This window comes from Camelus ferus, chromosome 1 (assembly GCF_009834535.1).
Source record: "Camelus ferus isolate YT-003-E chromosome 1, BCGSAC_Cfer_1.0, whole genome shotgun sequence".
Lineage (NCBI taxonomy): Eukaryota > Metazoa > Chordata > Mammalia > Artiodactyla > Camelidae > Camelus > Camelus ferus.
Window position 1 is genome coordinate 11,157,867 of NC_045696.1, and position 142,839 is coordinate 11,300,705.

Consider the following 142,839-nt stretch of genomic DNA (forward strand, 5'->3'; position numbering starts at 1 on the left):
AGCATCGAATCCCGCTGCAAGTCAATCAAGTTCAAGAGGCACCATTAGGGCGCCCTCAGGTCAAGAACTGATCTGACTGCGCAACTACCAAGCGTCTGGGCTCCTGCCCTCCGGGAGTGGCGGTTCTGGGGGTTCTTCGCCAAGAACCCTCGAGGCCCGATGGGCCTCTCCCAGCTGAAAACAGAGCTGACAGCCACGGTAGCAGAAAACCGGCTCACTGAACAGCCCCGAGCTGACTCACATTTGGGACTCGATAAATACTTGTTGTGTGCATGAGCAGTACACTTATTTACTTCCTTGAAATTTCAATAAAGAGGTTAAGTGTCGGTCGCCTCCGGCCGCGAGCGAGCCAGCTGCGACCGCAGCATCAAGGCGGAACCGGGGACTCCGAGTTCCCGCATCCTCACTACCTGCTTCGCGACGGACCGCCCTTCCCACAGGCCCCGCCCCTTCCGCCGACCTCCCTCACGAGTCCCCGCCTCTTCCGCCAGCCCCGCCCCTTTCAGCCCACGTGTGGGTCCGAGACGTGCGTACGCTGTCTCTGCGTGTCCTCCAGCCAAGTCTCCAGTGTGTGGATCTCGGCGCGCCCCCTCCCTCTCGGCCATGGGGGTCCCCAAGAGGAAGGCCCCAGGCGGCCAGGACGGCGCGACTCCCCGCGCGGGCGCAGCCAAACGGGCCCGCACCGAAGAGCTTACTGGCGTCCGCTTCAAGGCTCAGCTGAGGGACCCGCAGGGCGCGGGGCCAGGTGAGTGCGGGGGCCCGGGGCGGCGAACGCTTGCGGGCGAGGCGGCCTCTCGGCCTCTATCTGAATGGCTTCCGTGTGCAGACACAGCCGCTTCTTTCTGCAGCTTTTCTTACTGAGCGTCAGAGCCTAGCCTCCCGATTTGCTGTCGGGAAACCGAGGCCCGGGTGCTTGGGAGTCCAGGGCCCCGACTTGCTGGATTGTGACAGCTCTATGCGAACACACACCTCCTTTGCCCGCGCAGCAACCCTCAGCAAGCTCTAAAACCTCTTTATTGCAATTTCAAGAGAATAAATAAGGGTACTACACATGCACACAACAAATATTTATCGAGTCCCAACTGTGAGTCAGCTCGGGGCTGCTGAGTGAGCCGGTTTGCTGCTACCGAGGCTGTCAGCTCTGTTTTCACTAGCTTTAATCCTCCTTCCAGTAGTCACCCTGACCTGGTAACATGTAATAAGCTACCACACGAAGCCACCACGGGACTTGTCAGTTGACCAAGATTAGTTGACTAATACGGAGAAGATTTTCTAATTTCACTTTTTGAAAAGTGTGACCATCCTTCACAACTCCTTGTAACCCATTAAAAAGTATAAAGGTTATGAAGACAAAACACAATTGAATATACCAGTATGTGGAAACACTAGCACTGTGTCAAAGTTAAAAAAAAAACAATGAATGTTTACTCTCAAGTGAAAAGTTAAGTTAATGGTCAGAATATCCTCAATTTCTAGGTTGTCTTCCACAGATTTTGTTTTTATTTCTGTTAATTCTTAAATTTTTAATTAATTAATTAATATTAAATGGAAGCACAGCCACAATGTGTCAATTTTTGGTGTACAACAGATTTTGTTTTTAAACATTTGATACCTGCAACTGTCTGCAACTGCCAGCTAGTGCTGGGAAGATAGTATCTGCATTAGCACAGAACTATACATTTCATTCATTCATTCATTCATTCGTTTATTATTTACAAGGGGCTGTTATTTGCTAGAGTAGGGATAAAATGGTGAGTAAGAATCAGATACAGGCCTGCCATTGTGAGCTTATGAATAGTCAGTTGAGAAGGCAGATGTAAATCAGTAAAGTTGCACACAAACTGTTTTCAGCACAAATCCTCTGAAAGATAGGAATAGGAATCTTTCTGGTAGAAGAAAGAGTATATTTAATTATTTGAAAGGTTGTATCCATAGGCATATTCATGGTTTTGCCCAGAGAGTTCCATTTCTTTTGGGCCCTGCATTTGAACAGGTTTCAGAAGAAAACCAGGGCTGATGGGTAGTGGGCGCAGGTGAAGGAGCTGGGAGATGAGGTGGAGCTGAAGTTAGTGGGTCAAAGTGGGAATCCCTTTAGGAGGCTCTGTTGGATTTGTGTTTGAATCTGGTCTCTATCTTGGATTCTCTCTCCATTTTGTTTCGTTCTCATAACTCTGTGTGGTAGGCTCACCTGACTGAAGATCGGGGAAGTGGAATTGGTAAGTGTTAGGGGGTTTCGTTTTCATCTAGATATTTGGGAAGGTTTTTTTTCTGTTGTGTTTTGTTTGTCCAGCTTTATTGAGATATTATTGACATATAATGTATGTAAGTTTAAGATGTACAGTGTGATGATGTGATACATATAGATAGTATGAAACAATTACAATAAGGTTAGTTAACGCTGCCATCCCCTTATATAACTACCACTTTTTTTTGTGGTGATAATGTTTAAGATCTACTCTCTTAATAACTTTCAAGTATATGATACAGTATTGTAACTGTAGTCACCACGCTGTACATTAGATCCTCAGAACTTACACATCTTAGAGCTGTATGTTTACACCCTTTGACCAACATCTCCCTATATCACCGCCCCCCCCCCCCAGCCCCAGGCAACCTCCACTCCACTCTCTGTTTCAATGAGTTCGGAGTTTTTAGATTCTACATGTGAGTGAGAACGTGCAGTATTTGTCTTTCCCTGTCGCACTTTTTTCACTTAATGCCCTCAAGATCCACATATGTTGTCGCAAGAAGCAAGGTTTCCTTCTTTTTTAAGGCTGAATATTTTATTGTGTAGATTTCTGAATATAGATATAGATATACCACATTTTCTTTATCAGTTCTCTGATTATACCCCCTTTGTGGTAGGGGTGGGGGGCAGGTAAGCAGGGTTAGATTGATAAAGACCCAGAGGGTGCTCGGGGGTGGATCAGCGTCAGCACCGGGGAGGACCCCTGGATCAAGAACGGTTCTGCTCTGGGCCAGTTCCTTTTAAAATTGTTGCCCATGACTTAACTGGTGACAGAGAAGAAGCCGTGTCCTAACCCTCGGTCTCCCCGTCTTCACACTGCTGCTCTTTTCTCCAGCTCAGAAAGTGGCAAGTCCCATCACCTGGACGTTCCTGCCAGGACTGTCACTCTGTGACAGTAGCAGCTGGGTTTTTTGTTTTTTTTTTTAAAGAGACTGTCTTTGTTAACATCTGATCATAACTCTTCTTTCAGCCTTGGAAGCATTTGTTTCTGCTGCCAAGAAGCTACCACGAGAAGACGTGTACGACGTCGTGGAGGGGTACATAAAGATTTCTGTTGAGTGTGCGGAGATCTTCCAGCTCCTGAGTGGGGACAAGCGCCCTGAAAGTGAAGTATGTTACTCCTTACCTGGCCTGACGGAGAGAAGAACATGCCAATGCCACTGTTGTGTTAGGTTGATGAAGAGAAATGTGATACACATTTCTAAGACGTTACCCCCTTCCTACAGAAAGTGATGCCTTGTCCCTGTGCTGTAGGAATACATTCATTTTGACATCATGACCTTTGAAAGCATTTTAGTGAGAAGTCCTAACTTCTTATTGGTGAATAATACTGGATGGAATGATTATAGATTCTTAATCTAAACGCACTTGTTTCACTGCGGTTTGCTCTGACAAAAGGGAAAAAGGTAAAAACTGTCACACAGTTTTTATGTCAACCAATGCAGACTTATATTGAGTTGACATATATATTACTGTTTTCTGGTTCCAAAGAGGTTCAGAATTTGGGACATTTATGAACCTGTTGAAGTCTCAGGATTATTGCTGTAAGGCTGTAGACCTGCGCATGCCCCAAAGTAGTGAGGCCCAAGCATTCATATAAATTTCTCTTTTCATTTCACTTTGTTTAATTGTCAAGCAAGCTGTTCTCTGTTTAGCTAAACTGTGGGCACAGGACTAAGCTGTCAGCTTCCTGCGTTTGGCTCAGAATGTGGGTAGGCCCAGGCCTGCCAGTGGAAGGTTTGACACCTGCGAGTGACTGCGGCTAAGACAAGAGGATGACGTATGTAGAGGAGGGAAAGAAATGAGATGACTCGTCAGCCTTTCCATTCTCTTTACAGATGCTTTCAATATTTCAAGTTTTCGAGGCCATATTGTTGCGGACAGCCGGTGATCTTTCCCATTTTCACGTTGTGGGAACCAACATTGTGAAAAAGCTAATGAACAATCACATGAAGCTCATCTGTGAGTCCCTGTATGCCTCGGGTTACAAGTAAGTTGCCTGCCTTTACGTGGCAGGACTGGCCTTGGGCTTGGTCTGCGCTCAGCTCCCCACGAGCGCACTTGCCCTTTCCTCCACCTGCAGATAGAGCGGAGCCAGTTCCAAGGCCTTGACTGTGGCTCTAACCCCCCCTTCCTCTGTTGACCGGCCCGTCACTGTCACTGACTCCTCTCCTCCCACGTGTCCCTCTGCTCCCATCTGCTGCTCTCCTCACTGTCTTGGGAACACTCCAGACTTCCTTTATGCCGCCTGTCCTTTTGCCCCAAGGGCTCTTCTCCTTCAGGGCTTTGCAGAGGTGTCATCTCAAGGAGGCCTCCTCTGACCACCCCATCCATCTACAGTTTTATGTGTGATGTGACAGTCCATGTCAGTCTGTTGACTCTGTCTCCCTCCTCTTGAGTGCAAGGTGCATGTGGGTGGGGGCCTTGACCATCTTATAAAATCCTGTCTTCCCAGCTCCTAAACAGTGTCTAGTACGTAGTAGGTGCTCAGCAACCACAGATTATGAGTACCTGCAGGATGGAAAGGCAGCCCAGAGCTTGCTTTTGGAGATGCCCACCACGCGGAAGTCTTCTTCTGTGCCGTATAAAGGCAGGGGTGATGGGGGTCTCCCAGCTATGTGAGGATTTCCTGGAGACGGAAATTGCCATCTTCTTTGTGTCTTGTGTCTTGTGTTCTTGGATCCTCCTCAGACTCAGTTTTTTAGCTTTCGTTGAAGATCTTGTTAGGATATTTTAAAGAAAGCGTGTCTTCATGTCTCCTCCATTCTGTTTTCTGCTTTGGGGATAGCAGAGCACACAGCCAGGTGTGCAGTTGGCTCGTGGTGAGGTGGCTGTGTGCTCCTGCTGTCCTGACGTGCCTGATTTCCCTGTTGTCCCTGAACAGGATGGCCCGAGCCTGCCTGAACCTGATGGCCGCCATGGTGACCCAGGGTCCGGAGGCTGCCAGAGACGTCTGCAGCCATTTTGATTTGAATAAAAAGACCTTTGTACACCCTGGTGACCAAGAGGGATTCAAAGGTGAGAGGCCAAGTGTCTTGTACCCCTTGAGTGTTTCCGTTGCCTTTGTGTGTCCTCTTCCCTCTGGCCTCGGTCCTCATGTGGATGGAAGGGAGGCTTCCCCGTGGAGAGTCCGGGGCCTTGGCAGCCTCTGGGGTCCATGAGGAAGGGAGGCCTTTCTCGTGGCCGGTGGTGGGGCCCAGCTGCCTACAGAGCCTGAGTGACAGGGTCACCCGAGGACAGCTCTCTCGGGGCTCAGCATCGCCGGGCCTTCCTGGCCCGTGAGGACGGCTGAGCTTGTGAGATGGCCTCCAGGTGCCTCGTGGTGTGAACCTCGTAGTGTCCTGGCCGCCTGCATGGGTTCCATCCACTCTGCAGAAATCTGCTGCAAGGCTCAGCCAGTGACATCACCAAAGAGGACACTTACTGGCTTTTTAATATATTTCTTGCACCTTCCAATTATAAGTCTTCTAATGAGTAGGGGCTGCTTTGTGCCAAAGAGAATGGAAGTGTGAATGGCTGGTTTTCAGAAGAACTGTCGGAAAAAGAAAAGTTTCCTGGTGGCTCCAGAAGTTTCACTTGGGTTTGGTTCTTGAGGAAGAAGCACAAGCTTCAGGACTCCTGAGCTGGTGGAGGGGTGGCCTCCCGCCCACGTGCTGGCTGCAGGCTGTCCAGGCCTCTTTCCACGGGCCGGGCCGGGCCGGCCCTCCTTGCCGTCGCCGCGGTGCTATGGCAGCCCTGGCCTCATCCTCCACACCCTCCTCCTGAGCAGAAGGACCAGGCCGCCCGATGGCCGCCTGTCCGCCCAGGCAGAGAGCCATGTTGGAGTGGTGGACTTCTGCAGCCACGTGACCTTGCTCTCTGACTCTTCTTGGGAGTTGAGAGCTTCTGCGTGGCAGGGAGGGTATAGCTCAGTGGTAGAGCTTAGCATACACAAAGTCCTGGATTCAATCCCTGGTCCTGCCTCTAAAAATAAATAAACAAGTAAACCTAATTACATCCTCCCCCGAAAAAATTAATTAATTAAAAAAAAAGTTTCTATGTTGCCGGGTTGTAGACTAAGTTAATCATCCAGGTAACAGCAGGTAATCTTACAGCCCAGTGTTGAGAGTTTTCCTGGAATTACGAATAAGGTTTTCTCTGAGGAGGACATTTCCAGGTCCTAGTGTTTCATGGATACCGTTCTTTATTAATGTGTCAAAGGTTCCGTTTAATGAGTAATGGCTCCTGGCATTTAAATGCGTTATCTAACGAAAAGAATGTGCGTGCTGTTTGCACACTAGGGCCAGTATCTTGGCTCTTTGGTCTCACCTGGCTGTCAGCCTAGCAGTAATGACCTATCAGAATCCCTTCTCCTTCCCCCTGTCTCACCCCCAACCGGCCCCCAGCCAGTAAGTAAAACATCCGGCAGTAGATAGGCCACCCGCCAGGGCACAGCCAAGGCACAGCGTGGGAAAGCCCGGCCTGGACCCCGGCCCGGCCCCGGCTGCCGCTTCCTCTCATTATTTTACATCTTTCTTGATCTGTCAAACAGGGGTCATGGTCAAAATGAAAGCGCTTTTATTTTCTTTCATTCATCGTTTGTATCAAGTATCTTAAATACTCTGTAGACTGTAGGAAATGGTTTCTAGATGTTATAAAACAATTTTTTTTGCATATAGGAAATGTGAGGGACCTTGAGAAATAGCAGCACAATGAATCCCCACGTACCTGACATCCAGCTTCACAGGCTGTCAGCTCTCCCACATTTTGGTTTGTTGTGGGGCAGCCAGCCTAGCACAGCATATCCCACATGTGTATCGTATTTCACTGTGAATGTTTCCATGTGCATCTCTGATAGTGCCATCATTGTACCTAACACCTTGAATAGTTTCTCAGTACCACCTAGTGCCCAGCTCAGGCTCTGCTTTTCCCCGACTGTCTCAAAAATGTCTTTATACCTCCTGGTTCACATCAAGATCCAAATATGGGCCCCACATTGCCTTTGATTGATACCCTTCTTAAATCTCTTCTTATCTTTGAGTCTTCTGCCGCTCCCTCACCTTTTTTTTTTATTAATGCCATTTAGTTATCCAAGAAGCTGGGAGATATGTTTTTTTTTTTTTATGAGTGTGTTTTTCACATTTTGAAAGGAGTTATTAAAGCCTCATGAAGAAAGAGGATTATGGATATTTTTTCATCCAAAGAAAGCATTGTTAAAAGTCTTGTGTCCAAGAGCAGTTTTACCAAATATGTTTTGGTCTATTTTAGACAGTGTTTTGCAGAACAAGCCATAGAGATCAGGACACTTTCTTCCTGGGATAATAACCCTGTGTCGTAACAGGGTAGGAATGAGGAGTAGGCGTGCAGCCTTCTTGCCTTTGATGGAGTTGCTGCAGCCGGGGGCGGAGGGTCGAGGGTAGTGAGGGACTGTGGTCAGGTGGCCGAGGCCTGGCGGTGGCTGCGTGAAGGAGGAGCAAAGGCTGTGTCTTGGGGGTTTTGTTCTCTACAATGTCAGGAGCCAGAAATTCGGGCTTCTCTGGGATACAAGATGGATGCTAGGAGGGGAGAACTAAATTCCACTTCAATTCAAAATTTGTTGCTAGAGGCACTTTTAAGAGGATCTGATCCAACCCTGCTGTGTGCACACAGGATAGAAAGACCCGGAATGGCAGGTCGGGACCAGCATCCCAGGGGCCTGACCCCCAGTACTTCAATGAAACCAAAAAAAAACCAAAACTGTGGAGCCTTTCCAACTCACTGGGAAAGGATAAAACGTAATTTAATTTTACTAGGCAAGTTTTAGCATTTTGCCAGAATTCTTTTGCAGTACAGAGACCAAGGTAACAAGCTAACTGTGCTTGAATTAGGTGGCACATTTATCTGAAAGATGAGGTGTCTGGATAGTCTGGGAGCAGTGGTTACTCGAAGCTTCCTGAGGACAGGGACAATGTAGTAGTCATCTTTTGCATCCTCTCTATCTGGGGTTATGGCGTCTTGAGTGTAATTGCTGTTTTATTAACATTAAGTTGGTGCATGACGGCACCAGAGCACTGCTGAAAGTGCAGCTCATTTTCAAGACTTGAGCGATCGTTGTCCCTAAACTCCATAGTGTGAAGAGGACCACAGGCTGGTCCCCAGACAGGAGGATAGTGTGCAGCTCTTAGCGTATCTGGAGTAAAGCAGCATCAGTCTCACAAGGTCTTGCTGAAGGGCCCAGTGGTTTGGCTGGAAGGAGACTCAGAAAGTACAATGAATGTGCAAGGCCCCACCAGGTGTTACAGAGCATGGGTCAGGTGTTCGTTCTCTTCTCCAGAAGAAACATACTCAAAACAAGACAGAACTGAAAGACTCATGTAGATGCCTAAATGGTGCCAAGTGTGGTCCTTGCACCCTGAGAAGTGGTGGAGTGAAGATGCCGTGGGAGCCCTGAGAGGAAGGAGCTACTCTCTAGGCAGACATGTGGTCCAGAGTGAAGCAGTGTGTTTGTACAGTGACTTCTTACGTCCCAATCCCAGTGCTTACTCACTTAGTAGTTGTGTAACCTTAAGCCTAGAGTTTTCTAAACCTCGGTTTCCTCATCTGTAAAATGGGTATGGTGGGCATCTGTACCTCAGGTTGCTGTAAGGAGTAGCCGAGATAACAAATGTGCAGCATTTGACAGTGTCTGGCACGTGGTAAGTGCTCAATGAATGCTTTTAATGTCATCGTCACTCCTGCCACCATCTCTGCTGCTCCTCCTGAGTGGAGTGGGACTCTCTGGAAGGCAGAGTCTCCTTCATCTTTTCAGGCATTCAGGGCAATAGTTCTCTGTAGTATCAACTTATTTCTTGTCAGAAAATTAAAGTGTCTTCGGAATGACTGTGACATAGGAAGTTTTCGGTTTAAGCAGTGGAAGATCGAAGTGTATGTGCTGGTTCTGGTCCAGCTGACAAGAGACCTGCATGACCACATGCCGTGGGTTCTTTGGGTGGAAAACAGGAATGTTGAAGACACAGGTTTGTCTTAAAGTTACTGGGAGGGGAAACTGATCAGGTGGCCCAGGTGGCTTCCCCTGAAGTGTTGGCTGCTGGTCATGGCCTTTGGGCCCTGGTTGAGGATGCCCGCTGTCCTGGGTCACGGCTGATGCCTGTGGGACAGCGCAGACTGCAGCCCTGGGAGGGCTATGCCAGCTTTGTCACATGACAGCGTCTGTGCGTTGGTGTCAGGTGTAGATTTAGAATATCTAACAAAGACCAGACATCACGTCATTGGTGTTTCATCAAAAGCAGCACTAGACTTTCCATTATCTCTGGATTTTATAAAAGACAGATACATTGTTTCATTAAGTGAGAGTACATGGTATCTAGACAGGTATTAGGCACTTTACAGAAGTGGTCTGTGAGCTAAAAATGTGTATTACTACAGTTGGCGGAGGGGACACCTCTACTTATGTATTTAGAAAGAGCTTGAAAGAGAAGGAGAAATAGAGCAGGAGACTGAGGGGGAAGGAGCAAAGGAGAAACCCCTTTGTTTCTGTAAAGAGCTGAGAGTGGTGTTAGACTTAGACCCTCCAGTGGCACAAGCCCGGGAGGCCTCTGTGACGTTGGGATGGGACGGGTGTGCCTTCCCCCATGGTCCTGCTTCCTCGGGTTGTGTTTGGATACATCTGTGACACGTGTCTCCTTCGTCCCGCAGGGAGTGCCCGACGTCCGGCTGGCCTACATTCAGTTTGCCCTTTCCTTTTTGATCGCCGGCGATGACAGCACAGTTGGGCAAGTGCTGGAGTTGAAAGGTAGGTGTGCCTCTTTGTCTCGGGGTGAAGCCAGCTCATGGTTTTGAAAAACCTACTGCAAAGCATTTTGCAGGTTAAAAGAAGCCTGCAGCCTTGGTGGCTGCAGAGTGCGCCAGGACCAGGGGTGCGTGTGCGGCGGGCCGTGGTCAGTGTGGTCTTGATACCGCCGCTCAGCGTGGACGCAGGTGTCCCTGCTCTGCTCTCTGCGGTGCTGAGCCGCATCCTCACTGAGGAGAAACCCAAACCTCAGGGACTCATGCAAACACAGGAGGCTTTGTGTCTCCAGAGCATACATGGATTCCTAGCCTGGCTACCTGGCTTTCCTTAGTAGTTGTGTTTTTAAAAAATAAAGTTTAACAACTTTGATGGCTTTGCCCAGTGTTACGAGAATGTCAGTAGTAGAGCTTCAAAGGTTTCCAACTGGACCGCCTCCTGGTGCCTGTCTCACTAGGGCAAGCTGGGCATGGCGTGGTTTAATCTGTTGGGGCCGCTTGCATTTTAGCAAGAAATTCAGGATGACAGTAAGTGGCAGCGCATAGACGGTGCTTAGCATGTGCAGTCATTCACTGAGGTCCCCCAGGGTCATACCCTGTCTGCAGGTGGGGAGGGGCTGGTGTCCTGGCTGTGCTCTGGGCCTCATGGGAGGAGGAACAACGTGGTGCTGCGATTCGGTCTCCAGCCTCCCCTTGCCTCCCCCAGCGTGGGAGACCCAAGCCCCCTCCACAGCCAGCTGCCAAGACCCTTTATGAGCAGGTGCGGGTGGCAGTTCCCCACATGTTGTCGGTCCTGATCCGCACAGGTTGCCCTGTTGCTGTCGGGGCGATGCTGCCTTTGCAGGTGCAGCTGACAGGTCTTCCCTGATGGTTGCCTGGTCGGGGTGCCCTCTGCTGCCAGGGCTGGGTCTTTCTGCAGAATCCCCTTGGGTCTTCTCAGCATCTGGCCTTTTATTCAAGGAGAGTGGTTTGGGGTTTTCCGTCCACCCTGCTGCAGGGCAGGGATGCACTTCAGTCAGTGTTCCTGCCAGGCAGTTTGGCCAAAGGCATCTAAACATGTACAGTGTCTGATCCAGCCACTCCGCGCCTAGTCATTTATCCTAAGGAAATAATTAAGGATGTGAATAGAGGTTTTGTTAGGGGATATTTTTTCATATTAGCTGAAAATTGGACTCCTAACTACCCACCAGCAAGGGATTGATTAAGTAAATTGAGTGCTGGTCATAAGGAGTGATGCAGTTCTTAAAAATGATGTAGAAATGTACTTACTGATATCAGATTTTTAAAGGATGTATGATTGGGTGTAAACTCACTTATAAAACTGTAAAGTATGACCCCATTTTACTAAAAGTTAAATTTAGCAGAATATGGATCTATCAGAAGGTTGATGGTCAGCCGGTAACCCAGATAGTAACAGTGTTAACCTCCAGGTAGTGGAGGAATGGTTTATTTTAAGTTTCTTTCTTTCTTTCTTTTTTTTCTTTGATATTTTCTCATTTTTCTTTTTCTTTCCTTCTTTTCTTTTTTTTTTTTTTTTTAAGAATAATGAACTTGCTTTTATAGAAATTACGTGTGCCTGTTAAGCATGTGTGGAGCAAGAGAAATTGTAATTGCTGTGACGCTGTTGACCAGTGTCACCAGCACATTAGTAGTGACGCAGTGCCAAGCCATGGTGACCGACTCCCCCGGGGTTGGGAGGTGAAAGCTAAGCAAACAAATCAGCCCAGATTCTCCTGCCGATCAATAAAGTGAAAACCATCCTTTTAAATACATCTCTGAGCAGGTCTAAGCAGAGAGAGAAACATGAGAAAACTGTAACCATACCATACATTCTCTTTCACACCGTGAATGTTATATTAATTTTACTTAAGTTAGTGTGAAAACAGGAAAGTAAAACAGAACTAAAGCACTGTTGAACTTTAATAATAGTTCAGTCATTGTTTTGCCTTTAAATATTGACTTCCTGTGTCACAGAAAACATTTTTCCTACTGTGAACTTGTATAATTAAAAAGAAAAAAACTTAAAAAAAAAGCAAGTAAATGGCATTGTTTGCTGTACTGTTGTACTGTTTAAAAAGTGATGTTCTCTTGTCTGTTCTCGTATTTGAAGTAATGTTGAGTTTAATGCTTTGAAACTTTTACTTTCAGAATTTATTCCTTGCATTTTTAGTTCAGGCATAAAGGAGGACAGGATCTCTACCATCAATATTTTGTTATCCACACTGAAAACAAAGGTACGTGTGTGGTGATGAAGGCTCCTCTCATTTGTTTGCTCTGACGTTTTGCAGGACTGTAGAGCCATGGGTTATGCAGGTTGCTTGGGAAGCCGGTCTGGCAGTGTGTGTCAGAGGTCTTAAAAATGTTAGTACACCCAGGTGGAGGGTGGGAGGTTGCCTCAGAATCCCCAGGGAACGTACTTGAAATACATAAACCCTCTCAGAGGTTCGGAGTTTGAGGGGTAAGTTTGGGTGGAGCTGAGAATTTGTGCCGTAATTCTGAGTCCATAGTCAGGGATGCAGTGTGGACTTTGTATAAGGATTCTGTCATAGCCAGAGTTTGGAAGGCACCTAACTGTACACACCCAGGGAATAATGGTTAAATAAGTTATGGTCACTCATAGGCTGAAGGATATCCAGCCACCGAATGAGGCTCTAGAGGAATTTTAATGATGTGGAGACAGCTCATGCTGTAAGTAAAAATAGGCACAAAACTATATGAAAGTATAATCCCAAAGAGACCAAAAAAAACCCACCCCAGCAAAAACTTAATACTACACACACATGTGTATTTTATGTGTGGTTAGGGGACAGGGAGGCTGAAAGGAAATATACCAAAAGGTGAACTGTGGGTGTTTTAGGATGGTGGTAATATTGGTGAGTTTTATTTTCCTTTTTATGTTTTATTTTGTTTTTGGCTAAGTATTTTGCCATAGAGCTATGTTATTTTTATAATGGCCAAAAAAATAAACACTATTTGAAAAATGAAATTCCTTGCAATTCATTTTTTTTTCCTGTTATTTTCAGGTAGTTCACAATAAAAACATCACAAAAACCCAGAAGGTGCGTTTCTTTTCCGGGCAAGTGCTGAACCACATAGCATCTCTCTACAGCTGGAACGGGATTGTCGACGTGAGCCTGGAAAGTATCGAGGTACGGTCGCCTCTGGTTTCACTTGGCCTCGCTGTTAGTGTGTGGTACCCACAGCTGGAAGACTGAAGAATCTGAACATACACCTGCCTTTAAAAAAGTCTCCGCATTTAATCTGTTTCTTTTTGGCTTGTGGTTACATTAATTCTCTGCCTAGATGCAATATGATTTTCAAATTTTGTTTTTTTACAGTAAGATTTTTTTTTCTATCTCTGAGGTTTCATGATAGTAAATTTTTTTCTTTTTTCTAAATGAGAACACTGTTATTCCCTTTGGCTGAGTGACGTCTTAATTTTCCCTGCCAGCGTGCCCAGTAGACTGACAGGGGTGATCCTGTCTCCCTCCTCCTCCTCGCTTTCCTCTTCTCCTCCTCACTTTCCTCTCCTCCTCCTTCCATTCTTTTCACATCCAGCCGTTGGCATTTCAAGGCCTGTTGCTTTTGTTTCAGGATCCTAGGGAACCTCAATTTCCTCACCTACTGACATGTGTAGTTTGTTTTGTAACAAGTGCTAAATTGTGACAGTTGCTCTCACATTGACCCAAAGCCAGTGTACCTTTTAATTCTCCTTGTTTTGATTTTCCTCGGGTGTTTCTCAACATGGACTTGGCCGGAGTTGTGAAGGCTCAGACTTCTTGCTGATTTCATAGTAATTCACCTCTCAAGAGCTCACTATTTTACTCCCTTTTATCTTCATGCCTTGCCCACGTCCTCTTGTTTTGAACACATTTTGTTCGTTCTATAACCAGGAGGCCTCAGGGGCTTAATAAAAACACTCCCAAAGGTGGAATTTTATTCAAAAGAGCAAGAGAAATTAAGTCATTCATAAGCTTGTTTAAAAATACAGGTTTAAACCTGTTTAAAAATACAGGTTTAAACCTGCCCCTCTTAGGAGTATTTTTTTAATCTTTATTTTTTAATGATTCTATTTAATAGGTGATGACATTCAGATTCAGGGGGTTAAGTGATGCTCTCATTCCTGGTTACGTTGTGATGCCCAGACCCCATCCTGAAGCTCTGCAGGAGCCCCTTTAGAGTTGCCTCATTAGAACGAAAGATACTTGTGTCATCTGGGAAATCCCGAGGGATTTAGAGCTCCGTGTGAGACATGACTCTCATCCCATCACTCAGAAAATTATAAGGGTTTTAAGAGCTCTGTGCCAGGAACTGGGGACAACAACCAAATATTTATTTTTTAATTATGTCACAGTATCACAATGCAAAAGCAAGAAAAAGCTTAGAAAAACATTTTCTATTTAACGCATATGCTGTGGCCACTAATACTGATCTGCTCTGTACTTCCTAGCGCAGTGATGACTTAGCTGCCTGATCCAGTTTGCTCATATGTAAAATGGGTGTAATCGTGTCTGCGCTGCCAGACTCACAGGGCTGCCGTAAGACTTAAATGAGAACCCTTATTGTGAAGTGCTGGGAAACAAGAAATGACATAAAATCTCAAGTTACCTGTAGTTTCTTGTTGTTCCAGCAACTCCCTCTTTATTCAACTTTAAAAAGAAAAAAATTTTAATTAAGTTTGTTTGAACTAAAAAAGAAATAAACAAATAATCAAAAAACCCCAGTTGACTCATTCCCCTGCCCCTCTGACCCCCACCTCTGACAACCACCAATCTTCTCTCTGTATCTCTGAGCTTTTTTAAAAAAATTATTATTTTATTTATTTATTTGTTTCAGATTCCACATATAAGGGAGTGTTTTTTAAGTTTGATTGGTGTTTCTCTTTTGGCAGGTGGTGGGGAGTTGTTTGGTTTTGAATTAGAGCAAGTGTTTAAAATGTTGTGTGAGTTGCCATTAGGTGTGTGATTTTGTCTAGTTTTTACTCTGGATCTGTTGCTAAGGCTTATGAACTTGGGGTTTTCATTGAATTTTTTTTTTAACCCTCATAGACTTCTGCTGAAGACGCAGGGAAAGCCATGGTGCGGGAGCTCGTGCATAACTTCCTGACGGACCTCTGCTGTTCACTCAAGCACGGGATTAACTTCTATGACGCGTCTCTCGGTACCTTCGGCAGGTAAGTCCTGAGTGTGTGTTCCTTCTAGGGGAAATCTGTCAGATGATGGATTTGAAGTGGGTTAGAACTAGAATTTTAGACAGTAAGTCTAGTGAACCTTTGGGGACCCAGAGGACTGCTGTTCACTTTGTGCCCTCAGGGCAGAGTCTCAGGGTAGCAGCTGACTTAGACACACAGTATGTGGTGTGTCACCCAGGGAGGTGCTGTGTGTGTTCACCTGGGGACAGTGGCGTCCACTGGATCTGCGAATAAGTCTGTTATGTCCACCTTCCCAGAGACGGTGGGCCCCACCATGGGCCTCACCACAGTCCTGAGGTGGGAACCACTGTTACCCCAGTTTTGCAGATGAGGGAACTGGGCACAGAGCAGTCAGGTCACTCGCCCTGTAGGTGGCAGAGCTCAGACTGGAACCTAAGAAATCTGGTTCCAAGTCCATGTTCATGATAGCTAGTCAGTCCTCCCTGTCCCCAGGGATGGCTGCTGAAGAATTAGAATTTCAAAGTTTTGTTTTTACATTTTGTTTCATACTTTACCATTATGGTAACATTTCGTCAGTAAGGAAACATTAAGTCTACAGCTAATGGTTTAGATTCTGTTCTTCCAGGCTTTCTCTTTAGAGCCATAGATCTATAATACATACCGTGTCATTATCTTTTAAACCAAAAAGGCCTCCAGTTGGATATATTGTTCATCAGCCTGCTTTTTTCCATTTGACAATAAGAAATATTGGACTTATTTCCTGGTCATTGTAAATGACCCTTAGTTTTAACCCCTTGACATTTTAAGGACAGAGATGGTTTGATTTCAGCCAGTCAGGAACCGGCTGATTCCTTCATCGTGGGGTTAATGTGGTGGGAACTTTTCTCTTTGCTTTTGTGGCTTTGAACTTGGTTCTGTGACTGTTGTGAATTAACTTGCCTCATCACTTCTTTTTCTTGTAACTTTGTTTTGGTCGTAGTGTAGCTTTTCTCCCGGTAAGAATAAGCTCATTTTCTTGCTAAAATGAATCCGCAGGCTTTGACGGTCTAGTGTACTGTAACACCATGCTTCAAACACATTTTTCCTGTTAAATAAACCCATATTGAATCAACTTGTGGGTGTGGGTCGTTGGAAATAAGCTGTGGTTTATGTAAAATTTTTCAGCCATGGGCAAAAAACAAATGTTTGTGCTGATGGGGGACGGAGGGCATTTTGTTTGTGGAGTGTTAATGGAAAGCTTTGAGACGATTGAAATGCGTGGTTTCCCAGCGGTTGTAAAGCTCCTTCCTTTCCTTCAGGTTTCTAGGTAAATGTCGCCTTCCCTGGCAGCCCTCTTCGGAGATAGTCCTTCCACTGTCACTGTCCTTTGGCCTGGCCCTTGCTTCTGACAGGGACTTACCACCGCCTTGCGTATTTGTTCGTCCTTTCGTTCATTACCCAATAGGCAGGAGTCGGTGAGAACAAAGGCTGGTCTGTTTTGAATCCGCAGTGCGTAGGACAGTGCTTGGCACGTAGTAGGTGTTGAAAGTGAGGCATTAGTGTGTGGGCAAGGGTTGGCAAATCTTTTCCGTTTGGGGCCAGATGGTAAGTATTTTAGTCATGGTGAGCCATGTGGTCCCTGCTGTGACCACCCAGCTGGGCCATTGTAGGACCAAAGCAGCCGTGACATAAGTGAGTGATGTAACTGGTTCCAGAGAAGCTGTATTGACAGAGGAGGCTGGTGGCCAGAGCTTGCAGCCCGCCGTTTGGAGGTTCAGAGAGCAGTTTTTGGAGTGGCTGTGAGACCTCAGCAGGTTACTCCTCTCTGGCAGTGTCGCCTCGTCTGTAAAGTGGAAGTACGGTTACTGCCCACCCTAGAGAGAGGTGGTGTGTGCTCGCTGCCTCGAGCAGCGTCTGGCATGTGCTGCAAACTCTGTGGGTATAAATGCTGTTCATTTTATTAAATCATTTATTAAAATCGTGTGTGTGTATGTGATATTTTGGGCACTCTTTGCAGATTCAACATTCCATTTATTTGAAAGCAACAGGTATGTTTTGCTTATGAAATTTTCCTATTAAGAATTTTAAGCTTATTATAGAATAGCTTTCTGATCAAAATTGTGCTTTTTCTAATTCAGTTGTTGAAAACGTTTCTTATCTGTAAAGTGTCATACTGCATTTATATGAGACTACAAAACAGTGATTATCCTAGAAACCAGCAACATGACACGCCAGTGAGGCACGTTCTGAGGCTTTTCTGGATGTTACGATTTTCCAGGGACCAGCAGACAGGAAAAGGGACCTTTTCTTAAAAGGTAGCTGCGGGTAGAACCCAGAGTCCTGGGGGTTTGACCACGTAGATCCTCGGCTAGGTGCTCACTTTCTTTAAGTTGTAGTATCTGCAGGTTTTCCTGTTGTTATCATCTTATGTCTTTGAAAACTGCTCACTTTGGGACAAATTTTGACTATTTACATACAGTAGATCCCGCGTGCCTCCCTCCCATATTAGCTTCCTTCAGTGTCTAAGTGAAGGTGTAGAAATTTGAAATAAGCTAGAAACAGAGGAGGCAGAAGACCTGTGGAAAAACTGTGTGCCTTCTGGCTGAGTTCTAGAAATAATTTTGAGGCGCTCTGGACCTGTGGCAATTCATCAGTACTTCATGGGAAAGAAAAACAATGTAATCTTTTCAAAAGCAAAATACATTCTCTATTTTTTTATACTTAACGCGCACATCTTTACATACTTGCTTTTTCATGTGTGGTTGGAGGAACGAGGTCAGGAAAATCACAAAAAGAAATTTTAAAATTCACGCTCGCCTTGACTTGTAGCAGACTGAAGGTGGCTGGGGAGAAGGGAGGCTGGTTTATTCCTCTTCTTTAAAAGTCAGGTGGAACTCGAGGTGGGGAAAGAGAGATGGGGAACAGGACAAAGTAGAGACTTTTCTAGCCACTCCGAGGTAGAGGAGTGAAGTTGAGGCTTTGGGGTGGAGAGCGAGAACCCCACAGACCACGAGAACATCCCACTTTCGTGCCGCGAGGGAAATTCACCGGAAATGAAACTTGCCCATCGCTGTGTTACAGCCGTGTTCACTGAGGCCAGTTCCTCAGGATGGAGCTGCCTGGCACCCTGAGCTCTCCGTGGGGCCGTGAAAGCTCTCTACTCACCCTTTCTCTGCTCTCTCTCTGACAGAGGAGGGAACCTGACCCTCCTGCACTTCCTGTTGGGTTTGAAAACCGCTGCAGATGATGAGCTGGTGGCTGAGCTGGTGGTCAGCATCCTGAAGGTGTGCCCTGACCTCCTGAACAAGTATTTCAAGGAAGTGACATTTTCCTTTCTCCCAAGAGTGAAGTCTACTTGGTTAAATAATATCAAACTGCTAAACAAGGTGAAGCTCATGGGTGTTTTGAAGTCTCCTAGATGGGGTCGTGGGCGGGGTGTGTGGAGTTGGGGGTACAAGCTGGTGTGGGGGGTGACGTTCTGATAAACTCTGCGGGACGAAGACCTGGCTTCAGCCGTTCTTCAGGGGATGTGTTAGATGACACCTTTATCCTCCGAGAACGACTTGCTTTTCACTGAGCTGAATTTCGAGGTTTATGCTTTTGAGTCTGTTGAGCCAATTTCATCGTCTTCATCCAGACTTTGCTTGGAGTGAGATCTGGATGGGTTCCAGCAGTGAGGCTGGAATTAGTGAAACATCTGAACTGTAGGATGGTTTTTAAAGATTGCTATTTCAGGTACTTGCAACAGCCTGAAATAAGCTGTGAATCATTTCACAGTCTGTTTGACTGTGGTCTGTTTGTTTAAGTGGTTGTGAATTCATTTCCTTCTGATCACAGATGTCAGCCTCCCCTCATCTACCAGCTACACAAATTCTTTGGCAATACTGCCTCGATCAGTTCACACCTCTCTCTCTCCGCTCCTCTCTCTTGCCCGTTGGAGGGCTGGATGTGAGTCCTTCCACCTCTGCCTTCCAGCCTTCGGGCCCCAGGGAAATCTCTCACTCTCACTGAGGTCTAGTTTTGTCATCTGTAAACACTGTTTATTTTGAAATAAAGTTTCCCTACCCCAGAGCGTTGTCATGAAGTGTTAAAAGATGACATAATTTGTCAGGTGCCTGTCAGGGGCAGCAGCTGATGAGGGAGTAATCCGTTTGTCAGTTGTAGCAGTGACTCATTTGCCAGCAGAGGTTTTAAGAGGCTCCCGAGACCGCAGGCCAAGCTCTGCTTTGCAAGTCCTTGGGAACGCCAATCCTGTGACCTGACTTGATTTTAACAAGTGGGTTTTGGGGTTGATCTTCTGGATCCTGTTCCTTGTGGCGAGCCTTGGACCTTTATTACTATCAGTTGTTTCTTCGGAGCAGCTCACTGTTGGGTGCCTACAGTTAGACTCGGGTCTGAAAGTTCACTTCCAGTGCCAACTCATTGTCTGTTCCCCTCTCCGTAGATCTATGATGCCCAGCCAGACATTTCCCGGGCATTTCAGACCAAAGAGTTCATCCCCTTGCCTCGGCTTTTGACGATGGTGATGGTGACCACCGCGCCCGTCGTGTGCAATAAGATCATGTTCACCCAGGCATTGAATGTGAGTGGGTACCCTGCTTCCAGACTCCCTCCCGCCCACCCACTGGCCGTGCTAGGGGGTGGTTCTGAAAATATCAGCCTGGATGTAATGGATCGTGTTTAGTGAGCCTCTGAGACTTTCCACATGTCCATTCATCTAAGAAAGGGGTCCGGGGGCCCGAGGCACATTCCTGCTGTGGGATGGGGGGTTAAGGGGTGTCTGCACAGCTCCAGCACGGAGCAGGACCGCTGGATCCCTGCACCTCGGCTCTGGGCCTTTCCGAGGGTAGGAGGGAGTCAGAGGAAATGTGTCCAGCTCCAGCCCAGTGTCATGCGTTAAAGTCTCATTAGGATTTCTGGACAGGATGGGACTGAAATTTACCTAGCAAATCCTTTCTTTTGTGGTTCAAATGAATAGTGTTAAGTTTTCTGGGGAACATTTACTTTGAAGACCAGCTGTTTTAGGAGTTTGAGGAAGGATGTGTTTGTGGAAAAAATGGATACCTGCATTCCATATCACTGTTTATTATAAAGGTCCCCAGGTCCCATCAGAAGGCCACTGTGAGGGACTCATGCATTTTTCACCATAGCATCCTGGCCTTAGGTGAACGGCTGTGAGGTGGGTCCTGGCCCTGCCAGCCCCTCCTAAACCCAGGTTGCCTCACTGCCTACCTGGGGGAGGCCAGGTGTGCAGAGGGATGCAGGGCCTGGGGTTTCCATGGGGCGGGTGGAGACCACATCCTGTGTTATGTGAACACAGCAGGACCAGGGTCTGCCGTGGTGGGTTGACCTTGTAGGACCTGGTGGCGATGGGGCCGTTTCTGCAAAGTGGTACACACTCCTCGGATTGTGCGGTGGGATGGAGCATATTTTTATACCTGTCCAGGGTTTGTGCTGAGAGCAGCTGGTGAGGGGGTGCAGGGTCAAGAGAAGGAGGCCTGGGTGGGACCAGGCAGGAAGGCCTTTTGTTCTGTTGCCAAACCCTAATAACCAAAGTTAGGTCCCAGGTGGCTGGCCCAGCTGTTTTGTGAGAGACACCAAATATTTTATCTCAAGGGACCTGCAAGGAAGTGGAATTGAGAGGAGGTTGTCTGGTGCTGCCTCCTCCTGGGAGGAAGATAACTCCCCTGGCTGCATTCAGGGTCCCCTTCGAGCTGACGCCGGGCAATCTGGGCTAGAGAGGCTGTCTCGCCCCCTTGCACACTCCTGTTCCACGGGAGAGGGGTTGTGCCCCTAGGATGTGCTCCGTCCTCTGGGTAGAGGACACAGCCTTCTGTCCTGCGGATGCTACCATCCTGTGCAGGCCCGTGTGTGGCCATCAGAGGGGAAGCCGCAGCTCTGCCTTCCCGTCGGCGGCCCTTTCTGTGCTGACAGTGTGTTCATATGAGTGACACCAGTGACAGGTGTGTCTGGGGGTGGAGTTACGAGTGTGTGGGGTTTTTTTCTAATGACATTTTTCTTTTATTCTTTATGGTATTATCGGCAAAATTTTAATAGCATACATTTTAGAATCGGAAAGAAAAGAGTGAAGTTATTTTAGAAACAGGAAACAAGAAAGTGTTTGGAGACAGGGTCTCAGGCTGTTGGGTGAGCCTTGTGCTCTAAGCCGGTGGGTGTATGTGTGAACACCTGTTTGGGTCCTGCCTTTGAAGTGGTGATGGGTTGGGAGTCATTCCTGGTTTAGGACACTTAGCATAGTGCTTCTTTAGTGTACAGTGAACATGTGAAATGAGCCCCCAGCTAACTGGACGGCTGGGGGGATGGGTGTTATTAAACTAAAAGTACATCAGAAAACCTTATTGTTTCTACCTGGCTGTGAAGGTCCAGTATCCCAGCCGGTGCTCCCAGGACTTCCCTGCCCTAGGGAATCACCTGGAGCTGATGGTGTCGGTCTGGTTGGACCCTGAGATTGAACATGTCTCCAAATGCCCAGGAGATGCCCTCACTGCTGCTGGCCCAGGACACATTGCAACCAGCTGGGCCCAGCCTTCCCCCCTTTTAGTAGCAGCACAGGTTCTTGAACCTTATTCAGACTCTGCAGTGAGTTCAGACCTTGAAGGCCCGCCTGGCTGTCGTTCTGAATCCAGGTAGAGAGTCTGGATGTGGGAGGCCTGTGATGGGGCTGCGCTCCGAGCCTGGAGGCAGCTGTTCCTGCTCCGGTTCCTGGAGCCTCTGCCTGTCACCCTCCACCTGGTGTGAAGTGCTTCTCACAGGCTGGTCGGCTTCTGGTGGGCTCTGAATTGTTGCTGCTGCGTCGGGATAATCCGTGTGAGCTGAGCGGTTGTCAGAGGAGACTTCCCAAAACAAGCAGTGAAACAAAACTTAAGGCTGACTACTAGACTCCTGCTTTATTTAGTAACCGCCTTCAGGGTGACTGCTGAGGTCAAATCTGTAGGTCAAGGGGAAAGGGTCACCGGGCCATGTCTGCACAGTGCACAGTCCGCTGGGCTCCTGTGGCCTTCCCTGCGTGCGACCTGGGGAGGGCCAGGGCCCTGGCGACCTGTGTCCACCAGCGCGGCCGCAAGACATTGGTGGATTTAACTCTTTTTCTTCCAGTTGGACAGCAAGGCAGTGAAACACACAGCTTTATCCCTCATTTCCGTCATTTTGAAGAGAGCATTGAAAACTATTGACCACTGTTTGAATAAAGAGGCCTGGGAGTCGGGAGTGTACACAGCCGCGATGATGGAGGACTTCGTGCAGCTCTTCAGAGAAGCCCTGAGCAAGGTGGGCACGGAAGCCGGGCTTCCAGGGCTTTCCTTCCAGGGGTCCCAGCACACCAGGTGGGAAAGGTGTGCTTGGGGGCACAGAGGGTGGGTGCAAAGTGAGGTGAAGGGGTTGGGGTGCTCCTGGGACCCCGTCTCATCAGGAGCTGTTGTGCCCCTTGCTTCCCCCTACAGCTGCACACACGCGGGGCTGGGGCCGCGGTGATGGGGTGGCCTGCTCCCTCCTCCCCGGGCTCAGTCTGGTGAGCAGGAGAGGCTGGTTGTCTGCAGACTGGCTGGCTCCCCTGAAAGAGCCGAGGGCTTGCTGGCCAGGGTCCCTGTCGCCTGTCATAAGGATGAGTTTATTGGTTCCCAGTGTCTTGCTCAGGTAAACAAATGTTAAGGCATTTGTTTTAATAATCAATCCTTGTATTTTCACCAAATCTTACTGTGGTTAGTTCTAGGATTACACCCCAAACCGAGCTCCCAGAGGACCTGGGCCTCTCTCACGCCCCCACTGGCCCGCCCTTCTCCCTGTTCTGTGCTCCTCGTTCGTAGGTTCAGTCCATTTGTTTCTCTTCCTTTTAACGTGACTGATTTTCTGTTCGTTTTCCCTTTTAGATTTTACCAGACCTGAACACCATCGTCTGGGTCTGGCAGTCATTTAGAAAGCAGGAAACGAAACAGGACGACGAGAAAGGAAAGAAAAGGGACAGCGGGACCCCTGCCACCTGCGTAGCTCCCCAGAGCGGTGAGGGCTCTGTACGGCCTCTGCGGTTTGCAGACGGGGCTGACCCAGGCCGCCTGGGACGACTCTTGTCCGGAGGGGCCTGTCTAGAGGGACTTTTGAGGGCCTCACCGGCTGTGGTTGAATTTTGTGTCCTTTTTTGCTTGGCATGGCATTGTGGATAGAATTTTAACATCTGTTAGGAGTGTGCCCAAGCTTTATGCAAGCACTGTGTCTCTCTAGAAACTTGTATGATGGGTGCCATGTGCTCTGGCCTTTCAAGGAGGGTGGAGGTGGGAGGGAGGGCTCTCTGGTTCTGCAGAGAGAGGTACAGATCGAGGTGGGGTACGCGGTCTCCTCTGGTAACAAGGTGTATTGGCTCCGACCTTGTCATTGGCAAGGCACTGGGCTTTCTATCTTGTGTCTCTGTCCTACTTAATTTTTACAGCAGTCCTATGGGGGTAGGCACTGCTGTGTGTCCCCATTGTTCAGATGAGGACACTAAAGCATAGAGAGACAGAGTAGCTTTAACCTGTCCAAGGTCACAGCAGTGAAATGGGGAGTTAAACCCAGCCTGTTTGAACAGTCTTGACTTTTTCACCACGTCAACTCCTTAACTGTAGTCCCGTGGAGATCGGCCTGCAGCCCCAGTGTCCGGCACGCAGCTGACTGTGGTGGGTCATGGGTGGCTCAGCTGCCACTGATTGCTGATTGTGGCAAAGAAAACGCATGTTTCCTAATTCCGGCAGTTTTATTTTGGTTCAGATGATGCCGAAACCATCCTTCTGAAAGCTGTCCTGCTCCAGGTCATCTGCCTCTACCAGAAGGTGGTCCCGCATGTGGTCATGCAGTATAACTTTGACTTCAGCAAGCTCCTGAAAGGTGCAACTCCAGGGTTTGGTGGGCGCCCCTCTGCCGTTCCCGACAGTGGGGGTGAGGGAAACGCGGGGAAACCAGAGCAGAGTCCCCGGAGCCAAGGACTGGGAAGGCAGACGGGCAGTTTGTCTGACGTGTGTGACCCGCTAGCAGACTGATGTTCTTAAGTTGCTGCGTCCAGCACAGTTCAGGACCATATCTGAGGACGGGCGACACAAGACTTAAGAAACAAAGAGACAAAGTGAAGAGCCAAGATGGGACCAGGGGACTCAAGATCTCATGGATCAAGTGTCCCGAAAGCCTGGTCGACATCGTATTTATTAGGAGGGTACAGCTCAGAAAAAAATGCGATCAAAGAGGTGGGGCTTTAGAAATTCCACGCCATAAGCACTAAGTTCTGCTTGCTGGTTAACTGATTAATTTCAGGCTCATCCCTTCCAGGAACAATCACCCTCCTCGGGGTATGCGAAATTTCTGTCTATTCCTGTTACTGCCTCCGGTACATCTTGAGATAGATACTTCCCTCCGGTTAAACAGCATGCTTTCATGCCAGAACAAAGTTCTGTTAATGGATGATCTGGCTTTCCAGGACCTTCCATTGTTTTACCCTAAGGAAATATCTGCCATCTGTTGCGCCCTCACGGTCAATCTCAGGATTGCCCCTCACACAATTTCTTGAGCATCATACATGTTATAGGTCATCGACTGTGTAAAACATGAAAACAAAGCAGGCGTGTGCATTTTTAAGCAAGTAAGTGTGAATGTAAGATTTTACGCTCATGGAAATGCTGGTGCAGCTTGGTTTCTAGTTGCTGGTTCTCCAGCAGCTTGTTTCCCAGCATTAAGTAGCCTGTCTTCCTTAAGGAAGTAATCTGATGATCACTGAACAGCATGAGGAGAGAAGGGAGAAGCCAGCCAGCTGAGTTGCCTGCCATAGGGGATCAACAAATAAGATTTTGTGACATAAATGCTAAAGCCTCTTTTTAAAGGAGGAGGGTGCAGAGGGGTGCAGAGTGAGAGGCTCTTGGAAGGATGTCATGTTCACACAGAGGCTCTTCTGACGTAGTTGCTCATATTTCACCCAGTGAGTCAAGTGCAAACCACATCTTGTAAAAGTAACATTATGCTTGTCTGGCCATGTTTCCTTGATGGAAAAATTTGTCTAATAAAATTGACTTTATAATTGGGCCTACGGAGGAAGACTTGCAGAAATATCATTCTTGGGACTTATGTAAGCCATTGAAATAATCCTATTCAAAAGATATAATTAACTTTTTGATTGTTTGGAGGCAAAAAGTTCTCTTGCTCTAAGAATATGAAATCTACTAGAATGTGGCCATTTAATATTTAGTTCTGTGTCCTTCCCAAGCAAAGGAGAAGCCTGGAAATCAGGCCAGAGGCTAAGGACCCAGTCTTGGGCTTGGGTGGCCACAGCCGCCCACCAAGTGCCTGCAGTCTGGGAACAAGGTCTGCACCCCCTCCCGGGGACAACAGTAATGAGGGGCGGTACCTGGAGGGCAGCATGTGGTGAGGGGTCAGGGTGGGCCGAGTGCAGGCCAGGCTTCCTTGGGCAAGTGCAATCCCAGCTCTCTGTTGAAGGATTTGGACAGATCTTGGGAGGGGAGGATGTGTCGGGTAAGATGGGTGGGCAGAAGAGCGGGCACAGCTCGTGATCAGGGACCACAGGTCAAGGGTGGACTGAACCCCGTGTTCTTCCTGCCTATTTCCACAGACAGTTTCTTGTTCAGACCTTGTGGCAGGGGCAGCAGTAGCTGGGCTGCCTCCTCTTAACTTCTTATCTGTTTTCCTCTTTCTTGCCCCCAGGGGTCATCTCAGAGGAGGGCCTTCGAGAGGAGGTGCCTCCAATCCTGCAGCACCACATTCTGAAGGTGGCCCTGGAACTGCCTGCCAGCAAGTTTCTGTGGCTAAAGGCACAGGTAGGAGGCCGAGACGCTGCCTTCTGTCATTAACCACCCTGCTGGCTTGTCAGCTTCTGGGCCCGGGAGTTCCTAACTGGATCAGAACCCTGACAGTTATGAAGGAAGACATTAACAGTTCTCCTTTTAGAGAGGAGCCTTTAGAGCAGAGGCCAGGTCCTGATTTATGAGCCAGGAATCTCTTTGCTTTTGCAAAGTATGGTACTTAACTGTCCCTACTGAAAATATATTATTGCTGGGTATTGGGGGTTTTAATTTTTTTTTAATCTTGATTATTTTAAGTTATTCTTATCCTTTTTCAACCTTTTTGAAAATAAACAAACTACATTCCTTTTTCTTTGTCCTCATCCTTGGAGAATTTAAGACAGAGAGGGGAATAGACACCAACCCAGGAGAGGGTCAAGGCTGGTGGAAAAATTAGTTAAAGTTGCTGGCATTGTTTTCTGTGTTTCTGATAATGTCTTCTAGGACTTTCTGGAGAACATAGTGCTTAATCATAAAGGGAACTCATGATGAGACAAGTATTTACCTGTGTATTTAAACACAGGATGCCACATTACTTCTGTCCAAAGAGGGAAAATGACCAGGCAAAACCGTGTTGTCTAAGCGTGTTTCTCCGTAGCTCAGATGGCTTATTTTCATGACTTGAACCATATGTGAGATCTTGTATGAAACCAGCAGTGTGGAGATGTACGTTGGCACTTTTGCAGGTGGTGTTTCCAGAAACATACAAGCATGCTGTGGCACTGGGATCTGTGTGCCACGTGAGTCCTCCCTCTAAGGTTCACCTACATCGTAGTTGCAGATAATTCTCATCAAGAACTTAACTGCGCACCAGGTTTAACACAAGTGTGCTAAGTGCCATCTCATTTACCAACACGTGAGGGTGAGACAGCTGGAGGGGAGAGTGGTTAGAAGGCGTCTGCAGGGTCCCAGCCACAAGTGGAGGGTCCAGGATTGGACCCAGGCTGTGTTACCCAGGGCCCTGCTCTCACCCTTTACATATCCCGTGAGGTCGCTCCCAGGATCCCAGAGAGATGACGAGTCTGAGGTGTTTGGTGTGTCACTCCAGCTGAACTGAGCCATTGGGACCTTGATGATTTGGTTGGAGAATGAACAGAGGCCTCTTACTTTGAAAGAACTGCTGTTAAGATATTAATTGATACCCCTTGTCTCACCTTCTGCTTATAAGATGGGTCTGCTGGCTTTGTGAACGCCGGCCCTTCACATGTTGGGGTCAGGGCTTTGGGGAGACACAGACACAGCGGGGTCTGGGCTGGGAATCTGGAGCTTCACACATTCTAAGCCCAGAAGCCTTTGTTAAGAGGCTTAATTACGTATAAGGGACTGATTATATCAGCAGCGGCCTCCTGCTGAAATGTGGCGAGTGCTGTGTTTGACGGAGTCAGGCCACCCTGGGGTGGTCTGTTTCTCCACAGCCACCAGCCTGGCCCCGTCTGCACCAGGACTCCTGCGGCTTGAGTCCCACCTCAGCTGTTGAACAGCCTGTTGCCTCCTTGTGCCTCAGCGTCCACACGTGTGAAATGGGGTAACAGCGCCCCCCTCAGGCTGGTTGGGAATATAGAGAAAATGTGTGAGAAGCACCTGAGGAGGCCTGTGCTTCCTGCTGGTACTCTGTTATCACTCCAGCTGCTGTCGGGGTGCTGGGTGGGCTCCCTAACTTCTGGGGTTCCTCAGTAAAATCCTGGCAGCCTTGCTGAGTTGTGGTTAAAATGAGATGAGACAGGAGGCTGGGAAGGATACCGGGCCTGCAGGACCTGTTTGCTCACCAAACAACGGCCTCTGTTACATTTATAATAAATATCCTATCATTCAAACTCCAGGAAGGCCCAGATGCAGAAATTATTGGAGGAAAACGATCCGTGTTTTACTTACTGATGAAAATGTTTGTGACCAGTAGCCATTCACAACTCAAGTCATCGACCAAACTCCTGATCGTGAAGGTGAGCACTTTCTTCCAGTTCCTTGTTCTGAGAAGCGTTTGGCACAGTCTTCCTTATAGTGGGTGCTTAGTCAGTCACCAGTTGTTGAATTCAGGGATGGATTAGGACTGTTACAATTTAAAAATAGAAGGTTTTATGGTAATTATTACTTTTTCTGTCTTAACCTGGCTGTGTTCCCAGAGGCAGCCTGGTGAAATGGGAAAAGCATGCCCGTTGAAGTCCTGTCCCTAGGTTTGAGTCCTGGTTCTGCCACTTCTGGGTGGCACTGAACAAGTTGCTTGGCCTCTCTGAGTTTAGTTTTCTCCTGGTCAGTGGGAACAATAAAGCCGCAGGATTACAGAGGAGATTACACGTGATCAAGTAGTAGGCCACGCCTGGCGCATTCGGGGCTCAGTAAGCAGATTTCGGCCCTCGGGGAGCTGTTCTGATAGGCGGCGCCCCTTCCCTCGGCCCCAGACTCAGCCTTCTCCAGGCGTCGGCCTCTTGACCTTGCCCATCACCCACCGCATGGGTGCCACTGAAGTCGGCAGGAAGGAACGAGGACCTTGACTGTTGGCTTCGCTTCCTTCTTGCTCTTGAACTCGTTCCAGGGCTGTGTCAGTTCTTGCTGCAGCAGCAGGAAATCCAGTTCCTTGGTCTGCTGTGTAGCAGGCACCTTGGGGATGCTGCAGAAATCACATTCACCGGTTTTAAGGTGCAGACATTTTACCTCTCTTTGAGGTGCTGATAATCTTGCTACCCTTTAGCCTCACCTGACCTGTGTGGAGGATGTGAACGTCTCGGTCTTGACCTCTCTGAGTTGCCGTTTCCTTACAGGTTGTGGGTGTGAACTTGACCCCAGCCGGGCTTCGTGGTCACGTGCTACACGGGGGTGGAGTGGCACGGTCGGCTTCCCCTCGGTGCGCTCGGTGCAGGGCTCATGCCATGGGGCTGCTTGGACCCCGAGTTCTGTCATCAGGCCATTTGGGGGTGTCACTTAACCACCCCTGCCAGTGCAGGTCCAGCCTCGTAACAAGTCCTGTTCCTCTAGAGATGGCGGTGCTTCTTGCCCGAGGCTGGAGTCCTGAGGGGCCACGTTGAGATGGTGCAACGTGACCTGTTCCCTGTCTCAGACACTTTCACACTGGCCGGGGATTGAGTAGCTATGAGGAGTGAGTCATGCACATTTACCTGGGTCTTTGTGGAAATCAGACTTCTAAGCAGCAGCTGGATTCTTTCCCTTTTTATTATTTAGGGAAGTGGAAGGAAAGGGATCAGCGGCTGCAGAACAAGGGATTCTGTTCTCCTTGATCGAGCCCCGAGTGACCGCTTTTCCTTGTGTTCTCGGCCATGGCAGTATGGTTTTGAAGCCGAGCTTTAAAATTGGTTGGAACTTCGCGCCCCTCTGTGCCCCTGGGGTCTCTGCGTTGTGCTGCGGCTCCCCCAGAAGGCAGGTTCCACACTCACTTTTCACCGGTGTCTGCCTCCCGACAGATCCTGCGGGACACGGGGGTGTTTGAACACACCTGGAAGGAGCTGGAGCTGTGGCTGGAGCACTTAGATGACACCGCAGAGGAGAGAAAAGAAGCTGTGATTCAATTTTTGGAACGTGTAAGCGCGTATTTCCCTATAAAGGAGCACGTTCAGGACAGCATACTAAGTGATCCGCAGTATAACTAAGGCATTTTTCATGCACCGGAGCCAAAAGGCCTCTCTTTCTGGCTCACTTCCTAATTTTTGCTGAGATGTCAGAACCTACTTAGTTTTAGAATCTGTAAAATGGGAATATATTACTGTGTGCTGTTTAATTCCCTTTTGGGAATTTGTCTTTGCAGGCAGGAATAGTGATACGCTAAAAGTGGAATTAAAAGCAGTGGTTTAAATGAAAAAGGTATTTTTCTAAATTCTACGACAAAACGTTAAAAGAAAAAGACTTTGCAGAAGAAGTATTGTACTTATGCAGGCCTGTTAAGATTTTAGCTCTTCCCTTTATTTTACCAGTGACATTGTAGGGCATTTTTCACTTCACGTGAAAGTATTTCCCACTTGGCTCTTTAATGCTCAGGTTCTCCTGACGCTGGTGGCGAATCCCTATTCATACACAGACAAGGCTTCCGACTTTGTGCAGGAAGCCAGCACCCTGCAGGCCACCATGACGAAGCAGGACGCCGATGATGTCAGCATTCCCGTCTCCCACATTGACGGTGGGTGCCACTCCCTGCCCCTCCTTGGCTTCTGAAGAGCCAGCCAAGGTGGCATATTAGAGACAAAACAAGAATCACGCTGAAGCCTTGTGCAGAGTGCAGACATCCCATTTCTTTGTGTCAGAGATCAGCTTCCCCTGGAAACGAAAACCTTATTTGTTTATGTAACAGGAAGTGTGTGCTGGGCTTGTTGGCTGGGTTTTTATTTGTCCAGTGTTTGACCTTGCTCTGGGTGCTGGTCTAAGCCCTACAAATCTTAACTCATGTGACCTCATAAACAACCCTAAGTGGGGGATATGTCCTCATTTTATATGTCGACAAGGCAGCTGAGGCACAGAGAGGTTAAGCAATCTGCTCAACCTCACACAGCTAGTATGTAGTGAAGTCAGGATTTGACTCCAGACGCTCTGGTCCTAGTCTGCACATTAACCCTTATGCTCTTCTGCTTCTCAGATTTTGGCTCATTCCCTTGAATATCCAGGTTAAAGTTCCTGGGCTTCTCAGTGTCATCTGAGGAAACTTCAGCCTGTTATCACCTGAACTGGATAAACCTGCATTTTGTTTGGCAAAGAATATGATTTTATAGGCCATGCTCTTATCTGTTTAGAATCAAACATTACATTAAGCATTTTCCCCCAAGGGAAGTTTAGCTTTTATTTTTTCCTCTTTGGACAAGTATTCTCTTGCTCATCCTTTCCTGGGGTTCCTTCTTGCTCATCCTTCCCTGGGGGTCCTTCTTGCTCATGGGGGTCCCTGGGCAGCTTTTTCCTTGGCTGGATCCCCCCTTTCTGTCTCAGATGTTCTCGACATGGTGGACGTCCTGGTGGAGGGCAGCGAAGGCTTGGACGAGGAAATTGGATTCTCACTGAGTGAAGACATGATCCTGCTCACGTTCCCGTTCAGTGCTGTGGTCCCTGCAGCCCTGGAGGCCAGGAATAAGTTGCTCCTGGGGACAGAAAATGAAGCAGGTACCTGTGTTCAGTCAGGATGTGCTGGGTGCATCAGGCCAGCAGGGTCTCTGTGGGGTAGGAGGTGGGATTCCAGGGGCTCTGGAAATAATTGCTGGAAAACCAAGGTATCAAGGGTTCAGACTCACCCACGTGATGGCTACACAGCTGGTGGAACTAAGTGTTTAGGGGTAGGAATCTGGAGGCAGGCCAGGCTGTTGGGAAGGGGGTCATTTGACAGATGAGTCTGAAATACTGTGTTTGCGTGGCTGCACAGATACCTGCTGTAACACTGATGTTTTCTCTTCAGTATTTATTCTTGATGTCTTAATGCTAAGGTATGAGTCCTTCATCCTTACTGGGTATCCAAGCAACGCAGACCCAAGGAAGCACTCACAGATCACAGTGGTGTAATTAGTCAGGATTGCTCAGGCTTTGCTGCAGTAACAGATAAGCCCCAAAACATCGGGGGTTTAATAAGTAAAGGTCTCTTTCTTGATCTTGTCGGAGTTCCGGACAGGTTAGGTTGCTCTCCTGGGTGGCTGTCCTCCAGAAGGTAGCTCAGGGATCCAGGCTGCTCGTGTCTTGTAGCTGTGCCATCTCAACATATGGCTCGAGGGTCACTGTGGAAGGGTTGATAGTGGACAGTCAAGCAGGGTGTTCTGTCCGGGCCTGGGAGTTGCTAAACCAGTCCTGTGGTCCCAGCGTGACTGCTTGTGTTCCAAGGAAGAGGAAATAGATTGGTTGGCACTAAGCAGGTTGCAGTCCTGGGTGGCTTTGGCCTCACCTCTTCTATACCTGGGTCTCTACTTATGGGCCTCAGCATCTGAAGTCTGACTGTGTGCTGTATGTTTAATAAAATGAAGCCTGGTATGGTCTACAGTGGTCAGACCTGCCTTTCGGTGTGGTTATGTGATCCCTTGTGGAGTTAGTTGTTGGGGGTTTTTCTGGGTCTGGAATGTATGTGGGAGTTGTTACTGATGGATCACAGAAGGGCGGTCCCAGCAAGCATCTCCCCGCCGTGCCTCCCTCCCCTGCAGGAGACAGCATCGTGGCATATCTGACGGGGGTGCTGACGGATCTCCTCCACACCCAGAGAGACCCGCTGGCTCTGTGTCTTCTGCTTCAGTCTTACGACAGATTGGAGCCTCCAGTCCCACCTTGCTGCCGCCAGCTGTCCTGGTTCAGCCGATATTACAGCCGCTGGATCCCAGAGCCGGCCCGAGAGGCCTTGGTGAGCTGGGGCAGCCACCGCTTCTGGGAAAACCAGGCCTTTCTTTCCCTGGAAAACCCAGAGGTCTCTCCCTGCGGGTTGCAGCGGTGTGTGGAAACCTCCCCGATTCAGTGCCCTCACGTGAACACACACTAGGAAAATGTGTGTCACTGAAAATGTTGGGACTTGAATAAAATGCCGCAGGGTCACATATTTTTCAGCATCAGTAGGAGGTTTCTGTGAACTAGGCCTCTGTGTGTCGCCCGTCCCTGTTTCAGTGCATTGGGCCCCTTTGCCCTCTCTGCTGATCTGTTTTTCCTCTTCTCGGCCTCTGCTGTCTCCCCCAGCCGCTGCAGACGTCTGGCAGCCCTGCCCCGCCAGGACCCCCGGACCCCTCCTTTGCCGCCCTGCTGCAGGCGGCCTACATGGGTGAGGAATCGGGCCCGCTCCAGCTCCTGGACGAGGCGGTTCAGGCACAGCTGCAGGCCGCCCTCCTGCGCCTCCCAATGCACCAGGTCCTGCGCTCGGCCAAACACCTACTGCTCTACGTCAGGAGCACCGTGGAGAACTTCGGCCAGGTCAGCGCTGCCCCCGCTCCCCTGCGGCCCCCACGTGCTCCCCTGTCCCTGCCTACAGAGAACATGGCCTCTTGCAAGCGGCGGTGTTGATGGAGTCTAGGGACCCCATTGTCACCCCATTTGTTCCACACGTGGGGAGGGCGGTGGCCTGCTGCGTGGGTCCCCGGGCAGGCCTGCAGTGTAGGGGCTTGGCCACTCTGCTGGTCCAGCGCCCTTCCTTCCTGAAGCAGAAGCAGGCTGTGCACCTGCTTTCTCCAGGCCTTAGGTGCAGACCCGGCGGACCTCAGACTTGGGAGTCAGGTGCGGCCGAACTCTGTCACTGGGGCAGCCGAGTCAGGATGGGGCCCTTCCCCTCTCTCCTGCAAGTTTTAATTCAGAAGTTCATTGCTGAGTCTTCTGTCCCTGGTGTGGTTTACAGAATTTTAGTTTAGGTCTTCAGGTGGGCCTTTTTCCCTTTTCCTCATTTTGGTCAAAATACACCTGTGTGTTTCATCAAGAGGACATGTCTTATTAAGAAATGACTTTGAGGTTGTTGGCATTTATGGGGAGTGGCCACTTCAGCCTATCTCCCTCCTTGATTCTCGTTTCTGGCACCTTCTGGCCCCGAGGAACCTGCTATCACTGTTCTGGTGACTGTCAGCTCTTCCGTCTCGTCCTCACAGCTGGGCAAAAGCACAGGGCCTCCCCTGCTGCAGTTCCTCCTGGATCTCCTCAGGCGCCTGGTTGTCCACTGTGAGCAGCTGGACGCCCAGAACCAGCAGAAGTGCCAGGCGGCCCAGGCCGAGTCCGACCTCTTTTTGGACATGGAGTCCATGGCCTTGCTGGAGTTGGCCAATGACAAGGTAGGGCCACCCTTCTTCCCCAGGTCTCCTTCCTGGTGGCCTTTTCCTGCAAGGTCACAGACACAGGCTTTCCCTCCATCCTGGTTAAAAACAAATGCATGTTCGTTGCAGGAAAATAGGGAGATGCAGAGAACTCTAGAGGAGACACTGAAAACCACCCGTGACTCCCCACCCCGAGATAAGCACGGTTGCCTTTGGGCATCCGTATTTGCAGGCACTTCTCTCCGCTCACACTTGCCCTCCTGCGAGCACTTCTCCCTCCCACTGTGTGCTGTGAGCATCTCGAGAACTCGGCCTGCGTGTTTTCCTTTTAAAGAGTTGCAGCCTGAGTGGAGTAAAGGCCGGGCAGTGGATGGGGCCCTCGGTTGTAAACACACACAGTGAGTGCACTGCGCGGAGAGGCGTGAGCCCTCCTCTCTGCTGTTAGTCTTGTGAGGCAGGCTCTTCAGTTGGGGCCAGGCCGAACCTTTCCCACCACTTGCCATCTGACCTGTTGTACTGGGTCCAGGAGGCAGGCATGCCCCGCATTTCACAGTGCAGTGCACGCCTCCCTCCTTTGATCTCCATGGGGGCTCCGGGGGTGTTGCTGGGGCAGGACCACCTTAATGTCGTCTGTCAGCGTGCTCCTAATGTGCGCTTTTCTGTTTTTATTTGACGAAGCTCAATTGGAAAGTGTGATATGCTTCTCTTTCCTTCCCTCGAGAGTAAACGAGGAAAGGATGGTTATTCCCATCCCTGGAGCTGGGGTGACCTCGTGGGCTAGGTGTCATGTTCAGTGAGGCTGCATCAAGTTCTGATCCAGCAAGGGCTCTCAGCCCTTTTCTGCTCAGTGGTTTAAACTAGTCTCAGGGTCAGAGCTAGTTCCTGGGGAGGGTCACTCGGTGGGGGTCACTCGGTGGGGGTCACTCGCAGCCCAGTCTTCTTCTGAAAGTGGATGCAGGATGAGCTTCAGTTCTGGATAGTGGGCATTCATAGCAGTTTAACTCCTACCCGTCTTCCCCAGCCACGGGGTCTCCTAAGCCGAGGCCGCCCTGTCCAAGTTGCCAGGTGATACCCACAACCCTCCACCAGATCTATTTAGGCTGGTAGGCCTGCTGGGGAGAAACCAGATGACTGATCTTAATCCCATATTGGTGTTTCTGCATGGCTGGAGCCTTGAACGAGTGATGGTGGAGAGCAGTTTTGCTGCACAGCAAATTCATTTGGGCTCCATTTATCAGATACCTGCTGGTCTGGGTGGGGCACTGACCAAGTCACAGTTCAGCCCTTGTGGTCATCCAGGGGAGGAGGTGCGTTACAGTTGGGTAACGGCTCTGACTGGGCTCGGGTGCCTCGTGCACCCCTAAGAGAGGCATGGAAACATGGGCTTGAGGATGCACCGGCTTAGGAAAGTTGTCTTCTGCTCTTCGTCCTGCCGCTGCCTGCTCTTAGCTGGCTGGGGCCGTGGGTGAAGTCCGGGCTTTGTCACTGTGTTTCAGACTCTGGAGGAGGTGCTCGGGGCCATCCTCAGACATCCCACACTGGAGGGCTGGTACCTGGCCCTGGAGCGGCAGGCCCTCCCTCCGCACACCCTCAGCCCCATCCTCGTGAAGCTCCTGGCAGCCCATCTCAGCAGAGGAGTCCTTCAGCTGCTGGTGGCCAGTGCCCCAATCCTCCAGGGCATCGGTCAGCTGGGCCTCCTGGCCAGGTACTCGGAAGCCATCACCCAGAGCGTCCTCAGAGAGCTGCGAAACCGGAGGGCGGGCTCAGCCTCAATGACGCCAAAGACCCTTCCTCAGCTTGAAGCCCTGCAGGGGCTGCATCCGTACATGGAGGGTAACCAGCTCCGGGAGGTCACCCTGGCCCTGCTGAGCCTGCCGGTGGCCCACCTGGTGGCCCAGCGACCTGCCAAGTCCCCCAAGGAGAGACGGCTGAGCGCTCTTGGGAGGGCGCTGGTCCAGCTGTTGACCAGCAGCCCCCGGGATCAGCTGCAGAGCAGCGAGCTCCTCTGGGCCTCCGAGTACGTGAGGGGCCTGGGGGCCCTGCTTCCCACGCTGGCCGTGGACGAGCTGGACGCTGTGCTCCTCCACGCACTGCAGAGAGAGCCCATGCTGGCCTCTGTGGTTGGAGTCGACCTGCTGGACTACTGCCTGGCCCGGCGGACGCAGGCGGCCCTGGGCGCGGCGGCCCTGCTCCTGCAGCGGAGCTGCACCCACCTGCTGCGGTTTGAGCGCTGGTGCGGGCAGCCCGGTGTGGGGCGCTGCCTGCGGGAGGCCCCGGATGACCTCCTCCCCGTCATCAACGTGTACCTCCAGTGCCGGGCTCGGGGACCCTTCACGCGCCCCGCAGGAGGTATGGGAAGGGATGGCCGGGCGGGCAGCCGGGGGACGTGAGAGCACAGGTCCAGTCTTAAGCCCGGGAACCTCACGTTCCTCACCGTGCTTTTGTTCTGTTTCCCCTCTGGTGTCTGACTCGGCTCTGGAGGTGGGGAAGGATGGGGAAATTTCAACATCCTTCCCCAGACCCCAGACTCCTGACCCTCTGGCCTGAGGTGTTGCCCCGTGCTGCCGTCTACTCGGAGTTACCCACAGGGAGCTGGGGTGGGTGGGGGGCAGGAGATGAGGGGGCAGTAGCTGCAGCCACTGGGGGCCAAGGAGGGAGCCGCCCGGGGCTGGGTCTCGTCAGGTTGAGGAGTCATTGGGTGACGGTCCTTTGAAGCGGTGGTGAGGCGGTGCTGAGCCAAGGCAGCCTGGGCCTCGCTCTCTTCTCTCTCTACCAGTCTGGTTTCAGATCGGAGGCACTTTGTGATCACCTTGAACTTGAATTGTCTTGTGTATGAATGAGTTCTCAGTCACTGCTTTGTCTCTGTGCGGCCTAGCTTTGCATGGATGACAGATGTTAAATTTTAAAAAATAAGAGCCCCCACAGAAGCAAGCCTTCCAGTGGGTTGTTCTCGGTGCCCCCTCCTGTTCCCAAGTGAGCTCAGGACTAGAAGGCTCACCGTCTGGTCATGACCTTGAGCTAGGGGCCCACTGGGTCGAACCGTCCCTGTCAGGGTTGAGTGACGAGAGGTATCAGTGGCGTGCTGGTGAATGTTTAAGACCTGGCTCTTAGGGGAGAAAGATTTGTAGCATTTACCAATTTCCATGGTGTTATTACACCTGTCATGGCCAATTTCAAGCTACTAGTGTGACATCACCCACGTGACAAGACCCCTGAAATCCAGCCACCAGCTCACATGAGCGGGTTCTAGCGCTCCGCAGTGATGGACTTCCCCTCCTGTTTGTCTCCGCCCCAGTGTCCTCTGCTGTCATTCCTGTCTTGAGGAAGGCCCTGTGGCGGCAGCTGCAGACCAGGCTGCTGAGTGCTGATGGGCCCCCAGAGTCTGGGCTGCATCAGGAGATCCTGGCCCAGCTGGTCCCATTTGCAAGAGCCAAGGACCTCCGTGTTCTCATGGACCATTTGCCCAGCTTGCTTCGGGCTCCAGGCAGTCACAAGAGGTATGAAGGCTTCGATGGTCTGGCTTTCCCATCTCAGAGTCACTTCCCCCTGTCGTGTTTATAAAGCAGTGAAAATTGCAGTGTTGCTGTTGCCTTAGTTGGTGAGAACAGTTCTGTAAGAACTCTTCCAGCATCCTGGCTAGAGTGAGTTCATCTCCGCAGGTGGATGGCTCCAATTCCCTTAGAGCCGTGATTCTCAACCAGGGGTGATTTTGCCCACTCCAGGGAACAGTTGGCAATGTCTGAAATTTTTTGTCATGATTTGGACGTAGGGGGAGGGTGTTGCTTCTGGCTTCTAGAGGGTAGAGGCCAGGGTGCGTCTAAATATCCTGTAATGCAGAGGACAGCCCTCGTCCCCCTCAAGAAAGAATCATTTGGCTCCAAATGTCAGTAGGGCCGAGGTTGTGATTGCCTGATTTAGACCAAGTTGTATCCTTTTTCTGGTGTGCTGATGTGTTTCCCCTAGTCGTAAAAATTCTGGTACGTCTTTGATGTTTGAGGAAAGGGCAGAGGAGGCCTGTGATTTCTGTGCTTGGGTAGCGTCGGTACCAGGACTCAGGGCACCTGTCTTATGTGGCCCATTGCAATGCTGGGTTATATTTCAAGCTAGAGGGGTTGAGGCCATGCCTGCCTCTAACTGTGACTGCTGTCTTCTGCTACAGTTGGATGGTGGCCGACTCCATCTCAGCCGTCCTGGAAGAGTCAGCAGAAGAGCTGTGTGCCTGGAAAAAGACTCTGCTGGAGGCCTGTGTGCAGTGGCTGGTCGAGGCCTTCGGTGGCGGCCAGCAAGACGACGGCACCCAGGACCAAGAGAAGCAGATGCTGCTGAGATTAAACGAGCTATTGGTAGGTGTCTTATCAGAGGCCCTAGTTGGATTTTTAAGGGGAAGAGTGTGCTAGAAAAACCGAGGTTTACAGGTACATTCCAAGCCAGGTGGCATGACTTGGACCTGGCGGCCAGTGGGAGGGGCTGTGTCCAGGAGGCGGAGCCGCAGGTGGAGGGCGAACTCTGAACTGACAGGCCATCGTTACCAGGGACAGATGTAGGAATTTGTCAGGACACCTTTTGTTGCCTCTCCTGAGATGGTTGTAGAGTTTTGGTTTTGTTCAGACTGTTAATGAGGTGAATTATATTAATCGATCTTTGAATGTCAAACCACCCTTGCTTTCCCTGGTTAAACCTATGTGGTCTTGATATATTATCATCTTTATATATTGTTGGATTTGATATGCTGATGTTTTATTAAGAATTTTTGTGTCTGTGTGCATGAGGGATATGAGTTTATAATTTTATATTCTTGAAATGTCCTAGTCTGGCTTTAGGACCAGGTTATACTGGCCTCAGAATGAGTTAAGAAGAGTTTCACTGGGTGTAAAATTCCAGGTTAACAGTGGTGGTTTTCTTTCGGGACCTTAAAGACATTGCTTTACTGTCTCCTGGGGCACATTGTTTCTGATAAGAAATCTCTCGTTCTTACCTGTTTCTCTGTACATCACGTCTTTTTTCTCTGGCTGCTTCCAGGGCTGTTTTTCTTTACATTGCTTAGAACAGTTGGACTGTGATGTGCCTCAGGGTGGCTTTCTTAAGGTTTCCCGTGCTTTGGGTTCAGTGAGCTTCCTGGCTCTGTGAGTTTAGTGTTTTCATAGAATTCGGAAATTATTAGCTGTTTTTGGCCTTTATTCCCTTTTATTGATGCATCCTTTTTTTTTTTATGTACAAAATACTCATGTGTTTATGAATTAATGACCAAGTTAAATATGCAACTGCATATAAAAAGGGGCGTGTGTGTGTGTGTGTGTTTCTCTCCCCCATCTGCTCACTCTCCTCTGGAGCAGCTGGGTGACGCTGGTGCAGGGGTGGGTGCCCTTGCTGGGTGACCCGCTCCTTCCTTCTCCCCTTTATGCCTGACGCATCCTTTTTTTTTTAATGTTGTATTTTTTCACGGAAATAATGAACCTCTTGAAGGCTAGAGTGCGAGTTTTTCCTCAATGCACGGTGTAAAATTGTGTTAAGAGTCATAGAGTCTGTGACTTGTATGTAAAGAAACACTGAACCCAAGACTTAAAAGGGAATCCTGAGGAAAAGGACCCCAGGTACAAGTTAATAAACGTGCGACAAATACATTTGGGTTCTAGGTCAGTTGTAGTGCCCACGTAGTTGTGTTTAGAGACTTTATAACCAGTATTTCAGACTGAATTTGTTGTGTTACAGGTTTGTGAATTTCAGGCCTGTAGGCACCCAACGCGCCAGGACCAGGGAAAAGGAGGGACAGCCCCGAGATGTGGGGAAGCCGCGCTGTGGACGAGGGGTGCCGGGCCCGGCCGGCGGGCGTGAGGGCTGGGGCGAAGGCTGTGCTGTGCTAGGCATTTGTGTTCTCAGGGCCTGCCTCCCTCCTTACCCCACTTTTCTTTTTTCTTTCTCTCTCTCTCTCTCTCGCTTCTTTTCCCTCCTTTTTAACAGTCAGTTTTTAGAGCAGGTTTGGGTTCATGGCAGAATTGAGCAGAAAGTCCCAAGCTCACATAGGCCCCCGGCCCCCATCCGTGCATAGCCTCCCCACTGCCAGCATCCCAGCAGCCCTTTTCTTCAACTAAGGTGTAATTTTCATCTTGTGAAGTGCAGGGTCTTGAGTGTATAGTTTCGTGTTGATGAATACCCCTGTGCCCACACCCCTGTCCAGAAGATTTTCATCATCCCAGGAAGTTCTCTCATGCTTTTTCCTTGTCACCCCTTCCCTCCAGAGCAGCCCCTCTTCTGATGTAACGTATCCTGTGTTTGGAGATTCTCTCCTCATCAGAGGCTGTGGACCTCTGTCGGCCCTGTTGGTGGTGCGGTGGTCTTGCCCTGGGTAGACATGCTCTTGTGAATTTAAACAGTCATGTGTGGCTGCACATGTGTGTGTTGTAAATCAGTCAGTGTTGCTCAAAATGGTGGGCAACAAAGAAAGTTACAGGACAATTTGGAACTTCTCTTTTGGTCATTTGAGGATCGTAGGTGTGCTAACAAAATGACAGAGCTATTAGTGGAAATAAAACAATTTAAAAAATCAAAGAAACCACCACATGTTTTTGTGAATTGCTTAGGTAACTGTATTCCATGTTTACTGAGGGACATTAATTTAAATTGTATGTTTTAAGCTAATTGGGATATTCCACATACACTTCTCATTTTATTCATAGAATTCACTTAATGAAGTTGATCCTGGGGCTTGGCAGAAATTTGTGAAGACCGGACTCAAGTAAGTGGAATTTATTTTCTTGGTGTGATTCAGGCAGGCGGTGAATGCCTTCGCTGGTGCAGAGCCGGCGGGGTAGCTTGTTACTAGTGTAAAGGACGTGGTGAGCAGGTGCCACTGCTGTGTTAGAGACACTGATACTGGGGAGGTTAAATGATACCTGCCCATTGATACGTGTGTGCTTTTAACAATGATGAGGGGGCAGCCTTTAAAAAATGAAATATTTTTTAAAAGCAGAATTGTGCAGAAAATCGTATCAGCACCCAGATTTAATACATGCTGACAGTTTTCTGTTTGTCGAAATCAATTCTCTTCCCTCTTTTCGCCCAAAAGCGTCACCTTTCTGAGCCTGAGCTTTGTCATGGCCCTGTGTGTTCTCATACTTTGGGTGCTTGTTAGTATGTCTCTAAGCAATAAATAACATTGTTTAGTGTGTCTGACGTTGTATACAGATGTGCTACTTTGTGGTCTTTGCTTTGCATTCAAATGTTTTTGAGTTACCCGTGTTGATACTGGAGATCTAAGTCACTCCTTTATGCTGTCTGATGACTGTACCAGAGTTGGTTTAGCCAGCCCCCTGCTGATGGACCGCCCCTCCCATTTCTCCCGCCCTCCTCCCGCCCTTCCACTCCTGCCATGAATGGTGCAGGTCTCTCCTGGCCCACGTGCCAGGTTTTCAGTTTACTCTCCAAGGTGTTTGAGCTCACGTGACACAGTGTGGAAGATCATTTGTTAATTCATGCTCACTAGCAGTTGATATAGTCAGACCTTTTGGCAATCAGATAGTCATGAAACATTTCATTGTGCCTCTGATATTCGTTTCTCTGATTATTCATCCATTTGAGACAGAAAAATACTCAAGAAGACGAATAACTGAAGGCGGGTCAGAGGTTAATGGCAACCAAGTATTACCATCGTGAAATGAGGCATTTCTTTCAGTCTCTGGTTAATGTGTGTTTCTAGAATGTCTGCTCTGTGCTAAGTGATTCTTAACATCGTTCGCATGTGATTAAAAACTTGTTTCCTAGAGCAGGATGCTTTCATTTCTTCAGTGGGTTCTGAAGGGAGTTAAGATGAGAAAGCTTCTGAACCATTTGATGGGAGTGGCTTTTTTTTTCCCAAATTTTTTTTGTTTGTTTATTTTGGTTTTTCTGTTGTGTTCTGGGGCAGTGGTAATTAAGTTTATTTATTTATTTTAGCGGAGGTACTGGGGATTGAACCAGGACCTCGTGCGTGCTAAGCGTGCACTCTACCACTGAGCTGTACCCTCCCTGCTTGATGGGAGCTTTGAGTAGCTGAAAGGAAGGAGGGAGGGAGGCTGGCCAGCAGGGTGGGCTGGGGGCAGTGAGCATTGTCTTTATTTAGACTTGGCTGTTATGCTGCCCCCTGGCACTTCAGAGGGCTGGAAAGTTGGTGTGGCATTTGCACTGTCGAGAACAGAAGCGGGCTGCATGCAGCCCTTGCTGTGCGAAGCGCCCCCTGTGCTGGGGGTGGCTGATGGGGGGGGTGGCGGCGGGTGAGGTGCAGTGTTGGGTGGAGTCGGGATGTGGGGTGGATAAGTGTGCACTGTAAAACCCTCGCCTGGGTGGCATGTTGGAAGTCTTCCTCAATAAAACGCTGAGAAAAAGGTTTTTTATCTTTTATGATAAGCCGTTTCCCCCTTGGGTTCTTGCCTCCCAGATACCGGTATCAGGACCACGCATTTTTAAAGGCCCTCTGTGCTGCCATAGAGATCCTGTACCTTCCAGAAAACTCCATGTGCTCAAAGCTCACCCAGCTTCCGGTGGTCCACACGATGCTTACCCAGCACTCGCTGTTCCTGCCGACCCTGCTGGAGTCCGGTGAAGAGGGAAACCCAGACAGCCACGTGAAAGGTGAGCCCTTACCCCACCTCCCATCTCAGATCTATATTTTGTTTCCTGGTTTCATTGAGCTTGCTGTGCACCTAAGCTTAGCACCCACATGTTTTCAGAGCTAAGGAAGCATTGCACAAACGGTATTCAAATATTTCACTTTTGTCAAATCAAAGCTCAGATTTAAGTGTTTCCTCTAACTTAGGGTCAAACAGCAAGTGCAGACCTCTCTTCAGAGCCTGTCCTGGCTCACAGACATCATATTTAATATCCTCTTGCCAAATTATGGGCAAGTCTTAAAACTGGAAGTTAGGAGAAAGTAGGAGCGGGGTCTGACCTGAGAAAAATTGTTCAGTTACATGAAACATCTTAACGGGGTGGGTGAAACTTATCAAGGGTGAAGTGTTCGGAGGTCCCTGTGGATGGTTCACTGCCGGGGACTCTTTTAAAGCCCAGGCCTCAGCTACATCCCTAGTTAGTTCAATAAGCTTGTGCTTAGGGGTGGGGGAAGGCCACGGAGACATCAGAGGTCTGAAGGGTCCCGCCTTCTGAAGCCATGCTCTGTTAGAAACAAAATTAACACCCTGCACTGTTGGAAATCACTGCGGAGCTGGTCTGTAACAAACTGCTGAACTGGAGAGAGCCATGACCCACATTCCTGGTCCAGGCAGTAGAAGTAAGAAGGCCCCACCGTTTCAGGCGGGAGGAGATGCTAGATTTTAGCAACACAATCGTGGGGGGAAATGCTTTGGTTTTAAACTCTTTGTTGGTTTAAAATTTGGGAGGGGGCTGGAAGAGGCTGTCCGCAGTTTTGACAAAGACCTAGGAAGAGAGACGACTGTGAAGACATGTTTATTTTTAAAAAGGAAAAAGTAGGGAAGGGATTAAGACCAGTATTAGTCCAGTCCCAAGACCAGTATCATTCAGAGAGGGTATTTCAAGCATTTACGTTCCCTGAAATGCTTCCTCCTTTATTCTGAACGTGCACACCCCCCGCACTGTTGTGCATTTCAGTGTGCTTTTCTTCCAGAAGCCCTGGTGGACCTGATGTCGGTGGTGGTGAGGATGTGCCCCTCTGTTTGCAAGAACAGCCACTTTGCAGTGCTCCTCGGGGCCTACGGCGCCACGCTCAGCATCCTGGGTGAGGGTGTGGGGACCGGGTGGTGGGAGCTGGTGGTGTGGAGACTGGGCGGTGGGACCGGGGACGGTGTGGGGACCGGGTGGAGGGACCGCAAATGTGTATAAGGAATAGGATGCTGCCACCAAGAGGTTTTCTAAACTGACTCCCAACTGACTTCTAGACCAGAAGATTTTACTTCTCCTCCGGGCGTATGAGCAGAACAACCTCAGCCTCATTGACTTCAGGTGAGTGTTGGGCCTGGCGGTGTGAGCGGCAGAATTGGCCTGTGGCTCACACTCCGCACAGCGAGCGCCACACCCGGGATTGTCTCTCAGGGAAGGGTGTGCGGGGCGGACCCCTCAGCTCACACTCCAGCTCTGGCATGGGCTGCTCTGGCCTCCCACCTGAGGGTGCTCTCTGGTGGTCCGGGGCCACGCCACTGAAGGACAGGTGTGTGTCTGTTGTCAGTATGCCCCCAGACTTACTCCTGGTTCAGGTGTCATTTAGTGGGTTTTTCTGAAAACCTTTCCTTCAAGCTTTGCTTTAGGTGGGAATGACTTGTGTGGGGACATGGGAGAAGGGTGAGGAGTGCTGACCGGGTGTTAACCCACTCTTCCCCATCTGTGTGTGTGTGTGCAGTGTCTGTCCCTGGATTTGTCTCTTTCCTGTCTGTGTGTCTTTCTCTCTGTGTTCATCTTGTCTGCCTTTCTCTGTCTCTGCTGGGTTTCCGGGGCTGCTTGCTGGCCTCTGTGGTGAGCGCAGCCCTGGGCTCCACGGGCGGGCGATTCCTCTCTCCAGGGCCCTGCCCCAGCTCTGCAAGGGCCGGGGCTAAGCTGTCTGTAGACAGCATCTGAGAATCTCTTTGCTGCCCTGGTTTCTTTTCTCCTTACCCTTTGGGACCAGCACCCTAGCATTATGAGGCGCTTTGTGTGCTAAGACAGGAAGTAAGGTTTCTGGGCCAAGGAAAATAGTTCAAGAGAACTCTTCAGGGAAGAGAAAAAAAATTTCCCTTGTAGAATATTTGGGGAAAAAAAAAAGATTAAAGATGTATTAACTAGAACCCACTCCCCACCCCCCAAAACAATAGCAAAAGCAATTAAAAGAAGTCATTTTCTACCTCTTAAGAGTGCCCAGTTCATGCATGAACATTCTCCTTCCCTTCCCCTCATGGCCTCACCCTTTGGCTGCCTTGGAGCTGGTGCCACGGCCGCTGTGCCCTTTGTGGAATAAACAGCCCTGTGTGCACACGAGAGAGCAGAGGACACAGAAGCAGTTTCCCTCACGGCAAAGAGTGCACCGTCCTCCCCACCCACCTCGGCAGCAGAACGCCCTCTTGGGGTTGACAAAAGTCCCACGAGGTGGCCCCTTGCGCACAAGGGTGAGGTTGGGCCCAGCTCCCGGGAGAAGAGGGTGTGAGCAGAGGACGGGCAGCTCACGGCACCCCATGCTGCTCAGGAACAGACTCAGGGTGGACGTCGCAGCCGCACTGTTAGGCGGGGGCACAGGCCTGAGTCAGAGGCTGTGCGGGGACCACTGGGCGCTCAGGACTGTGCCAGCAGGGTGGGCTTGTCCCGCTCCCTGCCTGTTCGAAGCCAAGGCCACCAGACCCCCTAAAGAAGGGTCTTCGCTTTCTAACTTGAGTGTCGGCTGTTGACTGTTATGGAAATGAGTCTATTTAAAAGAATTCTGTTTAGAAGTAGTTAACTCAATAGATGCTTGCTGAGTACCTGCTGTTTACAAGGCCCAGTGCCCGGCACTGGTGGGAATACCAGGAGGAGTAAAACACGGTCTCGCTGTCTGTTAGGGGATCAGACTGTCCTAAACGTGACTCTTTAAATTGGCTTCTGATTCACACACATGCTGTCACCCAGCTGTTCCAGGGCACACGGGAGCATGCTGTCCCCTTGGGAGTCAGGGAAGACTCCAAGACCAGGTTGACACGGGAAGGGCAGGGAGGGACTTGACTGAGATGAGGCTGGTGGAGGAGCCTGGGGGCACTGGGTGGAGGGAGTGGCATCTTGACAGGTGGGAGGTGGGGAAGTCAGAACATCCCCGGGAATGGTGAGCAGGTCAGTTTGTCTGAATCATGGGTATGTCCTGTCTTCCCTAGAAAAGGTGGTGGGAAGGCCAGACAGGTTGGTTGGGAAGAATTTTGAGTACCAGCCTGAAATGTTCCTGTTTCCATCCAGGGGACGCCAGAGAGCTGATAGACATCTGGGGGCAGAGAAGTGGCCCTCAGCACAGCTGGGCTTTCCGGGAGCACCTCCAGTGGTGGGGAGGTCGATGAGCGGAGAGCAGGGACAAGGGTAGGGAGGAGGAGGGAGGCCTGTGTCATTTCCCAGGAGGAAGGCAAGATGGCCTCTCCAGGCAGCTGCCATGGGGGCTGGTGGTGTGAAAGGCAGTGGTGTATACGTGGGGGACTCTGGAGGTGGAGACAGCTCAAGGCCGTGCAGGCAGACCTGATCTGCTCGTGGCCACATGTTGAATGGGGAGAGGTTTGTATCAGTAAAGCATCATCGAGCTGCCAGGGTTCTGGCACAGTGGTCCAGCACAGACTCAGGAACTAGATGCCCCAGATTTGAATTCCTGCTCTGCCGCTTACCAGCTGGGCAGCTGACCAGCTGAGCTATACCTTCCAGATCCTTTCTGTGCCTCTTTTCCTGTTTTGCAAAAAGGGGATGATAATAGCACCTACTTTATGAGATTGTTGTGCAGATTAAGTGAATTATTACATCTAAAAGGCTTAGTGTCCGTACATCATAAACTCTCCTTAAGCGTTGGCTCTGTCATCATCCTCTGCGCCATCACCGCACCCTCATCGTTGTCAGCCTCTCCATCACCCCTCCTTACCCCTAAATGGCGGATTAAATGACAGAACACATGAACTGCCCTTGGTACCTGGCACGTGCTAACTTCTCAGCAAAGCTGCTGACAGTGGTCATGCCGTCGTCTCCATCATGACCTCTGCTCCTGGCGGGGCCTGTGACCAGCCTGCTCTCCCCTCCGGCTCTAGGGTGCTGCTCTGGGGCCCAGCCGCCGTGGAGCATCACAAGACGTGCCGGAGCCTGGGCAAGTCGCTGTGGCAGCAGCCGAGCGTCGGGGACATCCTCCGCCTGCTGGACCGGGACCGCGTGATGAAGACTATCCTGCACTTCCCCCAGACCCGGAGGCTGCTGCCCCGCGAGGTGCGGGGGCTCGGGGCGAGGCCATGAGGGAGCCATCACGTCCCGTGGGTGCTATTCTGCCCGCCCCTCCGAGTGCTCCGATTACACCCTCCGCGTCAGCCGCTGTGAAATCCAAGCACTGTTTTTCTTGTACTTTGGTAACTTAGAAGTAAAATTCCAACCATATGCAGAGGTGCAGAGACAGGACCCCACCACCCAACCTCAGCAGTTGTCAGCACTGGCCACGCTTGTTTCATTTATAACTTCTTCCCCCAAAAGCAAATCCCAAAGACATCATTTAATGTACAAGCGCTGTTTTTTACAACATTCACGTATTACGTTTCTGAGGTTGAGCTGCACGTTCTGTTTGTTTTGGGCTATTTCAGGATGCACAGGAACTGATATTTAAAGACAAGAGCACAGCCGATCTCGATGGCCTTTATGACCCCTGCTTTCTCCTTCATCTCTTCAGTGAATTGACCCGGCCAGGTAATTGCAGCCTTGGGGGTGGGGGTTACTATTACCATAATTACCACATTAGGACCTTGATCGTGAAAATAATTCTTGAAGGAACACAGCTGCCTTCTCACTTTTCCATTCCAGTGATTTTCAGCAAAGTGATAATTCATGTTTTGAACGTACAGTAATTTTTTTTAAGGGCATGTATAATTTTAAAATCCAGAGCATCCCTATGTCTTCGATGTTTTCCTAACCCTTAATGCTAAGAGCTGTTTCTGAATTTTTGCTGGATAGTGGTCATCTACCAGCAGAAATGAGAGATTTTGTCCTTGAGAATCAGTGAGAGCCTGCCGAGGTTGGCTTTTTCTTGGTTTAAGTATATTTTTGAAATTGCATTTTGTGTCTACTAGCCTGAGGGTGGAAGTCCTTGCGGGTGAACAGATGGAGGAGAGACAGAAAGAAGAAAAAGCATTGCGTGTACCAACTGGTGAAGACCAGGGTCTGACTCCCATGCTGGTGGGATCTGTTGGTTTGGGGCATTTTGTCATCATTGGTGGGTAGTGATGTCTCAGTGTGGTTTGAATTTGCATTTTCCTCAGGGCTAATGATGTTGAAGATCTTTGGTAAAAATGTCAGTTCGTGTCTTTTGCCCAATCCTAATGGACTTGTTTCTTTGTTTTGTTCTTACTGTTGAGTTTTGAGGGTTCTTTATATATGGTAGATAGTAGTCCTGTTGATACGTAGTTTGCAGGTGTTTTCTCCCAGTGTGTGGCTTATTTTTTTACCCTCTTAACAGACTTTTTCTAAGAGCAAAAGTTTTTGATTTTGATGAAGCTGAGTTTATCAGTTTTTCCTTTTATGGGTCACATTTATGGTGTCAAGTCTTAAGAAATCTTTGCCTATCCCTCGATCCCAAAGATTTTCTCCTATCTTTATTTCTGAAAGTTTTATAGTTGTAGGTTTTACATTTACATCTGAGATCTGTTTTGAATTAATTTTTGTACAAGGTGTGACCTTTAAGCCCAGTTTCATTTCTCGGCCTGTGGATGTTCTGTTCCAGCCCCATTTGTCTATCTGCCATCTCCTCATCCTTCCTCCCAGTTACAGCCGGGCGGGGCAGAGTCCCAGCTCCCTGCGCTGACGCCTCCTCCTGGGAGGGCAGGAGCAGCCCATCACTGCTCCTCATGTGGCCTCCACGGGCACCAAGCCAGGAGCCCTGTCCTTCCTCTGTACTAGGTGCCCAGTGGGGACCAGCAGAGCTGTCACTACAGGCAGGGTGCGGTGAGAGAGGCCAAGGCCTGTACCCTGCCTGTCTGCTCGTTGAATGGCCAGCGTGATGCCGGAGGAGCTCCCCGACTCCTTCCTCCCGGACGTAATGGCCACGTGGATTAGGCGCTCCGGGAGACTGCGCCACTGATCTCCTGTTTTCTCCCTCTTTAGACGTGAAGTTGTCTTTTTATACTCAAATGCTCCTCCTTTGAACAGATTTGCTGATCCTCCACCACTGCCCTTTAGTTCCCAACAGGAAGACGAGAGGGCTGTGTTCCCAGAGGCTGCCCATCAGTAGCCCCTCCACAAACGCTGGGTCCTATGACTGAGCTAGATTTTCTTTGCAAGAGAGCAGGGGCATTTCATTTCAGGCAGATGTCAGAGGATGGTAACGGCAAGCGGATCGGATCTCTTAATAGCCTGGCGACTGTTAGCAGCGACTAAGTGAGGCACGTCTCTAAGCTCTCTGACCCCTCCATGCCTTGGCGGTGCTGGCGAAGTCTGTTTCTCATCAAACATGAAAATAGATTTCCCACAGTCTAAAAATATGCAACTTCAGTCAGTTACAACAAATCATTTAGTCTGTTGATCTATCTCTCAGTAGAGCTTTTAGGAGACAGAAGGCCAAGGTTTGGAAAACTCTTAATAGAAAAATAGAATCAAGGCAGTGTTTTTCTGAGTCTTGAATATTGCCCTTTTGGGCGGCAGTAGCGAGAGGGCAGGCAGGCTCTGGAAGGCCTTTTGTGAGGAGAGGTAAGTGGTAAATGCTCTTGCAAGTTAGGGAAATCTCTAAATACAGCCTGCTTTACGTTTTACTGGTCTAATATAGATCAGAGTTCATCATCTGATAAAAAGAAGCCCACCAGCTCACCAAGAGAGGAAGACCCGAGCAGGAAAATGAGACGTTGAACAGACCAGAGATCTGTGAACAGCTGAATGTCCAGTGTAGACCAGGTTTACTGTAGTTGAATTAAGCCACAAATCTTTTTTTATATTACTATTTTTTAAAGTTACTCCATTTACTTTTGCCCTGGTGGATGAGTAAGCATGAACAATGTCTAAAATAAACTTTTATCAAAGTGTGATAAGTAGGAACCCACACAAGTCATATACGTGTGGCTCGAGTTTTGGCCAAACCTCCAGCAGATAAAGGAACGGAACCTAATAACAGTTCCTCAGGCCCCTCCCTGGTCAGTACTCCTTCCTTCCCAGTGGGAGCCAGTGTCGTGTATTTGAACTTTATGTAAATGGCATTAAACACTATATATTTTTTGTATCAGTTCCATTTATCCACATTATATTTATGAGATTCGTCCTTGCTGTGTGTAGCAGAAGTTCTCTGTGGCATGTTTTTACTTCCTGCAGTGGCACCTGGGTCCAAGTGTTGCTAAACATTTTGCAGTCCTAAATTGAGTGTGTGATTAGTTTTTATGTGTAGAGGCCAGGCTTCGGAGAAGCTAGTCTTACTGCTCCATTTCAGCCCTTCGCTGAAAATGGGAACCTGTTTTCTTAACCCCACTGCTACCCTTCTTTGAGTCCTTGGCTGAGAGGCAGGGCCAGCCAAGGCTGGTAGCAATGGCAGTGACAGATGCTTTTCCCACAGCAGATTCTTGCCCTCAAGAGACCCGGGCTGAGAGCTTGAGCTCCTAATTCACATATGCCACGGAACAGGGAGGCCTGTGTGCGGCTCTCCGAGCCTTGTCACCAGGCCACTGGACACAGGCTCTGAGGGCCCCTCCTTGTGACGAGCCTTCTGGCCAGGCCGCCGCTTGGGAGGTTGTGTGAGAGGAGGCGTGAGGGAGAGCTCTTCATCCTCCCACGGGATCTGCACTAAAGCCCATAAAGCATGGGGTGCTTTTCATTTTAATCCTTGTAGTTGTCCTGGTTAAGCCATTTTGATCTGAAGATCTGTTATCACAAGGCCACACTGCTGTTTATGAGGCTCTTGAGACAAAGAGAATGGCATTTATAACTATTTTTAAATAGCACAATATATTTTCAATACCTGGAGGCAGTTCTTTTCCATACGTGTTACAAAGCCAAGCCTTCCGGAGAATAACAGAAATGAGCACAAAACATGAAACTGCCTTTTCCCCATGGACATGTGGAAAACCCTTTTCTCTTAGAGAATGTCAGTGATTACTAAAAATATCCCTACCAGCTGAGTACTAGCTATTTTTAGTGAATGTGATATTAAATGTTCAGAGTTCTCTTTCTCGAATATATTCTATTTGTACGTTTTTTGTTATGTAAGTATGTAGGTGTATCTTAAACACATTTCATCTTTTCCAAAACAATACAATTTTATGCCACAGTTTGATGCTTTGTAAAGTGTTCAGGTTTTTTCCTGCCCTTATCAAAGTAGTCACTTGTTAGAAATGAGAAAATTCAGTCCATAAGCTGTTAGAGCCCAGGAATCTTCTGATTGTTCTTTTTCCATCCTTTTACTTTTTTTTCCTTCCAGTTTTATTGAACTATAGTTGGCGTACAATTAAGGTGTGCAGCATAATGATTTGACTTACATACAGCATGACATGTTCACCACAGTAAGTTTAGTGAGCATCCATTATCTCATATAGATAGAAAGTAAAAGAAAGAAAAAAATTTTTTTTCTTTGTGAAGAACTCTTCGGATTTACTTTCTTAACAACTTTAACATAGAACATAAAGCAGGGTTGATTAAATTATGTTGTACGTTACATCCTTAATATTTATTTATCTTATAACTAGAAGATTATACCTTTTGACTGCCTTCATCCAATTCGCCCTCCTTCTACCCCTTGCCTCTGGTAACCACAAATCTGGTTTCTTTTTCTGTGGGTTTGTTTGTTTGTCATTTTTAAAGTATAATGGACCTAAAACACTTTGTTAGGTCCTGGTACACAAAATAGTGATTCAGTATTTCTGTATATTTCAAAATGATCACCACTTTATCCTTTTACTTAAAGTTTGCATTTGATATTAAAAGTGGTTTCTTGTAGACAGGATATGCTTGGGTTTTGCTTTTTTATCCAGTCTGACCATCTCTGCCTTTTAGTCAGAATGTGTACACCATTTACATTTAATGTGATAATTGATCTGATTCCACCTTATTGTCTTTATTGGCTTTTAGCTATAATTTGTGTGTGTGCTTGTGAGTGTGTGCATTGGTTGCTTTGGGGTTTATAGTATACATCTTCAATTTATTGTGGCTTACTTTCAAGTGAGTTTATACCACCTGATGGATAATAGAAGCACCTTACAGTAGTATCGCTCTATCTCTCCCCTCCTGGCTTTGTGCTGTAATTACCTTTATTTTCACTCCATAGTTATCATTCCTTGTTTTCTTCATTCCTTCATGTAGATCCAGATTTCCATCTTCTATAATTTTCCTTCTCCCCAAAATACATCGTTTAAGAATTCTTGTAGTTCAAAGCTGCTGGTGATAAATTCTTTCAGGTTTTTTATATCTGTAAAATCCTTTTTTCTCTCTGTGTTTCAGTTTGGATAGTTTCTGTGGCTGTCTTTAGGTTCATTGATCTTTTTTTCTGCAATGTCTAATCTGCTGATAATTCCATTCAGTGCCTTTTTCGTCTTAGACATCTTAACTTTCATCTCTAGAAGCTTGATTTGAGTTTTCATATCTTCCATGTCTCTGCTTAACATGCCCAGTCTTTCCTCTGAAAATGTAGAATTCAGTGATAATAACTGTTTAAATGTCTTTCTGTACTAATTCTGTTACCTGTATTATATCTGGGTCATTTTCAAATGGTCAATTTTTTTCTTTATAATGGGCCATATTCCTGCTTTTTTGAATGCCTGGTAATTTTTATTGGAAGCAAGACATCGTGAATTTTACTTTGGTGCTGGTTATTTTTATATCCCTGTGAGTGCTTGTAAGCTTTTTTTTTTTAAATTTATTTATTTTTTATTATTATTATTATTATTTTCGTGAGCTTTGTTCTAGGGCACACTCAGGTTACTTGGACATGGTTTCATCCTTTCCAGTGTTAAACGTCTAAGCTTGGTTAGGTGGGACCAAAGCAACATTGAATCTGGGACGAACTTTGCCCCACAACTGAGGTGAAATCCTCTGAGCACTCTGCCCTAGCCCGTGAGGATTCCGCCCTGGCTGGTGGGAACAGGAGCTATTTCTGGGCATGTGTGAGCCCAGGGTTGTCTCCGCCCATCCCTTTGGGTGCTTCTTTCCCAGCCTTGGGTGGCTTCCTCTTGCGCCCTTGCTGACTGGCACTCACTCAGCTGAAGACTGACACTCTCTCAGTGGCACGCTCTTCTCCAGGACTCTGCCTTGTCACTTCTGCCCCCTCGACCTCCCAGGTTCCCACCTCATCCACTCAGAGTTCCCCAGTCTCTGCCTCGTTTGCCTCCCAGTGCAACTCTCCAGCTGGGACGCTCAGAAGGTCGCCTTGTTTCCCATCTCGCAGGGACCGCTGTCCTTTGTTGCTTCGTGTCCAGTGTCTTGAAAGTCCTGGGTTCATTCCTTCAGTCATTTTTTCGTTGCTTGAGGTAGACAGCTGAATCTGGTTCCTATCACTCTCTCCTGGCTGGAAGTAGAAATCCTGGTTATTCTTTGATATGGTGTAAAAATTGAAAGACAGAGGAGGGGAGCTGTATGTAAGCGGCCCGCCCCCACCAGTCTGCCCTGGGTGGGATGCTGGCAGAGCTCCGAGGACCCTGCTGCTTCTGAGGGAGGGCAAACACAGCTCGCCCAGTGGGTAGGTCCCGGTCCCCTGGCGTGCCTCAGCCTCTCAGACCTCATCACCCCCAAGCAGAGCTGCAGGCATGGCCACAGGTCTCCGCTTCATGGTTTCTAGTGACTTCTACACTTTGGGACAACCACCTATTTGGAGACCATTATGCGATTATGTAGCTTTTTGGACTAAGAAGTAGCTGATTATTATCACTTTTCTTCTTGATTTACTCTTAGTTTGTTTTTGTTTTTAACTGCAAGCATTATTCTTTTAAAAGTCTAACTTTGGAGAGAGAAGAGGAAAAAAGAGTTTGACTTTTAAAAAATATCATCAGTGGTATATGACTTATTCGGGATAGTCATTTCAGTTGGTTTATGTTTGGTTCCTAATTTAACTGGGTCACCAGTCCCTCATTCTAGGTGATTATCATGGCCAAATACTGCATAGTCATTTTTAAACTAAGTGACCTAGGTCTGTTCTGAGGTTTTTCTTGACAGTATTTATATTGTAAAAAGGCCTGCGTTTTTACTAAAGAGGATTTCAAGTGTCCTGAATTTCAGGTGTGGTCAGGTGGGTCCCCTCATGGATCTGACCTTCTCTCTTGGTCACATCCTCTCCTGGAGCGATATGAGTTTCTCAAGGCCTCACAGGTGATGAATGGATATTAGTCAGCAGGCTCTCTGGCTGCAGCTTTTGCTCAAGCTCAGTGAGCTGCTCTTCTGTATGATTTTTGTCGTTTGTTTGAAGAAAGAACTAGGGTTGCAGAGTGGATATAAGTTAATCCTTCGTCAAATTGATGGGCCAGCTCAGGCTGGTTTGCACTGGCTCAGTTTCCCAGCATCACTGCCTTATGTATTTTCCTTGGCGGCATTTGTAGTTAGGAGCTCAGAGGCAGCAGGCTGGATGAGGTAGATACCGTGAGCTGGCTTTCCTGCTGGCACCCAGTGGGACCTCACCTCTGTTCTCTGGCTCATTGAGTATTTGTGAGACGTAATGAAAGAATCCTGGTTGGGATTTACAAGCATCTTAAAAGCTGGAGGCATGGTGATGATTGGCATGGAAGGGGAGATAGTCTTTTATCCGGTGTCAGAAGAAGTGAAGGGGAGCAGGAGAGAGACTTGCATTTCTTGTATCTGGCACACACACGTAGCCAACAGTGGTAAAATGCAAAAGGAAATCGAATTCTCCGTGTTGCACAAGCATTGCGGAATCGTGTGTGTGTGTATTTAATGCTTTATTTTATTTCTCGTAGAATTTGTGGTGGATTGTCGAAAATTTGTGGATTCCAATGCTCTGGGCCTCACCGTCATGGCCCTCAGCAGCTATGACCCCCAGATGCGAGCAGCGGCCTACTCCGTCCTGGCGGCCTACTACTCGCAGCTGGAGGGGGCGCGGTTCCGGGAGCAGTCCCAGGTGAGCAGGTGGAAGGACCCCTCAGGAACACAGAGGCGTGTTGCCAGGAGACCTGAGATAAAGAACAAAAGTCTGTCCCCTCCTGGGGGATGATGCTAGAGGTGGAGAGAGGTCTCCCCTTATAAACGCTCTTCTTGCATTGTGGGTGGGCAGAGCAGTTCTCATTTCTGTCGACTGTTTCCCTGGTCTGAAATCAGAGGTTATAACAGCTGTCATGCAGGACATATGAGGCCTCAGAAGCCATGCCCTGAGCTGTAGGGAACAGGAGTCACCTTTGGTGGTCCCCCAGGTGTGAGGAGGATGCCTACAAAGCTGTGGTTTAGGCTGCTTAAGACCAGGCTGGTCACAGCTGTTCTGAAAATTCTCTTTTTTCCCCTTTTTTCTTGGTTTTAAGGTACTGTATCTCTTGGATGTTGTCCGGAATGGGATCCGAACTCAGAACATGAGACTCACCTTTATCCTGGCTCTCTTCATTGCCAAAGCAGCCCTGCAGATTTTGAAACCAGGTACCACTGATTGAAATCTGTCATAAAACTTTTTTTTGTTTTGTTTTAGTTAATGGTGAAAAGTCATAGAGTGTTGGTACTCTTAGAGACCACATTCTTTGAGCCTAACGTGGTCATTTTCAGATGAGGAGACAGCCTCCCATCCGAGGCCCCCAAGGTCAAATAGCTTGTCCAAAGCCCCACAATTAGTCTGAAGTCAAGTTGCCATTAGAATTCAGGTCTGATTTTTATCTGTTCCTATATCATTTTTATTATGTGGTTTTTTTCCTTTACTTTAGAAATTATGGGAGGAAAGAAGGTAGTTAAGCATTTGTAGACTCTAAAGAAAATCCCAGCAGAGGTCACAGTGAATGGTCTCGGCCTCCTGTCCAGTCCGTGCCACCTGGGCGAGCCGTGTCCCACCTGAGACCTCATGTCGGGGTCAGGGCGCAGGGCAGCAGTGGTCGTGGGTGGGCTCTGAGGCTGCAGGCGGTCTGCACAGATGGGAGGCAGTGATCCGAGGGTGGAACGAGGGGGAGGAGGTGTCGGCCCCGTTGCACTCTAGAGCCAAGTGTTCCAGGGCATGTCTGAGCCCTGTCTTCTCTGTGGTGGTTCCCTCAGTGAGAGGCCAATGGGTTGGGTGTTAGCTGTGCTGTCTTATGTGAGGCCAAGCCTGGCTGATTGGAGCTTAGGCAGGAGGCTGATGACTGGGCGAGGGGAGCGATGTCTCCGAAGGACCTGACATCCAGGAGTGGTTTCTGAACCACGAGGGAAGCCTGTATGCGTGCAGAACTAAGGTGTCCTACTGCATTTTAATTCTTGAGAACTAATACCCTGGACAAGGATTAGAAAGCCCCCAAGGACAGGGATTTTTGATGTTTGATGTCCAGCCCCTCACTTGCCTGCTCCAGCCGACCGCGGGGTGTCCTGCTGGCACCTCTGTGAGTGACTGTCTGCCTGTGTCCACAGAGGAGCACATGTACCTGAAGGTCAACAAGTTCCTGCTGTCCCACGAGTACCTGAACATGAGCAAAGTCCCGGGCTTCTACCAGTTCTTCTACAGCTCCGACTTTGAGGTACTGCTCCCGCAAAGTCTCCCCAGTCACTTTCCCGGCGCCCCCGTCCAGGCTGTGGGCTGTGCAGCATGGGTGGGACAGGAGGCCAGGCGGGTGGGGGCGATCGCAAGCCTGCGTGCAGAGGCACTGTCCAGCCCACGCGGTGACTCTTAGGTGGCTTCTCAGACGTCGCAGGGCCCTGTGTGTCATGGTATCTTCGTTCTATTCTTTTGGCGAATCACTGGATCGAATATTAAATGTGCTTTTAGAGGACACCCCCCTGAATTAGCACAGTTCAGTGTTTGAACTTGACCTGGTCCTTTATTCCTGACCTGAAGAAGCCAAATCAGAGAAGAGGTGGAGGACTTTTAATAGCACGTCCAGAAACAGGGGGTTGGGGCTGCGGTGCCGCCGTCTGTGCCACCACCCGAAAATCGTGGTGTTTGAAGGGTTTCCAGAGACAAGGGCCTTCACTTACTCAACTAGTGTCTTGTTTGCTTGGGTTACAGCAAAAAGCGGAACAGGAGTGGGTGTTCGGGATTCTGCGCCAGGGGCTGCGGGACAAGCACTGCTACGAGCTCTGCGCGCGGCGGGGCGTCCTGCACGTCCTGCTGGCCTTCTTCCACAGCCCACTGTGCAGCGGCCAGGCCCAGGTAGGCGGCGTCAGGGGGCCTGAGGCTCCGCCCTTCCTCCGGGTCTGTTTGCAGGTCAGGTCCGATGGATTCTAACTCCAGCCTGACCCACTAGTTTGACATGAACTTCCTGTGCCCTCGCCCGAGGGCGGGGCCTGCGAAGAGGGAGGAGCTGTTGAGTAATCACGAGGCTTTGAGAGTTCTGGAGACACGTGGCCCCCAAAAACAAGTGAGGTGCTTGGAGACACTCAAGCCGCCAGGACGTCACGTGGTGCACAGAAGCCATAAGACATCCAAACTGGGAAACTAGGGCCAGGGGTCGAGGCTGCCCGCCTCGCAGCAGCTGACGGGGGGTGGGGGGCATCGGCAGTAAGCCCCGCCCCCTGCGGCGGGAGCGCGTGCGGAGCGTGTACACGCAGGGGCCGCTGGGGGAGTGACTGGGGAGCCTGTGGCATTTTGATTAATTCCTAGTGCGGTCAGCTTTTGTTTCTGATATTATGTACAATGTGGGTAAACAGCAGTGACTCAGGACTCAGAGACACATTTGAATAAACTGAATTTAAATAGGGTAGATTCTTATTTTTTATGGTTTGTGAGCATTCTAGAGCACCCAGTTAGCAGTTCTGGGGACAGTCCCGTCTTTCTGTCCTCCTTCCCAGGTGGTAGAATTGAGGTGATGAAATGAGCCTTCAGCAGCTCATGGCTGGGCTAGAAATGGGTCCGCATTCTCTCCCCACTCAGGCTGCTGCGGATGCAGGCCGTGTGGTTTCCACACTGAGTCTTTGCTGGTGATGGATCAGCAGACGTAGCGTCCGCCCGGGCCAGTGACTGCTGTGGCGGTCTGTGTCCTCTAGCTGTCGCTGGTGGGGAGAGGGGTGCTCCCGCATGGCCACCACTCTTACAGACTTAGCAGATGTCACATGCAGCCACCACCTATCATTGTAACATACCATGCTGTGGTTTAAAGTATTCTTTTGATCAAATGAGTCAAGTTTCCCCACTGAAGAGTGACTTTTTTGTTTTGGGTTTTCAGAATTGGATTTTGGAAATACTGCAAAATGCTGCCCGGGACGCCAAATCTGCCTACGAGATCCTGCGGGACTACAGCCTCTTGACATGGATCTTACACATCTTCGAGAGCAAGTGAGCACCTTGTGTGTGAGAGACCTTGTGTGTGAGAGGTGTGTGTCAGGCAGAAGGCGGGGACGGAGACAGTGGCATCTCCCTCTGGCTCTGGTGTCAACTGGAAATATCCAGTAGCATCCATGTTCTCCGACACAGCGTCCTCTACCTACCTGTCACCAACCTCCTGGTGATGCCAATATGGCATTTCTTCACTTTAAATCTGTCTTCTGAGCATCTTGTCTGCCGTGGAGTGACAGGCGCCAGCTACTGCCTGCGTTTGGTGGAGGCTCTGCCCGCCGACCAATCTGTCCTAGCTGCGCAGCCCAGAGGCCTCCCCTGGAGTGGTGTCCTCCATCTGAGGTGTCAGGACAGCTGCCCTGCCTGAGGTAGAAACCAGGAGCCCTCAGTGTCAGGAGCACTCGTTTGGCGATGTGGGTAACAGCCCTCCACTCCCGCCCAGTGTCAAGGTGCTTGGGGAGGGGCCAGTGCCCGAGTGTGTCCAGAACCTGGTGGGCATTTGTCCTGTTATCTGGGGGGACTAACCACTAGGGTTCAGTTTCTCACTGTTCTGGAGGCCGAAAGTCTGAGATCAGGGGCCAGCATGGCCGGGTTTGGGGAGTGCTCTCTCCATGGCTGCCAGACTGCTGACAGACTGCTGATTGCCTGCTGTTCCCTCACAGGGCGGGTTAGAGGGAACGGGGAGCTCTGGTCTCTCCCTCTCCTTACAGGACACCAGTCACATCATGGGCTCCAGCCTCGTGACCACATCTAAACCTAATGGCCTCCCAAAGGCCCCCCTCCAAATACAGTCACATTAGGGGTTAAGGGCTTTGACACCCGAGTCTAGGGAGGGGTGGGGCACATGGTTCAGTCCGTAGCCTGGTCTCTATGATTCCTGATAATCTCCTGAGTTTGAGGCTGTGTGAAAAGATGAAGACCTTGTCTCAGCAGACAACCCTTGGCTCAAACAGCTGTCCGCGATAAGCCCAGGGATATCCAGGCTCTTCTGTGCATTTTTTAAATGAATTTTTAAAATATTCTCCAAAAGAAAGTAACACCTTACATCTAGAATGGATATATGGACATCAACTTCTAGACTGTCTGAGATTTATGAAAGGCACCGTTGGCTGATCGCCTGTTCCCGGCTGTGACCTTTACGATTTAGAGCTGAGCTGTCCTCGTGGGCAGGATGGCTCTTACGGTGCTGTGGTGGCTCCAGAATATCTCTGTCAGGACTTCAGTGGTCGTCTGGTTAGAAAGGAGGGTTGGGGCCTTGCCCTGGGATGGAGCTGTGTTTCTGTGGCAGGCACCTGCTCTTACTCAGACGCTGTGCCTGTGTGGGGGCTGCGGTGGCGGGTTGAACCGCTCAGGTGGCTGCCCTGTTGTGGTCTCTTTGTGGTTCCCACCCCCGCTCCCCTGGCAGATGTCAGTGGGAGGAGAGGCTATGACAGAGGGTGGACTTTGCCACACTTGGTTTCAGGTTTCTGGAGACTCCGCTGCTGTCCAACGTCATCTCCCTGCTGCACACGCTGTGGGTGACCAACCTGGGGGACAGAGGAGCGGAGGTGGGGGAACAGCCTCCTCGCAGCCTTGGTTCCCAGGAGCCCCCGAAGCTGCTTGCCCTGCACTTGGTCAATGAGTTCCTCTACGTTCTCCTCGTGCTCTTGAAGCACCTGAGGTGAGCCCCTCCCCGGCGGGTGGGACCCCAGGGAGGTCACCCCCAGGCATCCCCTTGGTCACGACTCCACAGGTGGGCTCTGGGCTGGGATTGCCATCATTGTGGTGACATCAGAAAACCTGTTTCAGCTCTTCCTCTCTCCACTTCGACTTTACGAGGTGCCTTTGAAGACCATGAGAACTTACACACTCAAAACACCTAAAATGTGTCGTGAGATCATTATTAGCAGACAAACCATCTATCTGGAGATCAGGATTCAGGCGCTCAAAACGATATTTTGTAGAAAGAACGTATTTTCCATGATCTTAACCCAGGGAAGTTAAGCTTTTCCCAGACTTGCCTCTACCTTCATTAGCCAGCATGGGCTCCCTTATCCATGAATTTACTTGAAAATTTCAGTATTTTCATCTGATCCCTTAGAATTACACTCTTGGTTTCCTCAGGGGCGCTCAGTTCCTCTCAGACCCTGCTGTGTTAGAGCAAATACACTGTGCACTGGTGTTTCTGCTTTGGGAACGGGTATGCTGATGGGAACCAGAATGACAGCAAATGGATTGTTATCTCAGAATGAAAACTTTCTTGACAAAGAGCAGGCGTTTGGTTTTCTGTTCTGAATTCAATTGTTGAAGCAGTGCTGGACCACCCTTGTTTCTTATTTTGGGTTGTCCAGGACACCATGGTCTCTGAGAACTGATTGTTATTCAGAATAATAATGATTGTAATTTAAAAATTGTGTGGAGCAGATGGTTTTGAACTTTCAGTTCCTTAGAGCTCAGAGGACTGTGTGTCCTCCGGGGCCCACCGTCAGGTTTGGCCATGGAGGTGCTGTCCTGGGGCTTTTCTGAGCCTTTTCACTGGGAGCTCCTGAGACGGAAAGGCAGTCCTGGAGTTGTTCTGCGAGGCGGCAGTGCCCTGACCGCCAGGCTCCTCCGGGCCCTCCCAGTTAGCCGTGGTTTCCTGAGAGCTTTCTGTGCCTCCGGGGTGGAGGCCAGACTCTGGTTCCCTTCTTGCCTTCCCTGGAGCGGCTCGCTTTTTCCTGCTCTGTGTGCTGGGGTCCACGCTCTTGTCTGTTGAGGACGAACTGTTTGCCCTCTAGGTCTGTGGCTGGTCTGTTGTCCAGCCGCCTTGGTTATGGGCTGCGGGGTGAGGAGCTGGCTCTTGCTCAGCAGGTGACCTTGGCTCCCAACAGGCCCACCTTGGCCTCTACCCAGCTGACTAGCTTCTTTGAGACACTCGACTCCGTGCTGAGGTACCGGGCCACCGTCCTGCAGGCCTTCAAGGACCTGAACCGCTTCACCGTGAACGAGGCCGTGCTGTCCACCAGGGATGTCCTCGTTCTCCTGCACAAGTGGAGCCTCATTGGGAGGGACGTCCGGCTCCAGGAGGACCTGAGAGCAGCTGCGGAGAAACACCAAGTCAGGGAGCTGCTAAGTGAGTGTCAGACCCATGATCTGTCTTGTGCTCCCCAGAAAGGGCTGGCTTCCACCCAGAGCCGCCAGCATCTGTCCTCTGAGCAGTGTTTCCAAAGCTGATGAGGCTTGGAGACAGGGCCTGTCTGTCCTCATAGCCCTGGTCGGGGAGGAGATGGGGACCTGGCTTTGAGTTCCAGCTCTGCTGCTCACAGGTGCTCGGCACAGCTCTAAGCATGGGGCACGCCTCACCATCTGGATCTGTGTGGGGACGGGGGACACTGGTCTCACTGCCTTTCTTTTCTCTGTGTGTAACAGAAATGCTCAAAGATAAGAACAAGCCTGTCATGCCAGCGAGAGCCAAAGGCCCTCGGGGCCGGAAGAGGAGGCCTGGGGAGGCAGAGGAGATGGCCGACCCTGAGCTGCAGGTGTCCACCCTGGAGACGTGCAAGGGCCTCCTGAGGTCCATATTGACCCACTGGGGGCCGGTGTTCCCCGGGCCGGAGCCCGCTCAGGAGCCCACGGACCAGGCCACCCCCGAGAGCGAGGCCCCAGGCGCCGTACACACTGTCACCTCCCTGGTGGCCAGCTGGGCGCTGCACTCGGTGGCCGAGAGCCCACTCAGCGGGGCAGGGGCTGCCGGCCTCCTGGGCTGGCTGAAGAGTCACGTTGTGCCACAGCCGCTGGTTGTGGCCGACCTTCTTCAGGACGATGCCGTGAGGAGCAGCTTATTTCGCCTGTATGGCCGGCCCTGCGACGCCGAGGGGCTGGCGGGGCCCGAGCAGGCCATGGCCTGCCTGCTCAACACGGTCATGCTGCGGCTGCTGGCGGCCCGGGGTCCCGCGGGGAGCGCCGTCCCGCCGGCGGTCGAGGCCCTCCACCTCTCCTCTCTGAGTGCGGAGGATGGAGCCACACAGGGTAACGCGGGGTCCTGGGCTGGGGGCTGAAGAGATGGGAGAGTGGGCTTGGGGGTGAGGAGCACCTGTTCCTTAGAGCCTGTCAGGTATTGTTGGTTAAGTATTTGGGCCCCTTATCACCACGTGAAGAATTACGTTTCTCATCGTGACCAGACGTGTGCCTTGTGTGTGTGCGGGCACGCAGGTCCCACAGTTTACATGCTTGGCGTCTAGCAGGTGCTTAGTAAAGGGGTTTGACTACACAGATGAAGAAACAGCAAAGGCCGCAGGAGGGCGAGATTAAGCCCAGAGTTAAGCAAAGGCAGAATTAATTTGTTTTATCTGCGCGTTCACCGCACGTTGCATTTAAGGGCTTGGCTGAGCCTGGGGCCCCGTGCACGTGGGCGGGTGACTTGTGGGCTGGTAGATTGCGTCCTAATGGTCCTGTTGTCCCTTCCTCAGCCACTGCCACATTCCTGGTGTCTCTGTACATTAAGGATGTCTGGCTCGGGGCCCAGCGGCCAGACACCCTCTTGACCCACATCCAGATGGTCCTCGACGCCGCAGAGGATGCGCAGGCTGGTGACGAGGAGGCCGTCGTCAGGCTCTGCAAGGACATCTCAGCCCAGTGCCCCGCTGTGGATGCCCAGCCGGCCGGTGCCTCCAGCTCCGGCTTCTGGGACTCGGGTTGAGCTGAAGGTTCCCGTGGAAGGCCTGCGAGATGACCGTGTTGTATATTGACTCGGTGTCCTGACAGGAAGTTGACTTTACTTAATTGACAAATAACAAGCTCAGGGGACTGTGTGTGCAAGGTGATCAGAGTCACAGGGGGCTTGGGGCCTTCGGGCCACGAGCAGGGAAGACCCTTCTTAGGGTTTCATTGTTCCTCAAAGAAATACCTCAAATTGAGGTAGCACTTCTGAGCACTTAAGGGATTCGTGGATGTTAGCTGAAATGTCCAAAAATAAATCAAGCTCAAGAGCATGAAGAGAGATGTTGAAGTTTCCTTTCTGTAGGAAATCATGACAACAACTTGTGTGGCTTTTTGAATAAATAATCCCTGCCAGTGTTGTGTTGATTTTTTATTAAATAAAAAGATGTCAAAGTAAATCCTTACAGTATCAAACTGACTTGACTTCTGCTTTGGGAAGATAACCTGCATTTTTTTAAATTGTGTTTCAAAGAAGGGATTGTACTTTTTATAACTTGTTAATAAATGTCTATTTTTGTTAGGTTTCTGTGTTTTGCTTAATTGATGTTAATAAGCTACTTTTATTCCACAGAGACTTGCATTTTAGAGGTCAGATTTGACTTTTAAGATTCCTTTGTTAATTGATGTTGTAGCTGACACATGCTGAATGAGGAATGTCATGGGTTTCCCAGATAAAATTCGGTCCTGTTCATTTAAAGCTCTGCGTGTACCCACATCCCTCCTGCACACCTGGGCTCCTGGGAGTCTGCTGGGCCCTTGTCCCATGTCAGCACACAGCATCCCTGTCTGTCACCTGAGAGACGGCCGTTTATTTGCCCGGATGATACATACAGCACTGAGAATGGCTTGGTTTCAGCTTAAACACTTACCTTTCTGTTTACCTCCAGTGGTGTTTAGACTTTCTTCTGGTTTTTTTAATGACTTGGAAGATTTTTACCAAGAGTAATGCTGACCTGCACATGTCCCCTTACCACAGATAGGGCTCATTGACTAGAAAGCAAGGACCTGTTACCTGCCCTTTTCCCTCCCCCACAAACCCCCACAGTGATGTTCGTAGAATATTCTGAAGCCAGAATCCTTGGTTTCGATTCAAGTTGGAAAGGCCATGTATTCCCCTCTCCCGCTTCCACATCCCTGGGGCCCATCAATCTCCCTCCCCTCGTCTTCCCTTCCCACCACTGCCCCCAAGTCTGGCCCTCACCTCGGGGGACTTTTCTTTAGTCACCTGGGATGGGGGGGTGTTTATGGGTATGTGGCATGGTGCTGGCTCCTGGCCAGGGGCAGACTGTCAGGCACTAAAGAGCTAGGGTTTTGGGGGGTCTCACATCAGAGGTCACATGAAGTCACACCCAATATGGCACCCTCCTGCCACTTGGGCTTAGGCCCTGTCTGCCGGGCCAGGCTGCTTCCTCTGGGGAGACGCCTCCTTGGGCTCTGTCAGAAGTCTCGGGGAGGTCAGGTGTGATTCAGGTCCCTTGACCACAGTCAGTGACCCTGGCCAGGCACACACTGTTCCATTTTGGTAACAGTGACTATCAGTGGCAGATGGATGGGAAATTGGCAAGCCCTCGCTGGGCGTCCTGAAAAGAGACAGATCAGCCAAGCCAACTCAGGGCCGATATTACAGAAGTAACAGTTGAAACTGAAAAGTGGCATAAAAAGATTAGTGAGTGAAGACTTTCAAATTTTTAATTCATACATACTTTATTTCCAAATATTTCTCCCCTTCCCAAAGCAAGCATAAGCAGTAAGAAGGAGCTCAAGTAGGGTAAATAAAATGAGCAGTCTGGACTATTTCCCTCTGCTAGGTGGGTGATTGCCGGCCTTGGATAAAAGCAAACATGTGCCCACTTGTACTGTCATCTTGCCTAGGTGCACGTCCTGCCACTGTGAACGGGCTTTCAGAGGCACGTGTGTGTCCGGGTTGGCTGGAGTCCCCCGGTTCCCTCAGCAGCGGCTCCGGTCGGTTCTACGGTCAGGAGGTTGTGTCTGCAGGGGAGGCTCGCTGGGCTCGTTCCCGATGTCAGCGGATGCCGTGCGAGTCCGCGTCGAGGGCCAGTTCCCAGAGGAGAGCGGTGGGGGCCTGGGGGGTGGTGGGGGGCGAGGTGGAGGGGCTCTCCAGCTGCGGCTGCTGCTGGGCAGGGCTGGCTGCTCGGCGGCCTGATTCCTCACCCACGCTGGGTGGAGGCTGCGGGGTCCCCTGGGGGGCCCTGTGGCACAGGCAGTGCCTCCAGACGCAGAGCGGGAGGTTGAGACTGAGACTCCAGCGGCACATGGAGTGGCGCTGCGTGCTGTTCCTGTGGACAGAGCAGATGGGGGGCAGGCATCCAAGCTGCCTGAAAGCAGTCCTTCCCGGGGGCTTTCCTGCTGCACCCTCCTGCCTGTCCAGGTCCCATAGGGGAGGCTTCTGGGCAAGAAGTCCTCTGTCAGGGGAGCAGTCCCCGGGGAGGGTCAGCCCGGCTCATCCAGGTCGCCCAGGTCGCCATGGTGGAGAAATGGAAGAGAAGAGGAAGTGCTTGATGGAGACCCTGACCTTGGGGCTTCCCCTTTGACCTCTGGTCACAGCTGGGGGGGTGAGGGGGAGGGGCAGGTTGACCTTCCCTCCGTCCACGTGTTTGAGTGTAGTTCATCTCATATCCATGCCTCAAGCCTACTTGTATCTTAGCCAGAAACCCATCCTCCCTGGACAGAGCCTCCTGCACTCGAGATGCTGGGGGCAGTGGGCACGTCCCGCCTGCCCTCACTTTCATCAATGAAATGGGACTATAATTGCCTCGTGGGTATCATTAGGATGAGATGAAGCGATGTACTGATAGCTGTCTAAGCTAGAGACCTAGTTTAAACATGGTTATCAGTGAATGAAGAAGGCCAGGAAGGGAGCATGAGGGAGCAGAGTCCTCCTTTCTGATGATTCAGATGATGGTAGCATGATTTTTTCTTTTTAAGTGTGGACAGAACCTTGGGAAGCAACTTGGCATCTTCATTCCTAAATCTAACTAAGCACCCTTTTGGCTGCCCTGAGCATTCCTCATCTGTTAGAAAGTTCCTGGAGAGCATTTTCTTTAGTGAGCCATGTGGCCAGTCAGGGCAAACAGTGTCAGCATTTCGCCCTGTTGTAAAATTGTATGTAGCCCAGAAGATGCTCAAGACCCCTGTGTGCCCACAGAACCGGGGAACTTTCCACTTGCAAACTGTTGTAGCATAGGGCTTGCTCTAATTCACCTCAGAAGAGCAGAAAAGAATGGTAATTTCATTAGTTAGTCCCTCAGGGATCTCTTAGGGGTAAATATCGGCTTAGATTCGATGTGAGTTCTAAATACTGAAAGAAAAGAATGGATTTCTTCATTGCTGGAAAGCCAGTCCCTGCCTCCCACGTGTGACCCAGAGAAACCAGATAGAGAAATGACCTGTTGTGTGTAGACCTGGTGGATGAGACACTGTGGGCAGGGTGAGTGGGGGAGGGGGTAGAGGAAACAGAGGCCCCTCGAGGTGGGTCTGTCCACAGGTGCTCACAGGAACGGGCAGTGGGACCCTCTCGGGCACAGGGGCTGCCATCTCTGGATCTTTCAGGGGCTTAGAGGCTCCTCATCCCTTCCTGTCCCAGAACAGCTCTGCTCACCTCTCCCTGCTACCAGCCTCCTAGGCTGACATGGTTTCCACTCCCCAAGACTTCTTGGTCCACAATGGATTCCAGTCCTGTCTTCCTCCTGGTCCCCCAGGGCCTCCAGGTGCCAGCTTTCCTGCCAGGCCTCACGTGCCCAGGGGCATTGGCCAGCCCTGGACCAGCCATCTCCTGGTTAGCTGCCCACCCCGGTCCCATCAGCTGCGGCCGGGAGAGAGATGGTATAGGGACCCTAGTAAGCACTGTCACCGGGGCAGCGGTAGCTGCATTGGGCAGATGAAGCTACCTGGGAGAACCGGACAACTGTCTAGTAAGGAGAATTAACAAGTCCTGAGCTCGGCTCGAATCACTACTCGGAACTCATAGATTTTACCCCCAATTTAATTTACCCACTGAGGCACACAGTAGGCATTCAATGACAGACAGTGGCCATAGATGCCTCAGTGAGGGTCCCATTTTCCTGGTGAGCTGGTTGGCAAGACCTAACTAACACAGAGAGTCACCTTGGCTTCACTGTCTGCAACAGCTTAACTGAGATCTGTTTTATACACAACGAAATTCTTCCTTTTAAAATGTAAAATTCAGTCATCTTTAGTATATTACCCTGAGTTGTGTGACCACCACAATCTGTTTCAGAATATTTACACCATTCCCCCCAAAATCCCTGTACCCGTCGGCAGTCACTCCCCTTCCTCTGCCTCCCCCAGCCCTAGGCGACCGCTAGCTGTTCTCTGTCTCTACAGGTTTGCCTCTTCTAGGCACTTCACATCCCCGGAATCGCACGACGGTGGCCTTCAGTGTCTGGCTTCTCTCACGTAGCCCGATGCCTCCAAGGTTCATCCGTGTTGCAGCATGAACCGGCTTCATTCCTTTCTGTGGCCAAATAACATTCCACCCTGAGGACAGATGGTCACTCCCTACTTGGCCGGGTAAGTCACCACCGCCCCCGCGCCACCCTTACTCACCTGGTCTGCGAGGGGCCTGACCAGGACATGTAGAGCAGGATGAGGAAGAGAAACAGCACGAAAGCAGCCAGGCTCACCCAGAAGGCGATGACGATCGAGTCTGCGGGAGGGGGACACGCGTCTCCACGTCAGTGAGGGAGATACGGGCCCCCACGTGCTGTGGGAACAGGGCCCTGAGTGTAAGCGTTCCTGGCTGTGACCAGGGAGAAGATGTTTCCATTACCCTTGAGAAGGAACAGGGCAGCAGGGACCTGGCTTTTTCCCTGAGCCACTGGCCACTGGGTCAGCTTAGGGTGGACACTGAGTGGAAAAGAGTAACTGAGATTAGGTGGCATCTCATGGATTTGTTTTATCGGCTGCTCCTGCTGCTCAGAGGATGATTTCCGCTCCCGTCTCTCTCCCTGGGAGGGAGAAGAAAGATCTGTGGGAAACCTCGTGCGGCAGACTGGCCTCCCCTTCCCAGTGAGGGCTGCGGCCCCTACCAGGAGCCTTTCATGACCAGCCCATTGGGGACAGCTTCAGAGACCCCAAGATGAGAGACTTAGAGAAAGGATGTGTGCAGACAATGGTGCCAGCTGCTCCACGGAGGGCCAGGCCCTTCCCTCTGCAGAGTAGTTAACCGTGGCCCGCCCTGGCCAGCCTGCTCGGGGACGTGGGGAGAGCTGGCCCCTTTCTTGGCGGTGGACAAGGGGCCAGGGGAAACCAGAAAAGACGCTTAGACCTTTCCAGGCCCTGGGTCGAACCTCGCAGGTCAGGAGTGCCTTTTCTCTGGGGCTCCAGTTCAGGAACATTCGGCAAATTGCTAGGGAACTGCAGCCACCTGACAGTTTTTCTTGGTGGTTGTCTATGGCTGTGGGCACCAAGTACCAGCTCATAATTAGTGTCTGCAAGCATCTCATCCCAGACCCACATGCCCCAGGATGAGATGCCCCCAACCGGGATGTGCTAGGTGCCTACATGTGGGACCAAAGGAGGCTACTAAAGGATGCTAATCAGCAGGTAGGTATTAAGCACCTTTGTGAGCCAGGTCCTGCTGGAGGCTGTTAAGGATTCAGAGCAGGCCAACCTGGCACCCCAGAAACCACTGACACCTTTCCCCTGCCCCTCCTCCTGCAGCATCCTCCTCGAAACCCCTGTTGTACCAGCAGCGCTAGCCCTGCCCTGCTTTCTGTTCAAAGAGATGTTTTTGTGTTGTATTTAAAGGAAAAGATGTTTATAAATGAGTGGACAAGGGAACAACTGAATGAATGGATGAATCAGTGGAAGATAGAGATTTGTGAGTCATTTGTGGGGTAAACAATGGTATTTGAGTAAAGGGTGTTACCTCCGCCCTCCATGACCCAAGACAGGTAGAGAGAGAAACTGAGACCTTGTAAGAGTTGATCTTAGACCCTAACAGTTAGCGTCCAAGACAGGTAATAAGGAAAAGATGCAGTATTTGCGAAAAGAATCACGAGCTCCTGCCACCTTGTAATGCATCAGCAACTTGGCACTCACACTGCAGAGAGGATGGGACAGCAGAGACCCCCAGGTTGGCTCTCACATTCTCTCCATTTTGTTTCTGAGCTGAGAAGCTGCTGGTGGTGCCCTAGAGCATCGAACTGTTGAAGGGGACATACAGGCTCCTGGGACAGAGGAAATGAGGTTGTTGCTGTCTGTCCTAAGCATAAGGATTTTCAGAAGAAGCCTCTGACTTTCTTAGTCTTTCCTGCCTGCTCACTGTGCATTATTCTCCAATACCTGCTTCAGCTCAACTCCATCCCAAAGAATCATAACTCATTGTATAACCACCAAAGTATGACAGTGTGTATGTTTTCAGAAAATTTGGTTTGCGATTTCACTGGGTAAGGATGTTTCCAATTTCGGCAGACACTGACGCTCTTTTTCCTTCCTAAAAATGAAGCAGGATTTGAGGTCTTTGGCACCTAGGTAAGTTCGTCAGAGCCTTTCAGGAAGCAGCTTCAAAAACTGAGCGGTTGTGATACCCGCTCCCTGTCCCAGGCTCACACTGTCTGTCCCAGCCTTTGGCCATTATCTCCCCAGATACTGAGCTGGAAGTGAGATGATACCTCTCCCTGAGCACGGAGTCTTCAGAGAAGCAAACTTTGAATTTCATCAGACCAAAGAGATCATCAGTAGCCACTAGCTGTTTCCTGTAGTACGTTCTCCTTCATCATGTTGAAAAAGGCAGCCAAGAAAATAGTATTTTTCCTTTTCCTCCTGAAGATTCAGCCTAAGTGCTTGGAGAGAACATTTTGTTCCAAGGGCAAGAGCTGTCATTCTCCAGTGTTGGAAGTGTTTAAACATCTGTGGGCTTGTTTTTACAACCAGGAGCACCAGGCTGGCTTGACAATGAAACTGGTCCAGCCACGGAATACTCCGCTTCCCGCGTGTCGTCTCCCCACCCCTTCTTCCTTTCTCCCCCTTCCTCTTCCCTTCCCTCTTCTCCTGAGTCCTAGTAGAAGATTCACCCCAAGAATTTCCCCTTCTTGGGGAATAATAATGGGGTTAAGGACCCTAGGCTCTGGAGGTGGATGGCTCTGAGTTCAAATTCTGACTTTTCCATTTCCTAGCTATGTGAGCTCAGGCAGTCTGGGATTTTTACATCTTTAAATCTGTTCTCCTCATCTGTTAAATGGAGATAACAGAATGTGTTATATGGGCTGTTAGGCAAGTTAAATAAAATAATATGTCTATGCAATGCACGTGGCACGAGTCCTTGTTTAATGGTTGTGAACAATATGTAAGTAGAACTAAAATTATTTCTGTTAAGAGGCTTTGTGGCCCGTGATATCATGACATCCTTCAAGCTCACTACAGTGTAGGCTATGAGTAAAGGTAACTGTGGCGTAGACTGCTGGTCTAATGTCTGCTTTCAGGTGCCTCTGTACTGACAGAAGCCTTCCTAAAGGAGGGCACATGGCTGCCTGGGGTAAAGACTACAATTCCCAGCCACCCTTTCTGCTAGGTATGATCATGTGACAAGGTTCTGGCCAATGAGATGTGAGTGGAGCAGTTACAGGACAGCTTCTAAGAGTCCGTCCTGCAGAGACTGCTGGATTTCTAATTCCTATGTCCCCTCTTACTCCCTTACTTCCTTTCGGTGCCCAGAACATGGATGTGATGGCTAGAGCAAGGCTCGGAACATGGTGATGAGGACACATCCACAAGCCGGTTCCCGAAGATTTCATGGAGTTGACCCACCACCCTACCCTGCAAACTTTTACATGAGCGAGAAACCAACTTTTAGTTTATCTGGTACTCTGTTCATTGTAACCAATTTTCTCTATTTTTAAGAAATGACTTTTTAAATGATCATACCAAAGCTGACAAGTCCAAGGAGGAGGGAAATAGCTTAGTGGTAGAGCACTTGCTTAGCATGTAGAAGTCCTGGGTTCAATCCCCAGTACCTCCATTAAAAAAAAAAAAAAAAGGCAAATCCAAATGAATGCTAACCTTCAAAATAATCATCCTCTATCATAGCATCATCTAAATTTTCCTAAAATACATATGTTGATCAAACATTTATAAACATTTATAAATTATTCTTTTGAAATTACCTTCAAGGACACACACACACACACACACATCCCAATTTTGCTGCTTTATGAGAGCATAATTTATTTTTGACACCCAGGTGGTATCAATCAGCTTCTTTTCATTCACCTGATTGGTTTCTGGGTCATTTTTAACTATTTCCCAGCAGCAAATCCACCCTCAAAAGAAATACATGATTTATTACTGTGGACATTTCATAGAACATGTCAGGCCACACAAGCCAGTTCCAAAGGAAGAGATCCAAGCAGTTTTTGAGCAATGACAGACTCATTCAAGTGTAGCACCTTTTCAAGGGGCTACCTTGATGGAAATTTATTCCAAGGTAAAACATTCTCGTATCTTTGTTTAAAAATCACTTTCACTGCTTAGATCACACCCACGGCACTGACCATTTGGTGAAGACTTAGACATCATAATTAAAGTTGTAACCTGAGCTTGATCGCTCTGAACAAGAGAGAAGACTTAAATACATAGGTCCTTTGTCCAGTCTTTACACTGAAGTCTCTGTATTCAGAAGAGGTTGGTTCATGGGGTGTTTTTATTCTTTCTCTCCCAGCTGTCGGGGCAGCAGATGAGCAGACTGCCTCATTACTGAAGCTGCCAGAGGCAGTGTGTCAGCAGAAGTCAGTATGGGCTCTGACAGATTCCTCCCCATCCATAATTAAAGGAAAAAAAACATATTGACCTGAGAGGTAAATAATACAGCAGCAACACCAGGCATGGCCGGAGGGAAATCAGTCCATCTTGCTGCGCCCAGCAGTGGGGGCACTAGTGTGGTATCCAGGTACCCGTCGTATTAAAATCATGTGTATTGCCGCTGTAAGATTGGAACATAGGACTGTTTTTCTCCTAAGCTTAGCCTCTGAAAAGGGAACAGATGGAAGGTCAAACATAATTAGTCTGTTTAGCCAGGACCTCAGGAAACAGATTTGCATTTTCGACCTTCTGGATGGCAGTGGGGAGATTCTTAACCTTTTCTGTGAAACAGTAGCCACATCTGAAAATCACAGGGGTCACAATCCTTGTGAAGCCCCTGTAACAAAATCACACCAGATTCCAAGCCACCCATGGGAAAGGGCAACCCACAGCCTTCAACTCAGCACCGAACGCTCATAAAAATATATCTAAATCCCTAGATGTTTCCAATTATCTGCCCAACCGTCATGGAATAAATTCCATTGTATGGGCATGAATACAAAAATCTTAAAAATCCCTCCTGCTTGTTAGGTTAGCACATGAGCCTGGGTATTTTTACTTCTATTTTTGTCTCCTTCTTTACTCAGCACAGGAGTTGAAGCCCGCCTGGCCTTCCCTATGTCAACCAGCTGCTTCAGGTGACCTTCTAGTGAGATGATCTGAGAGCGCTTTGCCTCTTTATCTCACCCGAAAGCATTCCGAGCATCCTTCTGTCTTTGATGTGCACCTCTGCAGAGACCTAGGATGTGATGCTTTCTGATTTGTTTGACGGGTTGGACACCCAACCCAGAGGAACTGGCAAAGAGAGAAAGTCGCATTTGTCAGCGAAGAAGGTCACCTTCCTGTGGCTGACCTCTGTCCACCCTCACCTGCACTCATGCTTACCTTTCCCTACCTTCAAAGCCAAGTGACAGAGCATCCAAGACTGCCCGATGCTGCCTTTTGCTGATTAATCAGAGAAAACCAAAGGGACACAGTGATAACAGTAGCCCAGAGTGAGGATGAGGGAGGTTTCTGTTTTTGCAGATTTTTTAGCCTTTTTCTTTTTTAGTGAACTTATTTGAACTCAAATACTGAGGACAAAAGTAGGCAAGACATCTTTACTTAACACACAGCAGTGGAAGAAGTTCTTCTCTCCCCAGGTCATTACTTATAAGAGCAAAATCCTAGAAACATCCTATATATTCAGAGACACAAATTTCTAGACCACTGTGCAGCTTATTTACAAGGTTTTTGTGAAAGAATATTTAACAACATGGGAAAACAAGATATTGTGAGGTCGATAAGAGCAGAGTACAAAATAGCACATAGAGCCAGGTCCTATTTGAAATATATTTAGGAGACAGGATGTCATAGTAAACTCTCTGTGTCTGCTTCAGCTGATGTCCAAGACAAAGGTGCTGCTATGGACTGAATGTCTGGGCCCTTCCCGCTCCAATTCTCATGTGGAAGCCCTAATCCCCAGTGTGATGGTATTTGGAGGTGGGGCCATTGAGAGGTGATTAGGTTTAGAAGAGGTCATGAGGGTGGAGCCCCTTGTTGGGAATAGCGCCCTTATACTAAGAGAAAGAGATACACATACACTCTTTCTCTCTCCGTTTGCACAAAGGGAAGGCTGTGTGAGCACACAATGAGAAGGGGGCCACCTACAAGCCGGGAAGCAAGCCCTCACCAGACAGTGAGTCCGTGGCCACCTTGATCTTGGACTTCCAGCCCCCCAAAACTGTGAGAAATAAATGCTTGTTGTTTAAGCCATCCAGCCTGTGCTATCTTGTTATGGCAGCCTGAGTAGACTGAGGCGGATGTTGACTACTTAAAATCTGATTTAGTGATGCTTAACTCTAAAGAATTTTCTTTAGGGACAGTAGACAATATTCAGAGTCCACCACACCCCTCACCTTGCAGGAGAGGGCAGTTGGCGCCCTGCCCTTGAGTCAGTGGGGCTGCCCCAGGGCCTTGCCTATGTGTCTGATGCACACGTCCCAGCCTGCGGACCCGTGAGAAGTACATTTCAGCTGTTTACAATCCATCCAGTCTATGGCATTTTGTTGTAGCAGTCTGAATAGACTGACAGGCTGCTGGAACAAAAATACCACGTCTGGATAATTTAAACAACAGACTTTTATTCTCTCACAGTTGTGGAATTCTGGATGCTCGAAGTCCAAGATCAGTGTCAGCAGGGTCGGTTTCTTCTGAGGCCTCCTTCCTCAGCCTGCAGATGGCGCCTTCTCGCTAGGTCCTCACGTGGTCGTCCCTCGGGGTGTGTGTCTGTGTGTGTGTGTGTTCTAAGCTCCCCTTACAAGGACACCGGTCATTTTGGGTTAAGGCCCATCCCAATGACCTCATTTTAACTTAATTACCTCTAGAAAGGCCTTGTCTCCATATACAGTCACATTCTGGAGTACTGGGGGTTAGGACTTCGACAAAGGACTGGAGGCAGGGGGACATGATTCAGCCCGTGACACCAAGGAAGAACAAAGTGGGATGGGGTTCAGACCTCCCTGGAGGAGATGTGGTCTGGCCAATGGATGGCAGAAAAGTTGGCTGGTTTAGTCAGGTCTGAGCTGGCCTGGAGCTCCTGCACAAACCACACACAAACCATGCGTACTCCAGAGCCCCAGCCTTGAGGGGAAGGGATGGAGACGTGAGGGGGGAGCTGGCTGGTGGGGGCTCTAGGAGGCACAGCCCCTCTGTGTGTGACCCGGTCCTCAACAGGCTACAGCTGGCCCAGGGGCTTTGGTTTCTGTGTTGAGATGGCCACAGAGAGATTACCACTATGCCGAGGCTGCACGATCTTAGAGAGACCAGATTCTGCGCCAGGGCCCAGGGCTGGTTCCACCAGACGTACCCATACCCTCACTGCTGACCTCTCCCCCTCCCCGCCCACCACCCTCTTGCAGAAGGTGCCTCTCCAGAACCCTTTCCTGAGAAGGCCTAACATGTGCTCACTTTAAAGGAATTCTGTCATTGGTCACAGAGCACATTTTGAAAGGTTCATTCAGAGCCAAGAGGCAATAAATTAATAACTGATGGAAATATTCATCATAAAAATTAATGCATGCAGTAGCTGCCCACTTCACATGTACTTACTCATTCATTCATTCCACAAAGACCTATGGTGTGCCTACTGTGTGCTAGCCACTGGTCGGGAGCTGGGGAGAGAGAGAGAGATGGCCGAAGTTTCCTGCCCTGCTGGGTCTGGCATCGTGGTGAGAATCTGCCCCCAATCTGCCAAGTGTGCTGGGAAGAGTCCTGAGGCGTCGGAGCTGGAATGTAGGTCCCGGCTCTGTAAGTATCTCATGGGGTGACATTAAGCAGGTCACTCGGCCCCTCTGTGCCCTTGTTCCCCTACGTACTTCCACCTTCGCATCTGTAACACCAGGGCACAGGGGAGGGATCTGTTCAACTGCATGCTTCCAGCCCCAGCCTGTGGCCGTCTCCTGCCCAGATCTCACCACTTCCCTACCCACCCTCACATTTCTACGTTCACCAGAGTGAGACCCTTAGCAAGCAAACTGGACCTTGTGTCTTCCCTGCTTAACAATTTGAAACGACCCCCCACAGCTTCCTGGGGTCTTCAGAAGCACAGCCTCTGTCACTTTTCCCAAAACACCCTTCCGGACGCACGTCCTTTATGCACAGGAGTGTAACTGTTCTCTACCCTGCGCCCGCCCTCCGTGTAGCAGGCAAATTCAACCTTTTGGACTCAGCTTTCCCGAGTCTTCCCTGGGAAGCCTTCCTTCACCTCTTACTTCTCTCTAAGGATGTCCTTCCCTGTGCTCTGTTGGCAAATTTTGCAAATCTCCAGCCTAATGTCATGAGCTGAGTAACTGTTTATTCACGATCAGTGTGTCCCACCCGATGGGACCTTGAGGATAAACAGTGACCTGCTCGATTGCTTCCTCAAGCCAGTGTCATCTACAAAAAGGGCCTATTAGACAAAAAGACACTTCAGGGACATCACCAGATGCAGCCCATCAGCATGGAGCGGACAACAGTTCTCACACACATTTGGGGAAAATTGGAGAATTGGGTATTAGATGATACTAGGAAATAATTACTGAAATCTTTAGATGTACTGTTATGTTCTAACTTTTAATAGTTTCCTAAGTTTGGTAGAGGAATGTTATGATGTCTGTAACCTACTTGGATTATCAATTATCTATGATCACAAAATGGGTAATAATAGTAATAAAATAGCTATTGCAAAAAAATTGAGGACATGGATTTAGTCTTTTTGCTTTTGTACCGCCAGCTCCCAGTGCAGAGTCTGGCCTGTAATGGATAGTCACAGAATTTTGATTGTTTAATTATTCATGAGTAACATCCAGAAGGTGGGAAAATGTGTGGAGTGTTTCTGGTCTACTGTGGAAGTGGGTCTCATGCAACAGAAAGAAAACAAAATTGACAGTGCCTAATTTCAGAAGGACTAACAAGAGGGAAGGGGAAACTTAGACCTACTGGGAAAGGAAGGGGCAGGGAAATGAGCAAAAGGCCTGTGGTTGAGCCTGGAGTCTCTCCTATGCAGGGACGCCGTGAAAAGTTACACATGTTGTGCACTGCCTGAATGGGTTGTGATTAGCTGTGTGCCCAGAGAAGGAGCTTTTTCCTAATTTTCTCTGCCTGATGGGGTAGCGCAGCCCTATTACTATGTCTGTGGGGCTTGTGGAAGAAGAGGAGAATCAAGATGACCATTTGATGTTCCTGGGTGCCCTGGTATGCATCTGTGGGACAGTCCTTGGCAAACCTAGAAGGTTGGTTACCCTAAGGGGAGTGCAACAAGGGGAAGAAAAGGTTGTGGAGCTGGAAGTGAAGATGGAGAGAGACAGAAAGCAGGGGGAAGAAGGAAGTAAACTTGTAGGTTGATGTTTTCTAAAGTTGCAAGAACATGGAGTTATTATCACCAGCTGATGACACAACTTCCAGCAAGCTCAGCATCCCGTCCTCCCTCCATTGGAGAGGATGGCCACTTGCCCACCCACTGGGTCCAGCCTGATACAATTACAGACAGGCCCAGGGAAGAGGGAGGGGACTCAAGGAAGTTCTCAGTTTGCTCACAGCAGCTCCGGGAAGGAGTTATTGCAAATACTACACAGAGTAGGAGACTAATTGTAAATGGGTGTATAGGTGTGTGTACGTGCAAAAACAGACTTACCATATGACCCAGCAATTCCACTCCTGGGCATATATCCAGAGAAAAAAATAATTTGAAAAGATACATGCACCCAATGTTTACAGCAACACTATTTACAATACCCAAGACATGGAAGCAACCTGAATGTCCATCGACTGACGACTGGATAATGAAGATGTGATACACACACACACACACACACACACACACACACACACACACACAGGAATACTACTTGGCCATGAAAAAGAATGAAATAATGCCATTTGCAGCAACATGGATGGACTTGGACATCATCATACTAAATGAAGTCAGTCAGACAGAAAGACAAATATTAGGTGATATCATTTATATGTGGAATCTAAAAAATAGTACAAATGAACTTATTTACAAAACAGAAACAGACACAGACATAGAAAGAGGGGGAGGGATAAACTAGGAGTATAGGATTAACGGACATGCACTACTGTATATGAAACAAATAAACAACAAGGATTTTCTGTATGGCCCAGAGAGCTGTATTCGATGTCTTATAATAAGCTATTATGGAAAAGAATCAGAAAAAAGAATACATATATATGTATAACCGAATCACTTTGCTGTACAATCGGAACTAATACAATATTATAAAGCAACCATAGTTTAATTTAAAAAAAAAAAGACTGCCTTGAATTTTTAACCCTTCTCCCATTGGAACACATCTCATTCCCTCCTCCTGAATTTGGCCCGGCCGTCCCAATTTATTTGCCCAAAGTCACAGGGCTAGTAAGTGGCTGAGCTCAGATGCGAATTACAGCCGACAGCCTCGGGAGTCCACATCCACAGCCTCTACACAGCCGCTGCCCCGGAGCCAGTCTTCCAGAATGAAACAGGCAAATGCCTATTCAGGGCGTAAACACCCTGGTTGGGGGGGGGGGAGGGATTTTTGTCTAGCACCAAACATCTTTTCCAGAGACAAGAGAAATTAAATTCGGATAAGACACGAGGCCTGTGATGTGTGAGGGACAGATGGAAATAAAGGCACCCTCTCCCGTGGGTGTCGAAGATGCCTGACACCGGGGGCTGGATGTAACGTGGTATCTGAGAGCTCCTGTAATACAGTTAGAATCAACTTCCTAACACACAAAGATACTTTTGAGACACTTAAGATGGATTTCTTGATAAAGTTTAATTTATTGGAGTGGGGGGAGTTCCAAGAAGCTGGTTGAGTTTTTTAAAATTATAGATGTCACGTTTTCCATTGTCTGTATGAAAATATGGGGGAGAGCCACTTTGTGTGTCCCCTGAGATGTGTAACTTGGATAACTTCTATCAAAGCACCACTGGATGTTTACTCTTCATAGGAGGGACCCAGTGAGTGGCCCCTCCCTGTGGGTGTCAAAAGCCCCCAACATCTAGGTTGTCTGGAGGGCCAGTGACTGGCATCTGAAGCAAGCTTCCTCTCTAAAAGGGTCTTTACTGGGTTTGAGAATTTGGGGAGGAGTTTCTTATTGAACTCGATTTCTGGGCTCACCGGGTATAAACTTCCAACTCTGGTTCATGTGTGCAAGAAAGATCATCTGCAACCTCACACACAGTTTAGAGAATACAAGACATTTTTCCCAGAAATGGAAGTTGTTTAGTGGGTAAGGGAGATGGGGGCAGAAGATTGAGATTGTTGGTCCTAAGATTCTAAAGTTGCAAAGGGACCCCCCCACCCAAAGCCTCAGGGAGGAGTTTTGAAACCCAGGTTATGGTCAGGCGGCATGTCACACAAAAGGAGGGAAGTGTCTCAAGCTGAGCCAGGATTTTATTTAATCAAGTTAATTTTTTAAAAGTCTTTCCTGACTGCAGACCTACATGTTGTTGTCCAGATCAAGACATATCCTGAAGTTCTGGACTTGTGATAATATATACATGAGAGTGGGCTTTTATTTCAAACCTGCCACTTTATGCCTGTTCCTATATGTCTTCCTTACTGTGAGCTGTATGTGCAAAAATCTGCATTTTAATTTCATGATCATATACCTTGTATCAGAAAACACACGAAAACTATTGTCCCGTCCAAAAGCTCTGCTGCAGTGCTGGGACAGTAAGTCCTCAGCAAACATGGATGGGCACCTCAAGTTCTGGAAGTTGTCAATGAAACTGGAAACAGAAATACTTCCTAATCAGACGTTCTAAAAGACTTTCACGAAGGGTCCTGCCAGGGATCTGCCTCCTTTTATTAAATACTAACATCTGAGTGAACTTCAGTTCTGAGCTGGGGTGTAATAGACTATCTTTCTTTTCATACGAGAAGCATCTCATTCCTTCTAAAAACTGCATTTATTCTTTGATGGACACATTGCATGACCGTAGTGAAATGCCCAAAGCATCCCAGACTTTGGGACAGGCAGAGAGGATGTGCTCCTGGGACTGAAACTTTGTTTCTGTTTTATTTTGTTTTGTTTTTCATGCTCATTTCCTCAGCTTACTTGTTATCTTGCCTGAGTAGCTGGAAAAATGCGAGAAGATTGCTCACGAAGTACCAAGTTACTCAAGAGATAAAGACTGAGCAGGGAAGATGAGGGAAAGGATGTTAACTCGTGCGATTGTCCGTCCCGAGACCGTGAAGAAGATTAAACATTGGTGGGTACTTTAATAGGAGTTAGTGAATCATACATCTGAGGAGTGGACATAATGACTCTCTCTCTCTCACATGTGCACAGAGTCAATAGAAAACTCAAAATCTACAATTTGAAGAAACTTACTCAGCTCACTGGAACCCTAGAAAAATCAAACTCTATTAAGAAATCTATCTTACTGGTCTATTCTGCTCCCATAGCGTATTTTTTACTTTCTCAGGGGGTTCGTTCCAAACTTATTACTGAGAATAACAGGTGTCACCCTCCTTTCACCTGTAGCCATGAATCCGGGGGCACGTCCCGGCTTCCCCATGATGCCTGCCAGAGTTCACAAGTGAATGGATGGAAGTTGTTTGGGCCAAACCCCAGCCTCTGCCTGGCTGGCTTCCCCAGTTCAAGGACTCACGTTTGTTGGCTTTCAGCTTCTTCTCATCCACAGGAATGAGGTCCAAGTAGTCCATGTAGTATTCGTAGCTGTAGTACGCGGCGGAGGCGTTGGTCCTGTTGGCCATGCCTGCGGCGCTGGGAGGAGGCACCTCGGAGCCGCCCCAAGCTCTACCAGGAGATCGCCCAGCGGATTTCTGTAAAAATCATCCAAGTGTGTCTGTGGGTCTCCAGGCTCAAGGCCTGCCCACTTATCGGAGCTGTTGGGCTAGGAGAAAGGTCAGGGGGGTGTGCCTGACATCTTCAGTGTGCAAGCAGAGTGTTCCATACCGCCCGGCTTGACGGGACTCCAAGACAAACAGATCTGCGAGGTGGGAGCCTGAGGTCCCAGCGCAGGTCCAGGTTGGCCCTCAGCTTTCAGATAGGAAAACAGATCCCACTGGGCCTCGTGAAAGACAAGATGTGAACTAGGGGTAGAAAGGACAATCACTTTTGGCCTTAAATACTTAATAACTTAGGAAAACCAAATCAAACGACCGGCAGTGCCCTTGACTTATATTAAGGCAGTTCTTGCTGCTATTAAGCAACCAGTACAGCTCACTGGCTTAGATTCATTATTCGAGGGCAGAAATTGAGTGATGTCGGCCCTGAACTTACAACCCCTCTCATGCAATACACATCACCAATTAATTAAACCAAAAGAACTCCCTGTTCCAATTGAGCACACCTCCCAGCTTTTATAGGATCCCCCAAGAACCAACAAGCCAGCAGCCTCTGTTCAGACTGGAGAGGCTGTTTTGCGGGCCAAGATCCCACATGGATTGCACTCTGGGGAAATAGGGCCCCAGGGTTCACCAGCCCTTGGCTGACGACAAGGACTCCAAGTCTTCTAAGAGCACAGATGCAATCAAGAGAAACATTTCAAATATTTCGAATGAGTAGGACTAAATGTGAGAGGAGCCCTAGAATTTAGCCTTTGAGAATTAGTTATGAAATATACCAATTTTCTAGAGTTCTTGATTCAGGTCTACACTACCAGAGTACAGCTGGGCACTGATAGTGTAGACGGCGAACCCAGATAACTTCAGGCCCTCTGCTGGTTTTGATCCAGTGCCCCCAAGCCTGCTGGGCCTGAGGCATTTCTTGTGGACCCCTCCCTCTGAACTGAACCAAGGTGGTTCAGTTGATTGGAAAGGGAGAAATGAGCTCCAGGGTTTCCAAAGTTGGGGTGGGGTACCGGGGGGAAGATCCACTTGAAAAGACACTCTGTACGCCATGCACATAGCTGTGCACCTCCGATGTTGCTGTAGACACAGCTGTGCACATGCCACCCAGGAGTACTTGGTTAAGGGACAGTGCAGGGGGGCGGGTATAGCTCAGTGGTAGAACAGTGCTTACCATGCATAAAGTCCTGGGTTCCATCCCCAGTACCTCCATCAAAAAAAAAAAAAAAATAGGACATGGAGTGTAAGGGACATGGGGATGGATTCTGGAGCCAGACTGCCTCCTTCAAATCCTGTCTCTTCCTCTTCACAGCAGTGTGGCCATGAACAAGTGACTTAGCCTCTCTCAGTGGGTTTTTCTCAGCTGTGAGATGGGCATGACCACAGCATGTGTCTGCTGGGGAGCTGGGGAGGACAAATGGGGACAGCCAGGTACAGTACTGACAGCAGCCCTGACCGTAGGAGGTGCCCATAAATATGAGCTGTTATTGTCACCTGCCAGCAAATGTGCCTTTCCTTCCATCTCATCATCTTCTTTTCTCATTTCTCACCCTCCAACAAGCCCATCTTCTCGTCCACCTCTACTTTCACCCCATCTGTCTTAATCCATTCCATCCCTTTCTGTGCATAATGTCAACCTAGGATACATATGAATTCCTTCTATTTCTTGCCTTAACTGTTCATGTTCTCCAGCCCTCTGTTTGCCCTTATTGAAGAACCTCTAGTAAAAATCTCCCAATCTTCAGCTACCATCGTCATCCACCAGCATGCACCCACGTGCATGCACACACACAATATTTTCCAGAAAGTTGACTGGCTTATTCAGTCTTACCCATCCAATTAGTGACTGAGTCCAGATTGGAATCAAGTCTCCCAACTCCCAGTCTAATGAGTTCCCCTTGGCACCAGGCAGTCTTCAAAAATGTGGCTCATAAAAAGCAGCTGGCAAGGAACATTGCGTTCGTAAGACACAGACATGGTTACAAGGAGGGAGAAGGGACAGGGACTCTTCAACTGGGACTTGAAGGTCAAATGCATTGACCTAGACTAGACTATTAGCAGCAGAGACATGTGACCAAAGAGGGGTTCAGTTTCAAGGCTGAATGAGATCTGGTTGATAAGAAGATAGATACAGGATCTCTGACTTTTCAGGATGTGTCGAAGTAGAAACAATTATGCTACTAGCTCTCCCTTAATTGGGGTTGTATATATTTTTATACTTTTAAGCAAGTATCTGACCAAGTCACTACAATTTCTTCCTAAACTTAGAAGGTTGGAAGGTTGGAGTAACGGGGATTGGCAAAATTGGCAGGTGGAGGACAGCTGACTCAAGAGGGAAAATGGGCCCCCTCCGCCAATATCTAAATCTTCCTATTCGGCTCCTTCACGTTTAAATTCCCCATGGCCCAAGACAACTTCTCTGATCCTGCCAGGCCCCAGTGACTTACCCTCCCCTCAACTCCAATCACGCAGATTTATCACCACTACCACCCTTTAAAGAAATATTTTAAAATTGTGGTGTAACTTATAATAAATTAAACACATATGTCTTAACAGATATAGCTTGATGAATCACACATATGCGTATACACACATGTAACCATCATCCAGATCAAAATATAGAGCATTTCAGTGCCCGAGCAGGCTTCCTCAGGTCCTTCCTGGTGGAGTCCTGTCCCCCATCCCCCCATAAACATCAAAGAAACCACTTTTCTGACCTCTGTCATCACAGATTAGTTTTGCATAGTTTTAAGCCTCACTTAGATCTAATCATGCAATACAATATATACTCTTTTGTATCTTTCTTCTCTTATTCAACATGTTGCTTTTTTTTCCCTGTATGCTATTCCATTGTATGAATATTCTGTGGTTGATTGATTTATCCATTCTCCTGTTGATGAATACTTGGGTTCTTTCCAGTTTTTCACTATTATGAACATTCTTTTTCACATATATGGTGGACATAACTACTAATTTGTATATTGGTTATATATGAAGAGTAGGTTGATGAGCATAGCTTTGCTAGGTACTGCTAAACAGTTTTCAAAAATGTCAATACCAATAGATATATATGGTGTATTGGAAAAATGCCTGTAATTCTTCTCCTGGTACACCCAGTAACTTTGCATTCTCTTCACATCAAAAATTGAAGCCAATTTCTCCATGTTTTTGATTTGATGACTTGTTTTGTCTTTGACGACTTGTTTTGTCTTTGACTAATAGGTAGAACTGCTAAGTTGTGTAAGTTTCAGGCCAAGGACTTAAGAGGCCATCCGTGTGCCCACTGTCCCAGGCCCCTGCCCAGTCACTGTGTGAACAAGCACCGGCTAGCCTGCTGGGTGATCGGAGACATGCCACCCAGTCAACAGCCAGCTAACCCCTGGGAGTGGAGCGCCCTAGCTGACCAGCCGCTGACCATAGACCCGTGGGTGAGCACAGCCAAAATCCAAAGAGCACCAGCTGAGCCTGAATTAAATGGCTCATCTATAGAATCGTGAGATTTTGAGCTACTTGAATGGTTGTTCTTGTTTGTTTTTTATTTTTTTTTTTACATTTTCAAATTGAAGTATAGTTGATTTACTATGTTGTGTTGTTTCAGCTGTACAGCAAAGTGATTCAGTTATACATGTATGTATGCCTGTTCTTTTTCAGATTCTTTACCTTTGTAGGTTATTACAAGATATTGAATATGGTTCCCTGTGCTGTACAATAGGTCTTTGTTGTTTATCTCATTTATGCATAGTAGTGTGTATCTGCTAATCCCAAACTCCCAATTTATCCCTGCTTGCTCTTTCCCGTTCGGTAACCATAAGTGTGTTTTCTATGTCTGTGATATATAACCTTTTTAAAATTGAGGAATTATAGACAAATTTACTTTTTCTTATTTTCTTTCCTTCCTTCTGTATTAAAGTTCTCAAGATACAGAGCCAATAGGAGGAGATATATATATGTATATACATACATACACACACGAATTCTCAGCTTTCATAATTGTATAAGCCAATTTCTTATAATCAATTTCATTGCAAATACACATACTATAATATATGTGTATATATGTGTGCGTGTATAAATATATGTACATATCTCAGTGTGTGCAAGCAGTTCAAGTCTGAGGGCTTGAGAACGAGGCAGAGAAAGACTGATATTCAGTCAGGTAGAGACAGAATTCAATTTTTTATTCTATTCAGGCTCTCAAAGGATTGAAGGGTGCCCACCAAGTTGGGGAGGGTCATCTGCTTTACTGAGTCCACTGATTCAAATGCTAATGTCTTCTGGAAACCCTCACAGACACTCCCAGAAATAGTGTTAATGAGATATCAGGGCATCTGGTGATGCAGTTAAGTTGATAACTTCACCCCTCCCTTCTTCTCTTCCCTCCCTCCCTCCCTTTCTTCCTTGATACACTTTCCAATTGAACATAATTTTAATTTCATTAGTTTGGAATTTTCACTTCTAACAAACTACTGATTGTTAAAATGAATTTTCTGCTCTGGTAATAATCTTAACTTTTAAGTACCCACAAAAGTGCCCTGGTAGAAAAACTGATTAAAAAATTATTTTCCCCCTTGACATAAGTAAGAACTAATACTTCCATCAAGGTCAACTCTCTGAGATAATAATGACATGTCTATCTTAACAAATACCTCGAAGACCTTGACGTTTGGCATTGGTTTTTGTCTCACTTTAATTTATAACCCAAAACTTGAAGGTGACGTTGTTTTTCCTTCAGTGTTTTCTTTATAGGAAATGCGCACAGTCATTAGGCTATCACTGTGACCAGAGATGGAGTACGGGGGGTGGGGGGGGGGAGGAGACAGGAAGGGAAGAGAGGCGGGAACAAAGGTTTACTGAGCAATGGCCTGAGCTGTCCACTGTGCTCAGTGCTTTCTGTGAATCTCACAGTACTCTGCTCAGGTGTCAGGAGCCCCGTTTTCCAGGCGGAGAGCTGGGATCCAGTCAGGTGGGGCAGCCTCCGTGCTCCGCCCAGTACACCTGGGATGTGCAAACTGGGATGTATTTGTCCTATGGCTACCATAACAAATTACCACAGATTTGGTGGCTTAAAACATCACAGATGTATTATTTTACAGTCCTAGAAGTCAGAAATCCAAAATGAGTTACGCGGTGAAAATCAAGGTGTTGCCAGGATGGTTTCCTTCTGGTGGCCCTGGGGGAGAACCTGTTTCCTGGCCTTTTCCAGCTTCTGGAGGCTGTCTTCATTCCTTGGCTCCTGTTCCCACCACACTTTTTCCCCCCCTCTCAATTCCTTTGTCATATCTCCTTCTTCTGTAGTCAAATCTCTCTTCTTATTTCTTATAAAGATATTTATGATGGCATTGTGTCCACCCGGATAATCTAGGGTAATCTCACCATCTCAAAATCCTTAATTTGACATCCTTAAGGGACATCTGCAAAGTCGCTTTTGCCATAGGAAGTAATACTCACAGGTTCCCAGGATTAGGATGTGGATATTTGGAGGGAGCTATTATTCAGCCTACCACGTGGGGCAATGTCATGTTGTGGGTATACAAATCCTCAAAGTAAACACAGCAATTCTCTCTGGGGTATCCATTTTTGGCAAAGATTTTTGGTAAAAAGTTACATTTAAAAAATGTATTTATTTTTGTTATTTTTCTGGGGGGGAGGTAATTAGGTTTATTTATTTATGTTTAGAAGAGGTAGGTACTGGGGATTGAACCCAGGATCTCATGTAGGCTTAGCATGTGCTCTACTACTTGAGCTATACTCACACCCCCCAAAAGTTACATTTTAATGTTGAAACAAGCATCGGTATATAACAGAGTATATGCAAAATTTGCATGATTCTTTTAAAATAAATTTTTATCATAGACAATTTCAAACGTTTGCCAAAGCAGCAAGAATGGTACTATAAAACTTCCTGTAACCATCATTCAACTTCAGAGGGTTGAGGTGGAGGTGGGAGTGGGGGTGGGGAGATTGTCCCCTTCCCTTAGCCCTCCAGCCATGGCAGCTGCAACCCGACCCCCCCAGTGAGCCAAGCTGTGTCAGTGTCAGCGGCGAGAGCCCCTCCCCACCACACACACACCAGAAGACCAGTAGTCACCTCTTCCCACTGTCTCGCCTTGGCGACCTACGGACAGAACTGCCGATGTGTATTCCTTCATCTTACGCTGACCTTGGCAAAGCTGCCAGAGATATTTTCAACAAACAATTTGTTCTGGGGTTGGTGAAATTGGATATGAAAAAAAAGTCAAGCAGTGGCATGGAATTCTCAACATCTGGTTCATCCAATACAGACACTGGTAAAGTTACTGGGATCTTGGAGACCAAAAATAAATGGTGGGAGTATGGCCTGACTTTCACAGAAAAGTGGAAGACTGATAACACTCAGGGAACGAAAACCACCATCAGAGACCAGATCTGCAAGGTTTGGAACCGACACTTGATACCACCTTTTCACCAAACGCGGGAAAGAAACACGATGACATCAAGTCGTCTTACAAGAGGGAGTACATAAACCTTGGTTGTGATGTTGACTTTGGCTTTGCTGGACCTGCCATCTATGGTTCAGCTGTCTTTGGTTATAAAGGCTGGCTTGCTGGGTACCAGATGACCTTGGGCAGTGCCAAATAAAAGCCGACAAGGAATCACTTTGCAGTGGGCTACAGGAGTGGACATTTCCAGCTACACAGTAATGTCAATGGTGGGACAGGATTTGGAGGATCAGTTTATCAGAAAGTATGTCAAGATCTTGACACTTCAATAAACCCTGCTTGGACATCAGGGACCAACTGCTCTGGCTTTGGCATTGCAGCTGAGTATGAGTTGGTTCCCACTGCTTTCATTTCCGCAAAAGTCAACAACTCTAGTTTAATTGGAGTGGGCTTTGCTCAGACTCTGAGGTCTGGTGTGAAGCTGACACTGTGCTGGCAAGACGGAAGAGCCTATAAACCTGAGCTCGCCCTGGAGCTGGATCCAGCTGAAATCCAGCTGAAATAAAACCTCTGGGAATGGCTATCAGAAGATTTGGCCTTAATATATTCCAGTGTGACCAACAGGCTTCCCCCACCACACCCAAGAAGGTGATCAAAACAAAAGATGATCTAGATAAGAGCTGTATTTTAAATATTTATTTTATTTTTTATTATATATTTTGTATTGACGTGTAGTCGAAGCACAATGTTAGTTTCAGGTGTATAGCAAAGCAATTCAGTTATATATAGTATTTTAAATTTTTAGATTGTTACTTGTTAGCTGGTTTCTAGTTGAATCGGTTACCTAGTTACTAACGCTACAGCCATGCAGTCACTGTACGTTGTTTAAATGTATTTAACTGTTAAATGGGCTACCCACCAATACTGAAATAGAACTTTATGAAAAATGAAAAAAAAATCACTCAACTTCAACAACCCTCAAGTTGTGAGTAATTTAATTTCATCCATACATCCATCCACTCTCCCCATTCTGGACGACTGCGAAGCAAATTCTGAATATGTCATTTCATCTGTATAAATATTTCAGTACCTATCTCTGAAGGAGGATTTTTTCAAAAATAAAACCATAATACTATTATCTCACCTAAACATTAATAATAGTTAATTGCATCAACTATCTAGTCAATGTTAAAAACTGCCCAGTTTGTCTCATAATTTCTTTTATAATGAATTTGTTCAAAGCGGGAGCAAGTAAGTTAAGTGTGTTGGCAATTGGTTGAAATGACTCTGAAGTCCTGCTAAATTTATAGGTTTCCTCCCCTTCCTACTCTTTTTTTCTTCAATTTGGGATTTATTTATGCAGGAAATGAGTTATTCACCCTGAAGAGTCTGCCAATTGGATCCCATGTGGTGTTAGTCATGTTTCCCATTCCCTGCATTTCCAGGAAAGTGAAGTTAGATTTAGAGGCTGGATCAGATTTATATTCTTTTTGGGGGGGGGAGGGGGCAAGAATACCTCATAGGTGGTGTGGTGTCTTATCCTTAAGGGACACGTAATGTCTGGTTAGGGTTAGAGTCTCTTTTTGTGTGATGTTATCAGCCAGGGATGATCATGGCTGAGATCCTTTAATGTGTTAAGCAGGGTAAAATGGTGATTTCTTTATTCCATCATTCCTTCTTCATTTATAAACTACCATCCTTCTAAAAAAAAAAGGAAAAAAAATCTTTCTTCAAGAACTATTTGGTTACCTGTGGTACTGTTCATAATAAGGTGGGATAAATGTTTGATTTTCTCTTTCTTTCTTTCTTTCTTTCTTTCTTTCTTTCTTTCTTTCTTTCTTTCTTTCTCTCTTCTCTCTCTCTCTCTCTCTCTCTCTCTCTCTCTCTCTCTCTCTTTCTCTCTTTCTCTCTCTCTTTCTTTCTTTCTTTCTTTCTTTCTTTCTTTCTTTCTTTCTTTCTTTCTTCCTTCCTTCCTTCCTTCCTTCCTTCCTTCCTTCTCTCTCTCTTTCTTCCTTCCTTCCTTCTTTTCTTCCTTCCTTCCTTTTCCTTTTTGCCAGTTTTCAAAATAAGAGTTGGGTTTTCTGGCATCTTCCAACAGTGGACATTGAGGGTTTTTTTTGTTTTTGTTTTTGTTTTTAATCATCATGGGCTCATGCAATTAAACCTATTTGTGTGCTCCAATCCATTGGATTATCACCACTATCTTTACTGATGCCCAGATTACCTCATATTTGGACAGTGAGAGCCTCTTCATGTTGGTTACAGTAGTAGTTGCTTTGTTTTGGTTTTTATAACTTACTTGCTTTCTAGAATGATAAGATGTTTCAGGATCATTTTGTGCATTTCTTACCGCTGATTCTGGATTCAGCCATTTCTCCAAGTACTACTGATTTCTTTAAGTAGGAAATATTTAGCTATCATAATCCGGGTGCTAATGATGCTTATTATTGCTGGGTTGGTTACAATGTTCAGGCCTATTCAATGTAGAGAGCTAGTAAATATTTATTTTTTTGAGATAAAAAACATCATAAGTTCATACTGATACTTTAAAATTCAAAGTCACCTCCTTAGAAGTTTTACTTAACCTTATCTTTCTAACCTGTATCTCTTTTTTCCAAAACTTAAAATCCTATTCCCAATAATAATAATGTAATTACTCAATATATAATCCACACACAGACTCAGAATAATAATATTAATTTCAACAACAAGAACATGATTACTGAAAATCATTTAAGATCTTTTGGCGGGGAGCCAGGGTTTTTGTTTTTTTTTTTTTTCCTGGTGCTGAGAATATCTCCTAGAAGATATGTATTGTCAATTTCATGTTTTAAAGTCACTTGAAATAGTTCTTCTCTAAGAAGTTTTGCCATCACTAAATATGTTAAATATTTCAGTGTTTAGAGATTGCTTTTTAAATTTTTGTAATTAATATAATATGATTTTATAATTATGTAATATTTATATGATTCCAAAGTCAAACCTACAAAATAAAGTATTAGAGCTGTAGCTTCTAATCTTCTCTCTTCCTGTCACTCTCCACCCAAGTAAGCACTTACAAGACGTTTTTGGTTTATCTTTCAATTTAAAAAATATGAGTAAATGTGTGTATATACTTAGTCTTTCCCTTTCCCTCTTTTTAGATGTGCAATAGCAAATCACATCTTTTTTCACACCTTGCTTTTTTCACTTAGTTTATTCTGGGGACCTCTCTGGGGCATGTAGAGATATTTCTGTTTCTTTTTTACAGATACACAGTGCCGCCTCTGTGTGGATATATTACAGCCCATCCATCCAGTTCCCAGCTGGCGGCTGTTTGGGTTGTTTTCAGTCTTTGCTATTGCAGACAGTGCGGCAATGCCTTGAGTTCATGTTTTTAATCTTATTTTTGGAGTTGGTTCCTGAAAGTGAGTGAGACTTCTGTGCCAAAGGATACATACGTATGTAATTGTGTTACAGACTGCCCAGTTCCTTTCTATAGAGGTTATAATGTCTTGTATTCCTATCAGCAGTGGAGGAAACTACCTGTTTTCCCCAACAATAGTCTAGGCAACAGATTACGTGGTTAAACTTCTGGATTTTATCAAACTGATAGGTGAGCTACTGGTTTTCAGTGTAGTTTAAAAATAACACTGGTAGAGAATCTTTTCAATTATTAAATATCTACTTTTCTTGAACTGTGACCTTGTATCTCACATTTCTTGTTGCAGCACATTTCTGCATAAGAAAGGATATGTTTAAGATTTTTGAAGTTTAGTTATGTCTGTAAATGTCAACTGCACATGGATCATGATTCAAGTGGATACATAATTCTAGTCTGAAAACTATTTGCCCTCTGAATTTTGAGATTTCCAGCTTCCAAAGTTGAGTGGCTGATGAGAAATCTAACATCACTCTGATTCTTGGAGTTTTTTTCTCTGAAACTTCGGGATCTTTTCTGAAGGTTGGAATTCTGGTCTTTACCATGCTAAGTCTTGCTATGAGATTATTTCATTCTTTGTGCTGGGCAAGTGGTACATCCTTTCCATATGAAGAGTCACCTCTTTCGGCTTTGAGAAATACATTGTATTATTCCTTTGATGATTTGGTCTCCTTTATTTGGTCTTTCCTGTCTGTTTGAACCACCTGTCAGACGTTGCACCTCCTGGACTGACTGCTTCTGTCCCTTATAGTTCTTCCTAATTTTTATGTTTCTTAGTTATTTTATTCTCCTTTTATGTGAATTTTCTTAAATGTTATCTTCCAATCCTTCTGCCATGGATGCAAGATTGCCTCAAATCTCTTTAAAGATACATAACTTATATCTTTGATATTTAAGATCTCTCTAGTATTATTCCAGATTCAGGAGTCACAATTTTCACTTTTGGATCAGTCTGTGTTGAGTTTAGGTGTTTGGTACAGGTATTAAAAACTATTATTCCCTAATCAAGACCTTCCTCTGGTTATACACAAAAAAGATGGAAAGAACTAGGAAGAAACAAAGGCATGCTTGGAAAGGAAATGAAGGGCTGACTTTAGAATTTTATACTGGAAATACATTCTTCCCTTACGTCATATTGCAATTCTCTAGAGTTAGCCTCTTGAGGGACCATATTTTGAAAACTACAAGGCATTATCAAATATACGGTGTTATAGTTCAACAATTTGGTGTAGTGGTGTGACCACTGTCCTCAGGGTTGAGAGACTGAGGCTCTGGATCAGAATCTGTGTATTAGTCAGGATTCTTGCTGGTAAGTGACAGAAACCCAATTCTAACTAGCTAAACACCAGCAGTGTTTGATGGGGACATACTGTGAGGGGCACCCACAGAACTGGAGGGACCGCAGAGGGAGCAGGGATGCTGCTGTTACTCCACCTCACCTCTGGTTCTGAGGATCAGTGTCCTGCCAGGCTATTCCCCATGGCTGGGGACATGACTGATGACAGTTCTGTGGTCATGATTCAAGAGGGAAGGGTGAGCAGAGGACTCTCCCTCCAAGCTTTTTAAAAAAATTATTTTATTTTATGGGAGGGAGGTCATTAGGTCTATTCATTTATTTATTATTCGTTTTTTTTTTAATGGAGGTACTGGGTATTGAACCCACGACCTCTGCATGCTAAGCATGTGCTCTACCACTTGAGCTATACCCTCTCCCCATTGGCCTTGAAGCTTTGACATGAAAAGTTCCAAGGATGGACCTGGATAGGCTCTCATTCTGATACCTGCTCAGCTAGAGCCAATCTCTGTGGCCAGGCAGATGGTGGCTAAGACTGACCCAAGCCCACCTCTGGGATGGGGTGGCAGTGGGGAAAGTCCTTCAGGATGGGAAGCCCCACCACAGCCACATTGTTGGAGTAGGGGAGGGGGGACAGTTTTCCCAAGAAGAGGGGATGGTGCTGGACATCGAACAGCCCAGACATCCACCAGTCTCTTCCACTAACTGGATCCTTGATTTCTGAACCAAACCAGATCTCAGCTTTTCTATTTGTAGAGTAAGATGGGCAGGTGAAGCATCTCTGTGATTCTTTACCAGCACAAACACATGATTCTGCTGAAAAAAAATCACAAGTTCTTCTCCTATTCTTTTTAAACTTGCATGAGAATTAAATATCTCTGTTCAAGACCAGAAAATCGTGATTCCACACACTAACTAAGAGGGGGAAACAGCTATTTAAAGAGCATCCTGCCTCTGAGGATTTTTAAGAAGGTGAAGCATATTCCTGTAGTTATTGTCTCACCCCTGGACCACAGATATAAATATCAACCACACTATTCCCACACTGTGTTTTATCCCCCTGGAAAGGCTCTGGTTGTAGCAGAAGGTCTTTGGGGGCTGAGTGTGTGGCATGGCTTTCTCTTGGTACCAGCTGGTTGGGGAGGGCGGTGCAAGTGCTCTTTGGCTCCCAGACATCACTCTACCATTAAGAGTTGGACCAAAAGCTCTTCAAATGCAGCTGCAGCCAGCTCTCTAAATACTAAAGGAGTCAGCTGACTGACTCCAAGCACCTGTAATCACACCTCATTGTTATTCTGTGTGTACATGTAAGGAAGAAGTGTGCAATTAACATCCAGTTCATGATTGTCATCAGAAGCTATTAATTTCTGATCTTCCCCAATTGCCAGAGCATTTTTTTAAAAAAAACTATATATTTTTTCCAGACCAAGTGTCAAGGTCTCATTCACTTCTTCTCCCATTTTTCCTGTCCCTTCTTTCCCCTAGTTTTATTTTCTTACTTTGTCTCTCTTTTTCTAGTGCTAGCTATAGATATTAAATGAGATTAGCATCTGTTTGTTAATTACTCCAAGGCTTTTGAACCCAGCCAGATATGCGAGTTGAATTAGGTAGTCTGAGTAACTGGTATGTTGGGCAAGATGGGCTGAAAGACAGAATCAAAACAGAACCTTATTTTGAATTTTGCTCCCTACTGTGCCCTTAGAGCTCATTAAGTGGGGACAGCCTTTGTGTGCCCCTCGGGGAGAACAAGGACACTCTGTGTGTGGGGTCCCTTTCCTTTGCCCCTCCAGGTCCACTCTCCACCCCGATGTGTATGGATCCTATCCACATGCTTCGTGCCCTCTGCATTCCAGTTGAATTTGAGCAATGGGGAGCTCCAGCAGGAAACTGGAGGGAGGGATGAGAACAAGGTCAAGGAATTTAAACTCCAGTGTCCTTCCCTGTGAGGTCACCTCACCTGGCTGCATCCCTTGATGGAAGGGTGATCCTCTGCTGGTGCTCTGCTCTTCACAACTCTCTCTCCCTCCCAGTTCTAGTAACCTCTCTCTCCCTGTGCGTTAGGGAGGGGTGGTGTCAGCTCTGTGCTATTAACCTGGGTGCCTGTAACCTCTTGAGGCTCCCCTGTGTGCAGTCTTCACCTTCGTTATTTGACACTTTGTAAGGAAACCCTCCCCCTATTATTGGAATTTGAGTGCACCCCCTTAGGGAGTAGACAAATTGGCAGGCACTTAAGTTGTGAACAGAATTTCAATGATAAAATGACAGTATTCAGCCCAAGATATTAATCAACACTGCAATCTTCACTCCAGGATAAGAATCATCCTCCTTCCCCAGGGAGGATGTGGAGGTGGGCGCCTGCCTCTAATGGGGGCAGGACATGTGGCTGGCTCTGCTCTCTTTAACACCCCCAGCCCCCATTCCCACTCCCTGCTGATGCCATTCCTAGACTGAAATGGGGACAAAGGAGAGAGGACAGTTTCACTTGAACTGGTTCTGTCATAACCTGGTTTTGAACTCTCCTGGCATGGTTAGAACCAACTCTCTCTCCTGGCCCCTCAGAAACTTCCTGCACTCCTACCCCCAGCTGCACACCCATGACCAAGAAGGTCTCCCCTCTGACTGGTGGTCCCCTCTGCCCTGGTTTTCCAGGGTCCTTTTCACACTTGGATGCTGCCTGATAGAGAATCTTCATCCTTCTGGCCTATCTTTTTGGGCAGAACTTAAGATTCTAGGTGATCTTCCCACCATCAAAGTTCATATCTGGTTGACAATCTACCTGGCTCAGCTTTGTTGTGCCCCCTAGTTAGCTCAACAGCTTGATTCTCCTGCTGGTCACTGTGTCTGCCATCACCTGGGGACACATGGGCTCTGGAAATGGTTCCTTGAAGTCTCCTTTCAGCCAGATTGAAGCAAGGGAGCAGATACACTTCACCTTCTCTATTGGGAGGAGGACTGAAACTCACAACCCAGCCAGTCTCCAAAGAAAACCTTACGAAGTCATCCCTGACACCACTTTCTCCAGTCTCTAATATTCCTTAAATATGGGAGGAGGTTTAAGGGCAGGAGGGAATTCATTCTCCAATATCTGCTCTGCAGACTCCTCCAGGGGCAGCAGGTAGGGTAGGGGTGGGGGAAACAATTGTTCTCATACACACTTTGGTAAGTCATCCTTACCACATCTTGGAGTCTCAGTCAAAACCTCAACTGGAACAGAACTGGAACAGTGTGTTCTGTATGCTTTTCATTGCTAGTAAAAAGAAACACAACAAAACCGTTCAAACTGGCTTCCACAATAAAGAGAATCTGTGAATTCACATATGTGAAAAAAGTCCAGAGATCAGATGCTCCATTTCTCTGTAGTTCTCAGTTTTGCCCTTCTCCAGGGCAGCCCTTCTCCATGTTTATGAGGTGGCTGCCTGAAGCAGCCGGGGTATGTGCGTCCTTGTTCATATCCAGGGAACAAAGAGGATATCTCTTCTTTCAACTACTGAAAAAAACTCTTGAGATTTACTCTGACTGGATAAAATTCAACAGTTTACGTAAAGGTCTTATCCTGAGTCAATTCCCAGTGCCAGGGGAGCACCATGTGATGACTGGCTTAAGCCTGGGGTAGGAGCCATGGCTCCACCAATCACTATGGAAGAGAGGTGGGTTATCCCCATTGGGTTAAACCACTGGGGACCCATTCCTGGAACTGGTGGTGATGGTAGCGGAGGTGATGGGGGTTAGACTCAACCTGATCCATATCTCCTAGTTGTATAACTAACAGGATGGGTGGGAAGGGTTGTTTAGGAAGCATCTACAACCACCCAGTCCAAAGTCATCTTGCTCAAGCATCTCTTTTTGTCCACGTAAAATATGACTTTTTAGGTATCTAAACAGTTTATATTCATAATACAAACGTATCTGTGACTATAGGAGGAGTTCATTTTGCATTGGGGATGAGGATTTTTTAGGGCCCCATGAAAATGTCTTAATTTTGAAATCAGAAATACAGTGAGCTTTTAGGCAAAAGTAAATATTTTAATATATAACATTTGTATATTTGTCTTAATAGCAATGCCACTGTAAAACAGAATTATTATTATTGTTGTTGTTTTTAATGGAGGAACGGGCCTACTAAGGCAAAACTGCTCAGGACCGCTGAAAGTCATCAGGCAGCCTTGCTTTGCATTCCTTCCTCACTAGAATATCCCAGCACAGAGTTTAAATGTTACCAGTAGGAACCCAAAGTCTGAGGCAAAGACCTGGATTCAAGGTTTCTACCCAGTTACTTGTACCAGAGATGTTGTGCTTGAAAACAAAAGTCTGGGGAGGTCAGGTTTGCTTCCACAAAAGGAAATTCTATGGGAGAAATAAAAACTAAAATATTTGAAGCATTGTCTCCTAGTTGGAGGCTAATTAACATGGGCCCAGCGTGCTAGAGATAAAGTATCTCCATGCATATTATATCACTTGATCCCCGTTTAACAACCCCAGGTGTATTGAATAATTAAACTCAGGGAAGGCAAGTAGCCTTTCCACAGGTTCCTACAGGTTATACCTCTTGGAGGGGTAGGTCAACCCAAGGCTTTTGAGTCCAAAGCTTTTGCTTTCTGCTAGTGAGTGGCCAGAGGCAGGAAAACTGGAAGTAAATTTTTTGTAAATAGTTTATCTGAGCAAGCAAAGTGGGCACTGACTTAGGGCACACCCAAAGGGTCCTAACAGCAAGGGACTCCTTTATTCCCAGATACCTTCCCAAGTGTCTTCCCTGGGGATACCTTTCTTCCTAGATACGCTGCCAGGTTGTCTGTGAGGCAGCTGGTCCCTTCTTTACCAGCCTTTCCCGCCTCAATCTGTGGTGCTTTAAAGTCGGAAGTGGCTTTCTGGGGCAGCTGAGGAAAGCTGTCCTTACTGCCCAGAAGGGATGCTTGCTCCGTGTAAGGGCTGAATGGCTCCCAGATCCAGGCAGGGGAGGCTCTTACAAGCTTTCCGGCCACACCGCCGCTGCCTACTCCCGCTTCTCCAGCTTTTCCTTGCAGTGCTAGCCTGAGTGACCTGGGGCCTTCTCCAGAGTCTTGTTCTAGCAAAGGAACGTGTGACAGGGTGGTTCCCCAACCACCCCTGATTTCTCCAGCTCGAGGAAATCAGGCGGACGAACTAGAGCAGTGGCAACCAGAAGTGACCCCGCCGGTACCGACAGCATCTGCAGCACCCAGGAGCTTGCTAAGCAAATTCTTGAGCCCGCCCCCGACCTACTGAACCAGAATCTAAAGGTGCGACCCAAAAACCTATGTTTTAATCAGCTCCCAAGTGACTCGGGCACCTTAAATTTGAGGGGTTGTAGCATCTCGAGGAGGGACGAAAGCAGGAGTGTGCCCCAACTCCTGTCTCTGGGTGGTGTGTGGCCGGCGTATTCGCTTTAGTAACCACTGTGAAGGTCTCGGTAAGGAGCTGGTGACTTAGTTTGCGGCGCGTAATTTTCTCAAACACGCTTTCCTCCTATACAAGCGACAACTCTCCTCGCCAAATAGCCCGTCAGGCGAACCTCCAGCAGCCTCCATTTCCGTGGGATTAGAAAGCCTGACGCAGGTGCAGTGACTCCCGGCTCAGGCCCAGTTCCACGGCGAGCATGCGCGCTACCAGGCGGCCCGCGATCAGTCTTCCCTCAGGCCCCGCCCCTCAGGTTTTAGCCCCTTCTCGGCCTCCGCCGCCGCGCCCTGCCGCGCGCATGCGCAAGGTTTTTTGTTTTTTGTTTTTTTCTTTTTTCCCGCGGCTCTCCGCGGCGCGGGCAATTTGTAGGTAATGGCGGGTGCTTGGTTTCCGGGTTGTTGCAAAGGATGCTCCTCTGCTAGCTGTGCATGTGGCGACAAAGGCAAGTGGAGTGACTCCTCGCTGTTAGGCAAGCGGCTCTCCGAAGACTCGGGCCGCCACCAGCTGCTGCAGAAGTGGGCGAGCATGTGGAGCTCCGTGAGCGGGGACGCGTCGGTGGCCTGCACGGAAAGGACGCAGCGCGAGGAGGCTGCGGAGCCAGGCCGAGGAGGAGGACAGGCCGCTGGTGTTTCTGTGCTCCCGCTGCCGGCGGCCTCTGGGCGATTCTCTGAGCTGGGTGACGAGCCAGGAGGACACCAACTGCATCCTGCTGCGCTGTGAGTTCCGGCCGCGGAAGCCCTAAGCCTTGGGGCCACCTTCTTTCCAGGTGTGCCGCACCTGGGCGGCCCAGGAGGAGGCGGAGGTGGCTTTCGGGCTGCCCAGGGTCTTTAAAAGCAGAAAAACCAGAGAGGGTGAACTGTCCCAGATAAAGGGATGGAGGGTCACCCCTGCATCTTGGGCTCACGAGTCACAGGTCCTTCTCTGGGGTCCCCCATCCCAGAAAAGCAGCAGAGGAATCAGCATCGTCCTGAGCATTAGTTAGGGAACAAAGACCAATTAGGCTGAAGCATTTGGGGTGTAGCGTCTTACTCCTCATAGATATTAGCAGGCTGTTACTCGTTAAATAATATTGTTAACAGTTTATTTAGGAAATTAAGCTCAGCTACCTGCTTCCTGCAGGGGATGTCAGTGTTGATTACTCAGACCTTATTATCAACGGACGCCTTTACAGTCTGACGTGTTAAAACCATAGAGTTGACCGAACACAGTGCTATAAAAATTGTTTTTTTTAGAAAGTAGGAAACTTTCAGTGAAAGCTTTCAGTAAATAATCCCATCAAAATTTGGAGAGGAAGGAGGTTGTTGTAAAAGAGTTAAGGTCGGAGTTCTAGCTTCTAATACTGGCTCCACCAGTTATCTGTAGGTTTTTCCCAGCGTTCTTTTGCTTTGTTGTTTTCCTAGTATTTATTTAGGGGAATTTTTTTTCAGCGTTGCCACCATTAGAACAGCATGTATGTATTTCGGTTGGGATTTTTGATACAGTAGGAGAAGTTCTTTATTTTGGTGGGTGAGTTTATGTTACGACTTTTTAAGAAATAATACGTTTGGTGTTAAGTTTTCAGTTTTACCATACTTACATCTTTATCACATGGGCCCTTTCCTTTGTTTTGTTTTATCTATTAAAATAGGATTCTTTTATCCAGTTGTTCTATACTAGTAGTTTTTAAAATTTAAGTATTTTATATATTTTATGTATGTATGTGTGTATATATATATATTTTTTTGTCAGCTTTAGAGAAATCAATTTAACACACCCCTTCATCTTTCCTCCCTCCCAAAGAAAGGTAAAGAAATGAACTTTTAGATTAATTTCTATTCCCGCGACCCCAATTTGAGTTAGTTTAATTATTTTTACTTTGTCAAGATTTATAACATTTCTGTAGCCATAGCCTGATCATTTGGCTTAATGTTTCTATGAACTGATTTCTCAACTCCAGGACTTTTATTAATAGGAAAGCTTATTAATAGCTGTCTCATTCCTGAGTTGTTTATTTGATTAATCGTCATCAGTGGTCTCCTCATCCCCAAGAAAACTTCAAGTTGGAGTGCTTGAAAATGTCATTATATTGTCTTTGTACATGAATGTCAGCTTGGCTGCATGTTCAGTTCTGGGGTCATGCGCGTTGCTTTTTCCAGGCACGAGGGAGCAGCTAGTGCAAAGGCCTTGAGGCTAGTGTGGCCGGATAGTAGAATAAAGATAAGATTTAAGGAGAAAGGAAGGGGCCAGAAAATTCAGGACCTTGTAGGCTGTTCTGTAGAATCTATTCTAGTGAATGAGGTGTTTAAGCAGGAGGGTGAAATGACCCAGTTTTTTCTTTGGAGGACGCACTGAAGAGGAGAATAAGCGTGGAAGTGGGGAGGTCAGTCAGGAGCTAGTGCAGTCGTCCGGGCAGGGGAGGTGGGGGTGGTGTGGGGGTGGAGTGAGGGTTGTCAGGTAGTATTGATAGGGCTGATGAGTGGAGTGGATGTAGGGGAGCAGGGCCAGGGGATGAGGAATCAAGGATGACACCGGGTAGATGGAGGTGGATTTACCCAGTTAAGGTGGACTCTAGGAAGAGGTGACATCAAGAGTCTGCTCTGGCCGTTTTAGGTCTGATGTCCCTTCTTCATGTCCCTCCACCCCCTCCTCTAATGTATCCTGGACTTGGGTCCCCCGGGGATGTTTCCTGCTTTTCTAGGGTTCATCTGTGACCCCTGTCCAAGCTGTGGTCTAAAAGATTTGGGGCTGGGTTCCTGAGGACCCTCTCAATTACTTCTAGAAAAATGAGCTCTGTGTTTGAGATCTAGAGATGTGTATGCAGGCTTTTATCGTCTTCCTTGGTTTTCATCCCAATTTTACTGTCTGGTGAATATTCTTGGTAGTCTGTGGTTTGAGGTTCTGGTTGTTCCAAGTTTTATTGTCAATTGAATTTCATCCCCTAATTTTATTCATTTGGTTAAGTTCATGGGATGGGAAGGAAATAACTTCTGTTCTGCCATCTTTTTCCAGAAGACCTGTACATTTAGTTTTAAACCACCCCTGTGTGTATGTGACTTTGGACCCTTATTTTTTTTGGCCTTCTGAGTTCTAAAATGAAAATTGAATTAGAAGTTCTCTAGGGGTGGGTATAGCTCAAGTGGTAGAGTGTGTGCTTAGCATCCATGAAGTCCTGGCTTCAATCCCCAGTACCTCCATTTAAAAGATAATTAAATAAATAAACCTAATCACCTCCCCCATCCCCCCCCCAAAAGGCTTGTAACAATACCAAAAGTAAATAAATAAAATCTGTGTAGAATAGAAGTTCTCTAAATGTTTTCATATGTATCACAACAAACCGCATTAGTAAGTAGTTACTTTCTTCTTTCTAGCTGTTTCCTGTAACGTTTCTGTGGATAAGGAACAGATACTGTCCAAACGTCAAAATGAAAATGGTTGGTGAGTAAGGCTTTCGGTGTGAATATATATGTTAGAGAAAATGTTTTTGAAATAAAAATCTTTAAAAAGATCATTAGCAGTAGGATTTGGGATAAAACTTTTTCATAGTGATCAGTATAAAATCAGTCGTTCTGATATATCAGTTTTTGAGTGGTGGTGGTCTACTTATAGATGAGATGGAAGGGTTTCTAAATTTCTCAAGGCACATTCTGACACTCCCTTTTTGGATCTTTGGGTTTGGTGCTGAAGAAAATTGAAAATAAAAATAGAAGAAGAAAATACCTGCATCATGAAATCTCAGAGCCAAAAGATGGTTCAGACAAATGCTCCCCACCTTCTTCATGTCATGACAATCAAAGAAAATGCTAATGTGCATTCCCACATGCACACAGACATAGGGCCTTCTGAGGTCAACAGACAAGGCTGCGGAAGGAACAGCGTGGGGCTCCAGCAATCGCAGGGCCTGTGCTGCCACCCTGAGGCGTGAAGTGTCAGTATCTGGCTCTGCCTCCCACCCACCTGCCGCAAGTGGCGTCCTCAGCGAATGGAATGGGAAGCTCTGCCTTACAGAATTGCTGCCCATTGTACGTAAATAAGTGGTACACAAGCAATTAAACAGAAATTAATAATCATAAGTATACTTTAAGTGTATTTTAAAATATTGGGTTTTCATCTTTAATAATGCTAGAGAGTCCTATTCAAATAAAGTGTATTTTAATTAAAATTACTTTACCTAAGGAGAATTAAATTCATGATAGGACAGGTACTATGTGGATGTAATAGCAGTTGTACTGCTGGCGTTCAGGTGATTTGGAAAACCCAGTGCTAGGTCATTTCTCATTTTGTAGCTGAAGAAAGTGAGGCCTGGGGAGGTTAGAACTCACTAAGGATACAGGACTAATCAGTTAAAAGCTAGGATGATGCTTTGTTATCTCTCTTTGCTTCCTGCAAAGTTTTCTCTGCTTCCCGACTCTAGTCACCTTGATGTCACCTTTACCATTTTTGCCCTATCTCTGATAGCTGTGCTATCATGTACTTAATATTTTTCATTAAATTGACACAATTTTTAAAAAAAGGAATCTTTATATTACTGTCATAAGGGTATCACTTGCTGTAACCAGAAAGTAACTGTGAAGATAATTACAGTGAAAACAAATGTTATTAAATTCTAGCTGAGATACTATTCCCTGGCTGGTTCTGAGCCTGAGGTCTGTTCTCTTACTGTTAAAAGATTTGCAGCTGTGAGATACAAGCTAAAGACATTCTAGCACCAGACTGAGACTTCTTTTAACAATTAGGATTGATAAAGAATTGAAAAGGGAATTGACTTTCAGTCTTTGGACCAGTGTTACTTAGTCCTGTTTACTTGTATCCCCTGAACACGTCCTTTATGCCGTGTTCCATTGTCTTGAATTTCACTAGCGTCACAGGTCACTTCGGGAAATACCTTATTGCTTTAGGATGCTCATGAATTTTTTCATAGAGCTATCCTACTGAATAGCTGCCTGAGCCATTCTGCAGAAGGTCGACAGGAGTACTTGTGGGTTTTGGAATTACATTGTAAAGGTAGCAGTGCTCTCTTTCCTCTATTCACCCTGATTCTGTCATTTGCTAATTTTCCTACAAGCTAATTCATTCCTTGTCTAAAATCACCTTATGATTTCTGGCACTGCTTTCTCCATAAATGACAAGGGTGAATGCTGGCCAAATATTTGCCAGCTGTGAAAGCAGAAAGATGCTGTGATAACAGAGACTGCCATCTCTTCATTGCTTCTCAAGAAGTGAATGGGTTTGCCTGCACTCTTTAGTGGCATCAGTCTGACTTTGATAATTCAGAATAAAAGTCTTATGCATTGATCAGTCTATTTTGTGTTTTAGTTTTATCTAAGAATCCTTTCTTGTCTGATGACACCCACGTTAGATATCATTTCACAATCTTGGTAATTGTGTATAGTGGCCTGGTCTCAATCACTAGTTTTGATATGTAGCAAATTTTCCTTTCACTGTTGGTAGTATAGGTAGGATTCCTCTGTGGGGCTTATTAAAATGCTTTTCTATTTCTTATATAAAAACATAATTGACCTAAACATCCGTCAACAGATGACTGGATAAAGAAATTGTGGTATGGTTTTACAATGGAATACTACTCAGCCATAAAAAAGAATAACACAACGCCATTTGCACCAACATGGATGGACCTGGAGATCATCATTCTAAGTAAAGCAAGCCAGAAAGAGAAAGAAAAATACCATATGATATCACATATATCTGCAATCCCTCCCATCCCCACCAAAAGACACAAATGAACTTATTTATAAAATAGAAACAGACTCACAGGCATAAAAAACAGACTTATGGTTACCAGGGGAGAAAGGAGATGGGAAGGGATAAATTAGGAGTTCGAGATTTACAGATACTAACTACTATGTATATAATAGATAAACAACAAGTTTATACTGTATAGCACAGGGAACTATATTCAATATCTTGTAGTAACCTATAATGAAAAAGAATATGAAAAGGAATGTATGTATGTGTATGTATGACTGAAACATTATGCTGTACACTAGAAATTGATGCAACATTGTAAACTGACTATACTTCAAGAAAAAAAAATAACAGAAGCTTATAAAAGCCCATATAAAGGCTTAATATATGATTGTGATATATTATCTAATTATACCATCAATGAGAGCTTATAATATCAGGCAGTGATCCATTTTGTTTTTTGTTCTTTTTTCTGTATGTTGCCACAGCAATTAAGACTGTCTCTTAGTATCTAGGCAAACAGTAATGCAATCTATAATATGCTGTTTGAGTCTTGGTTAGCTCCAATTTGCTTGATAGCAGAAATAGCTATTTAGTTATTAAAAGTGTCTCACATACCCAAAGGAATTATAATACTTTTGGAATAACAGCTACCTTTTGTGATATATATTGCACTATCATGATCATTACTAGATTTGAATCTCCAGTTATCAATTTGCTATGTCTTAGAACTGTAACTTTTGTATGGGTATTTCTATTTGGGTCAATTAGACAAGGCATTTGGGAGACAGAAGATTCTAAGTGCTAAAGAAGACCTGAATTGACATGAGGAAATATTTTCAATTTTGCAGAACCTGAGTTGAGAAATATTGGGAATGAAGGAACAGTGTTGTGGAGAAATAATGATGGATCAAGTGAAATATTTGTGAATTATCTCTGTGGAACATATTTGTAGTTGATAGAGAAGTATTGGTATCTGGGGGGAGGGCATAGCTCAGTAGTAGAGTGTGTGCTTAGCACGCATGAGGTCCTGGGTTCAATCCCCAGTACCTCCATTCATCAATCAATCAGTCAATCAATCAATCCCTAATTACCTCCTCCTGCAAAATGTAAAATAAAATAAAGGAAAAACTTAAAAAAAATTAGTATCAAAGAATAATTTTTAAAAAGTCATCTCTAACAAATACGTAATGAGCACATGTCAAGGTGTTTTTAACTCCTTAGTGAGGGAACCAGGATATAGCAAAGTTGGTTTAGAGGAGGATACTCTATAGGACACATGTAGTTAATGTCCTACAGGACAGTAAAACCTCAGCCTTTGGGGTTATCTTTTTTTTTTAATGGAAAACATTTGCATCTGTACCAGGCTAAAATGATTTGTAACTTATCAGTTTTCTTTCTATAAGTCATCATCTAACTTTAGAGAGTCTGGGCACCAATCAATAGTAGGTAGTAACCAAACAATGTTACCTCCATGGTAGCAAACTATGGCTCGTGGGCCAGGCACCAGTTTTTTGTGTTTTTTTTGTAAATATATTTTTACTGGAACACAGACTGTCCATTCAGGTCCATTCAGTTGTGTATTACCTGTGGTGGCTTCTGTGATGCACTGGTGGAGGCAGGTAGTTACGACAGACACCAGCTAGCCTGTGAGCCTAAAATATTTGTTCTCTGGACCATTACAGAGAAAATTTGCTTACCCTGGCCCCAGAGTGTTAATGATCCTTGGTGCACAATATAACATTAAAAGGGCATGTAGAATCTTTTTGTCTTATTTCCAGATTGTAGATAATTTTTCTTAATACCAGATTGAGGTGCTTACATTCTAGAAAAACACCGCCTTAGTGTACTCCCTTCTTGCCACTTTTGTATATGCCCCTTGTCGCTAGTGCTTAAGGCAGTGTGGCCTGGAGGTGACTCTGCATTTCCAATGTAAGCATCTTACTGTCACTTTTTCCTTCTTTATATATGTGACTTAGGAGGGTCAGGATAACATACTTCAGCAACTTAACCGTTTAGGTGTTTCTGGATCTGAACAGTGGAATCTTGTTGACCAGTTGCTGCTTTGCTGACGCTGTGGCGTTTCTGTGCTGCAGCATTCTGGAGCCTTTGTACTGCGCGGGGTGTTCGCTCAGCCTTGGCTACGTTTACAGATGCACACCCGAGGATCTAGACTACAAGAGGGACTTGTTTTGCCTCAGTGTTGAAGCCATTGAAAGGTAAGTTTGCTATATAAGTGAATAGCTCAAAACTGAACTCTCAAAGTTCTTTGCAGAGAAACTGGTATGAAAACATTGGAATTAAATCAACACTGGTTACAATTTTTAAGTAGTAATTTCTGACAAAGCCAGTGATTTTTTTTGTTTGTTTGCACCTGATTTATTTGGTATTGGAAAAGTCTGTCATTCTAAATTGTAGGAGAAAACACTGAGAACATTTTTCAGAGTAAAAATTTGTTCAGTTTTTTTGTAGTAGATATTTATTTTAATAGGATTTTTAAAAAGCAGCTGTGTGTATCAGTATATTTTGCCCATTTTATTTTTTTCTCTACTTTTTAGCCTCCTAGAATATCATGAAGAAATAGGAGTTTCAAAAATAGGTCAGGAGAGAAGTCCCTTTGGTGTTCTGGAAAAGTAGACATACACAGTCCAACTATTTCCTTGAAAGTAGTGAAGGATTGTGTGCTTTTTATTTTCTTGAGAGATGCAAGGAAGTACCTTCACTTCTCAAGATTTCTGAAAAGTGTTAGGAGACAAGGTGAATCAGGGGCTGATGACAGATGTCTTAATGGCTATCTAATTATTAGCCTTTTTAAATGGGGAACAAAATTAATCAATTGATCCCAATGTATTTTCACTTATCCTGGAGAAGATATAACTCTTAAGACTTTTAAGATATCTAAGAAATCAGAAAGAAGAACAATTTAAGAAGAAAAGAAAGTGTCCACACTTGCATTTCTCGAGGTATTTTTGTCACTCCTGTTGAATTTCTTAGTTTTTTTCTTCAAAAAATTTAAAACAGTATTTTTATTACATTATAATTTCTCATTTAATTATTCTTTGATAACTGCAGTTTTGCCACCTTCTTTGAAAGTAGATAGGTTTAGATCAAAATTATAAAATCTTCAAACTTTTTACCGTCCTTACACAAAAGAATAATACAGCAAGTACTGCTCATTATTGTAAAGCATGTAGGCTTGCCTGGAGAGAGGTCACATCTGTCTTGTTTTTTTAATATTTAAATGGAAGACCCAGGCCCAAACAAATCTTGTTTCCTTTAATCTCCATGAGAACTTTACCCGGATTTGTGAAAATGAAGTGAGTGAGAGTACAAGTATGAAAGACACGGACTCTCAGTCCAGCAGGGTTGGTACAAAACTTCGAAAAGTGATGCAGGTGTGTGTAAAAGAAAACGTGTGGGAGGTTCTCCCACAGGGGGTCATAGTATTGAAGCAGTTTTTTCCTGAACAGTTGAATTTAAGGTAGTTACCTCTTGGGGCAGAATTTTAATGTCAAGGAACCTGGTTTGTGGTAGAAGTGCATGCTGTCTGTAATGTTTATTTGCAACTTTATAAATTGCTCATTGCCATTTCATTTTTTCCCCTCATCTCATTTTTTTTCAGAATAGGATGTTAATTGCCTTCCGTAATTTTGCTTCCCATGCCATTTTTCAGAAATAGGGTTTACAAGAGAAGATCGTTCTTATTTGACAAAAGAAGTGACACACTGGAATTGTCACATGTGATGAAAGACTACTAAAGAAATGCAAATGAATCAAGTTTTCTTTTGAGAAATACTAGCACTTTCCTCCTTGCTGTTTAGATTTATTTGGTTACCGAAGCTGGGCCTATTTTCCTCCCGTTGCCAGGCCAGTTTTTCTGCTCGTGTGGCATTTTCTAAATCACAGCATCTCATCATCCCAGAGAGGGAAGCCAAACATAACTTACAAGTGTTGCAGTTGCCCAAATCTGGGAAATCAGGAGTTGATGCCACAAATTATTTACTGAAAGTCAAATTTGAAAATGCACATGTTCCTGAAAAGTTACATAAAGCAAAACAGCAGTGGCTTCTTAAGGATCTTTTTAAACTGTAAAATAGAATTTTGAACTGTAAGTGTTAATGTTTTGCCTCCCATGGAGGGGGCGCCTGTATGATTGGGGGAGGGGGAAATAGCTCGGTGGTAGAGCTCATGCTTAGCATGCACGAGGTCCTGGGTTTAACCCCAGTACCTCCGTTTACAAAACACACACACACACACACACACAGCCTTGTATGTTTTGCCGCCCAGCTTACTAAAGAGCAAGTTTATTCCCAATAATGAAATACTTACGATACTGGGAACTATGTGGGGCTGTCTGGACAAAGCTGTTACAGAGAAAAGCATGCTTTCCTGTGGTATAACTTTCTATGTAGGTTGCTATGAACAAAAGTAGTTGTTTCATGTGTTTACTTGGTACTAACATATAGTTTAATACATTTTGAGTTTTAATATTACATAAATTTTATATTTACTCCCATTTCATCTTTTAACTTTGTGTTGTACTATACTTTAGTTATGTTTTAGGGTCCTCTGAAAAGCAAATTGTGTCAGAAGATAAAGAGCTTTTTAATCTTGAAAGCAGAGTTGAAATAGAAAAATCTCTAAAGCAGGTAATTTTGTTCTGCACTTTTTGTATCTTTGTATGAACAACTTCCAGTCAGTGAACAAGAGCTTCTCCACAAATAATGCTTATAATGTCTTCTGTTTTGATCTTAGCACTTTCCTGGTGAGAGTGCTTATTTTGTTTTATTATTAATTGTTTATTTCAGTTGGTAAGGTTGATTTTTTGGGAGCCAGATTACAAATTATGCTAAAGCTTTATAAAAAAAATAATAGTAAAGAAGACATTTCATGCTAAAATCAAAGTAATATATATTCTGAAACTATTAAAATGGAAATATGTTTTAATGAAATCAATATTTCCTTTGATTCAACTCACATGGTAAAAATAACCTTGTTATTGATTGTTAACATCTCATTGCCAGATAAGCAAGAGAGTGATGAATGTATAAAAAAGCTGTAGATTAGAGGTTGAGAACTACTGTTAATAGATGTATGTCTTATATAAATAGAATTCCATTAAATAAACACTGAATATCTATGTGTAATCCATAACATTCAGAAATTATATTAATGGTATATATTTTAATCATATTTAACCAAGTATAATTTTAATCATATGTATTTTTTTTTTTTTTTGTATTCTTTTTTCAATCCAATAGATGGAGGATGTTTTGAAAGCATTACAAACAAAGCTGTGGGAGGCTGAATCAAAATTGTCCTTTACCAGTTGCAAAAGCTGAAATCGGTTCCAAGTCCCCCTTCTGGAGTCTTCCACTGGTGGACAGTTGTTTCACACGTAGCGTTTCTTGTTATAATTTACTTCACTTCGAATGGAAAGAATTCTGAATGGGCATGTACATTGTATTCTCTTGTACTGGTCAAATGAGAAGAATCGTAAATTACTTTCCCGGCTGTACCTGATGGTAGAAGGAGGATTGTTTCCCAAATTCCAGTTTTAAAGTCGTGATACTTGCTGGAAGTGGCATTTAGGGGTTTTTGTCTGGATAACAAACTGCTGTGATTTTCTAGACTGTTTTCTCTGTACCAAATTCATTATTCTTTATTTCCTATTTCTTTAAACTTTATTTCCTATTTCTTTAAACTTTATTTCATCTTTAATACTTTGAACAATATTTAATATTGAGTGGTAAGAAAATCTTAGAGGTTTTTCTACCCACTATGTGGTTGACTCTTCTCTGAAACGAATGCGTACAGCTCTGTGGAGAAACTGATCAGCTGAGTCACTTGTCAGGACTGTTTGAAACCTTGCACAGGAGCAGAACAGCATGTATTCTAGTAGTCGCAGAATTCCACTTACCCTGTTAATTTGCTACTGTATGCCCCCCAAATCTGGCAGGATATTTACCAAAGTGGTAGTCATTTCTGAGGGTGGGATTCTGGGGATATTTTCAGCTTTCCAGTTTTCTATAATGTAGGACTTAGAGTAAGCGCATGTTATTTTTATAATCAGGGAGAAAATAAAGATTAAAGCAAAATGTTTTACAGTTGATTTTTACAAAACTGAATTATTTAACTGAGCTCAAAAATCCTGGTGCCCTGAGTTCCGCACATTCCAGGACGTGGCTGAGTGGCGGGCCTGCTCAGGCCTACAGAGTAACCCCAGGGTTCCCCAGCCCCCCCTCTGTTTTTGAGTACAGAAGAGGCCACATAACACTAGTACTCAGCGCGTGTGAGTAACTCAGCTTCTGCTCTTCCCTGATGATTTCTGAGAATACTTAAAGTTACCATAGCAAAAGGTCCTGAGTCAGATTGACTTGATCACTGACAGTTACTGAGTTCTTTTCGATAGGTCATCAGCAGCCTCTAATAATCTGAAATTAGCAAGCCCTCCAGGTCTCTCGACACCTACTGGCAACAGGACAGTCATCCTGCCTCAGCAGGCTCGATGAAGTCCCAAGGGTCTGTCCTTTTAGTGCTTCAGTGGCACTTGTGTCAAAGTTCATTTAGAGCAGATGGGAGAGCATTTTAACAATAAGATCCAGCTAACTTTGGTTGCACGGGTAACAGAATCCTCCAACGATCACTTTCAGGGCCATTCCAAAGAGGCAGGCAGTCTGGCTCCCCAGTTCCTTTTACCGTGTTCATTCTGGGCCAGGATTTCTAGCTAATCCAAACATTTTGAAAACTACTCATTTCACCAGTGAAAAATAATTTCCACAGTGCTAACCAAGCTTCTGTTGTGGATTGAGAGATAAACAGCCCAAGTGCCTTTGTGGCTCCTCTAAGTGCGGGCCTTTGATTAGCCTTTTCTGGCAAACTCACCACCCTGGAATTTTATTTCCAGGTAGGGTCAGATGAAGTTAACTAACCATCCCTGGAGTGTGGGTGGAAAGCTCACACACGCTTGTATCACATGGTCTTTGCTGAAACATCTGGAAGTAGATAAATGCCAGGAAGCAGTCGTGTCTCATAAGGCACAGCCCGCATCTTTGGCCTCTGCCTGTGATGTCACTGAAGGGGTGGCCTTGCCATCGCCGAGGGAGAGGCAGCTCTGAGGCTCCCACACTGCTCACCCCGAGGGGCCCACGTGGGACCGCTTTGTCCTCCCTGTGGCTGCTGTGGCACTTAGAGGACAGAGGCCTTTCCCACACTGTGGGCCAGCCTCCCCTGGGGCCACCTGTTTCCCTGAAGCCTGGTAGCTTGGCTTTTCTGGCTTTGCATGGGAGCTCATTGGAATGCTGTGGGTTTTTTGTTGTTTTTTCCTACTTGCCCTGTATGTCCACATACTAAAACCTCTTCCTTGGGAAGTGGGTTCTTGCTCCCATATTCCTTATAAATGCCACATGCTGTTGTTTCTGGTTACCAAGCCCTGGCAAAGCACTGCCCATGAACAGAAATGAGGGTCCTGAAGCAAGAAACGGGCATTCCAGCCCATATTGCACAGGACCCAAAAAAGAGGCTTCAGAAAGGATCTACCCAGAATTTGTTTCTTCAGCCATCGTTGAAAAGGGGACTGACTCCCTAGTCCTTTAGGGAGCAGTGGGAGACTGGTGTCAGGACCTGTTACGTGGCATTTACAGACTGTTGTAAATGCATGTGTGTAGAACACTGTACATGGTTTTCATCCCAGAATGTGGGTTCTGTCATGCTCAGCTAGCTCTCCTGTTACGTTCAAACATTTCCAAGCTGAAGAGCCCGCTGTGGGCAGGCTTGTGTAGCGTCAGTGCCTGGATGGAGTGTGTCCTGCCTGGGTGATTCTGGTCATGCTTGGGGCATTTAAAATGAGCAAAACCAGGAGAGTGCCTCCTTGCAGGACTGGGTCTAGGTGTTCAGTAAGAACTTCTTGAAAGAAGGAACCATGATGAGCAAGGTGATGTGTTTTTGAGGGAAATCTCAGGGGTAGCAGGGATCCTGGGCCAGAGTCCCCGCTTCAACTGCTTTATTAGCCGGGTGACCTTGGACAGTCATTCAATCATTTTGAGCCTCTGTTTTTTAAAGTGTCACAAAAATGAATGACGAAGGGTAGTCTTGCTTAAAATGAGTCGATCTAATTCAGTCTTCTAGCCAGTCTCCCTGTAAGAGTGTATTGTATGGACATAAAAGAAAAACATCTGAAACACCATATTTAAAAAAAAAATAGTAACACTAGATTTAGTTCTCCAATTACAAATACACAGACATTGTAGAAAACTTGAAAAGTAGAACAATAGCACAAAGAACAAAATAAAATCCACAAACAATCTCACAACCAGAGTAATGATCACTTTTTCGGAGTATATCCTTGTAGTCATTTTATATGCAAATTTACCGTTTTTACTTAAAATATTTCATAAACATTTCTGCATCATTAGACATTCTTTTATAACCGGATTTTATTCACTGCCTAGGACAAAATATCTTTTTTAAAACCTGTGTTGGGATCCTAAGGTATGAAATTCACACTTTTTAGTGGCTTAACAACTGAGTTTGGACAAATAAGAGAGAAGGCATGAAAGAACTCTTAAAGCAGCCCCCTCTGGCTCCAGGGCCTGCAGAAACTGAGTCAATTGTTCAGTTTTCAGGAATTTGTGAGCTGACTCTTAAATCTTTGGAAGCTTCAAATTGTCGGTGATTAGGAGTATTTACACCAGAGCAATCAGCAAGTGCTAAAAAATCAGGATTTCTTCTCCCCAGAGAGCTGGTTTCCCAGCATATTACTGTCTATTTTGAATTCCCCTGCTTACTGTTAACTGACTTCTCTATTCAACACCCAAAAGACTAGATCCTGATACCCTTTCATTTAATAAATCTGAAATGAGACACTGTATCTTAAGACCTTGGTGATTACAGTCACCATCTTCACCTCTTCTGGGGGAAAAGCAAAACACTTGTGAACAAATGACTTAAGATTTTATATAAAAGTTGCTGAAAGATTTGGCCCCGTCCCTGATGAGCCAAATAACTCAGAGACAGGGTCTTGGAGCTTAGAAGAAAAGAGGCAGCTTTATTACTTTGCCGGGCAAAGGAGACTCACAGCAGGGTGGTGCCTTCAGAACTGTGCACCCACCTTGGGGACGGGGCAGGGTGATTATACAGCCAGGGCTCAAACAATAAACAACAGAATCATTTTCTGGTCATAAGACTTAGAGTGGCGTCATGATGCCTCCAGGCGACCCATTCCATAGAGGCTGGGGTTGTCACTTTTTCAATCTTTATCTCATAAGAGCCCAAGGCATGGTCTTCTTGGTATTTAGCCTGTTTTGTAAGGTTACAGTTCTGTGACTTTCTCCCTGGAGAACAACTCAGAAACCAAGCATGATTATTACTTTTGATTACTGGAATAAAGCAGAAACAGTAAAATTAATAGCTTTATTTTAACAACGGACCTGGAGCTGTGAACAGCAACTGGTTGGTCAGTCAGGCCAGTTGACCGTTTTAAGGGCAAGCTCAAGAATAAGCAATCCATTAGCCTAAAAGTGTCATTTTATTAATTCTTCTTTATAAATAGTCTATGTTACACACACCTTTTTTGTCCTTCCTGAATACAGTAAATAACTGAGCAGTTGCTTGCCTGTGAACAAACAGAAAGTTTGTTTGCAATCACTTGTGAACTGAGAGAAGATAATTTACTCTTGAATCTAACCCAGACATGTTTTGGGTGCTAAGTGTTAATTTTGTTTAATGAGAGCTGAGTTCCATCTGCGGGGTGTTTTGTTATCCGAGCTGCCGGTCACGATGGTCCGAGTGCAGTCCAGGCCAACCTATATAATTGTAGTCTCCTCAGAATGTTTACACTCATCTAAAATTTTGAGATAATAAACAGAGGCAGCGTGAGGTGAAGGGGGCTAAGGAAGTGATGTGCTGGGGTCCAGCGTTTTATTGGCCCAAATGTGATTTCCAGTAGAACTGGCCCCACTTCATTCAAGTTGGTCTCGACCTCTGCTAGCTTGACAAAATTAAATTAACTATCACTTTTCTTCCCCCGTAAACGATTACCACCATGGTTTTTAGATCCTCTCTAATTTTAAGGCAGAGAAATGGACAAGGTAATCTCTCAAGGGCCCCTTCAACCTATGTAAGTTGAAAGGAAAACAAATAATTCAAAGGAGGAAAATGAGAATCCAGGCACCGACTTCGAAGAGTTGAGGAAATGGAATAATTTAGTTCTCTTCTTAACATTGTCACCTTTATGTTTCTCCTGGGAGCTGTAGGCTTGTAATTTTGAAGGTTTCTTGAGAATCATAGAAGTTTTGAAAAAGTAGGATGTATGTTTGATTGAATAACATTTTCCAAAGCAAATACAAGGGTGTGTAACCATTTTGAAGAGAAATCTTAAGAATTCTTTAAAGGGTTTTCCCTGAAGGGGACAGACAGCAGCTTGTGGCTGGGGGTGACCGCTCTATTCTTACCGTTTAATGATCATTAGTGTGTACCCAGCACTGTGCTTGGAGCTCCGCCAGTTCTCACAAAACCCTCTTCCGCAGAAACCCTTCTTCCCATTCTATGGATGCCCAAGTCTGGCTCTGCCAGCGAGTGGACCCAGGGCTTTTCTCCTGTGCGTTGCTGCCTCCTCTCCACGCCGAGTGCAGTCGCGGTGCCTCCTTGCGTCTTGACAGTAAAACACATGCAAGGGAGCTGGATCCGTCGCTGTAGTATTAGCAATCTTAGTGCCTAGCAGGGTTTAGAAGTCATGAACTTCTCCCTCTTTTTCTTCTGTAATTGAAGCTGATTGAGCCCCCTTGACAAGAGTTCCCTCCTCTTCCTTCATCCCTACTTTGGTTCTCTGGCTGCGGTGTCTCCCGGCCTCTCCCCTCCTCTGCCCAGAGTCGCTGGCTGGCCCGTTTCAAGCTCTCACCTCTCCGTGTATCCTGGATCTCCCTGGCAACCACCTCCCTTACATGCCATTTATTTTGCTTTACTGCAATTATCACGTTGAACATCGTAGTTTATGTTTGTGTGTTTAAATTCTGTCTCACTGCTGGAGTGTCACCTCCACGAGAGCAGCGATTATATGTCTTGTGGTTGTGCTGAAAGGAATGCAGCCACGTGGCAAATGCTCATTTAATGTTTGGTGGAATGAATGGGATTGTTGCTTCACATACCTGTTTTTTTTGACGTCTTCAGCCTCTGTCCACTTTCCGCATTCTTGAATCTCACCCTACAAGCATGCTCAGGTCTCTTCCTGGTGACAGACATCCTTCCTGCAGCCCATACCTCCCTGAACTGCTGTCCTGCTTGTAACCATAGCCCCTCTCCCCGCCCTGGTCTCCCACTCTGGGCATTGCTGAATCTGCTCTCTCGAGGGCCACTGAGGACTTCCTACAGAGTGCTTCTGTCTGTCTGAAATCCCTAAAATTTCCAACAACTTAAGATTGTCCTCCCCTTTAAAATTCTCCTCTCAGTTGTCCATATGTCTCAGCGAGGCGTGATAAAATGTGCAGGGGCAAGATGCTATGAGGCGTGGGATTTGCTGTAAAATGCTTCAGTGAAGTAGCCGCACAGTGAGAGGCATTGCCTGGGCATCACCTGGTCACTGATCGTCGCTGAATGGGTGTCGGGCTTCATTATATCTTTGTTAGTGTGTGTGTGAAAGTTTTCTTGTCAGACCAACAAGCAAGTGCACTCATACTCCATCTTTAATGGCATCTGCCCTGCCCTCCTCCTCCCTCGCTGCCCTTTCTGGCTGCGCTCCTTTCTCCTGCTTCCCCTGAGCTCTGCCCTTGCCCTTGTGTCTCTCTCCAGGCTCTCTTGGATACTTCCCGCCCTGCCATGACTTCAGGGACCATCCCTGGGTCTCTGACTCCCACAGCCCTGAACTGTCTCCCCGCCCCGGTTCTGATTCCCCAATGACCTGACCACACCCCCATCCCCTGCAGCCCCCATCACTGGCCCCATGTCCTCCAGGTGTGCAGAGTGTGTTCACTCTAATGGAAACTGATGGTTTTGTTCTGAAGGCCCTACACAGCCCTGTCCCCTTCCTGTGCCCCCTGAGTTCTTAGTGACATCGTCCCCCTTCTTGTGGCCTGGATGCAAAACCTAGAATCACATGAGCTCTTCACCATTCCTAGCCCTACTTCTGATCAATCGTCAGGTCCCCTCTCTTCTTTCCCAAAGCCTCTTACTCCCCACCCTGTCCATTTCTCTCTTGTCACTTGTTCTTTTCAGGCTTCGTTATCTCCTGAGTTATTGCTTAATTTGTCTTCATGCTTTAATCCCCCAATTCCACAAACTCACCATTGTCAAATGAATCTTGACTCATTCAGCATTACTCCATAGCACACAGAATACAGTTCTCTTAATCTGAGTTTCCAAGTCTCCTGATCTGGCCCCAGATGGCTTCCCAGCTGTATCTCCCACTTTTCCTATTTGGCACTTGGAGCTTCTGCAACCAGAACACTCTGACTCACAATTCTTACTTGTCCTTCAAGGTCCTGCTTGAACGTCACTTCCTCCAGGAAGTCCTTGCTGATTTCTGAGTCAAAAGTAACTTCTCCCACCTTATCATTCCTAAATTACTCCAGGATGTTCTTCTTGCCTCATTTGATTTCATATTATAGTTTTTGTGGGAACCTTTCCTGCAAGACTGATTTTTTTCCCCAGAGACCTAAGATGTGAGACCTTGTATGTTGGAGGTAATTAATACTTGTTAAATAAAGAGAATTTTCATCCCCTGTCTGCTTTGTACAGTTATGACAGTAAATGGAAAAATGTGAAAAACATCTGAGAAAAATTTTTATACCAAAGCATTCTGAATTGCTTTTAATGTTTCAGAATTGACATATAAGACTAAAAATAAACTACCCTAAAATGCAGTGGTGATGTGGGGTTAGAATTCAACGTTAACCAATGTAAATAGGAATCCGAGGGAAAATTACCAAATTGAACTCATTTACATGTGTAATTACCCACCTGTGATCATTCTACTGCCTTATCTATTCCATCTTTCTCCTCCCACACCAAGTTAAAAATACTTTGTATCATTTTTCCCCCTAACCAAATACAATGAATTCTTGGAATTGGGGGTGGGGTGTAGATGCAACTTTGCTACTTGAAGCAAGATGCAGAATTACAAGGGGCCTCAGGGTGTGGGGGAGAAGCCTAGTAGATAAACACACAAGCCACCTTCAAATATGCAAGAGGAGATTTGGAAATAAAAGAACGTTGGAAACATCCTGCTGCTTTCAACGACCAGAAAGCCAAAGAAAACCATGACTCTTATTAACATGGAAATCCACAAAGCACAGGCCTATGGCAACTCTGACAAGAAGTTCCTTGATAAGGTAAGAAGGTGTCAGGGGCTTTGCCTTCTCAAGACATTCTTTCCTGGGGAGGAAAGGCTGTCTTAGAGCTTGGGGAGAGAGGCCCTTTAGCTTGAAGAAGCGAAAGAAATGTGGTTATTTGGGTTCCCTAGTGTTTGGGTACGGGAAGGCATTGTAACCCCAGGGGATGCTCTCCAGGGTGCCTGTGGCCCCCGGAGTTAGAGGGGTCTGATGGAGCAGCCTTGGCTCATCCAAAGGCCGGCGCCTTCCTGCGAGCCCCTGGCCTCTCAAAGCGCGGGCATCTTCCCCCAGGCCCTGCCAGGCCTATGTGAATCAGAGCCGGAATCCACCAAGACCCCCAGTGGCCGCCACCCACGTTCACATCTGAGACGCGCTGTTTTCGAGGACAGAGAATAAACGCCCCTTTCGTAGGCTCATCTGTTTGCTCACGATTATTAATGACTCTGAACACTGTAGTCATTTTTTCAGCGCCTCACTTGACACCTGTAAAGTAGGTTAGTATTACTCTGGCTTTGAGTTCGACTTTTTTTTTTCCTTAATCAGACCACAAGGGGCCGCAATGCACCACGTAAACGTTCGTCGCGTCCAGCCTGGTCACCGCCGCAGCGGCGAGAGGAGCGGCAGGAGCCCCTTCCCGTCGGCTGCCCCGTCTCCACCCGGAGTTTATCCCTCTCTGCTCTCGTAACCGGGCTCCTTAATCAACTGACGGTCAAGACCTCTCCCCGCCAGCCCCCGCCAGTGCCAGGGGCTTGGGTTAGTCAGCATTCATTCCGAAACCGTCTACACCTACCCTCCCACAGGCTTTCCCCCCAAGAGATTTGCATTTTACACTGGGAAGTTAATTATGTTTTCTCTTTCAGTCATTTTTTCTGTTTCCACGACTCAGGGTCATTACTAAGCATCCCCACCCCCACACCCCCAGGACCTTCTGAGTCCTAAATGCTGCTAAATGCTTCCAGCTCCGGTTGGACTTGTCAAGAGGGTGGTGTCAGGCTTGCAGAGAAGTTCGTTTCTGATCACCTGGCTCCTAAGTCTGACTCATGGGACTTCCTGGGAATCCTCGCTGTCTCAACGCTGTCTATTCCTTTGGAAACGTTAAGGAACACTTATTTCTTTGTAGGATGAGGCATCAAAAGCATTTTATTTAAAATGATGAAAACAGTTTCCAAAACCTTAAATTCAGATAATTTCACTTTAAGTCAGACTTCCATTGACTGGAACGGAAGGTTTTATATATGTATATATGTGCATTAAATTATTTTGCTCAACAGAAGGTCGGGGCAAAGAAGCAGTGCAGTGAGGTGGGACCAGACTGGGAAGCCTGGAGCCTCAGGATCTAGGTCCTGCCTTGCCTCTAACTAGCAGAGCAGTTGGCGTCCTCGACTTCCCATCCCCCAGCCTCAGCTTCCTCATCTATACAAAGAGGAAGCTGGGCTAGAATGATCTGGAAGTTTCCTCCTCTGATTCATCTAGTAAAAGCAATCAGAAGTTTTGTTGTGTTAGTGGAACACTTATTTTTTTAACCTTTTTAAATTTATGTATTTATTTTACAGTATCATATTTTTTAATTGAAGTATAGTTGATGTACAGTGTATGTTACAAGTATACAATATAGTGATTCACAAATTTTAAAGTTTATACTCCATTTATAGTTATTATAAAATATTGCCCATGTTCCCCATGGTGTACAATATATCCTTGCATTTTATTTTATACCTGATAGTTTCTGTCTCTTAATCTTCCACCTCCATCTTGCCCCTCCTCCTTCCCTCTCCCCACTGGTAACCACTAGTTCCTTCTCTACGTCTGTGAGTCTGTTTCTTTTCTGTTATATTCACTAGTTTGTTGTATTTTTTTTTAGATTCCATATGTAAGTGGTATCTTATAGTATTTGTCTTTCTCTGTCTGACTTATTTTACTTAGCATAATGTCCTCCACATCCATCCATGCTGTACACCAGAAACTAATACAACATTTTAAATTTTAGTAGAAACTTGCTGAGATGGAGACCTTGATCAACAGCTGATAGAGGATGGTACCAACCATCTGTCATCTGGTGGATGTGGACAATATTCTGCCCTTGAGAGAGCCAAGACCATGAGAGAGACTTCGAATGGAAGCACCGCCCATGTTTGCTGCTGCTGCTTAATTAACAGTCGGAGGTGGCTGGCAGGAGGCACATCTTGAAAATATTCTTGAATCGGTTCGCGGAATCCTGAATAGAATTAACACATGGGCACGTGAACACTTAACAGCATCTCTGGTCACCAATGTTTGCTCGAGAATCATAGTTATTAAAATACATTAGTGATTTCTTTTGTCACTACTTGAGTTGCTTTCAATGAGGAAAAAAAGTCCTGCTGTAATCATTTCACTTTCGCTTGTCCTCCTGTTCTCTCCCTCCCATCCCTGTGTCCCCTTAGCAAAGCCAGAAGCAACCAGAACTTAAATTAGTCAGGGTTGGATGTCAGCCACAGAGTAGGGCGAGTGAAATCCCGTAATGTCAGCTCACCGGGCAGAGTTTCCAAGGCAACCGCTGTTGTCTGTGTCTTCACTCTGAAGGGAAACCTGGGAGAATCCAGTCCTGACGTGGCTCTGAAGAGAACCAGCCTGGGGGCAAAACGACCTGTGCATGAGGAGACTTCGGTTCCAGTCCTGTTTTTGTTTTATCTCTGTAAGGATGGGTCTTATTCACATTTATTTTCTCTCGCTCTGAAATGAGGATTTGATCTGAACTCTTTTGGGGCGGGCAGTTAAAAGCATATTTAAAATATGCACAGACTACTGGTCTGAGAATCACTGCATGATCTTCCAATGATGAAGAAGAAACAGAGCCAGATTCGTACATGAAAACAGAATGATTTTTGCCCTTAAATGAGGGAAGGATTAGCAGGGGCCAAGAAGCAAGAAAAAAAAGGCAAAGAGCAGTCCCCAATCAGAACAGCCCCCATCTTCAGGTTTTTCTCATTGTTGGTGAGATTATAAGATTTGTTCTCCAAACCCAGGCACATTAGAGGGTGCAAGGGGGAGATTTAATAATTAAGGGTCAGGCCAGGATGACAGAGGGAAACCTTCCCAGGCAGCCAGTGCCTGCATCACCCTCCCCTTTGTGCTGCATGGTAATGAGTCTTTGGAACAAAGGTCTCCCTGTTAATGGGCTTTGAGACCCGCAAGGCTCAAGTGATGAAGATTACAAGTTGTCTGATAAGATTTAGTCAGGTGGGAGCAGAAAAGAAAAATGGAGAAACATAGGAGGGTTTGACAGAGAATCAAACAGAAATGAACGAAAAAGACTTGGAGGTCTTGGTTGTCTCTGAGTAAGCACAATTTGGGGTGGCCCCAGTCAGCAGATTGGGGACTTTGTCCAGTAAAGAGTATAGTAATTATGGGAAAACTGGACAGCTACCTGTCAAAGACTGAAATTAGAACATTCTCTAACACCATATACAAAAATACACTCAAAATGGATTAAAGACAAATGTAAGACCAGATACTATAAAACTCCTAGAGGAAAACACAGGCAGAGCACTCTTGGACATAAATCACAGCAATGTTTTCTTTTGAACCAGCTCCTGGAGTAGTGGAAATAAAAGCAGAAATAAACAAATGGGATCTAATTATATTTAAAAGCTTTTGCACAGGTAAGGATACCATCAACAAAACAAAAAGACATCCTACAGAATGGGAGAAAATATTTGTAAATAATGCGACCAACAAGGGACTAATTTCTAAAATATACAAACAGCTCATATACCTTGATATCAAACAAAAACAAAAACAAAAACTAAGCAACCCAATAAAAAAAAATGGGCAGAAGACCTAAACAAGCAATACTCCAATGAAGACATACAGATGGCCAACAAGCACATTAAAAAATGCTCAACATTACTAATTTTTAGAGAAATACAAATCAAAACTACAATGAGGTATCACCTCCCACCAGTCAGAACTGCCATCATTAAAAAGTCTACAAACGATAAATGCTGGAGAGGCTGTGGAGAAAAAGGAACCCTCCTACACTGTCGGGGGAAATGTAAATTGGTGCAGCCACTATGGAGAACAGTATGAAGGTTCCTTAAAAAGCTAAGAATAGACTTATCATGTGATCCAGCAATCCCACCCCTGGGCATATACCTGGAGAAAACTATAATTCAAAAAGACTCCAACGTTCATAGCAGCACTATTTAAAATAGCCAAGACGTGGAAGAAACAACCTCAATGTCCATCAACAGATGACTAGATAAAGAAGATGTGATATATATATACAATGGAATACTACTCAGCCATAAAAAGAATGAAATAAAGCCATTTGCAGCAACATGGATGGACTTGGAGATCGTCATTCTAAATGAAGTAAGCCCAAAAGAGAAAGAAAAATTCCATATGATATCGCTTATATGTGGAGTCTAAAAAAAAGACACAAATAAACTACTTATGAGTTATAACTTAGATGACTGATTTCTTGAATATATGTAAGCACATTTGCCTGTCCTTTATGAGTGGACTACTTACTGCATTCTGTTGATTTGTATTTTGTAGTTGGCTTTATTCCTTGGATAACTATGTAAGTTTAAAAAGATAAAGCTCTAAACTGTTCCTGGAAACAACTAACAGTACATATATGTACATTTTAAAAAGTAATTAATTTAAAAAAAGCATATAGTAATTATGGTTTACCTCTGAGAAGTTTTTTTGGGGAAAAAAATTCCCAACACAATAAACATGAAAACAGGGTTTATGGCTTATGATTAATCCTGTTTCCAGTGAAGAAATTCACTCAAAGTGGACATCAGTAAGCCTACAAAATATGTTTACTGTTCTCCTCAAAGGAATAAACTGAGTTTACCATACATTGTGAGTTAATGATAAGATAAACTGGGAAGGTTCCAGTCCTTTAAGGTGTTAAATCTCCTTACCTCGGGTATAAACACATGCTTGTTCTTTAAGCAGTTTCCTGATGGAATCATCTTGAAAGTTTAAAAAGTATGTCTTAGCTCGGGTGGTTATAACAAAATACCAGAGGCCGAGTGGCTTGTAAACAACAGACATTCATCTCTCACCGCTCCTGGGGCGGGAAGTCCACGGTCAGGGTGGCCCCAGGACCGGGTTCTGGTGAGGCTCCTCTTCCAGGCTGCAGGCGGCTGTTTTCTGGTCGTTTCCTCATGTGGTAGAGAGAGGGTGAGAGAGCTCTCTGAGGTCTCTGTTATAAGGGCACTAATCTCACTTTTCAGGGCTCCACCCTTGTGATCAAACAGACCTCACCTCCTAACACCATCACACTGGGAGTCAAGATATCAATGTGAATTTTGAGGGGGACACAAACATTCAGTTCATTGAAAGGCAGTCAAGAAATGTACTTTTATTGTAGAAAACTTAGAAAATATCAGTAACTGAAATGACAATAAAACCATCAGTAATCTAAACACTATTAATATTTCAGTATATATCCCTCGACACTATTTCCTATGCATTTTATTTATACATATAATTATGAAAATGATAGCTATAATTATTATTTTTAAAATATTTTATTTATTTATATTTATTTATTATTTTATATATATCTTTTGGCAGGGGAATAGGTAACTAGGTTTATTTATTTTTAATGGAGGTACCGGGGAGTGAACCCAGGACCTCGTGCCTGCTAAGCATGTGCTCTATCACTTGAGCTGTACCCTCCCCTGCCTATAATAATAATAATTATTATTATTATTATATTGTGAAGTTTTCCATGTTAATAGATATACTTTTACAACCTTGTTTTAATGACTGTATTAGAGTTCACAGTATTGAATAGTTCATTTAACCAAACTCCTGACATTAGGTATGAGGTTGCTTCCAGACTTTTTGTATTATAAACAACGTGGGCCCTAACATCTTCTAGTGGAATCTTTGTGCACATGTAGTGGATGAATCTGGAGTGCATGACACAGTGGTCGGTCTGAGATCTGAGCTCTGTTAGCTCTGGGCTCTGTTTATGATTCACTTGTGGAATAAACACACAACAAGAACAAAAGAGGGGACATGGGTTCTGGTTCCCACCCAGACACATCACCTTGATCGTGTCACCTAACCTCTCCAGGTCGTAGTTTTCTTACGTGTAACATTATAAAAATTAGAGATAATGAATGAACCTGCCCCTTGAACTGGACTCCTGTGAGGATCAGACAGGGTCAAGGAGTGAAGAATCACTGAAAGTTATAAAGCAGTTTACTTTATAGTGATTTATTCTCTTCTTTTCAAAATGCTATTTTAAAATTTTAAGTCAACTAAAACTGTTTCCAATTTTTGACATCCTCCAGGAAAACTGATTTTTATGAGACAACTGATTTTTATGATTTTTATGACTTTTATGAGCCAATTTGGAAGTTGTGGTTTGTGAATGGGCACTTCCTGGGGGAAGCGGCTAGGAGTGTTTCAGGCTGATCAGACAGGCTGGTCACCTCCAGGGTTACCGCAAACCAAAGGCAGAGGGAGCAGGGCTTGCAGAGGCGGATCCCTCGCTGTGTGATCCTGAGGGGGCGGGGAGTTCGCTCCTCTGCCCCCCTCACCCTCCCTCCTGCTCCCATCAGTCAGGGGGCTGCTCTGAAGCTGGAGAGTGATTCGGGCCTGATCCTGTCCAGCCCGACAGAGACAGAGCCCAGCCTGCTGTCAGAGATAACAACGGCTGCTAGAAGGGAAGTCTGGGGAAAATATTTTTAAAAAGAATCCTGGGAATTCCAGCTCCAGTTGGGTGAGAGCCCCCAGGGGGCAAGTAGGGTGCATGAATGGAAATTTGCAGCCTGAATTAACCCCAAAGGGACAAGCCTACAGCTGGAAACTGCATGCCTCCCACGTACCTGTCACTCATCCGTAAGATGGAAAGGCAAAGGGGGCAATTCTATTCACCAAATATGAAGGGGTTTAGAGGCTTCCTTCCCTCTGACCCTTGTCCTCAGGGTGCCCAGCCCTGCCGTTGGGGCACCATTCACAGGGTGTCCTGTGAGATACTATAGTCCCCTCGTGCTGGGGAGGCCCCAGGGGCCGCTTTGCCTCTCTCCTCCTCCCGTCTTGGGAGGTGCAGGCTCGTGGGAGATAACTCCTTGTGTACTCACCGAATGAATGAGTGAGGAGTGGAGGACGTGGCGAAGGGAGGCTGAGGACCTCCCACCCACCTATGGGAGGTCTTGGCACCACCTGCCTGCCAATGATGCAGCCTGTAGGTAACTGCACAGTAATTCGCAGGTCCCTAAAGAAAATAACTTATTCCCATCCTCATGGGAAGAGGTCTCGGGTTAGAAGGGGAGGACAACTTAAGTAAAGGAGAAAGTGAAGGCTATTTTTGGCTCTATGCTGGGGCCGACGGACAGGAGTCCCCACATTTTACTAGAGCAGTGATGGACAAGTGGTAGGTTTTTAAAAGACCTTCCTTTAGTTTGCTGTAAATCTCTCTGTTGCAAGTATTTGAAGTTCTCCTGGCTGTTTTAAGTATGATCTATAAAGCGGACCAATTAAACACACCAGCACATTTCCTCAATTCTTTTAAACTCTACTGACGACAATATGGAAGAAGGGAAGCCCTATTAGTAAAACGGATTTTTATTTTATTTGCTATTTATAAAGAAAGGCCTAAAGTACAGATAAACATAAGAGGCAGCATTCTATGATAGACCATAAATGGCGAAAACCTGAATGCTTCCATGTCATTAATTCCTTGTCCACATAGAAACAGTCTCCCGCCTTCAGGAAATAGAGTCTGGAGAAAGACATTTGTTTGGAGTAAATAGCTAACTTTTGGGGTTGCCTTCAGATCTCCAGTTTCTATTTTTGTTTGATGACTTCATTTTTTCAATTGCTGTCAAATGATAAAAGTAGAGACAGATGGTATATGGGTTTATTCTCTTAAATGTTATGTTCAAGAGATGTGCAGAAGCTCCATTTGGGGGCTGAGAGGTTCAAGGTTATGTCTCTGTTTCAAGCTTCCCAGACCCCGGCATGAGGTGCTTAAGGAGAATCATTTCTTAAAAGAAGTGATAGTGATGTAAGGATTGGGGGTTAGACAACTTGAAGAGAGGGGTGTGGGAGGAAGGGGGGGTGGTTAGAAAGAGAGAACAGGAATGGAAACTTGTAGCCTGAATTAAGCCCAAAGAGATAATCCTACAGCTGGATGACAGCTGGAGAGACTGAGACCCTAGGAGTGGAACTGGTATATCTCAGAGCCACAAAAATGATCCCGGAACATTGTTTCCACAAGGCTGTTTTCAAGCAGGTGAGAGAAAGACTCACTGATACTTTGCTGCCTCTTCAGAGACAGCCTTGGAGGAAATTTGCTGAAAACTTCGCCTTCCCCTTCTTCGCCACCCCCAGGACTCACAATTCTATGGGTTTTCTCCACTGAGAAAGAGGGAGGCAGGCTGTCCAAGGGTTGTAACTGGAGCAGCCGCGCCAAGGACTCTGGGTGGTTAGAGAGAAATTAGATTTCACATCCGTCCCATCAATCTACGGGCAGGGAGGCTACTTCCGGAAGCTCTGAGGGTTCCTCTGGGGCTCAGCCAGGGGAGCGAGTACTGGAGAGGCAAGGCAGGTGGCTGCCCGGGCCTTGGGGAGTGGCCTGCATGTGAGCTCTGTGGGGAGCTCCCAGGAGTCCCCAGGGGATGGGGGAGACTGGGGTCCTGCAGCAGGTGGGCAGGGCTTCGGGCTCAGGGTCCCCACAGTCTAGATGCTCAGAGCAGGGGGACCTGTTCAGAATCCTAGCCGGTCAATGTGGGAGATGGTCAACATGCTGGTCACACACGTGTCTCTACGAAGATAACTGGCCACCTTCGGGGGTCTGCTACGGGAGAGGGAGGCTTGGCTGGTACAGAACACCAACTGCGTTGTTAAAAAGATTTTTTTTTAACCAGTGTGCATTTTATAATTAGAAAAAAAAATCCAGTATAGATTTTCATTTGGGGGAAAAAAAATTGGGGCAGGAATCAAGGCTCATTTAGGTTCAGTGTGGGGGGCTGGCTGGTGGGCTCCATGCTGTCGGTTGGCTCACAGGCTGGGCCTAATGCCAGGGAAAGAGTGTCAAGTCTGAAGTGAGTGGATGGGGCTTTTGTTTCTGCCCTGCTCCCTTCTGTCAGGAAGCAGCCATTTTCTGAGCCTCAGTGTTCATCCCTGTGAAATGGGGTGGATGAAAGGCTTAAATGACACCTCACAGAATGGTTGAGGGGCTTGCCTGAAAATGCCCCATAAATATTTAAGTTCTCACCAGCCAGTTGGTGTGTTTTTCCCCCCACCTTCGCCTCTAAATGTCCACAAGACATTCTTTTTCTTCTCTAAACAGTCAGTTATGGCTGATGTGTGAGAGAAACACAAACGTGGTCAATGAGCGCCTGCTCAGCATTTTTATTGCGTATACGGTGTGTCTTTCCTCATGTGCAGCCCGGTTTCCAGGTGCGGGAGATGAGGTGATGGAGCAGGGGACCTGCAGGGCTCTGTACGCTGCCTCTCTCCTCAGGCCTGTGAAATGCCAGAGAACTGCTCCCCCAGCGCTCTGTGAGGCTGCGGTAAGAGGCCAGGGTCCCCCCAGTCCAAACTTCAGGCTTCCGTGTTGAAATACAAGATGGCGAGGCCCTACCAACCCTCACTCTGTCTGCCAGCAAACCCCGGAGTCCTGCTCAGCCTGGGAAGTTTAATGACAACGAGGCAAGTGATCTCAGATTTATTTTGGGGGCTTTCCAAAGCCAGAGGGAAAAAGTAATTTTATTTTTATAAAGAAGAAAAAAACTACCCAGAAACCCTTTGCCAGCCAAGGCCTTTCTTCATCTTTTTTTTTTTTCCCCTAGCTCCTTGAGTCCTATAGCTTCCTAAAGCAAGTTTACTGTCTTGAACAAAGAGTGGTTTATATCCTTTTGCTACAAGACAAATGGGAGAGGGGGAGGAAGTAAGTAGGAGAGACTCAGGGCTCAGACCTTTCTTTCTGGAGGAGATGAAGTTCTGCTGGGGAGGTAGCTGCCGCCATCCATAGGTTAAAAAAACATCACACATATGGGAAGAGTTAAAGAGGACTTGTGAAGTCAATGGGGCCAAAACTGTCTTCTTGTTACTGAGTGAACCAAAGAGCTCCCCTGAGAGCCTGGGGTGCAATCTCTGACCCCATTAGGTCTGAATGAAGAAGAAGAGTAAAAAGATGAATGAATTTCTGACACTGATTTTATTTCCCTTTGGCTCCAATTGTTTGAACTTGTTATGTATTTGTCTGTGTTCTGGTTGATAAGTGGAACCTAAGTCCATGTGTTCAATTCGACTTAACAAGCTTTTATTGAGCACCTACGATACGATATGCCTGACCCCTAGCTGAGTACTGTCGGGGGACAGAAGAGATGGCAAGGTCAATGACACTCAAGGACAATGTGGAGAATGGGAGGAGCATGAATCTGAATCCTAGTTCCAGCATCTGCAACCGTGGCTTTGAATCTCAGTTCCCCTGTCTGTAAGATGGGGAGAAATCAGCTAGGGGAGATATTAAACTGCACGAGGTAACACATGTGAATGTCAGAGTTAGAGTTCTTTGAGTTGCAAGGAACAAAATTAACTTAAGACAAATTTAACCAAGAAAGGGAGCTGTGTGTTAGAAGGGAGTTGGGGTCTCTCCTGGAATTCACTGAAAAGTTAAGCACGGGGGCCACAGGGAGGGCTGGGAGCGGGGCTGTTCTGGGTCTCAGCATGGGGAATGTCCTCCCCACAAAGTCTCTTCTGCTCCAGTGCTGCCCCCTGCCCCGTGCCTCTCTTAGCTCTGCCCCTTGTCATGAGGAGTCTGCGTGAATTAGCTGAATCAGCTCTGCCTGAGGAGCAGGGCCCCAGTGTAGAAGCTCGGGGAGGATGGGAATGGATGCCTGTATCTGTTGATGAGGTCCGCCATAACGTGCCACAGACTGGGGGCTTAAACAGCAGGCATTTATTTCTTCCCAGTTCTGGACTCTGGAAATCTGAGATCAAGGCGCCGACGGGCGTGGTTTCTTCTGCGGCCTGTCTCCTTGGCCTGCATAAGGTCCTCATCTGGTCTTCGCTCTGTGTGGGTCCGTGTCCTCATCTCCTCTTCTCTTGAGGACACCAGTCCTATTGGTTTAGGGCCCATCCTAATGGACTTATTTTAACTTAATCACCTCTTTGAAGATCCTTTATCCAAATATGGTCATATTTTGAGGTGCTGGGGTTCAGAACTTCAAGTATGAACTTTTTGTGGTACACAGTTCAGCCCATAAAATTACCCTCCAACAAAGAGGGTTGTTGGGGGCTGGGAAGACATGCCCACAGTGTCTGCTCTAGTAACAACCCGAGATCAGGGCTGGGAACATAGGAGATGCTTTTCAAATGTGGGTCCTCTCCCCTTCTCCCTGCAAAACACCATGCCTCTGTCATCCAGGGACTTACCCTTCTCCAGGGGAGATGGTGCCCAGGGCCGTGAAACAAATCTCCAGCCCTGGGAAGGACGGGGACTTGGGACTCAGGAGTTTCGGGTTCTGGTCTGGGTTGTGCCTCTGCTCACCAAGTGGGTAAGAGATGCTGCCTTTCAAGTCTGTTTCTCATGTGTAAAATGGGGAGGGTGGATAGAGGTGAGTGGGCTCAATAACCCAAGGAGTCAATGACTCCAAATCTGGCATTGGCTAAAGGCAGAACGCCAAAGGGAAGGGCAAGTAATTGGTGTTGGCTCGAGTCACTGGGAAAGGTTTTGTGCTTGCTTAGAATGGAGTGTTTCCCATAGTTTTTGCTTGGGCTGCAGCCAATCATCCTCCAAGACTGACTTTTTTTTTAGTCAAAAGCAACTCATCTCTTTTTCTTCTGGCCAAGGGGGAAAAAAAAAACCTCCCCAAACAAACAAAAAAACCCCAAACAAAGAACCTTCTGCCCTTTGGAATCCGAGTAGCACATGTTTTGGGGGGAACCTCAGAGAAAGATGCTTTCTGCTCGTTTCTCTCAGTCAACTCCCTGTCTGCCTGGCTCCAGCTGTGGCCAAAGCTGCTGGCATCTCTGCACAGCCCAATATGTGCCCTGGAAATTCTGAAGGCTGGTCACAGAAAAGGCTCTGGAAAGGGTCAGCCAGGACCCTGGTGACAAAGTGAAGGAGTTAGGACAAAGGTCATACAAACAGAAGGAAGATTTTCTCAACGCCGTGTTCTGGAGTGTTCCCACAAGGAGCCTGCCCTTGACTGACTGCTTGCTTGAATGACTAGGGGATTTTACTTTATGCAGACACCCTGGTTGGGTTTTGGGAGCTCCTACCTCACCCTCTCCTTCTTGCCTGAATCCTGCAGTAACTGATGATCAGAAAAAAGGGGCAGGAGGATGAGCCACAGGGGCATAGTCACACTCCCAACAGAAGCACACGGAGTCAGACACAGGCCTGCAGAAATGACAGTAAGAAGGAACAGACCAAGTGCTGTGTGATGAGCCAGGGAGGGAGCCGGGGACTGAGTGATGCTGCCTGGTGACTCTTTCCAACAAATGGTAGAAGAGTCACTGAGGGTCTTTCCAGAGAAACCCTGAGTGTTATGCCAATAAACATTCTCCAACAGGAAAGGAAATAGAAGAATAAGGAAGAATAGCTTCTCCTTCACACTGCTCTCTCCCCAAGACACTCAGGGGTGAGAAGTCTGATCTGACAGAGAGGGGGTCCACACTGCAGGACACCAGCAGCTTCAACACTGAAGATCAGCCGGGAGCCCTCCTTGTCTTTGGAAGGCCTTTGGCTTGACGGCCACCAGGAATTCCTCCCCGGGCTCCTCTGCCCCAAGCTGTGGCCCCGTCTTGTGTTGCAGGATCTTCTGCACCTAGAAGGGACTTCTCCTGCACAATTCCCCTGGTCTAGCTGTTCACCCCTCCTCTGGACGTCCGAGGACCACTGAGTGCCTCTGCTGCCATCCACTTCGCATTTCTCCGTTTAGCATCTCAGAAGAGCCCACAGGAACTTGGCCGTTTCTCTCTCCTTTGTCTGTGTAGGTGGAAGGGAACAATTTAGGTATTTCCTTTCCCATTGTGATGAAAGATGCCACCTCCCGTTAGAAGGCAGAAGTGACTACAATCAGTTTGGGTGTTTGGTCGAATTCATCTACAGTAGTACTCCGCCACAATGTGCTAAGTGGTTCTCTAAGCATGTCGCAGGGTAACGAAATCAGTGGAACGAGCCTTCACTGTGAGGTCAACGATCGGTTAACCAGCTAAGATTTTACTCTTTAAGAACGGTGTGAATTACGGAGCTAATGTGATTCTTTTTCTGAATGGAATCCAGATTTCAACTCGATTTATTCAATAGCGGAGTTCCTTCGCCACTAATTTCAATTGCCGACTAAATTATTTACTGGGTATGTATGTCGATCTGGTTTTGGACTCTGCTTTATGTCAGTTGATCTATTTGTCTGTTGCTGTGCCCATAGCACACTTGGAAAGTTATGATAACCTTATGGTATGTTTAGCCATTTCCTAGAGCAAATCCTTCCATGGTTGAGCCTTTTCCAAAATTTCTTGGCTTCATGTGTAGATTTTTATCTTCCGTTGATTTAAAAAAAATCAGCTTTATTGAGGTATAATTTACATATAATAACATTAGTGGAAAATAGTGTACAATTTAATGAGTTTTGACAAATGAATACAGTCATGTGACCACCATGCCATGATGATACAGAACATTTCCATCACCCTAAAAAATCCCTTTGTTCCCTTTGGCAGTCAATCTTCTTCTCACCCCTGACCCCTGGCAGCCGTTCTTTTCTCTTTTGTCACACAGGTTTCTCTTTTCTAGAGTTTTATATGCAGGGAAGCAGACAATTCGTAGTCTTCAGTGTCTGACTTTTTTCACTTAGCGTGATGCTTTTTGAGATCATCCACGTTGTTCTGGGAATCAGGAGTGTGTTCCTTTTTATTGCTGGTGGTGGTCCCCCTGCAGGGATATCCTGCAATTTGTTTGTCCAATCACCTGGTGATGGGCATTTGGGTTGTTTCCAATTTTTTGACTACTATGAATAAAACTTCAAAAGAACATTTGCTTACAAATCTTTGAGTGGACACATGCTGACATTTCTTGTGGGTAAATACTTAAGAGTGGGATGGCTGGGTCATTCATATGGTAAGTTTATATTTACTTTTATAAGAAAAGTTTAGGTGTTCTGGTTTCTCTGCACCTTCATCAACACTTGCTATTGTCAGCTTTTCAGTTTAGCTATTTGGAAGAGCCCGCGGCAACTTCGCCATTTAGATGCAGTGGTACCTCATGGGCAATTTAATTTGCATTTGCCTAGGGACTAATGGTGAACACCTGTTCATATGCTTGTTTGTCACCTATTTACTTTTTAGTGAAGTGTGTCTGTTTAAGCTTTTTGATTTTTTTTAAATAAGGTTGTTTGTTTTCTTACTGCTGAGTTTTGGGAGTTCTTGATACATTCTAGATACAAGTCCGTTTTGTCAGATATGTGATTTTCGAATAGGTAGCTTATCTTTTTATTCTCTTCACAGTGTTTTCACAGAGAAAAGGTTTTTAATTGTGATGAAGTCCAATTAAACAATCTTATCTTCCTTAATGTCCCATCTGTCCTTTGCCTCTCCCAGAGCATAAAGATTTTCTGTTTTCTTCTGAAAAGATTAAGCATTTATGTTTTTTACTTAGGTTTATGATCTATTTGAGTATTTTGTGTAGAAGGTGTGGAGTTTATGCTGTATTTCTTTTCTTTTCCCCTATGGATGTCCCATTGCTTCAGCACCATTTGTTGAAAAGGTCATCCTTCTTCCATTGGATCATTTCTACACCTTTGAGAAGCATCCATTGGTCATATTTGTGTGGGTCTGTTTCTAGGTTTGCTGTTTTGTTCCACCAAAACCCTACTGTCCTGGGGAGATGGAAGAACAAACGAGAGAGCTCACTCATTTGTTAGGACCCAGCTCACACCTTTATTGGAAGAATTCTTTTAAAGTATTTCCAGGTAGAACTCTTTCCTCACCTTGAATCTTTGCTGTCCATCCCACCTATCACTTGAGGGCAGGGATGGTGACATTCCTTTCTGTAAGCCCAGCACAGGGCCTGTCACAGAGTGGGTGATCAATAATACTTGCTGAATAAAATGAGTAATCATGGACCAGCTGAATATGGTCTCTTTTCAAGAAGACAAGAAGTTATAGTTTGAGGCAGGCTTTTTGCTCACTGAATAACTTTCACAAATGAAGAGCAGATGGAGACAGTTTCCTGTGCTGCAGTGGTGAGAAACAATTTTTTTTTAAGCAGAGTTCTAATTCAGGTGAAGAAATATGTTTATGTCCTATGACACTTTCTCCCCAATCAAAATGAAATGGCTGAATCCTCTGTAACCTGGAAAAGGAGCATAAAGTCTACCAGATGTACCAATGGAAGTCCAGGCGGAAGCCAGAGAGGTGCAAAATGTGGACTGAGAATGGAAGTCATTGACCTTAGGCATCGAACTAGAAGGTTGGGTGTGGTGTCTGCTGCCTTTCAGCTCTGTATCAGGTGTGGTTGACGTTCAAACCTTACCTGGGTCTGCAGACAGCAGAGCAGACTGGACCAGTGCAGATCTTCTTCCAAGGCTTTGGTTCAGAGTTTTGGCCAAGAAACTGTTAGCAATCATGGAGGAGAATAGGGAGAGCGTCTGTCTGTTCAGGGCTGCATTTCTCAGTGTCTGGGTGAGTGCCTGGCACATAATAGATGCTTACTAAACTTTTGTGTAATGAATGGTGTGTTCTATTTATATCACATTCCTGCATGATGATAATCATAATGATAGTTGTACATTATATCCAGACAATCCCTAACTGTTTATAAAGTGCTCTCTCTTGAAGTTGGCAGAATTTAGTTATTCAGGAAACAATTACTATATATGTCGTCTGGATACCAGGCACATGCTAAGTACTATGGATACAATGGTATACAAAATACAGTCTCTACTCTCAAAGAGCTCACATTCTGTAATAAACCATAATGGAAAAGAATATGAAAAATAATATGTATAACTGAGTTACTTTGCCATACACCAGAAACTAATACAACATTGTGCATCAACTATATATACTTCAATAAATTTTTTTTAATGAAATGGTTATATTAAATCCTGCGGAAAAAGTTTGTTTTTATACCTAAGATTATCCATTCTGTTCAATAAAAGAATGAGAATGAAGAAGCTGGCACTGCTTGTCAACTTCTAAAACCATATTCAGGTAGATTTGAGAAGTGGCAGCCTGTGGAAGCTTTTATCATCCTTCCTCTTGAAGCGGCTCCTGGTGGGAAACCAGTCAGTCTCAGGCTATTCCTTGCTGCTGTGAAGAGTTATTTTTAGTAAGGAATCAATTGTTAAGAGATCAACAGAGCAAAGTTGCTTTGAGCCTTCAGTGAGACATGGGCATAATAAGGCAGTCATTCAAAATGGTGCTCTTGATAATAAAAATTTTCCCTGTGATGTCTCTGAGCTCTTCAGGGTTGACATGTGTCCTCTTAGGTATCTCAGGGGTGGAAGGGATGTCAGAGACCCAGCCTGAGAACCCCTAGTCCTTCTCTGATGCTCAGTTTCTCACATCCTTGCTTCAGACTGTCAGGTCTTAGCAGACAAGTGACAAGACTGGGGAAGTTAGCTGTGAGTCTCTCTAGATATTCAAAGTCTCTCTGTCTTTTCCTTCTCAAAAAGGGAAACACTCAGGATGTAATGTATCATCTTAGCACCCCATCTTCACTGATGGAGACGTGTTAGTGAGTGACCATTTTCAAGCTGCCACTTTGGCGTCACATCTATGAAAGTTGGCCACTTACCTTCTTGAATGTTTCTGATTGTTGATTAGACATTTTGCTTATTCAGATAAAGCAGTTCTCCACTGGAAGTTTGCTTGGATTTTAATTGTGTTTTCTTTGGTTGGTGAAGAATCTGAAGCTCTACTTTCATAATAAGCTCACCAAACGACTTTACTTGAATCTAACAGTGAACAGTCAGAGCTGTGAAATTGTGTACGAGAGTTATGAACGGGTAAGTATGCTCTCTAGTGACTCTGAAAAACTATAAATATAAAATCACTATGGCCTTTCTAAAAACACTGAAAACCAAATACAACCTTGACATTCAAATGTGACTTTGGGGGTAAGACCACATTTCAGCAACTCAAGAGGCCTCATTTTGAGCTCCTTTCTTTAAAGAGAAATATCTAAATATTTAACCAGCATCTGTCAAGTCTTCCAGAAGTGAGCCATGAACAAGCCTTCCTGTGTTATGGGGATTGTAGTGGCTGCTAAGAACATAACTCACAAATAAATGAATCTAAGGAGGGAGTGGGTAAATGGACTGCTGTAATAGTTCACTGAGGAGTGAGCTCTGGGCAAATTTTCTTGAGTGAGTAATTAAAAAAGAAAACAAAAGACAAATCAACCAATGCTCAAAAATAGCAATAAAATTGACTTAAACGTTTTGGACACGGATGCTTGTGGCAGTTCGTGTGTGTACAAAGATGCATATGTAGAGATATGATCAGAGGGCCAACTTTTATTGTGTACTGAGTCTTATTTAATTCTGACAACAATGTCATGGGCCACTATTCTGCCCATCTTACAGATGGAGAAACTGAGGCTGGCTATATCCCTTGATTTGGCCCAGGGTCACATAACTGGTCAATTCAGGAAACAGACCAGACCCTCCCAGCACGACAACACTGATGTTTGTGAATGTTCCCCTGTGTATATGGGCCAGTGAGTTTCACATGATTTCCAACAACTAAGACCCAACTCTAACATCGAAGATTCTTCTTTCTTTTGTTAGAGCTTCTTTTGTTTCCATAGTACTGCTATAGGGAAGAACAAGTCTGACTCCGTGTTAGACCTGTTCCTTTAGCTCTAACCCTGTGCTCTGTCTCCTGTGCTTAGTCATGCTGGTTCTGCACTTTTTGTAAAAGAATGTTGCCTATAGCCTGAAATATACAGGCTAGTTTATTCTCAAGGCTGTGACCTTTAAGGGACTAATACTTTCTCATTCATATAAAGACAAAAAGTTGCAGAATGAAAAATAACATTTGTCTTATTGGAGAGTTACAGGAACGTCCTGACCTGACCTAGGTGGACGGCTGCAAGAGCAAGTGATCCTGACCCCAAGACGTGTGCAACAGCCAGCCACAGCCCTGCCCCTTTTTAGTATAAAAGGAGCCTGAATTCTGACTTGGGGAAGATGGTTCTCTAGGACATTAGTCCCCCATCTTCTCAGTCTGCTAGCTTTTCAAATAAAGTCGTGATTCCTTGCTCCAGCACTGCATCTCCCTATTTATTAACCTCTCACGCAGAGAGCAGAACAAATGTGGACTTGGTGGCAGTACCAAGAAGATCCAGAAGTCTGTGGTTCAGGAAGTGTGATCAGGAATAACCAGGGAGCTCCTTGCAGTCAAATTGCACTGTCCTTTTCTTTTAAACCACTAAAAATGTCCTCTTTAGGAAATGCTCTGGGTAGGTTATTAATGTGCCAATCCCACAGGACTTTTCTTCCATGGAGGGCTAGATAGAGTAAGGTTCCTTTATTTAAGAAACAGTGAACACCAAACCTGAGGGCCAAACACAGCTGAGCCCTCCTCCCACTCTGTGGCCAGAATACCATCAGATTCTCCCAGGGCTCACACGTACCCGGCCCCTTCACCAGGGACACTTCCACGGTCAGAGTCTTGTCATAACAAAGAGGGCAGCCCAGGAAAGGGTGATGATGGGGGTTCTTTTCCTTCTTCAGCTTTCTTCTCACCATTTCTGGGTGAAAATGATTGGACTTGTATTTTCTGTCAAAACTTATCACTATCAGCTAGGCTCCAAAGATTTTTTTTCAAAGATGGGTTGGAAGATTGTTTCTGGGGACTGAAAATTGCATAGATGGCTTCAACTTTAAGTTCAGGTGAAATAACTTTCCCCCATGCCTGTCCTCCCCACCAGAAAACGATTTCCCAATAATTATAATGCTTGATATTTGTGCTGGGAATTAACGTCTCCTGGTCATCCTGAAAGCAAGAGTAGAGAAGAGATAACTTGGCGTTGAAAAAAAAAGCTTGACTTCTTTTAAAAAACCCCTCCCCTGTCCCTACTAAAAGGGTTACATTTGTGTGTTCAGAAGAAAGTAAAAATTACTTATAGCTATTGCACAGCTATAAACACCACTAATATTTTGCTGAGATTTCCTTCCAGTGCACATATATGATTTTTTTAAACAACTGAAATTAAAAAGTCAATTTTATGTCAACAGAGGAATCTGCATCTCTCATAAAGAGCTAAGAAATGTTCCCCCAACCCACCCTCCTCTACCCCCAGGAAACTAATCCTCACAGTGTGAGGTTGGAAAGATTATTTAGACATTTTGGGAAAAAGCAAACTGTACCTTGACCTTGAGGACTTCTGATATCCTTCAGCCTCTATCCACAGCCTCCAAACTCCCCCCTCCCTCTTCTTGATGGCAACAACAGGCAGAGGCAAGAATACTTTTGACTTAATAGAAGTCACTGGAGGTGGTGCACTCATTAAAATGCAGGTTTGCCTCTTGGTGGATGTTGAGCCAAGACACAACCAAGCCAAAGATGGGGAGAAGGAAGGATGTATTACTTGCAGCAAGTAAGGAGAACACTGGGGATCTTTCCCAAAGCAGTGTCTCCCCGAACAGCAAAATTGGGGAAGTTTTATTCTAAAGGTACAAGCATATTCATGATTGAAGTCATGAGGCTCAGAAAAGGTCCACATCATCATCCCTTAGGTTCCAGTTGATCTGGTGGTTGAGCCCTTCAGGCTAATCTTTATCACTGACACAGAACTGGGAGTCTTTACAACTAACATACTATCTTTGCTATTGTTACTTCTCTTGCCCGATAACGTCATTTGTTTCTGCATTCTTTTGTTCCCTTAAGATCATTAATTACTGAGATCTGTCCAAGGACAAACACTGTGGCCAGACTTAGATCACAAAATGGCTTAGGCCAGAAATGGCTTCTCTTCTGTCAAGAAAATCATACTTGGTTCTCTTTCTCTGGGGTCCCCCTACCCTTCCTGGTTACAGAGGAGCTTGGAACCTGAGGATCTCTGAGGAAGTGGGGGGTGACATGGGCCAGGAAAACAAGGGTGTAGTAGTGAGGATGATGTTGGGGTTGACTGAGGAAGGGGCACGGGGATAACTGAGAGGGAGTGGCGATTATGAAGTGTTGCAGAGAAAATCGCAGGCCAGAAGTGTGAAAGCCTCCACTGCCAAACCTAGATTTAACCCCTGAGCTAACTGCAGTTTTGACCTTCCCCAGGAATGTAATCCTCACAGGCCAGTCTGGAATTTTCTGGTCAGTACCAATGAGGTAATCTGCCATGAGGGCCTTCCCCATCCCCCAAAGGAAGCAGAGGTAGTCTGCCTGATAGACCCTGGCCCCATCTACCCCCCAAAGAAGGTGACCTGGCCTGAAAATGATCCTTTTTTTTTTTCCTTTTGCTGACAGAAGTCCTTGCCCCACCTTCCTTCTGCCTATAAAAACCTATTTTTGTACAACCCCTGGGAGTATTCTATTTACTGGTTGAGATTTTGCCCAATTCATGAACCATTGAATAAAGCCAGTTGGATCTTCCAATTTACTTGGTTGAATTTCATTTTTTAAAGGGGAAAAGCCAGCATGGCAGAGACCAGGGTTTCATCTGTCTGAGAAACCTCCAGCTTGCTCATAGCAAGACAGACTCATAGGACAAGCTACAATTAAAGTAGGTGGAGAAGGGGAGGGAGGGTATAGCTCAGTGGTAGAGCGTGTACTTAGCATGCACCAGGTCCTGGGTTCAATCCTCAGCACCTCCATTTAAATAAATAAACAAACAAACAAACCTAATTGTCCACCGCCCCCCGAAAAGAGTAAGCAGAAGTAACATAAATTACTTCTAGACTGAAGTACAAAAGAGTGATATACGAGCCTCCAGCTGCCTCTTCCCCTGCTGCAGGGACCGAGGAGTCCTTACATTATAAATGGTGTGTGGACTTTCGGTAGGAGAGTGTATTAGGTCACTGAGATTTGGGGGTATTTGTTACTACAGCAGAACCTATCCCTTCTTGACTAATTTAGCCTGCACATTCCCACGATGGAGGCTGAAAGTGACAGAGCTTTGTGACTTTTGTTTTGCGCATGGCTAGGTGTGGGCAAGGCGCCCACTGGCGCAGGTGAGCTCCTACACTGGAGCTTCAGAAAATGGCTTTTCTAGCTCAGGAAAAGTGATGAGTGAGGAGACACTGCTTTTTTCCCTTTAAATTTTTTTTAAATTAAGATATAATTGACATATAGCATTAGTTTCATGTATATAAGGTAATGATTTGATATAAGTATATAGTGCGAAATGATCACCACAGTAAGTCAGGTTAACACCCATCACCTCACATAGTCACACTTTTTTCTTGTGACAAGAACTTTTAAGATCTACTCTCAGCAACTTTCAGATATACAATACAGTATTATTAACTATGGTCACCATGTTGTACATTACTTCCCTATGACTTAGTTATTTCAAAACTGGAGGTTTGTGCCTTTCTCTTTTTCTTTTGGAAAATACTGTCATATGTGGATACGGTATTTGGAGCTATGGTAGCCTCTTTGTGACCATGAGGGGAGGCATCACTAACATTCTAAGGATGGAAGAGTAGAAATATGAACAGCATCTGGGTCCTTAACACCACAGAGCCAATGAACCACCCTAGGGCCTCCCTGCCTCTTTGCTTTTGATTGAATCAGTTAAGAACTTTCTTATCATTTTAACCAGTTTTCGTTGGTCCTTCCCCTACTTGCAGTCAAAGTATCCTAGCTGTGTCTTTAATGTTAAGTAGTAAGTTAATATTAAAATCATTAACATTATCATTTTTCTAATTATTAGTAATATAGTTTTCCAGTTTTGCTATTTGTGAAATGCTACACTTAGAAAACACATTTAAGGACAGGGCTAATTCCCCAAAGGTTCTTGCTTAATGAAAAGATTCATTAGGTAGCATTTCAAATAGCAGTAACCTGTGTGCACTTCAGTGACAAATTATAAAGTGAAAGCATTCGGAGCCATCTGTAAATTGATTATAAACCCAAGTGAAGTTTTATGATAATAAAATTATTAGGGCTTAGCCTATTGTAAGTGTTCAGTAGAAGGCAGTCTTTGGTACTATTATGCTTACAGCAATGAGTTGTATTTTGGGGGGTGAAAATTAAATTGATTGCTTGATTTAATTTTAATGGAGGCACTGGGGATTGAACCCAGGACCTTGTGCATGCTAAGCGTGCTCTCAATCCACTGAGCTATACCCTCCCCCCTTGAGCTATACTTTTTTGAACAAAGATCCCATTAGGCAGCAGAATAGGAATGCTGAAACTGTAAAGCTATACACACACACACACACACACACACACACACACAGAGCAACCCGACAACCTCAGTGGCTTGCAGCAATATCAAGGTTTCTTTCTCACTGATGCTACAGGCTCATTTCAGGTCAGCTGGGGCTCTACTCACATCATCTGCAGCTCAGAGGCTGATGGAGCAGCCTCTTGTCTGGAACATCACTGGTCTCGTGCAGGGGGAGAAGAGAAGCCGTGAACCATATGCTGACCTTTAAGTGACCCGAAAGCAACACACATAACTTCTGCCCACATTTCATTGGCCAAAGCAAATTGATAGTGGGGGGAGGGACAGCACAGGAGGAAGACAGAATTTGGTGAACAGTAATACAATCTACCAGAGGCACTGAATGGGGGTGTTTGAGACTTTAAAGTCAGCCCAGCATCCCTAAGAAGGACAATATCCTTCTTCTTGGACCGTTACCTGCATTCCTGGCATCTTACCTCTCCACTAGCTGTCCCCCAATATCTATTCTCTTTTCTCTCACAGAAATAGAGTGCTCAATTTTTAGCTGGACTCATGGCTCTCAGACTAAGTCCTGCCTTTCCCAGTCTCCTCTGCTGTTAGATGTGGCTGTGCATCTAACTCTTGGTCAATGGAAAGTGAACCAAAGTGACACTGGTCCAGATCATCCTCTTCAAAGGAAGGGCAGTCCCCCCTCCTCTGCCTTTCCCCACTACCAGGTAGCTGGAATTTAGAACTGGGGTGGTCCATCAGTGGACAAGAGTGGCACTCTAGGAATGACAGATCAAGGTACTAGGAATTTGTACCCCCTCGAGATCTATGCCATTGAGCCACATACCAGCCTGGGCTTTTCCACAGGAGAGAAATCGATTTTGATTTATTTTTTGCCACTGTTACTTGAGTTTTTGTTCAGCAAACTTACCCATTTCCTACTCAATACACTCTATTATTATTATTATTATTATTATTATTATTATTATTATTATTATTATTATTATTACTATTATTATTATTTTATTTATTTATTTATTTTTTGGTAAAACTCAGCTGGCATTAAACAATAGCATGGAAAAAAGCAAGATTATATTTAGCAGAAAAAGAAAAAAGATGCCCAACTGGAGATAATCCCCTGATGTTACTTGGAGGGGTGCTCCTAAAGCAGTGCACCTGCTCCAAAAAGAGGGAGAAATGCCTACAGCTATTAGACATGACAGCTTCTTGGAGTAAAGATGGATTTCCTTAGCCTCACCTTTCCTCACTTTGTCTTGCAGAAATTCTTACTGTAGAAACACTTGTCCTAAATGGTGGACTGAAGAAGAAGAAATATGGACAGACAGGTCTCCAATTTGTACCTGAACCCTGTATCTCAACAAAGGAGTCATAAGGCTGTTCACCTGCCTTTACCTCTGTAGAGGCCAATAGTCCAATTGACAGGTCACCTAGGCTTCTAGCTTCTTGGTTGATGTTTCCTTTTGTGCTGGCATAATTTCTCCTATGTGTTAGTGTTATTCCCAGGAGAGATTTCAAATAATTTTCATCTCATGTATCAACTCATATATCGGTCATGACTGCATGGCCACCATGTTGAGGAGGATTCTGCATCGCACGTCTGAGGTCGGATTCCCTAAAGCAGAACTTGAGGCAGGGGTTCTGATGCTCTGGGTCTGTTGAGGGAGGACTCCTTGGAGGAGGGAGTGAAGGAAGTCATACAGGGCAAGGGGAGGAGCTACAGAAGAATGTGGTCTCAGTGCAGCCTAGCTTCAGCCTCGTCCCACTGGGACCCTGCAGCATGAACCACATCTCAGAGTTGGTCCCACTTTGAGGCAAGAGCCCCATTCTTTTATACCCCTAATTAGTAACTTATTGGTTATAAGCTGTTTTCACTGAGAGCAGTTCTCTGGAGATGATGGCAGCTGTGAACCTCCAGCAGCTGACATTCATAGCTGGGAGATGGATAGGTGTACTTACTGATAAAGGGGATCTGGGTGGGACACGAACAGCATCTATTACTCTGCAATCATGCTCAGGAAACAAGTGTTGTGATCAATTAGCAATGTCTTCCATGGGCCTGGGCCTCGTCTCCGTAGGGATTCCTGCTGTGAGAAGATGAAGGGCTGAAATAGGGTCTGTTCTATGTCAACCTCTCTACTAAGGAGTTTGGTTAGGAAAGGTGTGAAAATTATAGAAAGAGATTTGTGTTATGGCTCAACCATTGTCTTGTAAATTGAAAGCTGGCATAACCTATTTCCCGAGGACTCAGAAGCAGAACGTGATGCTAAGATCCTTTAGCTGCAAGCAACAGAATTCACCCCTGGGTAACGTCAGTATGTTGGGACTATGGGAAGGAAATCGGGAAAGCTTATAGAATCAAAGATGGATCACAAGGCTGAACAGGAGTTAGGGCCACTCCAGGATCCCAGCAGCAGAACCATGTAGACCACTTCCTAGGGTGAGTCCATAGCAGTCAGCTCCAACCATCTTCAGTCTCTATATTTCTATTTCTCTCACTCTTTTTCAATCAGCTTGTAATTTTAGAGTAATTTCAGATTTACTGAAAAGTGGTGAAAATATTAGAAAGAATTCCCACACCCAGTTTCCCTAGGGTTAACACTGCTATGGTGCATTTATTAAAACTAGTCACTGATACTGATACCCTACTGCTAAACCAAATTCCATCACTTATTCAGATTCCCTTAGCTTTTACCCAATGTCCCTTTCTGTCCCAGAATGCCATCCGGGGAGCCATATTGCATTTAGTAGTCATGACTACTTAGGCTCCTCAGGCTCCTCTAAACAGTGCGTTCTAGACTTCCGTGTTTTTGACCTTGACAGTTTTGAAGAGTGCTGGTCAGGTATTTTGCAGATATCCTACACTTTGTATCTCTTTAATTTTGGCCCAGTTTGAGTCCAACATCTCCTTCCTTGCATCAAATTGCCATCATCATGAAGTGGGAGGAAAGGGGGCAGGGCACAATCCTTGGAGGATGGACACAGCAATTGAGGAAAGGACAGGACACACTGGTTAGAACCAAGATGGCAGAAGATCTGACTTCCAGTAGACCTTGAGCCTCATGGCACACCCACAGGCGCCCATGACAGTTTCTAGACTGACTACAAAAGGTCAAAAAGTAGGCGGGGGGAGCATTTCTTGGAAATCTTCGACCCCTTCCCCAAAGTAGTTGAAATAATCCTCCCACTCTTTCAGATATGTAATTACTGAGCCCATAATACCTAACAACTCCACGCCTCGTGGTCGCTCTCTCTCTCTCTCACCTTCTGAGACAGCCTGCACTCTGTCTATGGAGTGTGTATCTGATTTTACTTTAAACTAAACACCCCCACATCTCTTGGTCTGTCTCCCTCTCACCTTCTGAGATGGCCCACATTCTGCCTATGACGTGTGTATGTCCTAAGCTGTTTTCCCTTCTGAGTGAGACAGACTGCATGCTGTCTATGGAGTGTGTGTCTCTCTAAATAAACTTGCTTGCACTTTACCATGCCTTGCTCTTGAATTCTTTCCTCTGCAAGGCAAGGACCTGCTCTCCCACAACAGTCAGGGGCAAGGTGGAGGCAGAGCAGGGCTGTGAGGGATCATTATGAACCCCAGCCATGCCAGTTTATTCTTACAACCCCAGAGATCAAACCAGGGGCCCCTCCTTGCAAGATTAGATGACCTGAGTTACAACTCCCAGCAAGATAATTACATGTGTCCCAAATAGTAAAATAAGAAGTAGCACAGAACTGATGGCCAAGGTCAAGCAATTATAGAGAAGAAACCCAAGTGATTCTGACCAGAACCAAATATGTGACTGCTACACAATTTATTCTCTATGCCTAAGCTTTAAAAAAAAAAAAAAAGCCAGTAAGCCTGGAAGTCCTTCTCCGTTGCTAGTCATTTTGATTACAGTATCACTGCATGCAGCCATTTTTTTTCCATCAACAAAATAGCAAATCCTCAAACAATAGTTTCCTACAAGATGCAATTAACTTGTTATTTCTTTTGTTTCTCTTCCCTACCCCTACCATGAAGATTATAGCACAATTGATGTGCAAGACCCTTGGTTAAAGACAACTGCTGAGGAAAATTCAGAAATGCAATTCGTCTCTAAATAGGTCACTTGCAAAGCAAAGAATTGGAGTGCTCACTGAACTGAGCTGAGCTCGTTGGATTCATTGACTCATGCCTTTATTTAGAAAACAAAGAATTCATCTAAGAAAGCAATTAAATTCTGGCCTATTGGTCTTTTGTAAAATGGACTATTATCTGTTTGTATAAAATGTAAAGGTTAAGGGAGTGTAGGCAATTGCCCCTTTGTGGTTACATTTTGTTTTCAAATAGGAGCAATCTTGCTGTGTATGTCAAAGCTGAATAAGATAAAACGATGATTTCCAGGTTCCTGATGATTCTTCTGACCTCTGCTCACTGTCTAATAAATACCCTGTAGAGAAGGAAGGAAGAAAGGCAAATTTTTAAGGCCACTTTTTTTTGGTAATGGCTTTCTTTGAGATATAATTCACATACCATACAATTTACACATTTAAGTATATAACTTAATGATTTTGACTACATTCACAGAGTTGTGAATCCATCACCATAATTGATTTGGAAACATTCTTGTCACTTGTTCAAAAAGAAACCCCAGCCAGAGGCAACCACCAATCTACTTTCTGTCTTTATGGATTTGCTTATTCTGTACACGTCACATAAAGAAAATTGTATAATATGTGATCTTTTGTGATTGGCTTATTTCATGTAGCATGTTTTCAATTTTAATCTATCTTGTAGCATCTTTTATCCATTCATCTATTGATGGACATTTGGGTTATTTCCTCTTTTTGGCTATTATGAGTAGGCTGCTAGGAACATTTGTGTATATGTTTCTGAGTGAACATATGTTTTTATTTCCCTTGGCTATATACCTATGGGTTGAATTGTCAGGCCATAGGTTAAACTGGATCTTTTAAATAAATATGTCAACTCTGGAATCAGATTCTTTCCCCTTTCCAGGATTTGTCATTGTTGTTTGTTTAGTGATTTTCTGAATTAATTCTGTAAAGTCTGTATTCTTTGTCATGGGTGGCCATGAAGTCTCTGCTCATTTAGCTTAGGGATATCCTAATGATTGGACAGAGGGTGCTTAAGTGTTCAAAACCAATAAGTCTAAATCTTTGTGAGGAGCTCTGTGTGTGTTGAAGGTACATCTTCAACACTCAGATACATAGTTTACAACTCTGCCTTAGCCTTTATTTCCTGCCTGCACAGAGCATCAAGGTCAGTCAGAGTTGAGAGCTTACGACCTTTTCAGTTCTTGCTTGAACATGACACAGCTTTGATCATGCCCACAGACCTATGCACATGTGTGGCTTTCTAGATTCCCAGAAATATACCAGAGCTTTGCAAATCCCCCTCTGAATAAGTCATTCCCCAGCTTTTTCTTTGAAGCTTGCTGATTGGC

General features: G+C 46.2%; 3 protein-coding genes and 1 pseudogene across 3 annotated transcripts; 3 read left to right on the forward strand and 1 right to left on the reverse strand.

Moving 5' to 3' along the window:
* The first annotated feature begins 499 nt into the window (after nucleotides 1–499).
* URB1 (URB1 ribosome biogenesis homolog) lies at nucleotides 500–62,846 on the forward strand. The gene is given in 40 exon segments (XM_032476395.1): nucleotides 500–745; nucleotides 3,219–3,358; nucleotides 4,087–4,238; nucleotides 5,133–5,232; nucleotides 5,234–5,266; nucleotides 9,902–9,998; nucleotides 12,140–12,225; nucleotides 13,015–13,140; nucleotides 15,040–15,164; nucleotides 18,313–18,508; nucleotides 19,567–19,704; nucleotides 22,239–22,409; nucleotides 23,009–23,138; nucleotides 23,880–23,996; nucleotides 25,815–25,927; nucleotides 27,772–27,891; nucleotides 29,365–29,481; nucleotides 29,936–30,074; nucleotides 30,872–31,042; nucleotides 32,062–32,255; nucleotides 32,582–32,812; nucleotides 33,475–33,654; nucleotides 35,133–35,985; nucleotides 36,932–37,133; nucleotides 37,796–37,979; nucleotides 40,311–40,369; nucleotides 42,047–42,240; nucleotides 43,250–43,360; nucleotides 43,521–43,584; nucleotides 46,353–46,524; nucleotides 46,890–46,992; nucleotides 54,174–54,334; nucleotides 54,729–54,840; nucleotides 55,789–55,895; nucleotides 56,384–56,527; nucleotides 57,540–57,649; nucleotides 59,112–59,309; nucleotides 60,499–60,740; nucleotides 61,037–61,636; nucleotides 62,077–62,846. Coding segments are annotated over 40 exon segments (6,864 nt in total). The 5' UTR covers nucleotides 500–603; the 3' UTR covers nucleotides 62,307–62,846.
* Nucleotides 62,847–64,086: 1,240 nt separating this feature from the next.
* On the reverse strand, nucleotides 64,087–79,464 carry MRAP (melanocortin 2 receptor accessory protein). The gene is given in 4 exon segments (XM_032476415.1): nucleotides 64,087–64,519; nucleotides 64,521–64,623; nucleotides 66,914–67,013; nucleotides 79,314–79,464. Coding segments are annotated over 4 exon segments (555 nt in total). The 5' UTR covers nucleotides 79,420–79,464; the 3' UTR covers nucleotides 64,087–64,273.
* A 6,184-nt stretch (nucleotides 79,465–85,648) lies between these two features.
* Nucleotides 85,649–86,560, forward strand: LOC116662623 (annotated as a pseudogene).
* A 9,786-nt stretch (nucleotides 86,561–96,346) lies between these two features.
* MIS18A (MIS18 kinetochore protein A) lies at nucleotides 96,347–108,591 on the forward strand. Its single transcript, XM_006187500.3, is given in 6 exon segments — nucleotides 96,347–96,655; nucleotides 96,657–96,777; nucleotides 99,409–99,475; nucleotides 103,840–103,962; nucleotides 106,296–106,392; nucleotides 107,005–108,591. Coding segments are annotated over 6 exon segments (711 nt in total). The 5' UTR covers nucleotides 96,347–96,433; the 3' UTR covers nucleotides 107,086–108,591.
* Nucleotides 108,592–142,839: the final 34,248 nt, after the last annotated feature.